This window comes from Chelmon rostratus, chromosome 5, assembly GCF_017976325.1.
Source record: "Chelmon rostratus isolate fCheRos1 chromosome 5, fCheRos1.pri, whole genome shotgun sequence".
Classification (NCBI taxonomy): domain Eukaryota; kingdom Metazoa; phylum Chordata; class Actinopteri; order Chaetodontiformes; family Chaetodontidae; genus Chelmon; species Chelmon rostratus.
In genome coordinates this window covers 5,167,146-5,288,925 of record NC_055662.1, presented here as the reverse complement: position 1 = coordinate 5,288,925, position 121,780 = coordinate 5,167,146, and the positions used below count along the sequence as shown (strand labels likewise).

At 41.3% G+C, this 121,780-nt stretch overlaps 2 protein-coding genes across 2 annotated transcripts; one reads left to right on the top strand and one right to left on the bottom strand.

The window, feature by feature from the left end:
- Positions 1–4,036: 4,036 nt before the first annotated feature.
- On the top strand, positions 4,037–59,008 carry hk2 (hexokinase 2). The gene is made up of 18 exons (XM_041936938.1): positions 4,037–4,306; positions 7,573–7,735; positions 8,606–8,754; positions 13,079–13,198; positions 17,467–17,562; positions 21,147–21,246; positions 24,918–25,101; positions 28,391–28,552; positions 29,080–29,313; positions 31,060–31,364; positions 31,482–31,630; positions 44,713–44,832; positions 46,859–46,954; positions 47,362–47,461; positions 47,625–47,808; positions 52,215–52,370; positions 56,148–56,384; positions 56,635–59,008. The coding sequence occupies exons 1-18, from the start codon at positions 4,244–4,246 to the stop codon at positions 56,777–56,779; spliced, it is 2,763 nt and encodes a 920-aa protein (XP_041792872.1). The 5' UTR covers positions 4,037–4,243; the 3' UTR covers positions 56,780–59,008.
- A 7,444-nt stretch (positions 59,009–66,452) lies between these two features.
- Positions 66,453–93,688, bottom strand: npffr1l2 (neuropeptide FF receptor 1 like 2). The gene is made up of 3 exons (XM_041937493.1): positions 93,346–93,688; positions 68,364–68,463; positions 66,453–67,377 (listed from the first exon to the last, which is right to left on the bottom strand). Exons 1-3 carry the CDS (start codon positions 93,686–93,688, stop codon positions 66,453–66,455), a joined length of 1,368 nt encoding a protein of 455 aa, XP_041793427.1.
- Between the last annotated feature and the right edge of the window lie 28,092 nt (positions 93,689–121,780).

The window sequence follows — 121,780 nt, the reverse complement described above, 5'->3', positions numbered from 1 at the left end:
AGTGATCCTCCTCTTGGGGCGGTCCCATCTTGTCCAGACTCCTTGAGAAGTTAGCCTCACTGCCCTTGACCTTCGTCCTTCCTCCTCCAGGTTCAGTACCTCCTCTTGGACCATGGCTCTCCTGTCTCTGCTTCCTGCCCTCCTCCACTGTTGGAAATGGGAGGTTCCAAGACCCTGTCTTCCTGTACTTGGTGCCCCAATGATGTCACGTATCTTCAGCTTGTGCAACAGATGAGTAAGCCGCCCACTTGCACCCCGATCTTGTGATGACGCCTGCATTGAACATTCTGGGAGTCTCAATGACAACATTCACTCATCTTTTATATCATTTTTCAGTAAATTCACATTAACAGTGGTTGGCCTGTTCATGTCAGAGATAACTGGCCAATGAGACTTGGTCCGTGCGGGTCCAGTCAAGCAGTTCCAGCCCAAGAAGATAGCTGTGATTCACACTCGGAAAATTGGTGCTCCTTCTGACAGAGATCCTGCAAAAGCTCTGCCACTCTGAGCCCAGCGCTGCCTTACTTTACCAAATGAATTCTACATCTGTGATCTGAAGATGTCTTCGGCTTATTCTTGGGCTTCCAACTAAAGAATCCGGTTAACACAGTTACTGTATTCCTCTTTCTTCATCTTGTTCTTGACATTTCTTGACATTGTTGTTGCTATCTGAGCTTCTGCTCAATAATACAATGATACCAAGTAGGAAAGTCACAGTCTCTGTCTGCATTCTTCTGTTCTCAGTCACCTATACTAACACATTGAAGACGCCTTACCAACTACTCTTGTGTACTGCTTATTTTCTTCAGAGATGTGTGTTTTTCAAGCCACATTTTGATAAAAAAAAAAAAAAAACTTTTAGTCTAATCTCTATTTCAACTTGTGGACTCCCTTTGCCTTGGTTTGCTGTAAACAATGACCACACACATGTTCTCTGATATTCTGTTGTTTACTGCTTTATTCTGAACATCTGCACAAAGGCCCTTGGAAAAGGTCATGATTACATGTGCCACAACCAGGTGCTGAAGGAAGGTTTTGTCTGAATCCAAATGTCTGGAGACCTGCGGACTTTGCAGGAGGGTCCTCAGGAAATCTGCAAGTGCTGAGGGCTGTCCAAACAACCAATGATCATTTCATACCCATATAGGTGTGATCTAGAGGCTTTGTTGGATACTCCTGCTGCAGTGATAGTGATAGTGATGATTCTGGCCATCACGGAGTGGCACAGAGGAGAACCATCAAGACCATGACAGAGAAAGTGCATGAATCAGGAGTGAGCTATGGTGTCATGCTGCTCTGACGCAAGTCTGGGGATCTGATCCTGCCTGGTTGGATTGTCTGAGTAAAAGTGTCTAATGTTGAAAGATCTGAAACACCCAATGGGTTATTTGACCCATGATGGAAATTCACCATAGTGTCTCTTGGAATGAGAGAATCATGATGATTCATGATGTTTCCCAACACCTTTTCCTCTTGCTCAAACTGTATCAAAATACTATTCAATATTAAACTTAACTACATGGGTACATTGGTGAATAAGCTAAACAGGGTGGAATTTTCATTATCCTGTGGTTTCATTTTAATGTTTTTCTACAATAGAGACACTTTTGTTAACCAATGTGTACATTCAAGATGTTCTTTACTGTACATGATTACTCTCTCATCTTTTTTTCGTCTGCCAAACTTTCTAACAAGCCTCATATCAAAATGACTGATGACAAAAACTTGTATTTCTGGTCAATCTTCACATTGACGAATAAAATGATACAATTATCAGGACAAGTTGAGGTTACTTACATAAATGGTTCATTTAAACGGGTGTGATTAGAGAAGTTGTTGGCACAGCATATATACATGGACTCAGCTGGGCCAAAATTTAAAGAATCCTTCCTTTTTCTGCTTATATCCTTCAAATGCATAACACGTCATATGAGATATCGAAATAGGTTAGACTCAGTGTCTCCATGTATTAGATAGAACACATGTGAACACAGGGAACAAAGCACATCTTCAGCGTTTTTCTGATCATGGCTTGCAGATAGCCAGCATCCTCCCACATACAGTTGGCCATGAGGGTTCTTGAGGCTGCTTTTGTTGCCTAACAACATTAAGTGTAATTAAATGAGCTCATACCTAATCATTTTTTCTACCACAGAGACAGAAAATAGGTAATTTGCTCATGTTGGCATACAGAGGGATATGGTAACTAGATATAAACAAGCCCCCCACACACATTTAAGTATAATTGTGTGTTATTTCCTGTGGTTGTTCCATGTGTTTTTTTAAATTTCAGTGATAAAACGTTGCTTTAGGCAGCAAAAGTGCTGTAGAATTCTTCACATGAACTTTGCCTGTCCATGAATGGAAGGCAAACACAACTCATTATCATGTGCCTGAACATCACTGCCATATGTGAGAAGTCACAGTCAGGCCTGAGTTTGCCTTTTCTAATTTGGCAAGTATTTTACAGCATAGCTCATCCTCATGCCTCATGCATTTTGTTGTTATTTATGAAGCAGACAGCTCAGTTTGTTTGACTGTCCAGTCATGCACCAGCTACTTCTTCTCTTAGACTACTACTCTCTATAAACCTTGTGCTATAAAAAAGTTATTCGTCTGATACCTGAATCACTGCTTATTTCATCACAGAAGGTGAGCATTCAAGTGTGTGCACATGATTGTAACCAGCATAGATACAGAGATACTGGAGTTTCTGCTTGACCTCTTCCTTTAATGGAGAATGACAGAAGAAGAAAAAGAAGAAAGAGACAATAAAAGGATACAAAATAAAAGCAACTGTATATATATGTACATTATAGACAGAAGAGTGTAAAAAATAATATTACTTGTGAAGAATGAATCAGTTTCACAGGGGAAAATTTTGAATTGCACATGAGTAAGAATGATAAATGAATAAGAATAATAAAATACAGTGTTTTTGTATTATTCCATGGTAGAAAATACATATGAGCGTGGTAAAAAATATGAAATATTGCACAAGATTATGCACAGATGTAATATTAATAATGGAGTAACGACACAGATACAGAGAAATTTGTCGTTTTGATTCATTGTCAGGTTTAGTTTTAGAGATCCTGTTTTAATGTAGTAGTAGTAGTGCCTAATTACACTCATCTCAGACTGGAGTTTTTTTTTTATTATTATTTAACCATTACAAACAATGCAAAAACAAGATCAAACACACAGGTCTTCAGCTTCTCAGACACCAACAGCATCTCAGAGGCTTTTAGGTGAACAGATGTACAGTATACATGTGTGAAATACTGTAACATGAACACCATAAAATGTAATATAAAGCACAAATTCAGTAAGACTAACACTGTATAAAAAGAATCTATTACAAGTAGAAATCCTGCAATAAAAAATATAATTAAGTGAAAATACAAAGTATTGTCAACAAAATGTACTGAACTATCAAAAGCCACTTTCATAGTGTTTTATATGTGTGTGTGTGTCTCTCTGTGTATAAAAATATATACGTGTACATATATGTGTGTATTTATACGTATAAGATAAATATAAGCACACGGCATACATAATACATGTAAGAAGTATTAGTGCTTTTACAGACTGTGAAGGTGGGGCTAATTTGAACTACATAGTATGGTGTTTATGTACTGTTGGGTAGTTTAACCTGCAGCAAAAAGCATCATGCTTTATAAGATGATTATGTATTTTGTATGTAAAATGTATGTAAGTCAATCTGCAAAGTAATTTGAAACTACAGCTGTCAAATAAAGTGAGTAAAAAGCATTATGTTGACTTGAATATGAATGTCGTGATGTCGAGTGTAAAGTAGCATAGAATTGCAATACTGAAGTGCCTCAAAATTGTGCTTAAGTACCGTATTTGATAAAGATAAGTTAAATCAACACGTTACTGACATTACGGTAGCCCTATTTTCTCCACCTCAAAGTACGTCCTCGACAATATTTCAGTAGAAAAAAAGAGACCACGTCGCGTCTTCCTTGCAGCCAATCAGCGCCATAAATTCTGAATGACGTCAGCCAAGTACTAACTCCAGGAAGTTGAAAGTTTTTTAGTGCGACGTTAATTTTAATTCACGAGTTTAAGAAAAGAAACTGGTCGGCGACTGAAAAAATCGTTGTTTTTGTATTTGTCACTTAAAGAGGCTGCCTTCGTAGATACACTTTGACCAACTCTACAGCAGTAGGACGAGCAGGACATAACTGCTAAAGTCGCCACACACCACAAACATAAGATGTTAGCCTCGAGTCTGCTGGCTAACTACTGCCCCGAACTCCATGATGACCAAGCGCAGAAAGTGAGTATTTGCGTAAAACGCTCGGCTTGGTTGGTGTATGAGACGTTTGAGCTACCTACCGTGACAAAACACTTTGCCTTACTGTAGGAAAATGAAAACGGGGGTCAGGCAGGTAGCCCGACTCCTAGCTTGTATGACCTTAATGGTGACTCCACGTCACTTCTCGCTTCGTCTAAATAATCGACCTTAATCAGCATCACCTGTGTGCTCGGACGAGCCGTGCAGCGCAAAGCCTACAATGCCGTAAGGAATGGGACAGCACTGCGCGAACTGGCAATTGTGAGGCTCATTTCAGAGTATGTACAGTACTACGGTACATATGTAATTTATTAAATTCGGTTCACGTCCATGTGTATGTACCACATGTATAACATTCAAGTTATATATCTGTGAAACCACAGCAGGAAAAACACATGCGTACAGAATTAAAGTAATGATGGCTGAGATCAGTTAAGCTGATGCGGTTTCAGGGTTATGGTATTGTGAATGCTGGCTCACTATCATGGCTTACTTGGACACTTAAAAAAATAAAGAAGAAGCCATTGTTAATGTTGACACCTGTGCTTTTCCTACAGTGACAAGTACAAGAAGTATAAATATGAAATTCTACTGCGAAAAAGGCCTTCTGTTCTACACAGTACCAATATTGATATTTCTGGTACTTTGGCCTTTCCCATTCACTCCCAAAATAAGGATTGAGAGGAAATCATTTCCCGACTTGGTGTGCTGGTTGCTGCTGATGTTGCCTTTTCTTTCTAGTTGCCATTTGCTGCTTACTTGTGTTCAATATAGAATTATCATAGTAAGCACAATGAGATAAAGAAATAGTTTCTCACACATTTCACACACAAAAAGCAATGCACAGTCAAGGTATGGTAAAGTAATATAGACAGAGACTTTTCTTGCCTAAATGTGCTACAAAGCATTTTATTGCAGGAGTTGTCAGATGGTTACAGTACCATATACATCTTTTAGTGAGAGTACTTAGTAACCGATCATCTGCCAACTCCTGTATATCAGTGACATGACTTCCATTTTCCTTCATGCTGTGATGAAGCCCTCCAGGCTGAAACGTTAGCATGTTTGTTGATGTGGTCAAACTAGGTAGATAAAATTGAGATAAGTCAAACTGTGTCCTTAAGATCTATGTGTGTGCTGCCTTTTACCCCTGCCAGTAAATGAGTTTGCCTTTCTGCTTTGTTCCTCTGTTTGATGCCACGAACAAGATGTAAAACAGGGAACAGTAGAAAGCAGCATGGCAGTGACAGTTACAAGGTTACAGCGATTACTTTTCTGTATCTTTTACTTAAGTCTGTCCTCCAAACTAAATGTTGACTGAAACATGCTCATAAAATTGTTCTGTGAAAGATTTCAAGGTTACACTATTATTTATTTGAAAATATGTTGAATTTCCTAAAATGTCCAGATATTGAACACAGCACACATCATTTTGTATAGCACCTTTTGCAGCTATTTTATAGTAAAAACCCTTCATTGGTTAGAAATTGAAAGTCAGCAAAAAGTGTGATTGTGTTAACAGTGGAAACTAGCTCTGAGCACTGCAAATTTGAGTGAATCAGAAAAGTGTGGCTCTGATTTCTCAAAGTAAGAAGAGCGATCAAAGAGTGAAAGAAGTCATTTTGCCTAATAATTTATGCTCCATAATCTCTATTCAAAGTTTACCCATTCTGTAGAAACAGATTATTCTCTAACTCCATCCTGTCTTCTCTGCGGACACACCATCAAACCGCTCGGCTCTCAGGCTGGGCAATCACTGGAGCTGACAGCAGTGCACTGGCTGTATATACAGACCTGATCAAAATCTTAAGACCAATTGGAAAAATAGCTAGAATTTACCTTTTGCACATTTGGATTTTAATAAGGTTTTAAGTAGAGCTACAATATGCAAAAGCAAGAATGGGGAGTGTGACAAAAAGCACTTTGAAAAAATATTTTAAAACCACAAGTAAACTGAAATAGGCTGTTTATCAGCTGATCAAAAGTTTAAGACCATCGCTCAAAAAATTACAAAAAATTCTCCAAACCAGAACAAAAAACGTAGGACTCAGTAATGAGTAGCTCCACCGTTCTTGTTAATCACTTAAAAAATTCGTTTGGGCATGCTTGATGCGAGTGTTTCCAGGAAGCTATTGAGAACATTGCTCCAAGTGTTGAAGATGGCTTCACGAGGGGTATCAACTGTCTGGAACTGATGGCCATTTTTATAAACTTCCCTTGCCATCCATCCCCAAATGTTCTCTATGGGATTTAAATCAGGGGAACATGGTCTAAAGAGTTATGGTATGATGCTATTCTTCCTGAAGAAGTCCTTCGTCAAGAGAGCATCGTGAACTGCAGTGTTGTCCTGTTGAAAAACCCAGCTGTTATTACACTGACGAAGGCCCTCAGTCATGAGGGATGCCCTCTGCAACATCTGCACGTAACCAGCCGCCGTTTGCCGGCCCTGCACCACCTGAAGGTTAATTTTTTTCTCGTCAGAGAATAAAACTTTTTTCCACCTTTCAGTGTCCCATGTTTGATGCTCCCTGGCAAAGTCTAAACGGGCAGTTTTGTGGCGTTGAAGGAGACGAGGTCTTTGAATTCGTTTTTTGTTTTTGAAACCCTTTTCCCACAGATGCTGTCTGATGGTTATTGTGCTGCAGTCTGCACCAGTAAGGACCTTAATTTGGGTCGAGGACCGCCCTGTGTCTTGATGGACAGCCAATCGGCTCCTCCATCTCAGCGCAGGTGTAATTTTTTTGGGTCTACCACTCGACCTTTTTGTTCCACAATGCTTAGGATCTTTCAAAACATTTAGAATGACTGTCTTACTGCGTCCAACCTCAGCAGCAATGGCACGCTGCGAGAGGCCTTGCTTATGCAGCTCGACGATCCGACCACGTTCAAGAAGAGAAAGCTTCTTAGCTTTAGCCATCAGGAGGGCATGACCGTGTGAATGCCTGACAGAAAATGAGAATTTTGAACAAATTTTGGCTTTTATAGCCTGTGGTCTTAAACTTTTGATCAGCTGATAAACAGCCTATTTCAGTTTACTTGTTGTTTTAAATAAATTACTTTTTCAAAGTGGTTTTTGTCACACGCCTCCTTGTTTTTGCATATTGTAGCTCAAATTAAAACCTCATTAAGATCCAAATGTGCAAAAGGTAAATTCTAGCTATTTTTCAACTGGTCTTAAGATTTTGATCAGGTCTGTATATGACTCCCTACCTCGAATGCAACAGTCTCTCCTCTCGAAAATGTTTTAGGTGGACAAATACCTGCACCATCTTCAGCTGTCATGTGCGACTTTGATGGATGTGTCACAAAGGTTTCGACGAGAGATGGACAAAGGCCTGTGCAGAGACACCAACCCCACAGCTTCTGTCAAGATGTTGCCCACATTTGTGCGCTCTACTCCTGATGGAACAGGTAAGACGCTTTTTTAATAGGAAGTCCAAATATAAAATAGATCCACTGAACACAGAGACTCAGGTCTGTGATTGTAGTTTCATACACACCACTGCAAAACCACAATATTATGTCAAATAAAGTCCAAGTTAAAGAGTCAACACCTTTTGTCACATTCTTCCAGTGGCTTTTCGGTATCACAATATTTTCTAAGGTTCTGTCGGTTTCATGGTAGATCATGGTAGATCATGGTATATGATTTTTCTTTACATGACTAGGCTTTTATATAGGTGTATAGTGGCTTATTCCAATGTCAGGAATATATGAAATTGATTTATGAAATATAAAATTACTTGTATCATACATATACTGAAGATTTGATTACTATAGGGTTTTCTTGGCCCCACAAAATGTTACAGTATATGAAGGAATCCTGGAAGGATTCAAAATGTTAACAGTTTTAATTGTGTAAAAAATGACGTAGGAAAAACAGTACTAAATATAAACAGATATGCCAATAACTTTAACATTTCTTCCTTTTCAAAACATAACATTATTAGATAGTTGTATAAATGGTATTAACTGACCTAAAACACCATAAGTATCTTAGTAGTCAAAGAGATACTTCTCACGTTCTATTGCACGTAGTAAGAAACCACCCAAACACTAATTCACATTGTTATCCTTCAAGCCAAGGTAATCAAGTATTAAAATTGTTAAAAAAGAGTCAGTTGTGGGTTATTGTGTTAAATATAACAACAAGTAAGTAGGGTCCCCTCTCACTACACTCTACACAGCTTGTTCTGACGAAGCACTTTTCGCAGTGAATGTTATATACAGTATATGTATATACAGTATATAATTTTTTTTTTTTTTTTTTTTTCAACAAAGAACAAGGTGAATTCCTGGCCCTTGACCTTGGCGGATCCGTCTTCAGAGTGCTCTTGGTCAAAGTAATGGCTGATGGTGAGCAAAAGGTGGAGATGGAAAATCAGATATATGCCATTCCTGAACACCTCATGAGAGGCAGTGGATCTGAGGTAAGTGGCATTAAGCATTACACAGCTAACATGTAGTGCGCAGAACAAAACACAGCATTGCTGTAGCCTGTCACCATTGGGGTCGGTGCACTACCACAGCTCAACTGTGGCTCTTGTCACAGAGACAAAGCTGTGCTATGCTACGTGTGTATGAATATACAAACACACAAACTGACAAGATGCAGCAAGGCAAAGCAAATTTATTTGTATAGCACATATCATACTTTCATAAGTGCTTTACAGACTACACGGGTCAATGCAAAAGAAAACAAATACAATGAAAGCAAGAAAGCAAAAGCTTGCACAATAAAAACAATAAATGCAAACAAACAAAAGCATACAGAGTAAAACAATACAACAATCATCCTATTCATTTCCTGTAGAAACAGGGTTGCAATAGGTAACATGCAGATCGCTGAAGAAGAGGAGAAAGTCAAGGTATGGTAAAGTAATATAGACAGAGACTTTTCTTGCCTAAATGTGCTACAAAGCATTTTATTGCAGGAGTTGTCAGATGGTTACAGTACCATATACATCTTTTAGTGAGAGTACTTAGTAACCGATCATCTGCCAACTCCTGTATATCAGTGACATGACTTCCATTTTCCTTCATGCTGTGATGAAGCCCTCCAGGCTGAAACGTTAGCATGTTTGTTGATATGGTCAAACTAGGTCGATAAAATTGAGATAAGTCAAACTGTGTCCTTAAGATCTATGTGTGTGCTGCCTTTTACCCCTGCCAGTAAATGAGTTTGCCTTTCTGCTTTGTTCCTCTGTTTGATGTCACGAACAAGATGTAAAACAGGGAACAGTAGAAAGCAGCATGGCAGTGACAGTTACAAGGTTACAGCGATTACTTTTCTGTATCTTTTACTTTAGTCTGTCCTCCAAACTAAATGTTGACTGAAACATGCTCATAAAACTGTTCTGTGAAAGATTTCAAGGTTACACTATTATTTATTTGAAAATATGTTGAATTTCCTAAAATGTCCAGATATTGAACACAGCACACATCATTTTGTATAGCACCTTTTGCAGCTATTTTATAGTAAAAACCCTTCATTGGTTAGAAATTGAAAGTCAGCAAAAAGTGTGATTGTGTTAACAGTGGAAACTAGCTCTGAGCACTGCAAATTTGAGTGAATCAGAAAAGTGTGGCTCTGATTTCTCAAAGTAAGAAGAGCGATCAAACCGTGGCTCTTGTCACAGAGACAAAGCTGTGCTATGCTACGTGTGTATGAATATACAAACACACAAACTGACAAGATGCAGCAAGGCAAAGCAAATTTATTTGTATAGCACAAATCATACTTTCATAAGTGCTTTACAGACTACACGGGTCAATGCAAAAGAAAACAAATACAATGAAAGCAAGAAAGCAAAAGCTTGCACAATAAAAACAATAAATGCAAACAAACAAAAGCATACAGAGTAAAACAATACAACAATCATCCTATTCATTTCCTGTAGAAACAGGGTTGCAATAGGTAACATGCAGATCGCTGAAGAAGAGGAGAATGTCGTCTGAAACAGATGACATTCTTCTTTCCTCCCACTTATTTCAGCGGTCTACATCCGGTGAGACAGACTAATTATCACTTACACAACAAACTAGAAACTTAAATCAGACAAATATGACAGATGCCAGAAGAACCACATCAGCACCACTACCCCTTGCAGGGCCTACCTATAGCTTGGTACTGACAACACCCTGTTGCTTTTCTCCACCACAAACTTTCCAACACAAATTTGTGTGTCAAGAGTTTGAAAGTAATGAAGAAGGAGATGTCAATACTTAGTTTGTAATTAATTGGAGAGAGCTCCAATTCTCCTGCAAACCACAGTTGGCCTAAATCCTGTAGGTCAACTTTGTTAATTAAATAATTAATCATTAAATAGTAATTAAAACAACACAATTACTTACCATTTTTCTTCATTTCTGGTAATGATGCTGAGCTGAACTAAATTCATGAAAGAACAAAATGGATTGGTCAGGGATTGGTTTTATTGATGTAGCAGTATATGGTATAATCTGTTATTGTACCCACAGATAAACTCTCTTTAAAAATCAGGTTTTGTTTTCCTGTGCTTGGGGAAATATTATACACTACTCAGCAGTACAATAAAACATAACATTTCAGGGGGGTGAATGTGAACAGGATAGAATGGTAATGTAAAACTAAACTTATTCCATTTTAAACCATGAAGGGTAAGACAGAATTTGTTTTATGTTTGTACAGTGAATTCAGTAGCATATGTATTAGTAACATTCACAGCAGTGATGGTATGGCAGATTTGTATATATGTACACTGCTCAGAGAACACTTAAACAACACAATTTAACTCCAAGTCAATCACACTTCTGTGAAATCAAACTGTCCACTTAGGAAGCAACACAATTACATGACAATCACTTGACAATCAATTTCACATGCTGTTGTGGAAATGGAATAGACAACAGGTGGAAACTATAGGCAATGAGCAAGACAACCCCACTTCTCAGTTCCTATGCTTTCTGGCTGATGTTATGGTCACTTTTGAATGCTGGTGGTGCTTTCACTCTAGTGGTAACATGAGACGGAGTCTACAACCCACACAAGTGGCTCAGGTAGTGCAGCTCATCCAGGATGGCACATCAATATGAGCTGTGGCAAGAAGGTTTGCTGTGTCTGTCAGCGCAGTGTCCAGAGCATTGAGGCGCTACCAGGAGACAGGCCAGTACATCAGGAGATGTGATGGAGGCCATAGGAGGGTAACAACCCAGGAGGAACAGGAGGAGCAGGAAGAGCACTGTCAGAGCCCTGCAAAATGACCTCCAGCAGGCCACAAATTTGCATGTGTCTGCTCAAACGCTCAGAAACAGACTCCATGACAGTGGTATGAGGGCCCAACGTCAACAGGTGGGTGATGTGCTTACAGCCCAACACCGTGCAGGACGTTTGGCATTTGCCAGAGAACACCAAGATTGGCAAATTCGCCACTGGCACCCTGTGCTCTTCACAGATGAAAGCAGGTTTACACTGAGCACATGTGACAGACGTGACAGAGTCTGGAGACTCTGTAGGGTCTTGATCGAAGTAGATCTTTTTCCCCTGATATTCCACGTCTCGTGCCCAGGCTTGTTGGAGCACCATTTGTTTTACCCCGCACTATTATTGGTCACGGCGGTGCTGTTGGCTTTGGCTTCTGTTCTACTGCCCTGTGGGCTCTCTCTAAACAAATGTTTGTGTCTTCCTGCAGCTTCGGAGTTGACTTCAAGAAATTAGTTATGAACAGGATCATCTCTTTACCCTCTGCGTCTTCAGGTATTCCGTACACTCTGATATTATTCCTACGGAGCCTGTTTTCGCTGTCATCTTGTCAAGCTGTTAGTTTAGCATCTTTACTTAGCAGGTAGGCTAACGCTCTTTCTGGCCGCATTCCCCAATCTTCAGCGTTACTCACTCTGGTTTCAAGTGTGTCTATCCTCAGCTTAATTTCAGCAATTGATGTCTCCATCCGTGTCTGGGATTCGTTTATCTGTCGTTGTGCCTCCCCGGACTCTTGTCTGAACTTTCGGAGCTCTGTTAGCATTAGCTGTTCAGTCCTGGATTCACTGTTGACTAAACTAGCATCAAGCGTTAGCTGTTTTTGAGTCATCTTCGACTCGTCGTTTTTCCCGGCTCTGGTATCTTGTTTAGTCTTTGTTTGACTTGAGCTCATGTTTGTGGTCACTTCCTGGGAAGCTCTGAAGTCCTGAGTACAATATAGTTTGTTTACAGGCAGTTTAAAACTTAAATCGGGGGGCCACACAGCCCTCCATGTGTTCACCAGAGGTAGCCTGACTGCCATTTGGTACTGAGATGAGATCCTCAGACCCCTTGTGAGACCATATGCTGGTGCGGTTGGCCCTGGGTTCCTCCTAATGCAAGACAATGCTAGACCTCATGTGGCTGGAGTGTGTCAACAGTTCCTGCAAGACGAAGGCATTGATGCTATGGACTGGCCCACCCAATCCCAGACCTGAATCCAATTCAGCACATCTGGGACATCATGTCATGCTCCATCCACCAACGCCACATTGCACCACAGACTGTCCACTAATGACACACAGGTGAAAAACGATCAGACAATCACAAGGGTGGGATAACACAGGAAGTAAAGCACACAAAAAAACATAACTTGAGCATTCAAAATAAAACAGGATATGACAAAACCAGAGACAAGACAACACACAAGGGGAATCGTCAACAAAAAACAGGCGTGCACAGCACGGATCATGACGCATTGTTACTAATTTATGCCACTAATTAAATAGAAAACTGACCTTTTCTCTGTCCTGCAGTTGTTTGACCACATAGCTGATTGTCTGGCTAATTTTCTGGAGAAGATGGGCATAAAGGATAAAAAGCTTCCTTTGGGTTTCACGTTCTCTTTTCCTTGTCAGCAGACCAAGTTGGATGAGGTGAGTGATTTATAAGTTCTTTTGTTTACTTAAACGACTTAAAATTTAACCATAAGTGAGACTTGGTTGGCATTGGTACTGGTTGTTGAATCCATCAAATTGACCAGAAGCTGCATAAAACTGCATAAGGTCATTAAAAACATAAACCACAAATGAGCAGGTCCTGTTTGTTGGGGGCCTGTTGCAAATGCTGCAGGTCACTGTGTTGGCATTGCTGTCATACAAAAGCCAGTCTCTCCTCACCCCCTTATCTGTGAAGCTCCACTTCTCTGTTAATATTCATTTAACTCTACTTCCACCATGTTCTTCATTTTGCTTTACAGGTTGATCTATTTCGCTGATGTGCCACATTCTAGCAGTGTCTCATGACAGTTAGCGTGAAATTTGCACTGTGGAAAATGGGGTGGTTAGCAAAATGATGAAAGCGTAACCCTAGCAACAGTGGACAACGAGGATCAGTCAAAGAGCTGCGTTGCAATTTGTGTGTCATGTGTTGCATGCCACCACCAGTGTGCAGAATCGACACAAACGTGTGTTGTAGTGATTAGAATTTGTCAAGAAGTAGGCAGCTGACCTAATTTATTTTATTTGCCAATGTGGTGGGTGCTAATTGCAATTGCTGAGCATACCCTTAGCTATATATCGGTATGTCAAAGTCACATTGTGACTGATGGGATGATCTGGGAGAAAATGTTCATGAAGGTGAAGATGGATCTGAAAGCAAACCTTGAGATCAATTGTTCTTTTTTTACTTCATGGATACACTATATACTGTTAATATTTTATCCAACACAATATTTTAAATCTTACTTTCTCCTACAACTAATGTGGAGAAAACTTAACTGGCTAACATGCTCTTCTGTAAAGCCTGTCAACTTTTTCATTCAAAACTCATGCGGGATACAGTATCTGCCATGAATCATGAAGGATGAGCTCATTCATCCCAAGCTAAACATTTCACTGCCTTGATTTCCACCAAATCTAAGTCTGATGCTCTGTTGGCTCCATCAGAGTATCCAGGCTTACCCAGAGTTTTGCTCCTGAAGTCTGGTAGTAAGTGGAGGAGAAGGAATCAGAAATCTTAACCTACATGATGCATTATTTCATATGCCTACATCATCAGTAATATCTGGAAATGGTCTGGACTGTTTAAAGACACAAGGAGAAGGATTTGTTGGTTGCAGTTTGTGAATATGACCTTCAAAGTCATACATCACAAGATCACACAAAATCATGCAATGCCAGAATCCATCTGGTCAGGTTTAAAGCTATGCGTTTGTGGCTGCAGGACAGTGTTTGCGCAATCAGCATTCTATGAGGAACTACTGCTGACAGCGCGACTGTTTGTTTGAAACACTAATTTTCAGCACTCTTTCGAGAGCAGGAAACATGGACAACGGGCAAACATTGATGTGTCCAGAAATGTTATGGTACTCCTGGCCAACATACCTCAAAGACATTGTTTGGAATAATAAATTGGGAGACTCTGTAATTATGTCTTTACCTTTCCTCCCCTACCTCTTTCATTCTTCCTCCTATTCAGTCCTCCTCCTCCAGGAGTATTTTGCTGAGGAATGGAAGGTTGGATATCGGCCTATAGTTTGTTTAACATGTTAAATATTATCAAACAAACACATGTTTCAAAGATGCTGTAGGTACAAGGTCAATATAGAAGTGAAGGAGTTACACCATAAATTTTGTGCCCCTGTTTTTATGTTCCATCTTTTGTATGTGAAGCACTTGGTGCATGTGATTTCCTCATTGTAAACCACTTCATCCTATTTTTAAACTTCTTTTTATTGCTACTATTCAGTGGGTTTAATCCTATTTATTTATATTATGTTATTCTCTCATCTTATATAAAAGTCTGTGGTGTGTGTTTTTAACCCCGCAGCACCTCAACAGGGTGTTTTTTCTGGACAGTTTTGGCCTGTGCCTGATGCAGGTAATGCCCACAGTGAGGTTTAACCCATTGAAAGTCTTTCTGGGGTTTGCTGAAATAGGCTTATTTTAGTAAATCAAGACTGGTGGTGAATCTGTGTCCATCTGGAAATTGGTAGGCTCTGTTATGTTTGTTTCTTCAGAGGGGCTGGTTGGTAAAGTGTGCACAGGAGGAAAAATACTTTGATACCTAACTCTCAAATTGACTGATTACTGATTGACTTAATTAATTGATAGTGAGAGTGTGGAGACCTCTGATGCTTCTGTTTGCATCCTTAGTTTTATCAAATTTTTATAATTATTACCAAGCAGAGTTTATTCTCCATCTGATTTTGCAATATTATTTATTTGTTCATTCTATGTCATTTTTATGTGAAGCACTTGCATGTGAAGCACTTGGTGCATGTGATTTCTTAGTTGTAAAGCACTTTGATCTGCAATTATTTTATGAAAGGTGCGATATACATTGTATATATACGGTAGCAACAGACAGCCATACGTGCGTGCAGTAGGCAGTGAGAGAAGTAAAGAATTCTCACTAAGTGCATACTGTTATACTGAAATTTTCCATTACCCCCTCCCCACAACGTGAGAAACAGAGAAGTAAAGTGCATACTGTTATACTGAAATTTTCCATTACAGTTACTTGTAATGTTACCTTTCACATCTTTGTGTTGCTGGAGTAGGGGCTATTGTGAAGAAAGTAGTAGTTAGTGGATGTGTAACTCTCGTCCATTAGTATGGGCGTAGCCCTTTACCTGCGTGTTATCACAGCCACAGCAAAGCACGTTTTTAATATGCTAAAATATTTTGTGACGATATTGCAAAATCAATGTGACAGCGATGATGAAGCTGGTAGACTGCCCACCACTTTGAACTGCATACAACATACTGTTTTTCATATTGATATGCAGTATGAAACTGTTAAATTGATTCGTTGATTGATTGTTGATAGATTGATTGATATGCTGGGCCAAGCTAAGTGGGTTTCCAGTTTTGGAAAGCAGAAGTCAACAATAGCACAGCTAATGGCAAACCACAACTACGGTGTAGCATCCCCATAAAAAAGAGAAAGAAGAATAGCATTTACGATGGGTAACGCCAGTGCCTATGCTTGGCAGGAACTAGATTCACCTGCGATTTGTTGCATTACTTTACTGCAAATGTAACACAAGTTACAGCTAGTTTTTTTTTCTAAGGAATTGTCATTATCATTGTTATCCTAGCTTTAATCAAACTGGATTCTTTGTCAAAAAACTTGTTGCTTGATGGTATCTTTCCATATGTTAATGCCCATGCAGGTTTGCCCATATTGTGAATATTTCTTCTTTGGTGAAAGCTATATAATTTCAATAAAATACGTAAAAAAAAATTAATGTAATGACAGAATTTTTAGAAATGCCTTTCGGTTGTGGGTCTGGCTTTCCTCTGCCATTGTTGCTGAAGTCTGCTGTGGTGGGTGCAGTGGTCTGTGTGACTGTGGGGTCTGTGAGTATGACTGGCCGGCTGGCTAGCTAACTGCCCCTGCAGGTGCTTTTGGAGCTTTTCAACTCCGAAAACATTGGAGCACTTTTTGAAGTCTTTTTGATTTCTTGCCTCAAAAATTGTCACAGTGGACAGTCAAAAGTGAATTAAGTGATGAAATAGCATATGAAAATTATAAACAGAACAAACAAACAAAAAAAACATTGTTGGCCCGGCTGGTTCTTGTGACAACTCCAGCACTTTTCATTGTGGCACACAGTAGGCGAGATAGATGGGTCAGATGCATACTGTATTTTGGACATACTGCAGATTTTGCTTTTGTTTGCATACTGCATACTATAGGCTGCATTCTGGCCAAATCAGTACGTTTGGGTAGGTATTCACTTTTCTATTTTGGGATTATTATTATTATATATCTCTAGTTATTTTCTTTTGGTTGGAGCTAGTGTAGTGTTTCTGTGCCTCTGTGCTTCTGTTTCACAGCAATTAGTGAGGCGTTGTCTCAGATTTGGAGCCTATTACTATCTGTTATGTAGATACACAATTTATCAATGATAAGAAAAAATGTCACAAGCTCTTATTACCAAGAAAGTTTAGTGAGTTTTATTTTGTTTCTGTTTAGTTCGAATAAAGTGTATATTATGATTATAAAATTACTTTCGAATTCTCGAATTTCCCCGGCTGTGAATGAAAGTCTTATTTTATCTTATCTTACTGTTTCTATAAGCAAGAACAACAAAAAGGATCTTACTCTTTAACAAGAACGGATCCTTTCTATAATGTTGTCAGACAGCTAATCTTGATTTTGTTCTGTCCTTTTTTTTGTTTTTTCGTATTTGCAGAGTGTTTTGCTGTCTTGGACCAAAGGCTTCAAGTCAAGCGGCGTAGAGGGAAAAGATGTGGTCAGCCTTCTGAGGAAATCAATCAAAAAACGAGGGGTAAGTGTACAAATGATTGTTTCACGGTGTGTTATATATATCATTTTCATGCCTTTCCCAACATGTCTTCAAACTTACGAAGACCTGGAATCTTTTTTGTTTACTTTATTAAGTTAATGTAAAGACAACAACACAAGCTAAAACAAACGATACTAGCAACCCAAAAACCAGCCAAAACACAAATGACAACGACATTGTGTTTGGGACCTTATTTATAGTTGTATAGTTATATTTATAAACCAAGACCCGACAGAACAGATGTTCTTTGGGCACAATGGGCAGGCTGAGTCTGAGGGTATCGCAGCTCTGATCCTCTCTAATTGTAAATTGAAGGACATTTGTAAAATGAGCTCCAAAGAGCCACAGGGCTCACCATGAGTCACTTCTGACCCTGATTATCTTGATTGTTACTCTTGAAGAAGATCTGAGGGCCAAAATGAGACAGTACAATAATTGATATCCAAAGTGAGGGAATGAAACTGCAAAAACAAAACCACAAAACCTACTGCTGTGAGAAGTGGATGATGGTTTTGCACAGTACGTGCCCATGCGCCTAGAGGCATGAGGGAGAGGGTTAAATTAAGACACCCCAATTAGCGATCTGACAAAATAGGAAAATAAGATGGATGGAAACAAATGAAAGAGCAGGGAGAATGAATAGATCATTAAAATTGTCAGAATTAGAAGTTTTCTTTAAATCAAACAATATAATATATCATAATACCATTTTGAGCGACAGACCTGTCTGATTTGAATTTTAGAGGTTGTGTGATCACATACAAAGTCAGCAGGAAGAGAAATTTGCCTGAAAGGTGCCAGTTGGCACTACCATGTGAGTTGAAAATGTTTCAAGTTGGGCAAAAAAAAGGTGAGCATGTTTTGGGGCAGAGACTGAGCTGAACAGGATGGTATGTCTATTGATAGCTTTTCCAGCTATGTTTTGGGTGAAATAAATGGTCCAGAGGTCAAATTCCTGGGAATTACAGTTGTGCTCATAAGTTTACATACCCTGGCAGAGTTTATGATTTCTTGGTCATTTGTCATAAAATATGAATGATAACACATCAACTTTTCTTTCACCCATGGTAAGTGTTTGGGTGAAGCCATTTATTATCAAACAACTGAATTTACTCTTTTTAAGTCACAGTGACAACAGAAACTACTCAAATGACCCTGATCAAAAGTTTACATACCCCAGTTCTTAATACTGTGTATTCCCCCCTTTAACATCAATGACAGCTTGAAGTCTTTTGTGGTAGTTGTAGATGAGGGTCTTTATTTTGTCAGAGGGTAAAGCTGCCCATTCTTCTTGGCAAAAAGCCTCCAGCTCCTGTAAATTCTTTGGCTGCCTTGCATGAAGATCTCCCCAGAGTGGCTCAATGATATTGAGGTCAGGACACTGAGGTGGCCCCACCAGAACCTTTACTTTATTCTGTTGTAGCCACTGACAGGTAGACTTGGCCTTATGCTTTGGATCGTTGTCATGTTGGAACGTCCAAGTACTTCCCATGCGCAGCTTCCGGGCTGATGAGTGCAAGTTTTCCTCCAGTATTTTCTGATAACATGCTGCTTTCATCTTGCCATCAATTTTACCAAGTTTCCTGTGCCTCTGTAGCTCACACATCCCCCATCAGCGATCCTCCTCCGTGTAGGGATTGTGTACTTCTCATTATAGGCTGTGTTTACTTGTTTACTCTCCAAATGTAGCGTTTATGGTTGTGGCCAAAAAGTTCAGTTTTGGTCTCATCACTCTAAATGACTTTGTTCCAGAGGTTTTGAGCCTTGTCTCTGTGCTGTTTGGCATATTGTAAGCGCAATGCATTGTGGCATTTGCGTAGAAAGGGCTTTCTTCTGGCGACTCGACCATGGAGCCCATTTTTGTTCAAGTGGCTCCTTATTGTGCATCTTGAAACAGCCACGCCAGTTTTTTTCAGAGACTCCTGTATTTCAGGATTGTTCAATGTTTAAACAATACTGATAGGCATTTTCAGATCCTTGGATATCTTTTTATATCCCTTTTCCTGTTTTATACTGTTCAATTACTTTTTCACGGAGATCCTTTGACAATTCTTTTGCTTTCCCCATCATTTAGAAGCCAGAAATGTCAGTGCAGCACTGGATGAAAGATGAAGGGTCTGTCAAGAGCCCAACAGCAACTTGGTTGTGGCTCATGTGCAAACACTTCAGGGGAGGACTGATATTTGGGTTCATCAGTCAACATTTGGGGAAAGTAAGCAATTAGCATACTGCATAAGAGGATGCAGTGATAGTAGGCCTGGGTACCGATTTCAGTGTTTTTATGGCACCGACCGAATTGCTTCAGTACCAAATATCACTGACAAATAAGCCAATGCCTTGCCATTTGTTAACAAATTTCAATACCTAGTGAGTAAATTTCATCAGTGTCAGTGAGCTAATAAGCATACAGAATGCTTGCACCAAGATCTAATAATGGTGGTGAATGGCCGTCTAAAATTACATGTTGCGAGGCATCTGGAAAAAGACTACGTTATGCCCAGAGACAGGGCTCTTTTTTTTTTTTTTTCAATTTAAATTGCCACTTGCTTAACTGCACAGATAACTATTTCTGCTGCAGGTTAGCTCTTCAGTGCAGCCAATCTTTATCTGCGTCCTCTCCTCTCGACCGCGGGGATGGAGAGTGTTTCTCACTGCAAACATGGTGTTGCTCACAGACCAACAGGCAAAAGGTGGGAAATGTCCTGAAGTTGATGTGGTGGGTTATTGTCAGCCACAGTCTAGCTGCTCTTTACCACGGAGAAAGTCAGAGGTCACACTCTGCCACTATTTCCTAATACCACAGCCGCACCGTTGGATTAAGCAGACCAGTTTAATCCAGATGGGACACATATCAGATCAAGAAGTCAGGCTGTCAGAGGCTGTTTAAGGCCTGAAAAATAAGGAATGGCGTTTTAAAATGAAATTGAAATCCAACAGGAAGCCAATGTAGGGGGAGGAGGACTGGGGTGATGTGATCATGCCACTTTGTTCCAGTAATGAGTTGAGCAGCAGCGTTTTGGAGACGGCGGAGGGAGCCCGGACTGATACCCTAGTACCCAAACGCATTGCAATAATCAAGCTAAGAATAGATAAAGCATGTAAACTTTATGTAGATCATCAATTGATATAAGAAAAAGAAATCACTTTGTCCAGAACCTTAGATAAAGATTGAGATTGGTCTGTAGTTACCTGATATCTACGATGCAGGAAGATGAGCTCATATGGGAGACTATACTCTCTAATGCAACAGTTATATTAAATAATGTATTTTCTAAAAAGGAAAAATTGAATGGAATCTTAGCCAATTTTGACAGCACTACTGCCCACTGAAAGAATTATCACTTGTGTCAAGAACCATTTAATGGTTTTTTCTAAGGAAACACTCAACATTCAAAACAAAGCTTGTATGGTACAAACTCGTGACTTAAAATGTTTTGAAATACTTGTAAAACATTGTTTGTTAAATTAATATTTTGTAAATTGTATCTGTAAATCAGGAATTCTATACCAAGTTCAGCACTTCTAAAACATTTTAAGGTGTAAATTTAAATTAAATCTCATTGCAGGACTTTGACATTGACATTGTGGCTATGATCAATGACACAGTGGGAACTATGATGACCTGTGGATATGACGATCATCACTGTGAAATTGGCCTCATTGTGGGTGAGTTCAGTCTATCGATCTGTGAAACCTGCCCCCAACCCATACTTACATGTACCCTAACCCCAGTTCTGTTTTTCTGTTTCACCACAGGCAGTATTCTTAAATGTAGGCAGGGTTGTTATTGGTATTTCGGGGCTTCACGGAGTTAGTGCCAGATTGACAACCTGCTGGTAACATTTTCCTCTGCTCCACTTGCATTTTTGCACTGTCCCTTTTGCCACTCGCTCTCTTTCTCTTGCTGAACTACACACTTGCCACACACACACATTAAGCACAGAGCTATGATGCTCTTATCACAACTAGAACACAATGGAGGATATGCAGTGTTCTGTATTTTTTCTTCTCAGTATGTGGTGGCTTGTGAAATTGTAAGGGAAACACTGCTCATCCCATATTCAAGCTCATGTTTTTTGTTTTTATAGATTTCATTTAAGAATTGACAGCTAAATAGAGAAGGATTGTTACATGCATACCAATTATTAGGATCTGTTTCCCACCTCTTTAATATCTCATCAGTCTTGGTCAGACCAAGTTTATTGATTTCTTTCCAAAATTGCTGTGGATTACTGATTTGTAATTATTCTAACTGGAGAGTTTGTCTTCTCTTGAAATGTCTCTACACTTGTTATATTGACAGCATTTAAATTAGTTCAAATCAAGTTAAGCCATAACTCAGTTCATTATCCCAATATGGTAACTTCTGTTCTGTTATACTTTTTCACAACATCCTTTTTTACTGCACCATATTTACCTATTTACCTTATACAGGTCACACAGACTATGATAACAATGATGCAGCCTTTATGGCATAATTTCTATTTCGTCTTTTTACATCCCACTGAGCGTCACTGTTATGGTTATTAAAAAATTCTCCTGTTTGTAAATTGTAGAAACAGCACTGAGTGGTCTACTACAATCAGCAATCAAATTAATACCTTCATATCTGCCTCTTTCAACAAGATCATAGGCTTTGTAAACGTTAGATTTATTAAATCAAGACATGTTTTCAGGTCAACATGTGGTGTCACAACAGGTTTACTGCTTACAGAGACAGTTATCACTTTCTGGGTTTTACCTCCTGTCAAGCACAAAGCATTAAGAACCTTTCAGAAATTCAGTAAAGCCGTGTCCAATACAACTCAAGAGGAAGTGTCATGTACAAAATCTGTCAATTCGACTATTTGTGTAAAAAAGGCTCAGAAATTATAAACCGCAGCCCTCTGATAGACTATAATGACATTATAGCCTCAGAGTATTGTAGGAGTTTTTTTGCTGTGGCCCGCATTCCATTTCTAATTTGCCCGCAAGAAATTTTATAAATTGAATAGAATATGGCCTTGAAACTTTTGCCTGAGTGTATTGCACTTCTTAGTTTTAACACTAGGGGGAGCTACTGTTGAACAAGGAAGCTGCCCTACCAAAAAAGGACAATCACAGAAGAAATTTACCCCAGGTTACCAAACATGGCAGAACCCATTTTTCAGCTCAACCTCCGCCCCTCTGTGCTCAGACAGTGTCTTGGTCCCACAAATCACCTCTGGCCCCATTCATTCCTCTGCTGTGGACCCTGCTCTCCATTAAAGAAACGCAAAGTAGAAGGCTCAAGTCAGCATCACTGCTCACACTGATTGCAATGCCATTCCCACTTTAGCTGAGTTAAAAATATATTCAACAATATCCTTGTGTTAATAAGCATGCATGCACATAACTAGTATGCAGGTACACATGCAACATATATCAGTAATGTTGTGGTTCTTATACCACTCCGCTTTTGCCCACCACTTTCTTATATATGTGTTTCTTGTTAACACGCAGAGAACACATCGCTGTGCACAGTGCACACACTGTGCAAAATCAGCTGATCTCAACTGATGCAGATTCGATCGCTCCTTGATCAAGTGACATTTGTCCGGATTTTTGGCACGAGTGGCATCGGATCACCACCGCAACTAGATGGTCAGCGCCTCGACCGATTTAAATACCCAGCGCAGCTGATACTCACAAGAATAATTTACTACAATTATATGCACTCCTATTACTTCACTTCACTTCACTCTACTTCAGTCTGTTAATTTTGCTAGCAGTTTCTAATGAACGTTAATAGGTGTGTTTATAGGCCTAATAACGCCCATTTTCCCCTTTATTGTTCTCTCTCTGTACTGTGGGGGATCACCATCCTCACTAAGAAGAAATCTGAGGCTGCTGTTCTAAGAATGACCTGCCAACCCTTTTTCTGAGTAAATCAATAAAAATCACTTTATGGAAAGCTGTGATGAAGGCATTTTTTCTGTCATCATATTCAACAATGTAGCATATTTGACCAACTTTTAATTGATTTTTCTAACTTTAATACACTAAAGGTGAGGCTGCATACCTCACCTCTAGAAAGTGGCCCAGCCCCTCCTATATTTTTCTATATGTGGCCCTCAGTGAAAAAGTTTGGACACCCCTGCATTAAATCCTTGTTATCTGCTTGTGGTAACCCCGCTGTTGTTAGTGAGACATCTGGATCAAGTCTTTGATGCTCTAGGGGAGGATGTTGCTCTTCCTCCCCTCCAGAGCAACCTCTTCCTGTTGTCCAAGGTAACAGGTGAAACAAATAGTTTTCCTGTGATATAGGAATGCTTAAGAAGCGTGAGATCAAAATTTGGATCTCCAATCAATATTTATTATATCTGATTATGTCTGATATTTTTAGATAATTTGTTTTGGCTCATCCCTCTGATTTCTGAGCCTGATTTCAGTGTTCAATTCTTTTTCCACTTGTTCTTTTGCATTTTTACTTGTTATTGTATCTGATGAAGATATCATGTTTGATCTAGTCTGATGATCCTCAATCACAAATTTTAAATGTCGCTGCATTTGCAACTTCAATCATTCAATCACTTATTCATTAATTGTTCATCACTGTCTTCTTTGTATTTATTCAAAGAGTGTTCAGCCTTTTAATCACCACATGTATTTGTTCATTTATTTGTGTGTTTAGTTATTAGTAGTAAGTGTAGTTAGTAGTGATAAAGCTTTAATTTATAAAGAACGTGGTTAATTGTATGAGGTATTATGGTCACTGCACACAAGTCAAAAACTCTGTAGTAACCTTCAGATGGAGACTAAATTAATTAATTGGCTATCAATTTTTCCCTTTTGAAAGGTTGTGTCTCAAGATTAATTTCATTTCATAAAGTTAAATTCTGTGAGTTAATATAAATACTGACTATTTCTGAAAGCTGGAAGTAAGTGTAAATCTGCTACTTCCTCTTAGCAAAATAAAGTTATTCGCTATATATACTACATAGTATAATATACTACACAATCTGTAATTTCAAATTATTCGAGTATATTGTACTTCTGTCATAATAATAATCATACACTTTGATGAAATCAGTATGTATACCATACTCACGATTTGACGTTAACACTCAGTAGGCCATAGTACAAAACAGAATACACGGGATAGTGAAACAGACCAGAAGTGTAACACTTAAATAAAAGAGTAGATACTGATAGAGATTCTGGTTAATGAGTGAAGAGTGATTGTTAGTTTTCAGAGACAGGTCTTGATTCATTTCTTTCAAACATGACTGATAGACACTGCAATAACATTTTATGTCATTCTTGGTCTGTTTTTCGAACTGCAAAGTAATAGTTATGCTGACACCCCTTCATTCAAGGGACGGGGACCAATGCCTGCTACATGGAGCAGATGAGGAACCTTGAGCTGCTAGATGGTGATGAAGGGCAGATGTGTGTCAACACAGAGTGGGGTGCTTTTGGAGACGATGGTGCCCTGGAGGACCTCCGCACTGACATTGACAGGGAAATAGACGCAGGCTCTCTGAACCCTGGCAAGCAGTTGTGAGTTTCAATGAGTTTATCTGACTTGGTACTGCACAAATCATCTCTTAGTGGTGGCTTCACTTGACTGCAGACAGGCTTGTATTAAATATGCCTTTATTTAATATTCTCATTGTTTCCATTGTTCATATAACTTTATCATATTTTAGGAGGACCCTGCCTGATGTCTGACCTGCTCCTGTTTTTATTTGCTGTTGCTGCTATTGCAAAATGTTTACCTTTTGTCTTGCTTAATTCAGCATAATGTACATTTCCAGAGCATAATTTCAAGGACAACAACATAGGTATGTTGGTAGAGTGCTCGTCCACTTATCACAAGGCTGGTGGTTCGATCGCTGGCATGTCGAAGTGTCCTTGGGCAAGATACCGAACCCCAAATTGCTCCCAATGCTGTGCTATTGGTGTTTGAGTGTGTGTGAATGGTTAAAAAGCCTGTAATGACCAGGTGGCCTAGCCACCATCATTTGAAAATATGTGTGAATGAGTGAATACAGGCTTGTGTTGTAAAAGCACCACTGAGCGGTCATTTGACTATACTCACTGCTCTGTAACTCTGATTTCTCCTAGTAACAAACAGATGCTGTTCTCAATTGCGAATTATTCATTCACTGTCAATGAAATTCAACACTTTGTGCGCTGATCCTTCTCATTAAGCCTTCCAGCAGCTGAGAGGTCACAATCACTGTTATGGCAAACATGTTTGCGAACACTGGAAAAACATTTTTTTTCAGTATTGCAAAGAAATAGATACATCCACTCTGTCTTATCAGAAGCCCTTTTTGTGTTCGGTGATGCTGTGACAGATGGTCTGTTCGGCTCTTCTTAATTTGAATACTCTGTTGACTAGTGAGTCCTTGTAGTAAATCCGCTTTGGTCAGGATATATTTGGTAGTGAATAATAGTTTCTACTCTCAGCGATACTGACTAACTTAAATGAGCTGAATTGATTTTTATATTGGATCTAATGGGTAATATTGGCCTGTTATCTTAGACATTAAAGCCTTGTTTGTGTGTTGAACCTGTGGCAAAGATTTCATGTTTCATAGAAGAATTGTGCGGCTGGAGAGGCAAGAAGTGTTGTAGCAGTGTAGTAATAAGATGAGATAGTGTAAAATAATCCTTTATGGATCTCCAGAGGAGAAAATTGCGCGTTACAGCAGGACAGGATCAGCCTGGACCCCAATTTCCAGTGTTTTTGTTTCTAAGTGACTAATGAGCACAACATTTTTTGAAATTGGTCCTGTATTGAGCGAGACCGCTGCAGTCAGTAGCTGCAAAACAGGCTACAATATATAGCCCCTTTGAGCAATATTGTGCCTTAGGCACACAACAATGTGTAACACAGTATGTAAGACACCGCCCCAAGTGAAATACCAAGTTTTTAGAGAGTCTTCTGCTTCAAGCTGCCCAGCAAACCCCTGATGTAGTGAGGCCCACTGGCTTTGTTTATTTTGAGCCTGGACAACTCCCTTTCTACTAGGCTGGTGGTAAAGGTGGGGGATACAGGGTGCAGTGAGATGTGAATTTCTAGCAGTGATTGATTAATCATGGCGGGGGTAGTGATGCACCGCCACGCCCCAGTGTTATGGGTATATTTGGGGGTTACTCAGAGAGGGAGAGGTAGCCATGTTCTTGAGGGGGAGGAGAGCAGGGTCCACAACAGAGGTGTGAATGGGGCCAGAGGTGATTTGTGGGACCTACACCCTGTCTGAGCACAGAGGGCCGGTGGTTGAGCTAAAGCTTTTGAAAAATAAGTTCAGCTCAGTTGCAAATTCTAGGTCTCCCTGTACTCCGGTGGCAGGTTTGCTTCAGCCTCTCAAGTATTTCATCCCATGTCAGACTTCCTTTGCACTGTTCTGTCCCATTTCAATCTAAATTTTCTCCATGTGGTTGTTCTTGGTCTCTCTCAGTTTCCTCTTAAGCTCCTTCTGGTCAATCCATAGTTCATTATGATGAACTCAGGACCAAGTGAAAGAAATGACTGAGTATGCCTTCTCATTTCTGAACCATTTCTCATCTCAGTGGGGGTGGGTGATAGCATATTCATCATTAACCTTTAGATCTGCCATACGGGCGTGAGGCTCTGTACCTTCTATTGACCTGTATGGTGAAAATTCCCATTGAGAGGGTTAATGACAGGTGAGGCCACTGAGGCAGCACAATATGTGGAACAGACTGTACAGCACGCTGCTAGTTAGCCACTAGCATGCAACTTGCACATGCACAGATGGTCCGTGTGAACCCAACTGGAAAGTATTCTCAGATCTTTCTTTGCTAGCAGAGTACAAAGGCTTATTTCAGAGTTTTGTCTAGACAGAGTTTCCTGAGTTTATGTCAAAAGTTTGGTGCCAGTAGTGTCACGGTTCAGAGGGCAGTGGCTCAAACACAGATGAATGACATAGAACACAACTGAAGTTCACACTAGAATTTATTTACAATAAAGTGTATTTACAAAACCCACGAGTGCTATGATATATACAGTGAAGTGAAACCAACTAACAAAATGCGCTTAGCAAATATTTACACAAATATTTAAAATTAACAGGAAACAAGACAGGCAAATGAACAATAAACGCTGACTTGGACACCAAGGGTTAGGAGGACTAATTGCACACTAGATAGATAACTACAGCACCAGAACTCAGGATCAAAATGAACCAGGACCAGCGAGAGATAAGGGTTACTGAGGGGGAAGGCTGGGACGGTGTTGCTGGAGGTGAGGCAGATGGCAGCGGACACCTGCGGCAGTTGATGTGTATCGACCGGAGAAGGAGCAGGGGATTTGGGCAACAGAATCATCAGAAACCAGAGGTGAATCAGGCAGAAGGCAGCAGGATGGTCCAAACTGAGGCAGAGCAAAAAACACAATTAGTTTCAGTCACCAAAAAGACAAAGAGCAGACTTACAGATTTCGAGCAGCAGGGAATAAACTAACTTGGGGTAGCTTGTAGTCGGGCATCGAGCCGTGGACTGAAGCCGATATTTATGGCAGAAGGAGAACAATGGAGCAAAGGTAGACCACGCCACGCCACAGGTAAGTTGAGTTGATAATCAGCAGAGTCTCTGCACCTGTCTGCACCTCACACACCAGCCTGCACACGCCCAACTTAGGGAGGAGTGTGAGAAAAAGAGGGAGAGAGGCTTTCATTTAGCCTCCTTTGTGTCTGTATGTGCATGTGTAGAAGCAGCATTGTGGCAGTTCAGTATAAGGTACGAACAAAAAAACAAAAAATCTAAAAACTTAGATGTGGCTATATTTTGTTCCTCTTTTTTCCTCTTTGGTGTGTAGGTTTGAGAAGATGATCAGTGGCATGTACATGGGAGAACTAGTGCGTCTCATCCTGGTAAAGATGACCAAAGAGCGGCTACTGTTCCAGGGCAAGACAACAGCAGAGCTACTCACCACTGGACGCTTCACCACAAGCTACATCTATGCCATTGATAATGACAAGTTAGTTTGAGTGTGTGTTTCAGAAACTCAGATGCAGTGATGGTACAGTGCTATTGTAAGCAGTAAACAAATTGCTTTCTGTCCCTTGTGCCTTATATGCGAGAAAAGTGCTGGGATATGAGTTTGCATTACATTTGAAAATTATATTATCTTGTTGACCAGTGAAGTATTGCAGGCAGGCAGGTCATAATGTCATGCATAGCACTGTGTTTGCTTTTTCATGAATAGTGAGAAAATATGAATAAGGGGGATTCGAGCAATGTCAACTTGTAAAGCAGAGTTAGTCAGTTGATTTGTTTTGGAACTTTTGGAACTTGTAGAATGAATGAAGAGAACTAAATGAGGCTCAGATCTACTTCACAAATTAATTGCAACACTTCTGTGCCCTTGTTGTTGCAGTACCAGATGTCAAATTGTAAATGGCTACATTTATATAGCAATTTTATCAAAAGAGCTATATCATTTGCCTGTCTTTCACCCATTAATTCACTGAAGTTACAGTTATTTGTATTGTGCTTTACCTGTAGAGATGAGGAAGGGCTGGCAAGTGCTGAAAAGGTGCTCCGGGGCTTGAGTCTGGATCCGTCAGTTGAGGACTGCATAGCCACTCAGAGGGTCTGTCAGATAGTGTCTACACGGGCTGCACACTTGTGTGCTGCCACACTAGTGGCAGTGCTGCGCCAGATCCGGGACAACAAGGCGGCTGAGAGGCTGCGTACCACTATTGGAGTAGATGGCTCTGTTTACAAGAATCATCCAGAGTAAGTGTTCCAGAGTCTTCATGTGTATAGCCTGCGTGTGTGTGTGAGAGAGAATGTAGCATGTGTGAAGTGCTTTGAGTGGTCGATAGATGAGAACAGTGCTTTCCATTTATCATTTACCATTTTACTGGACACATAAATGTACTCTTATTCTCAAAGATAAACATGGTTAGTTTAAAGGGGAATGTGTTTTTAATTCCATGTGTTATTGGGCCTACGCATTGGTTTTAAATTAAATTATTTATAAAGTACACCATAACATAATGTGCCATAGGATGACACAGTAACAAACTTAAAGAAACTATTTAGATCTGTGTGTTGGCATTACATTGTACTGTCTTATGTGGTTGGTATTTCACATTTAGTATAATGAGACCATAACTAATTAGAATAAATATAACATGAATAATTTCCTTGACCTCAACTACAGTGGTTCAATTTGGACTTGGACTAAATAAGATGTCTTTAAATCTTATAAAGCCAGTTTTACAACAGGCAATGCATTAACTTTACAGGAGGGATTTGCTGATTTTCCTGATGAATAGATCGTAGCTTTACTTCTGACTAAAGTAAGCTAACCGTTAAATACTGCTAAAAAGAAGACAAATAGTCACAGTGATTGTATGAATTCATGTTGCTGAGTTTACACATTCACTATTCACTGTTGGCTAATAATGGCCACTTGTACAGTCGTGAAGTTTGCGGACGACACTACAGTAGTGGGTCTCATCTCAGATAACAACGAGACCCACTACAGAGAGGAGATACACCAGCTCACCCAGTGGTGTTCAGCCAACAACCTGGTGCTGAACACAGGGAAGACCAAGGAGGTCATTGTGGATTTCAGGAAGTCCTGGGAGAATTTTTACAGGGCCACAATTGAAAGCATCCTCTTCCTTAGTGGGACAGTGTGGTATGGCAGCTGCACGGCACAGGAGAGGAAACAGCTGGCACGGGTGGTTAAAACTGCACAGGGCATCGTGGGCTGCCCCCTTCCTGACCTAGACTTTATATATGAAGGCCGGGTCAGGAAGAGGGCAAGATCCATCACCACGGACCCCAGCCATCTGGGCCACAGACTGTTTGTACCGCTACCATCAGGAAGCGGTACAGGAACATCCGCACCACCACTAAAAGACTGAGGGACAGCTTCTTCCCCAGAGCTGTCAGAGTTATCACCCCCAGCAGCCCCTCACTGCAGTGAGAGACTGTGAGAACTGTGAACCACTGCACACTGCACTTTTACACCTACACCTCCACCTCCACCTCCACCTGCACCTTCTGTGTACTTAACTTTTAGGTACACACACACACTTAACTAAATTATATACATTTTAGTATATTGGCACATTTCATTTCATTGGTATATTTTATTGTTTACTGCTTACATACATTTTAGTATATTTCAGCTGCTGTCGGTACATTTCACTGGGATATTTTATTGTTTATTGTTTATTTTTAATTGCATTTACGAATATTTTTATTGCATGTTGGTTTATTTGATTGTAGTTATCTTAATTTTATTCTTTCTAATCTTTCTTATCTTTCTTATTATCTTGTTTCTAACATGGGGGTTGCAATGCAAATTTCATTGACATGCCATGCTCAATGACAATAAAGAATCTTGAATCTTGAATCTTGCACACATTTTAGGTAGTTTGCGACATGAATATGGAGTTGTCAGTGCAAGAGAAAAGGGGTAACAAAACTGGTGCATCTTTAACAAAATGTGTCTTCTTCTTGTAGGTTTTCCAGGAGGCTCCACAAGATGGTACGGCGCCTTGTGCCGGACTGTGATGTGCGTTTTTTGCAGTCACAGTGTGGCAGTGGGAAGGGTGCAGCAATGGTAACAGCAGTAGCCTACCGTCTTGCTGCTCAGCATGCTGAGCGTCAGGGAATCCTCGACTCTCTGCGTTTGAGCCGTGAACAGCTGCTGGAGGTGAAGAAGCGAATGAGTGAAGAGATGGTGCGAGGCCTGTCAAAGCAAACCCATGAGCAGGCAAGCGTCAAGATGCTTCCCACCTATGTCAGATCCACACCAGATGGAACAGGTAGCTTTAAGAGAATAAAAGGACCTTCCACTTGATTTGTTTTTGAGTTAAGTTTGCTCTTTTCTAGAATAATTTTCTGTATGTGTTCAGGATTCTTGTCTTTATTGTCCTTATCAGAGCATGGTGACTACTTGGCTTTGGACCTTGGGGGCTCCACCTTTCGGGTGCTTCTGGTGCAAGTGCAAAGTGGAAAGAGACACAATGTGAACATACACCACAAAATCTACAGTATCCCACAGGAGACCATGCAGGGCACAGGGGAAGAGGTAAAACATCATTTGGCCTTTAACTACTTAAGTGTTTCACTTAATTGAAAACAGTAATTGAAAAGATGACACTAAGGGGGCCTCTGCCTTGTTTACAAGGTTGAATAATCGCTGTTTTAAATTGACCCTCTGAAGTTTCTAAATTAGCTTTATGTCTCAATTAATGATTACAAGCTAATTATAATTTAAAATTAACACCTTATGGATAAAAGTTTTAATTTTATATGTGAGTAAGTTTTGTTTGGTTGCAGAGTATTAGACTGGGTTGCAAAAATGGCTAGCTGCTTCTGTATAAAGAAAGCTAGATCATTTTTGGACAAGTGTGGTGTCGTTGGTGCTGTGTTTTTATGTTTTTAGATCTCTTGAAACTGTAAATCATGCTGTCCTCCTCTCCAAGTTATCTACCTTTCAGTTTCTCTCCAGATGCCCTTATCTGGATAGGGTCCTTCCTTTCCGTCAGTCCACTGCTCTCAGCTCCTCCACTGGTGTCCTGCAAGGATATGTGTTGGGCTCACTTATATTTATCTTACATTTAAATAATCTACCATCCGGATGCTCAGATTCAGATTCAGAGATTCAGGTTTACTCTATTGTCATTGCAACAAGTGCAATGAAAATGTAAGGTGCAGGCCATACAGTGCAGAGACATAGAATATATATATATATATATAAAAACAATGTAATAATAAAAACCCAATATAAAAATACACAGTAGAAAGACATCTATACATAAGATGCTAAAGGTGCAAAAAGCTGAATGCATAGTGGAAAAAAATTGCAACAGAGTTGCATGTGTTGGTAGTCATTTTCGTTGAAAAACATCATTCAAGGCTCTTACAGCAGTTGGAAAAAAGCTGTTTTTCAGTCTCTTAGTCCTGGTTTTGATAATCCTGTACCGTTTGCCTGACGGCAGTAGTTCAAACAGGAAGTGGCCTGGGTGGTAGGAGTCCTTCAGGATGGAGTTGGCTCTCTTGAGACAGTATGAGCCATGAAGGTCCTCCAGTGTGGACAGAGGGCTCCCATTGATTTTCTCTGCCATTTTGGTGACCCTGTGGAGCTCGTTCCTGTTTGCCACTGTGCAGCTGGCAAACCACGTACAGAGGCAGTATGTCAGGATGCTCTCCATGGTGCTCCTTTTACCGGTGTTGTGATTCCAGGTCAGCTTCTCAATGTGGACTCCCAGGAAACGGAAGTCACTGACTCTTCCTACACAATGCGAATGGGCTGAATGTCCGTTTTGTTCCGTCTGTAGTCTATACTGAGCTCCTTTTTTTTGGCTATGTTGAAGAGCAGGTAATTTTTCTCTACACCACACAGTCAGCTGTTGCACCTTAGCATGGTAAGTGGACTCATCACCTCCTGTGATGCAGCCTTCCACTGTGGTGTCGTCCGCATACTTAATGAAGGTGTTGCTAGGGTGGATGGGGGTGCGGTCTGTAGTATAGAGGGTGAAAAGCAGGGGGCTCAGCACACAGCCTTGGGGGAAACCGGCGCTGAGTGTGAGGGGTGTGGAGGTGTGGGAGCCAATCCTGACCCTCTGTGGGCGCTCTGTCAAAAAGTCTGTAATCTAGAGGCATGTGGAATGAGGTAGACCGAGGTTCAGCAGTTTCCCCACTAGACCATGAGGAAGAATGGTGTTAAATGCTGAGCTGTAATTGACAAAGAGAAGGCGGACGTAGGCACCTTGTTTCTCCAGGTGGGACAGTGCTGTGTGTAGCGCTGTGTTCACGGTGTCTTCTGTTGCCTTGTAGGCAAACTGGTATGGGTCCAAGCTGGGGGTAATGAAAGTCATGATATTGACTCCTAACCAGTTGTTCAAAACACCTGTTGGTACTGCCACTGGTCGGTAGTCACTAAGGCTAGTTGTGGGGGGTTTCTTGGGTAGGTGGATGACAGTGGAGGTCTTCAGACAGGATGGGACAGCAGACTGTGTCAGTGACAGGTTGAAAATCCTGGTGAGGATTCCAGCGAGCTGGTCTGCACAGTCTTTCAAAACCTGCCCAGAGATGCCATCATGGCCCGTTGCTTTCCATGGGTTGACCCCCCTCAGCGTGCGCCTCACCTTGTGCACTCCCACTGTGAGGGCTGGGCTCCTCTCAGGCAACGTGGCTGCTCCTGCTGGTTTAGTCTCGAAGCGAGTGATTGAGTTTTTCTGCCAGCTCAGCATCGCTCTCAGCAGCTCTGATGCCGGGTTTGTAGTTGGTGAAGTGCAGTACCGCCATCCACGCCTGCCTGCTGTTGTTGCTGTCCAGATGGTCGTCGATCCTCCCCCTGAAGTCCACCTTGGCCTTCTTGATGCCTCTCTTCAGATTGGCACTGGCTAAACTGTAGTGAGCCCTGTCACCAGCTCTGAAGAAGGTGTTTCTGTCCTTCAGCAGCTGCTTCACCTCTCTGGTCATCCAGGGTTTCTGGTTGGGGTAGACTTGGATCCGTTTTTTCCACTGTGACCATGTCCACACAGTTCTTGATGTAACACAGCACAGTGTCCGTAAATACATCCAGGTCCTCGTCCTCAAAGGTATCCCAGTCAGTGCTGCTGAAACAGTCCTGCAGCTGCTGAGAAGCACCATCTGGCCACGTCCTGATAGTCTTAGTGATGGTTGGGGTGGATTTCCTCAGGGGGGTGTATGCAGGGACACCTAGGCAGGTCAGACCAGGGAGATGTGGTCTGACCTGCCTAGGTGTGGTGCAGGTCTGGCCCTGTAACCCAACTGGATGTTGGTGTAAACCTTTTCCAGTGTATTTGCTCCTCTTGTCGCACACTTTACATGCTGATGGACTTTAGGGAGCGCTGATTTTAAGTCCACGTGATTGAAATCACCAGCAATGATATGCACCGCGTGTTGGCTTACGTTGTTATGTAACAGTTCAAGGGCCAAGGTAACATTTGCATCTGGTGGAATGTAAACAATGGTTAGCATGACGCCAGTAAACTCCAGAGGAATGTAAAACAGCCGGCATTTCACAGTCAAATATTCCAAAACTGGGGAACAATGGCTGGATACAGTCTCTATGTTTCTACACCAGTTGTTGTTGATGTAGATGGACAACCCACCTCCTTTGTTTTTGCCGGAGTCACTGGTCCTGTCGAAGCGCAGTGTTGTGAAACATTGTGGCTCTATAGTCGAGTCTGGGATAGATGAATGTAACCATGTTTCGGTGATGTGTAAGACACAGCAGTCTCTGGTGAAGTTATCCGAGGCCGCCTGGAGCCTCAGCTCATCCATTTAGTTGGCGAGGGATCTTACGTTTGTGAGGGAGAGGCTGGGAAGTGGTGGTCTGTGCAGCGGCTTCCGTAGCCTGGGAAGCCCACCTGCTCTGCATCCTCTCTTCTGCTTGCGATCCCTGCTCCGCCTGCACTTCCTCCTCGTTGGGACTGTAATCCACAGCGAGCCGGCGTCCCTTGTTATGAACTCCGGAATGTTGTATGAATGAGAGGACTCCGCTGTAATACTCACCTCGCAAGAAACTCCGATTTTTAACAGATCCTGTCGGCTGTAGGTGATGTTAACACGTCAGAAAGCGATTTTAACGAGCAGGATGTACAAAACAAATAATAAAACAAAGCACTGAAAGTGGGAGCACCAAGCTGCTGCAGCTTTGCGTGCTGCCACGTTACTGTCTCAGAGCTCTGGGGATGCTCTGAGATAGGCACTCAAATTTACTTTGATGACACTAACAAATATGCATACAGCAGTACAAAAAGCCAAGTTACCTTTGTCCTAACAAACAGCATGACCCATGTTACTGAATGGTTAAATAACTGCTGACAGCCAAATGTATCAAACCATGTACGTATTTCACAAAGAAAACTAGCAATACAGTTGAGCTGCACATAATTGTACTTGAGCAAAGATTAAAAATTGTCAAAAATTTAAATACTTTGGCATCGTGTTAGACTCAATCTCTTGTTCAAGAATTCAGGATAAGGAGGTTTACAACAAGGTCAAATACAACCTAGTAAATTTCATATTCATAAGGAATTTCATGTCAACCAATCTGCTAGAATGTACATGAATGCTATGATCACATTGCACCTAACCTGCTGTTTAACAAGCTGGTCTCAGGCAAGCAGTTCAACCTTGAGGCCACTGGAGTCATTAGATAAACAAACCATGAAAACTAATATAACCTCCTGAGCTGGGGAAAACTTGATCAAGCATGTAAATTTATGTCTCATGACTCCTCCCCCACTCCGTTGCTTTGTTATGTTTATGTTATCTCTAATGAGTAAGTACTAATCAGATTAGTGTTCATAGTATTACTATTGGGCTGTTTGTCATATTTGTTGCTGCTTGTATCTGTATTTGGTTTTATCTGTCTTTGCTTATGTCTGTTTTTTGTGAAGCTGTTCTCTAATTTACTTGTTCTGTCTTCCTGTGTTTCTTGTTGTGTCGTGTTTTTTTTGCTTGTTTGAACTGGAATTTGCACTGCTTTTGTTAATGTCCTTGTATGTGTTCCGCATATATCTGTCTGTGTTCTACGTTCACTGCAGTTCACATGCTTCACATCATTTTTATTTTTTTAAATTTATGTCTTGATTTTAGGCTGATTTTAGGTTGCCCCACCTGGCAAGGGGCTACAGATGAAAACTAGTCTCTCTGCTAATTCTGACGTATTTACAACAATGTTTATTATTATACACTGTCCCTGAGAAATAAGCTAAATAAAAAATAATTAAAACATAACAATGGAATGCAATGTAATTGCACACAAGTTTGATTGTTTTTGCATGTGTTATATGTAATTTTGCATGCAGTTTCCTTATAGACACGGTAGGGGCCTAATGGAGTCCCCTACCATGTATATAAGAGTGCACCTGGCATCTTAAGGACGCTATGGAGGTACCTGAGAATAGTTTGGGAGAAACAAAGTATTCCAAGAGCATGGCGCAGGGCAGGGGGTGTCTTCATCCCTAAGGAGAAGGAGTCATCTGACCTTAGCCAGTTTCGGATGATTTCTCTCCTAAATGTTGAGGGAAAGATTTTCTTTAGTATCGTAGCACAGAGGCTGGCTAGTTACTTAGAAAGGAATGGTATGATAGATTCGACTGTGCAAAAAGCAGGGATAGCCGGATTTGCGGGATGCTTAGAGCATACTAGCATGATTTGGCATCAGATTCAGACAGCTAAGAGGGAGAAAAGAGACTTGAATGTTTCTTTTTAGATCTGGCTAATGCGTTTGGGTCAGTGCTGCATAGCCTTATTTGGATTTAAAGTGCCGGAGATAGTTGTTAGCTTGGTGAAAGCATTATTCCAAGACATCAGACTGTGTGCAAGTATTGCAGAGCTCACAACAGGCTGGCAAAGATTGGAGGTTGGTGTAGCTTTCACAATGGATATGGTGGTAATTGTTAGGGCTTCCAAGTGGGTCGTAGGTGGGGAGAGACAGCAGAATGGAATGCGTCTTCCACCAATTAGGGCTTATATGGATGATATGACACTGCTAACTTCAACAGTGCCATGTACAAGGAGGTTGTTAGATAAAGTCAATCAGAATCTCAAGTGGGCTGGTATGAAGATTAAGCCTAGTAAGTCAAGGAGTATTTCAATATACAGAGGGAAAGTAAGTGAAAGGAAGTTTGCTATAGATGGTGAGGAAATCCCAACAATTAGGCAGAAATCAGTCAAGAGTCTAGGACGGTGGTATAATGTGGACCTGAATGATGTTGAACAGGTTGTGCAATTTAGAATAAATGTTGCAGAAGGGCTGGAGAGAATAGAATAATGAGGGCTCCCAGGAAAACTGAGGTTGTGGTGCTTGCAGTTTTGCTTGTATCCTAGGTTAATGTGGCCAATGTCAGTATATGAAGTCCCATTATCTGTAGCAGAGAGAATGGAAAGGCTGGTTAGCTTTTATATTAGAAAATGGTTGGGTGCTCCCAGGTGCTTAAGCAATGTAGCTTTGTATGGGAAAGGAATACTTCAGCTGCCAGTATCCAGTCTAACAGAGGAGTTTAAATGCACTAAGGTTAGGACAGAACTTTTGTTATCTGGGAGTAAGGACATGTTAGTTAGCAATGTGGTTCCGAATCCTTCTGGGGGGAGGAAATGGAACCCAAGGGCAGCAGTGTAGGAGGCAGAGGCAGCTCTTAGGCATGCAGAAATAGTAGGAAATCTTCAATTTTGGCCGGGGAGGCTTGGGGCTTGGCCCAGGCATACCAGTGTGGAACAAAGCAGGTCTAAAGGAGAAAAGAAAGCTTGTAGTGGAACAGGTGCGTAGGCAGGAGGAGTTGTTAAGGGGGGCAAAAGCAGTTGGTCAAGCCAAACAGGGACAATGATTGAATTGGGAAGGTGTTGAGAAGAGGAAACTTGGAGGGACCTGTGGAATATGGAGGAAGGCCGTATTAAATTTCTGATAGGGGCGACATACGATGTGTTGCCAACCCCGCAGAACCTAAGTCTCTGGGTACAGGGTGATCAATCGTGCCCACTCTCCTCAGGTACAGCAAGTTTAAAGCACATTTTGTCTGGTTGGTTTTTGGTTGTTTTACTGTTTTGTTTGCTTCTTGAAGGAAATGTTAGAAGAAGCTGTTAAATCTAGCCTGTGGTTTAGGCCTCCATCTTCAGCACCCTCTAAACTTTCTTCCCCCCTACCCGAACAAGGGTCTGTATCCAATCCCTGCTTTCATCTTTGACTCTACCTCTTTACTTTCTACCCCCCCACCTGAACCAGGGTTTGTATTCCCACCCCAATTTTATTGGTGCAGTTGGTGAGAGGCAGGGGTAGATGAGGGATCCTAAAACACCGACCCCAGATAGCGGCAAGCTAACGCTAGCAGCGGGGGCTAGCAACACATTACACACTTCGGAGCCACCCGCTTGGTTCTCCGCCGAAATGCAAAAATTCGCAGAAACAATTCAAACCTCCGTCACGACCCGACTACACCAAGTGGACGCCGCGCTGGAAAAGATGAGCGAAGTCATACACACGGCAAACACGAGAGTTACCGCATTGGAAGCCAAGAGCTCCGAATACGAGTCCGCCGTTGTGGACCTACGCCAGGGGCTGACAGAGCTGGAACGGCAGCAGCAAAAAGAGGTGATGGAGCTCAGAGATAAACTCGACGAATATGAAAACAGACAACGCCGTAAAAATCTGAGAATTGTGGGATTCCCACTGGGAGTAGAAGGGACTAATGCTGTGGACTTTTTGGAGAAATGGCTACCGGAAATTCTGGGACTCTCCGGCCCGATAGAAATAGAGAGAGCTCACCGTGCGCAACAGAGACGCCCGAACGAGCAAGGAGCACCCAGAGCCTTCGTTCTCAAACTCCTTCGCTACAGAGATGTGACCCAGATACTAAACACCGCCCGCAAAAAAGGGGAGCTATTCTATGGCAACTCCAAGATTATGATATTTCCTGATCTCTCTCCCAGGCTACATCAAAAGAGAATGGCTTTCACTCCCCTGAAAAAGCAGCTTCGACAAGCTGGAGTGAAATACGGGATGCTGTACCCGGCCATACTCAGAGTAGACACGCGATCAGGAGGGACCAAGTCGTTTGACTCAGCGGAGGCAGCCTCCTCGTTCCTGCAGAGAGAATACCCGGAGGTAATCTCATCATCCTAAAGGAGACACTCACGGTATTTATGGAGATGACACTCGGAGCCCAATAATACTTAAGACTACGACTGATTTTGAAAGGGGTCTATTTATTAAGTAGCATATGGGAGGAACCATATTGCTGGTCTGAGCACTGGTTTTAAGAGTTAATTTATTTTAAAATTGTCCCTCTCTTTTCTTTTTCTTTTTCTTTCATCATTTACAAACTATTAGCAGCTGAGATATTGCGGTATCCTCTTTGTTACATTCTATATATTGTGCTAATTTTGGATTTGATTATTATCATACATTTTGTGTTCAGAGTATATTGGGCGGAGTAGTTTGCTTTGGTTCAGTTTGAAGGTCATTTAAAAGTTCTAGTTTCATGTAATTCAGTCACTGTCTTTAATGTAGGGTCTACTCAGAGACTTACTATATGTATCAATACTGGAGGGCTGACGACAGCCTAACTATGTTCGCAATGCTTTCATCACCGCATAAGTTCAGTGTAGGTAAGAAGACCTCGATAGGAAATGAGGTCATTATAATGGGGTTAGTTCTTACTGGTCTATTCAGATGCTGTTGTGTGTTTTTTATTTTTATTTTATTTTGTTTTATTTTATTTTTAATTTATTCAATTTTTGTTCTTTCTTTCACATTCAGATGTGTAGACTCTGCTATGCATTACCAGTCAACCCAGCTACTATATTATTATTACTTAATCAATGGCAATTAAACCCTTGCAATACAGATGCTTAACCCTCAATGTTAAAGGTATCAACCACTGTATAAAAAGAAAACGTATCTTCAGTTACTTAAAGCAACATCAGATAGACATAGCCTTACTGCAAGAAACTCATTTAAACGACACAGAGCACTTAAAGTTAAAACAAGGAGGCTTCAACCAGGTGTTCTTCTCTTCCTTTACTTCACGAGCTAGAGGAGTGGCTATATTAATTAGCAAAAAAATTCCTTTCAGACTTATGTCCACCTGCAAGGACAAGGGAGGGAGATGGGTCATTATTCAAGGCTTCATTCTCTCTCAACCCATCACCTTAGCCAATATATATGCGCCCAATTACGATGATCCGCAGTTTTTCCATGATATTTTTTTTAATTTGCCAAATCCTCCCGATGAAACTTTCATTGGTGGAGACTTCAATCTGGTGCTTGATCCTATCCTAGACAGATCCTCAGCAAAGCAATCTACCCTATCGCAAGCTGCAAAAACATTAAAAGTAGAGCTCCGAAACTCCGGCCTTTGTGATATATGGCGTATGCAGAATCAACGGACAAGAGAATACTTTTATTCTCCAGTCCACAACAGCTACTCAAGAATCGATCTATTTCTGGTCCCTTTGGCTAAAGCTCATATAATCCCCCCTTGTGAATATTTAGCGAGAACTATCTCTGACCACTCTGGGCTTCTGATTACGATTCCTTCCATTGAGTCATTTGGCTCCCCCAAAAGATGGCGTTTCAACTCGTATCTACTTAACGATCCTGAATTTATAGAATTTGTTAACAAACACCTAGATCTTTTTTTCGAAATAAATCAGAATTCTGCCTCACCTATTTCTGTTTGGGAATCAATGAAAGCCTACATAAGAGGTCTAATCATATCATACACCTCCGGCAAACGTAAAAAATATAGTTCAAAAGTGGATACTCTAGAAAAAGAAATAAAAGAACTCGAAGAGCAATACCTAGCATTAAGTAACGCAGAAACCAAACAAAAACTCAGGTCAAAACAATTAGAATACAATACTATAACCACTCGGAAAATAGAGAATGCAATGAGAAGGACAAAGCAAAGATTTTATGAGCAGGGGGATAAAGCTGGGAAGCTACTTGCCTGGCAGATTCGTAGGGAAGAAGCCCAAAAAGAAATACATATTTTGAAATCTGGTTCTAATGCAATTACTAATCCCAAAGAAATAAACAATATGTTTAAAAATTACTATGAAGCTCTTTACTCTACTCAAGGTAACTTTCCTGAAAAAACAAAAAACTTTCTTGATAAATACGACCTTAGAAAGCTTAGTGAAGAAGCCAGGGAGAGTATGGAAGGAGATATTACGGGAAAAGAAATAACAGAAGCCATCTCCAAAATTAAATCAGGGAAATCCCCCTGTTTGGATGGCTTTCCCATCGAATTCTTCAAGACTTTTCTCCCTAAACTGCTTAAACCTTTGCTATCGATGTACAATTACGCTATTGAAATCGGAAGACTGCCAGAATCTTTAGAATTGGCATTAATTATGGTTCTACCTAAACCTGGGAAGGACCCGAAATACTGCAGCTCTTACCGACCAATTTCACTTCTTTCCACAGACTATAAAATATTCTCTAAAATACTATCAGTGCGTTTAGAAAAACATATGCCAGATTTAATACACTTAGACCAAACTGGATTTATCCAGAATCGCTCCCGTTTTGATAATGTCAGAAGACTTTTCAATATTATCTATGCCTCTGAAACAGATAATTCTCCTACGATCGCCGTGTCGTTAGATGCCGAAAAAGCTTTCGACCGCGTGGAGTGGCTCTATCTCTTTGATGTAATGAATTGAATGAATTTTGGCCCTACCTTTATCAAATTGGTTAAGATGCTATACAGATGCCCAATGGCTCAAATCCAAACAAATAATGATATTTCTTCTAAAATTACCCTCTCACGCTCCACTAGACAAGGCTGTGGTCTCTCGCCCTTGCTATTCGCACTGGCAATAGAACCATTAGCGACAGCAATAAGATCCCACCCACTAATTAAAGGAAAACAGGTGGGGGGCGCAACCCACAAAATTTCATTATATGCAGACGATATCCTAATTTATTTAACTGATCCGGAATCGTCAATACCCATATTATTAGAAACATTAACCGAATTCGGGGCTTTCTCTGGATATAAAATAAACCACAATAAGAGTGTTGTTATGCCACTTAACACAGCAGGGTCTCAAATATCGAGACATAACATACCCTTTCAATGGTGCTCTGAGAAATTAACATATCTGGGTCTTCAAATCCCCAATGTATGTTCAAGGGCTTTTTCTCTAAACTATCTACCTTTATTAAAGAAAACTGAAGCGGAGCTTAACAGATGGATGAACCTTCCTCTGTCTTTGATGGGTCGAATCAGTTGTATCAAAATGACTGTCCTGCCTAAATTTCTCTTTCTCTTTCAGATGCTACCTATCGCAATACCTAAATACTTTTTTAAACAGCTACACTTAGCTGTATCTAGATTTATATGGAAGGGCAAAATTCCCAGAATAAAGTTGAAAATCCTTCAGGGAACATCTCAGGAAGGGGGAATGAAGCTCCCTAACTTTGAAACCTATTACTGGGCAGCACAGTGTCGAGCGGTCTGGGTATGGAATGCAAATTTGCAACATCCCCCTTCTTGGGTACAGATGGAACAGCAGGATATCAATTCTCTAAATCTTTCATCGATTTCATATGTTCCTTCACTCAAACAACTTTGTACACTAACAACAAACCCATTTATAAAACACACCTACAAAATATGGTCTGATTTACGTAAAAAGACTCAAAGTAATCAACCCTTATATAACCTTACTCCCTTTCATGTAAATCCGTTTCTACCAAATGTCCTAAGAGATGGCATCACCCAAGTGTGGTTCACAAAGGGAATTAAGACATTTGGGGACCTATACAAAAATGGTATCCTAGAGTCATTTGAAAATCTCACAGCCAAATACAGTCTTAATAAAAAGCACTTTTTTAAATTTTTGCAAATCAAGCATTATATCCGAACGGAACAGGGGGGCAGACTTCTACCAGTTAAAAAACAACCCTTGGATGATACATTGAACAGCAAAAAGGAGCTCAAGGGGTTTATATCCCACATGTATGCTGGTATTAACAATCTGCTCATAAAAGAGGGGCTCAAGGTTAGGGAAAAATGGGAGGCTGACTTGTCTTACAACTTTAATGATGTTGATTGGACTGAGTTGTGTGAAAAAACCCAGCGCTTTTCCTATAATAGTAAACATATACTAACCCAATATAATCTACTACATAGAGTTTATTACACCCCCGAAAGACTACACAAGATAAAACAGACAATCTCTCAATACTGTCCAAGATGCAAATCTGAAGTTGGCTCTCTTCTTCATATGTTCTGGTCCTGTTCACAATTATTCAACTATTGGGAAACAATACTTAGAACCATATCTAAGATAACCAAAATAATTATTCCATCTGAACCAAGGTTAATTTTATTAGGGGACACATCGATTTTGCCTGTAACGGGCAACAAAACTAGATTCATAAGAATAGCTTTAACAACAGCTAATAAATGCATAGCTCTTAATTGGAAGAATGAGCTTCCGCCCCCACCCTCACTCTGGCTTAGCGAACTGACCTCTTGCATCCCCAATGAAAAAATAATGTACAATTTAAAACAAAGACCAGATAAATTTAAAGGAGTATGGGGTGGTCTACTAGATCATTTAAACACAGCAGACTTAGCTGATTGAAAGGTCATTATTACTTGCTATTACTACTTGTTATTACTACTATTTTTATTTTATTATTTATTTTATTTAATCTTATTTAATTTAATTTAAATTTAATTTTTGGTTTGTGTTTTTTTTTTTTTTTTTTTCTTTTGTGCCTTCTCTCTTCTGTCTTGATCCAATTGTATTATGACTTGTATTTACAGTAAGTACATTTCTTGATTTACATTATACCAGTAATGGGAAACGGGGAGAGGGAATGGGAGGGGGGTTTGGGTCGGGGGAAAATACTATGTTCACAACAATTTACTTGTACAATTGTCTTGAACTTGTTTGAAAAATTCAATAAACAGAATGTTTAAAAAAAAAAAAGAAACAGTATAGGTGAATCTAGCTGTATGGTCTTCTTCTGTTCCTCTTAGCAGGTAGCAGTTAGCATTAGCATTAGCATTGGCATTAGCTAAATAGTTGCATCGGAACTGTGTTGTCTTCTTCTGTTCTTTTTAGCGGTTAGCATTAGCTAAATGGTAGCATCGGTACCGGCCCCTACCTGGAGTATCTCCTAAACAGGCTTGGGTCAGTTGAACATGGCAGTGCTGTTTGGATTGTGTAGGAGGACTCTGGGACGCCGGAGTTCACCGGCTAGCCTCCTGGAGGTGTAGAGGGACTAAGTAGGCGAAATACCGTTGAAGGGAGGTATCCACCTGATGACCCCCAGAGACGTGTTAGGAATCACTGCTCTTTGGCATGTATAGAGGCAGATTAGGGCTCCAAGGTTCTTCACTGAGAATGAATCCTCTTTTTGAGCACAAGTATCTTGTGTTTTAATCAAATAAAAGTATGTGGAATGTCCTTGAAGACGCTGTACAGTTTCTGTAGTATTGTTGCAAAAACTCACTATGAGCTGCTTAGCTTCACACAACACATAAGAGTAACACAAGAGAGAGACAAAAACACTTCGCTAAAATGAGGTGAACATACCTTATAGAGATAATCCATAGTAACCTAATATTATTGTGCTTTTTTTCCCACTTTCTGTCTCTCATGTGCCAGCTTTTCAACCACATTGTGTCCTGCATTGCCGACTTTCTGGAATACATGGGCATGAAAGGAGCGTCTTTACCTCTGGGATTTACGTTCTCCTTTCCCTGCCATCAAAGCAAACTGGATCAGGTAATGTTTGATCAATTTTCATTCTAAGCGTAAAGCTTGCTATTTAACATATTAATAGCATATTAAACGTATGCCTGGACTTCAGGTAACAATGCCATTAAGCTGGCAGAAACTATATGCCTGCGTTTTTTCACTCTCCTGTTCTTTGGTGGATTTCCCCAAAATAGTGACTGGAATCTACTGTATTTACAGTTGAGTAAAGCCGACGGCTTTCCTTAACATGAGTTAAAAAGAATGTATTTATTAGCCAAAACCAGCATAATCTACAGACTCCAAACTTAATAAAATACATGCACATAGACAAAACACACTGCAAGTAGCACAGATGACAATGGAAGCTGTTTCCAGAGGACACTAAGAAGTGATGAACATGGCAAGAATACAATCTAAAATGTATGTTTATTTATTTGTTTGTTTTTTGGTGGGACAACCAGTTTGTCCTAGCCATAGCCATGTTCCAGCAGCGTTTCTCTATTTGGTTGTGTTATCTGTTTTTGCACCATGTTTCTGTATTCGGTTGTGTTTTGTCCATGCACACGTGTTGTCTATTTGGTAAAGATGTTTTCTTCAGTTGCAGTGCATTGAGCTCTCAAGGTTAATGTAACAATCAATGTTTTTCCACACAATGCTGATAGTAGTCTTATATCTGTACAGGTTTAATGTGTCCCAGGTGTCCTTCAAAATTGTTTGTCTCACTACACAGGGAGACACCATAATTGGCACATGATGTTTTAATACTTAGCCCATACATTCACACCATATGACTCTTACTATATTAGGAAGAGGGGGTTGAGGATGCTAAACATGACTCTGGAAGGACTGTAGGACTGTAGTTTTTTGTATTGTTTTTTGTAATTAAATGAAAGCATTTTCCAAAAGGATTGCTGAGGTTTATGCATCAGGCTTTCTGTTTGAAGAAATTGGTATCGTGTCATGAAAGATTTCCACGTCCCAGACAAATGGGCGAAATTCTGGCCAAATATTATTTGTGTTTATGGATTTTCCTATTTTCCCATGTTTTTTGTGTCTAAGTGACCAATGGAGGTATAACTTTTGAAACTGGTCCAGTACTGAGCAAGAGCGCTGAAGCTGGCAGCTACAAAACAAAAAGCAATGTACTGTATATTCCCTCTGGACTTTTGTGCACCGTTAATGTATGTCCACTTAAAGTGTTTGTTTTTGCCACTGACAGTTTCAGATTTTTATTCTAGGTGTCTGATAACATTATGGAAAGGATCCCTTTTTGTTAAACCAGAAACAGACACCAGACTTCATTTACAGAAGAAGTAATTTTATTATTGTGAAACAAACTTCATTCAAAGTCAATAGAAACCAGATAAAACTTAACAAAACTGTCTTGGTTCATCCTCATACTGTTCCAGCAATCACCACCAACTCTAGTTTGGTCGAAATAAACCTTTAATTCACTGACTCTGGAGGGGAGTAAGAGAGGGCAGACATCAGCGAAGCAGCAGGGAAGACTGGTGTTTAGAGCCAGAATATTTTCACATGTAACTCGGAAAATAATTTTCATTAGACCCAATGACCGGAGAGATTTAAATATGTCAGATGTCTTCACCAGATTTTCCCTGTAAAAGAATGGTTACTACAAGATAACGGAAACCCTGTTAAGCATGTTTGCAATCCTTTGGGGTTTGGTTGAATGAGGTCCTATCTATGCACTTGAGATAATAACAATTTCTGGCAAATTTTCTTATCAAAATTATGCGCCAACATAAATGATTAATAATATGCTTTGAATCTGAGACACTTGACAAAGTACTATGAAACAGGAGCACAGAAATCGCATACTTGCTCCAACAAATTTTAGATTTTCTGTATATTTTTAAGAAAATTGTACAAGAATGTGCTGACAAAATGTTTTTTTTTTGCAGTTGAGCTTTATTTATCCCCTGCAGCTATTGCAGTGACCTCCACATATCTTTAGGATAGTCAAATGCTGTTTGTGTTTCTACACACACAGAATCACACACTCACACACAAGTCACTGCTGTCATCTTTCCAGGGCATTCTTCTGAAGTGGACAAAGGGTTTTAAAGCCAGCGGTTGTGAGGGACAAGATGTCATTACTTTACTTAAAGATGCTGTCCGCCGCAGACAGGTCAGTACACACATCATAAGTATGTTGTCAGAAATTTTATTGAGAAATGTGGCCTGTGATGGTTGAAATAATATAATAAAATGCATACCCACAGCTGCCAAGGTGGCTTACAAACAATGCTGACTTAAAAACAGCTTGCATCCTGTCTGTCATACAGTTCTGTAAGAACTCAGAATAGCAGTAATCTGCTTTTTATTGCATATGATGTAGAAACTGAGTTGTAGTGGCCACTCTGTGTGTAAGTTTTCAGGGAGTGTGCAGTTGGCATTTTTTGTTCAGTGTAAAACAGTGTTTTTGTTGGTTAAGATATCACTGTACTTAGCACTTGTCACTATTTGAATGTTTTTTAATGTGTTTTAGTGGAATTGACAGTTGGAAATGATTTCTTTTTTTATCACTGCTTTCAGGAATTTGACTTGAACTTTGTAGCTGTGGTTAATGACACAGTGGGAACCATGATGACCTGCGGCTATGAGGAACCCAAATGTGAAGTGGGACTCATCGTAGGTAAGTCTGTCTACCCCCCACCTTCCTCTCTAGAGGCCAGCCTCTTTGTCCCTTTGTTCCATTCTTTTTTTAATTTAAATGGGAATGTTTCCCTTTGAAATAAAAGACAGATGTTTTCCTTCCATGACCGTGTTTGTAATACCTTTCCCCCTGTCTAATTCAGGCACAGGGACCAACGCCTGCTACATGGAGGAAATGCAGAACATTGAACTGGTGGAGGGTGATGAAGGTCGTATGTGTGTCAACATGGAGTGGGGAGCATTTGGTGACAGTGGCGAACTTGATGACTTCTGCACCCAGTTTGATCACATTGTCGATGAATGCTCTAACAACCCTGGGAAACAGAGGTACTGGATGGGTGATTTATTAGATATTAGTTTTACTATGCAGTGTCTGAAAAACAACCAAAAGGTGCCAGAAGTCAAATAAAACCGCATTGCATGTAGTCACAGATACAGTATAAACCGATATGTGAGAGGGCGCCAAGGACAGATGGTCAAAGAGACAGATTACAGACAAAAATACAATTGGGGCCCCTCAGATTATTTCTGTAAGAAGAACTATGTAGCAAATGAAAAAAAATGACTTTACCGGAGCTGTCTTCGAGTAGCGTGAGAGTCATAGACAGAGCCTGAAAGTGGTTGTCTCATACCAAGTGCATTAACGTTAATAATAGTACTTAAGCAAATACCTTTGTGGTAGTGAAGCTAGCACTGTTAGCCATTGGTCACCCTTAAAAGCTACGCTGCCCAATGAGCACTCTTAAATGTTAATGCTCACAAAATTTTGGTAATAGTGACCTTTTTTTGACTGCTTGTCTTTTCTTTTTGCTCTTCATTTTTTGTGTTTCCTCAAATTTCAACTTGCATGGTCAATGCACAGCATCAGTTCTTGGTGAGACGACGACATACTGGCTGATCAATATCTAGTTTAACTTCATGTAAGATGTACTGTATATGCACACACATTCATACAGAGACACTGTGCAGGCTCCAGCAGTGCATTTTCAAAGCGCTGCATAAATACCCAGGTCTCTTGTGCTGGTCTGTTAAAGATAATGCATCACTAATAATGTGGAGGTCCAGTAAGTGCTTGACATTTAGGGCAACACACTCAATTTTATGAGTGCTGGTATCCATTCTCACTGTTTGTCAAACCTTTGAGGACCATGTAGCTGATGTTCTTTAAGTGCCTTTAAACTGTGCACAGTTCTGTCTCGATATCAGTAATACTTTATTAGGGACACGGGGCAACGCACCGAGTCACTGACCCCTACAGCTATGAAATAGCTGCAGGGGCCAGTGACCGAGTCACTATTGTTATACTGCGCGTTTCTTCTTATTGTTATTTTTCATCAACCTCCAAAATCTTGTCCCCTAACTCCTCCTACAGCTTGAAGAGTTGTAGGACAAATTATATATCAAAACGTGCGGTTTGATCGGGATCAGTGTGCTATTACTTTTCTCTACGAAATACTGCGAAAAAGAAAAATCATTGGAGTCTTGCAAACATCTATAGCTCAGGCAAACATTCACCGAGAGACTTCATTTAAACTTTAAACTGTAGACACAAGTCTGGTGTATTGGTGTATTCATCCACATTTTGATTGGTCCTATAGTTTTTGATCAGTCACTGTTCAATGACAATGATTGTTTTTGGTGAAATTTTGAGATTATAATGGGTGTGTATTGTGCGGAATGTTCGTGCTAGAGTGGGTGACATCATATGCTAGAGTGGGAGAGAGTCTAAAAATTCTCTGAAACATTTCTCTTTCTATCGTCCCTACGGCCACAAATTACACTCTACACACATGATTTATACACTTTTGTAGACAAACTTGTCTTCTTTCATCTGATTTTTTTTCACCAAAAAAGCAGAGAGACTTAGTTTAAATAGTGAGAAACTTTTGTGCAGCCAGCTCCCTCCTCCATTCACTCTAATGCAAAATTCAGAGCTTTTTTTTGGAGAAAAGCAGAAATGCCACCTGTCTTTACATCGCGATCAAAAGAAAAGTTGTTTGGCAAGGAAAAAAATTCTTACACATGGCTACTCAAGAAGGTCTTTTGAGTCCGATGATCTATAGTACACTCTGATAGGAGGTACGGTTCTCTCAGAAGAGGCTGTAGTTCAGGAGGTGCGCTGAACCCAAATCTCACCCCATACTGCCTGTTTCTGCCCAGGGTGGCTCTGTCGTCATTGACAACCACCTCAAGTTGTCATGGCAACCTCTGAGCTGAAGCCAGAGCCACAGCTGGGAACAATTCATTAATCAGGGACTGACTAACTCTGATATCTGCTGTTAATACTGCTGAGCCCTGTCTGTCATACACATGTACACACACACACACACACACACAGACAAGTTTATGTGATCACCGTTACAGATGCACACACACACCAGAACACATGCGTGCATATGCGCACACTCCTCTCTCTCTCTCTCTCTCAATCACACACACACACACACTCACACACACAGAAGAATTAATGTGATTACAGCTCCTCAATCATTGCTCAGTGAATGATGATCATGTGTCTGTGTGATTAGCTCTGGTCATGGCTTTAATTCCCATGTTGACAGAGATGTTGTTCCCCGTGTCCCTTTCAAAATTTCCCAGAGGGAATTTTCTAGTCATTATTAGTACTGTACATGAAATTCACTCCATGAACGTATGACCACTTCTTTGTCTGCAATGCACTGCCATGTTTGCATAATTACATCTAGCACTCTACCTCATTGACTCTAGTGCAAGTGGATTCACGTTATTGATTGAACAAGATTAAAAGATTCAGTAAGGAGTACTTACTGAATCTTTTAGTCTTGTTCAATCAATAACTCCAACGCATGTTAAAAACAATACTCTGAGCTTAGTTTTAGCCTCAGGTCTCTTCCCCACTGAGTTTAAACTGAGTGATGTCTGTTTTGAATCATAAGTCAGTATTGTTCAATGTACAGCTTTCTCCCTCCCTTTTGTATCCTCAACTCAAGTACTGCTAGTCTCTGGCACAGCTCTCAACTGGTTTCATTCTTATGTCACAGACAGGACCTAGACAGACAATATCAAACTACTGTTCATACTGCCACTCCCTGTATTTTGGTATCAATGAGTCCTCAGTTTACAGCTTACAACTTGTATGGAATCCTGAGGTCAGATTTCCATGCAGGTGTAAAAAACAAAATGTACACCTGTACTGGTGTCTTTGCACTGGCTCCCGTTCGGCATTGCATTTGTCACAAGATTTTTCTTGTTTGTGTTTAAAGTCCTACATGCTCTAGCCTCTACAGAACTTCTATCTCCATACATGACAGCTTTGTTCCTCAGATCTACAGCTCAAGACCTGTAGCCATTCCATGATCTTGTCAAAAACCTCTTGGAGACAGTGCCTTCTCAGTACCTGCACCATGAGATATTTGTGTCCCTGTCTCGACTCCTTCAGAAGTCAAGACAGGGACACTCCTCCCTGTGCTCTTTACAGATTAAAGCAGGTTCACACTGAGCACACACAGAACGTAGAGAACGTTCTTCTGCCTGCAGCATCCACCAGCGTGACCGGTTTGGCAGTGGGTCAGTAATGGTGTGGGGTGGCATTTCTTTAGGGGGCCACACAGCCCTCCATGTGCTCGCCAGAGACCCCCTGTGAGACCATATGCTGGTGCGGTTGTCCCTGGGTTCCTCCTAATGCAAGAGAATGCTAGACCTCATGTGGCTGGAGTGTGTCAGCAGTTCCTGCAAGACGAAGGCATTGATGCTATGGACTGGCCTGCCTGTTCCCCAGAACTGAATCCGATTGGACACATCTGGGACATCATGTCTGGGACTGTCCAGGAGTTGGCAGATGCTTTAGTCCAGGTCTGGGAGGAGATCCCTCAGGAGACCATCCGCCACCTCATCAGGAGCATGCCCAGGCATTGTAGGGAGGTCATACAGGCAGGTGGAGGCCACACACACTACTGAGCCTCATTTTGACTTGTTTTAAGGACATAGCATCAAACTTGAATCAGCTTGTAGTGTGTTCTTCCACTTTAATTTTGAGTGTGACTCCAAATCCAGACCTACATGGATTAATAAATTTAATTTCTATTGATAGTTTTTGTGTGATTTTGTTGTCAGCACATTCAACTATGTAAAGAACAAAGTATTTGATACGAATATTTCATTCATTCAGATCTAGGAAGTTTATTATTTATTTTAGTGTTCCCTTTATTTTATTAGCAGTGTAGTTGATTATATTAAATGGTGGCAGAACAGGAAACATGTTTCAGCAGAAAAAAAAATCTTGTTTACATGACTTTAGCACCTCCTTAAATGTACTTCAGAGTTTTGGGTACATTATAGTCACTTTAGAAAAACAACCATTAGCAAAGGAAAGAATGAGAGAGCAGTGCACGGGCCAGCATTGACAATGCACCAACATTGTGGAATGGATGAAAAGGATTTTTGTATTTTCAGAAAGGTTAGAGGAGCTGTTGTTGTTGAGCATCTGTCATATGTCCTGATAATCTTTTCCATTTAAACCCACCTGTATAACAACTGGGCTTCCTGTACACCTGTTTGCTCTCTGAGCTATCATGCTTTCATTCCTAAAAATAATAATTTGGCTAAGCTATTCTTTTTCAAATTACTTATTATTATTTTTTACATTAGATTTTTTTTCCAGTTCAGCATCAGTTTGATTAAAAGAGTATGACAGTACAATAGAATACATGTTTTTTTTTGTATAAGCTTTCAGTGTGTGTGTCTTTTTCTCCGAGGTATGAGAAGATGATCAGTGGCATGTATCTCGGGGAGATAGTGAGGAATGTGCTGATGGATTTTACTGCTAAGGGCCTGCTGTTCAGAGGCAAACTGTCTGAGCGGCTGAAGACCCGCGGCATCTTTGAGACAAAGTTCCTGTCACAGATTGAAAGGTGAGTGTTAAAGTGTCACTGACTCCCTTTTCATGCACAAAATATTCCATTTTTTGCCCTTATCCTTAAAAAGACAATATTCCTACTAAGCTGTTTACATGGCTCAGGAAATTAATATTCCACTGATATTTCCGTTTACATGCAGCCATGCATGATCCGATTAATGAGCACAGCCTCTCTCTTTCCTTTCTTCAACCACCTTCTTAAAAGGTTGCTGTTGCGTTATTTTTGCATATCCAAAAACCTGTTGATATCCATGTCTCACATAATGTTTAAAAGTAAGTGTGTTTCTCCTTCTGACAAGAACTCTGTCGTGGCAACGTTGGAAAGATATTCGAAAATTCAGACTTTCCGGATCAGTAACAATGCTAAACGTCATTAAAACTCCAGCAAAGTTGACAATGAACTACAACCTGATTTTCATCAAAACGAACTGTCCTCTGAGCTCAACCAATTACATTGGTCTTCATGTGAATCCGACTGTGAGTGCACAGGGACTGTCTGCAAATTGTAACACTGAAAAGAGACACAACCACACACACTATAGTCACTCCACACATCTGTGGCCTCCTGTTGGTTATACTACAACACTTGAATTGAAATAAATAATACTCAAATATATAATCCTAGTTTATGGACCCTATTTTCTCATGTTTTTATATCTAAGTGACCCTCTGTCACCATCAATGTCCACTAAAAGTGCTTGTGTTTGCCACTGACGAGCTTGGCCATTTAGCTGGTTGAATCTTACCTGGTAAAAGTACCTGGATGTTCACCTGAAAAATAAACTGGGCTCGACTGACAGTACTTTGTGCTTCAGCGAGGTTGCTGAATATTATTGTAGTATCTTTTCAGTGTTGCACAATACAGATGGGACTGATGTAATTTGTTTTGGAGGATGGTTAATTTTGATTAGGTTGTTGCCTATTCTCTACCTTACAATGCTTGGAAAGAGGCATCATTTGTGTTTTAACAATGGTTTGCTTAAGAGCTATAAGTTCAAGTCTGTGAATATCTGTCCAACTTTACCGCAGTCAGAAATGTGGGCTTTTTCTTTTCACATGCATCTCTACCCCAGCCCTGCAAACTGTTGGCTAAACAAAACACAGAACTGCCTATAAACAAGCAAGAAGCCAAAATATGGTAGAAAATCCCAATTGAGACGCATATTCTGAATGCTTTGTATACATGACCAAAGAATACTCCTAAAACCTGAATAATATCTGCATATCCCACGTCTTAATCAGAAAATACTACATTCATAATAAGGCCTCATCCAAAATATCGAAATCAAATTCAGTCATAAAATGTAGTCAGTGTCTCTCCACAGCTTACCCCTGTTCACCTTGGTAACTGTGTAGTAAGAATAGAAAACAATGTGAGACATTTATCACACAGTGGGTGAGTACTTAGGAGCAGAGAGAAAAGAGAGGTGAAGGATGGATGTGCAACACCAAGGCCACATAACTGTACGTCTATTGCATCTGCTGATTCTAAAACCTACTCTGATATTTGTATTTTTCTACATAATAGAGTTCAGTGCACACTAAAGTAGGCCTTATAGAAATTTGAATCTTTGCGTAGGTCAGTATGCTGTTTGTCTAAAGCTGATTTATTCACGCTTACTTTTTGGATAACCTTCACTGGTTTACTCCAGGACAAGACAGAGTTTGTTTGAAATGGGTAATATATCACAGTGAACAAGCCACCGAGTGTTATAATCCTGTAGTCTGGCAATTGCAACCATGGATCACATTCCAAGTTCTCTCCAATGACACATCTGAGTGCTGATACTAAGCAGGTAAAAAGTGAAAATGAAAAGATGAATATAGTGAAAAGAACATTGTTGATCAATCCATTATATGGTATATTGTCAGTAGTGAATCAAAAATTCAACAACATCAACAACTTCATTCTTAAATAGTGTTACTTTTCAGTGCAGCTTCCAGGTGCAACTTGTTCAGTTGTGTCAGTGTTTAAACACCTTTAGACACAGGGGGCGAAATGAGTTTACGTAGGTACCACAGTCCCTGAAAATAGAACAGACAAACGTCAGAGAAGCACCACTATCGGGTGGCTTGGTCAGATGGCGAGGTGTTAAGAGAGGACAGAGAGTAGACAGTGGTAAGAAAGAGTGTTAATGATGCCTGTGAGGACATGCAAGAAGAATTTTTATTCCTACAAAACTTTCTCATTTACTTTTGAATTTCCTTCTACTAAATGAGGCATTTGCAGCATTGTGTGCCGCACTGTGTTTTTGATAGATGGAGGTGTTCTAGAAAACATGCCCAAGTAGTAGAGAAAAAAAAAGCTTTGATGCAAAGCATCATGAGTTGTAGCTGAATCAGTGAATGAAAGGCCAGATATCTTAAAGCAGCTTTTACATGATGCTGAATATAGTCTAATTTTTTGTGTGGCTGAAAACAGCTTTATCAGTGTTTTTGTCTATGTAGCAGCATAAAGGCATTCAACCATCCTTGGATGAAGTGCACACATAAGGTTTGTAATTTGGTGAGAAAAAAGATAATTGCACCTCAATCCATATCTAGGGCAGTGAAAATCTCTGAGATAAATGATTTTATACCCAGACAATTAGATTCAAGATTCAAAGACTGGGAAAATAAGGGCCTCATTTTGATAGACGATTTGTTTGACAGGGAAACCCTGAAGTCATTTAAACAATTACAGAAAGATTTCGGTTTGATTTCCACTGATTTTTACAGATTTCTGCAGTTGAGAAGCTATCTGATGTCTCACACTGAATGGCAGTCTCTCACAATGCTGCCTTCCGATCTAGAACTTTTCTTGATCATGATCATAAAGAAAGAGGAAGGTGAAAAAATTGTCTCAGTTTATATAAATTACTATAGACAATTGTACAGGGGAGCTCTCTAGGAGTGAAAGAGAAGTGGGAATTAGAAATGAATGTCATGATCGAAGATCAAAGTTGGGAACAGGTGTGTGAGTATGGGCATAAAGTGACCAACAGTCCTACATGGAAAGAATTCATCTAGAAAGTGAACACCCGTTTTTAAAAACTCCTCTTAGTATTTCTAAATTCGACAAGACAAAGACAAATCTTTGTTGGAGACAATGTGGACAAATCAGAGATCACACGCACATTTTCTGGGATTGTCCTAAATTGAAACTGTATTGGGAGGGAATTCGGACGGAAATTATTAACATTTTACATATTCATGTAAAAAAGGATCCGCTGATCTCCCCCATGATTTTCTATGTAAAGAAAAAATGTACCCTCTCAAAATCCTTACAGCAGTGTCAGCAAAGATGATAACTGTGTCCTGGTGTAAGCCATTACCACCCACCATAGATCAATGGAAAGAGCGACTTATCAAAGCGTACATTATGAAAAAAATAACAGCAAAGCTCAACCTGGAAATGGCTGTGTTCAAGAAGAGGTGGAAGCCGCTGATTACTTACTTCGGACTAACATTGTGAGACATTTAGGTGACTCAGTAACATACAAGCACCTATTATTTCTGTTTACCCTCTCTCAATAAAGGTTTGTCACCATCTTTTTCTTGTTTAATTTTATATTCGACCAAGATTAATTTAATTTATTTAAATTTTTGAATCTCTGTCTGTCCTAGGAATTGGGGAAACACCTCGCTGAGGTTTTCTGTTCATGTTTCTTTTCTTTTTCTATCTCTCTCTTCTCAAAGAATCTACAGCTTTAAAAAAAAAAAAAGGATTCTGTAAATGTATTTAAATTTGTAAAAGCTTGTATAACCCTTGTAATTCTCTGTGATCCCAAAGTGACCGTCTGGCCATGCGACAGGTCCGCTCAATTCTACAGCATCTGGGCCTCACCAGTTCCACATGTGACGACAGCGTGCTGGTGAAGGAGGTCTGTAGTGTGGTGGCCCGCCGTGCCGCTCAGCTGTGTGGTGCTGGTCTAGCTGCTGTGGTCGACAAGATGAGACAGAACCGCAACCTCAATCAGTTTTCCATCACCGTGGGAGTAGATGGCACCCTTTATAAAACACACCCTCAGTAAGGAGCAATTATGTCCTAACACAAATATTTTTCTTGCTTTTGACATATTAAACAAGTCTGCATAAAGGAGGGAAATGGCCTTAACAGGCCTAAAAATGACTTCTCGTGCTCTGGCAGCAGGCAGTTATAGTGGGTCATCGTCATAATGGATGAATATGTTGTAGCTAACTGCTCATCAAATATTGGAGAGGGAGATTTTCAACACTGGACCTTTCTTAATTCTCTTTCCTCTTCACTCTATCTAAAGTTTCTCCAGCATCATGCAAGAGACATTGCAGGATTTGGCGCCACAATGTCAGGTGACTTTCCAGAAGTCCGAGGATGGAAGTGGCAAGGGAGCAGCACTGATCACAGCGGTGGCCTGTAGGGTCAAGAGCGAATGGCAGCACTGAATCATCAGAACATTGAGGGACAGGTAGAACCAGAGTGACTGATGTTCTGTACCAGGTCACCAAATTGAGGTCACATACACCTTGGCCTAAGTTTAGGTCTTAAGTAAACATTGAAATGTTAAATCTTATTTTGTGTGTGTGTCTGTGTGTGTGTGTGTATGTTCACATGCACATGCTTGAATGTGAGTTTTAGATTTGTGTTTTGAATAGACGTACTTATTTATGGTGTGAACTGACATTGGATGGTGGAGGAGGGTGGAAAATTAATTTCAGACATTACAGAAACAGATTTTGCACCTTCTATGAGATAGTGACTGTTACAAGTTGTGAGGCTCCTTTCACATTTTACACTCCCTTTTTTTCTTTTTTATTTGCACTTTCCAACTCAGTTTTCCTCCCAGCTGACTATTTTTTTTTTTAAACAATGGCACAAAAAGTTTATTTACATTTACACACATTTTACAGCATTTTAAAGATCAGACTTCACAAAGTGCCTCACCATAAATATCAAATCATACACAAGGCATGAAGTAAAGTGAAGTGAAGTGAATTTTCTGGAAGGAAATGGTGTGGAGCTTCGGTAGACCAAATCCAGGAGACATATTCTTATGCTAAAACAATCACAACTTAACATGGTATTGACCTGAACAACAAAACACACCTGCATGATTTTTGCATGTAGAATACTTTGTTCTATAGTGCTTTTCTTAGTTGAACTGGAATATAATTGATTTTACGACAGCAAATTTATGGTTTCACAATAAGAATGATCAAACACAAAGTTTGAACTGAAATACTTTTTAAACAGTTGTGAACTTTTGCTTTTTCCTTGACTTCAAATTTCACTTTTATCCTCATATAGTATAACATTTTTCAAAATGTCATTAGGAATAAATGTCATACTCCTTGTCTCTTTATTGTGAGCAGAGCATCAACAAGAAAATGACAACCAGTAGTCCTGCAAGTGTCTTAACAGCTCTGCAGCTTCAGAGAGAGTTTTCAGATAAGTGAGATGGAAGTACAGACGTGAGAATTTGTTGTTGCCCCTGAAATATTATGAAATATATTAAATGTTTTGTTAAAACCATAAACACCACCATCCAGTTGTACAGTCGATACAATCAGTCGTTTATGGAAAAATGTGTTATTGAGTTATGCACAAATACGATAAATATCCAATTACTGTATGCAGTACCCCATTGATTACACTTTAATGTTTGATTAGCGCATGAACCTTCCTGTGCTATTAAACTAAGCTGTGTGTTTTGCTATTTAAAAAACATATCTTGCAATTGAATGAAATAGTTCTTCAGCCAACAGCTGATTGTCTGCTTTTGCTTCGGATACAAGCTAATAACAGCTGTTTCACTATGTCTAAGTCTGATCATTATTACCGCACGATGATGCTGTCATCAACAATGTCATTAAATCAGGGCTGTCACAATAAAATTGTCTTGAATTGGTGTTGTTCTCAGTTTATAATTGTGCTTTCTCTATTAAGTGCCCCATTTTCTTGCTCTGCAATCCTACCACCCTCAACGCCACTGTAGATAGCAAAACAAGCTCGACAAGGGTGTAAACATTCTTCCAAATTCCTGCAAAGCTGCGTCCAATGAGCAAGTTGTGTAACTTTAAAATATCACCATAGAGTGGGAAATGTAAGGTATTTTAGGAAAATTTGCACTCTCACATTCTACTCTAACCAGATTGCATTCTCACAATCATGTTATTTTGTAAGTCAATAAACCACGATTGTAAAAATGTAAGGAGCAAGGATTATTTGCACTCCTGGAGGTGCCTGGTTTAAGGAATACAGACGGTAGAAGGAAGGATTGGTTTTAGCCTCAGTTGAATTATTTATGTTTTTTCCTGTTTGTATTAAGTATAATTTGTATCTATTTTAGATGATGTAGTTCTGAGAATGTGTCATTTTCTTTGAACTATTTTTGTCAAAGCCATAAACAACATCCAGTTGTATAACAGAGCGTATAGAGAGCAGACAAAAAACATTCACAAGCAACAAGGCCCGCTTCAGATATCTTCCTTTGAATCCTGTATAATAAAGTGGATAATATGCAGCCTAATTAATGCTACTGTACTTCCGCTGACAGCATAATCACTATGCAGACCTCTATAATGAGCCTCAGTTCTATGAATGGCATTCAAACAAAATGAATAAGCAGACGTCATAAAAATATGCAGCATACTTTTCCAGTTGTAGATCAAAGAACTTGACGGGGATCTCCTACTGCCTCGCCAAGGACCAGATACTGACTGGATCAGGGTCAAATTATAATTCTTTGCCTAATTCTTAACTCTTAATAATATCACTTATAATCTTAAAAATTCTAAGTCTTAGGAGAACTCAGCTTTTCTTCAAAAAATGCACAGAGTCTGGAAAAAGAGTCGCAGTCCAGAAGAGTTGAGTCCAGGGAGCTTTATTCTCTTCACAGATCAAAAAGCCCAGAAAAGTCCTGCCAAACAATGCCCAAATTCTGTTCTGCGCATCACCTTTTATATATTTGTCAGGGGGCTTGGCCTTACAGTTTGGCCACATCCTTTTTATCAAGTTACATCTTTACACTGATTTTATTGATGTTTTCATAGAGGGGGGTCTTCCCCTAATTTCTACTGGTAATTTTCCACTGTAGCCTTTGGGGATTTTCCACTGAGATCCCTCTGGCCTCAGTATCTATTTGGATCTTAGGAACTTTCCAGATTCCTGCTTTGTACTAAGTTTAGCAAGTTATCTCTATTCTAGTGTTTTTATTGATGTCTAGCCAACTCTTAGGACATTTTTTTAAAAGATTTATATAACAGAACATAGGCCAAGCAAAACAGAGATAGTACTAACTAAACAGACATATGACTCACTAAGTAAACAGAGATTTCACTAAATAAACAGAGGTGTGATTTCTTTAGTATACAGAGTTGATAGTAAAGATAACATGTTCAGAAATCCTCTTCATGTGCCTGTCTCCCCCATGCCCCTGAGCACAGAGTGAGCACAGAGTGGACAGAGTGGAGTGGCACAATCTTGTCTTGTAACCCTCAGATCTGACACTACAAACTTAGCACATGTTGTTGAATGTTCCCCGCACTGTGTCTCGCTGTGTATTTCCAATGATGGCACTGCATGTAGCCGTACAAATCTCTGCTTGTTTCACTTTGTTGTTGTTTGGTATCTGTTGCTTTGTAGTAGTTTTGTGGGTTTTTTTTGTATCTTTCTAGTTTGGGTCTGTAGTTGTTTTGTATCTCTGCTCTTTTCGGGTGTCTGATGGTGTTTTACGTCTCTGAATTGGTTTTGTGTCTCTGTAGTCATTCTGTGTCTCATTTCATGTCTTTGTTGTTGTTTTGTGGTCGTTTTACTTTTTTCCATCTCTCTGATGGCATTTTTGAGTCTCTTTGAGGGTATTTTGTGTCTCGGTTTTGGATCACTGGCTGTTCTGTGTCTCTGTGGTGGTTTGGTGTCTCTTTGTAGTTGTTTTGTAGTCATTTTGCATCTCTTGTCCCTTTTTTTTTTGCATTTGTTATTGAACCATTCTGTGTGTCTTTCTTTGTACAGACGAAACAGAACTTTTAGGTGCTGTTGTTGGTTCAAAAACTGCAACTGAACTTCAGTATTTAATTCCCATTGAAGATGAAGAGAGGCACTATTAGGCTAATTCAGTAAACCATCCATGATTGCATCCCTATATATCCCGAATACATGCATATTGTTAAGCAGGGAGTCCCTGTGTGTCAATCCCGCAGTCGTATTATCCTTCTGAAGCATAGATTTAAGACCTAGATAGTGAATAATTTAATAGCTGAATGCAGAGTATTATAGATGCATTGTTAATAATAATAACAATAAAAGGTCTGAAATGGATTCTTCAATCTCTGTCTATATGTCACCACATTACATTAAGCATAATAGTAAGTGCCAGGCACATTATACATCCGGCCTAAGTAATGGCCTGATAAAATAGCAAGGACTGGGTCTCAAAGAGCCAGTGACATATAACAAGGTGGGAGGACATAACGACTGTCAGGCACCCGGACAGGTGCCACAGTCACTTGGCTTGAATATGCTTTTGATGCTCATAAATGTAAGCATGTCAGCCTAGTATGGAGCGCATTCGACCCAGCTCACAGTGAATACAAAGCACATATTTGCACCACCAGAAAGCTTACACTCCTCTGTAACTGAGGCTGTAGAGTACATACATACATACATATATATAAGCTGTACACATGAACAAAAAGTCCTTTGAGTGAATCATTTATTTGGTAACCATCACAAGAAATTGGCATACAACACAACACAGATAATGGACACACTGAACATGAACACATTACGGTAGGTTGCTGCATACAATTACGCACATGGACAATTTACTGTATGTATGGATGAACATAAAACCCTTACCCTAACCCCACACACAGAAGCAAAATAGCATAGTTTATAATACCTGCCAATGCAGCATCTTACGGTTAACCACCATTTGTGTCACACATAACTTAGCTCCAGCTCCTCAGCTGCACCCACAACCAAATGCAGCAGTGTACCTGTCTTTTACACCTGACGTCCAAGCATGCATGCTGTGAGGTAGAGAGTACGATGAAGGCCATCGCATAAAGAATAATTTACCCTAGCAAAGTAGCCGTGGACGTAAAAATGGAGAGACCATCCCTCAACACTGGAGGAGGTCTGCGGCACCACAGGGTCAGTATTTTGATCATTACATAACCCACTTAGGTTGTCATGTTTCAGAAATGTCTTCCTCTTCTGGTACAGTCATAAGTTACTGCTCCAAGCTGCGTTAGCTCTGGCTACACAAATGAACTACAGCAGTCAAATTTCTCATTTAAAAGATTGTGCGATGATTTTTTCAAAAGACTGGTCAGCTCATCATCTTCCATCACTTTAAACAATAGACAGGAAAACTGAATGCTGCTGGTTTGCTTGAGGCTGCACCTGAACAGAGAAGAGTTTTCTTTCCTTCCGTGCATTTCTCATACATCCTTTCACAAGTGTACTAAATCAAACATTAATATTTAGACACAAAATTGAAATAAATTACAATTAAAAGTATATAGAAACAGCGAGCGTAACAGATCTGCTCAAGGCTCGACTAAAGTACAATAACAATGCTGCACACTTTGACACGTCAACAACCAAAGAACATGTTCAAGTTACACCGCACCATTGACTGCTTATCAATAACGATGGCACCAAAGCACTTATAGGTATGCGCAAAGATAAACTCTTCTTTTATCAAAGACACTTTTTTCATTGTGGCTCTTGTAGATAAATCTGTACAAAGCACACACCTCTAATCTACAAGCAGCACAGTATCTTGAGACAGCAAACACTGAGAGTACACTGAGAATAAAGATATTACCAGCCATAACAGCTTGTCTTATAAATGAAATTAAATGACAGGTGCAGAAATCAAGAAAACATCCAGAATATTCCATTGTGTGAATGAAGCATAATAATTGTTTCATATGAGGTTCTGCTGTCTGTAAGAATATTTCTTGTCAGCCACGTGAACAACCGCAAACCTGTGTGTTCATCCACCATGCTTTGAAAATGAGGTATGTATTGAGAAATCACTGACACATGTGAAGCTCCCCATCTGTTAGCCAGCTGGCACAGCAGTGCAGAGTTAACACCTGAGGATGTATATTGTAGAATCTACAATGTAGATACTGAGAATTTAATTGTAGCAGAAATTCTCACCAAAGTCTACTCACTTCATGTTATTTTTTTTGTTATTATAAACTATGCACGCAACAGGTTTAATCAGACAAGTTAAAAATTGATGTGGTTGTCATTGTCATTTTTCCCCTTCAAAGACTGTCGTTCAATTCAAAAAGTCATCACACATGAAATCAGAAACAAAAAACAATTATGTCAAAGCCACAGAGGCTGAAATATCCTGACTTCCAAGTTCCAAAAAACCCTGGATCCTATACTATAATCAACTCGAAAGCATCTTTTCAGCAGACCTCCCCTGCCTCTTAAATTTCCCACGTCTTTCGAAGCCCACCTTCAGCCTGTAACACACACTGCTTTCTGTTAAAAGTTCGAAGTCTCAAGCCGAAGCCAAGACTAGCCTGCTGACATCATTTTTAAACATTTTGGAAAGTGTTTTCACAAGCTGAGCGGTACTCCTCTTGACAGTAAGCTTAACTTCGTGTGTAAAATGCCCCTTTTAATAAAATTTCCTTAATGGTGAGAAGTCCAGGATTTATCTTTTTTTTTCCAGGAGAATAATTATTTTTCTGGAAAATAATAACTTTAAAATCATGGGAAAACCTTCAGCCCTAATCATTTTAACACTTAGCATATATACCCTGGAGTTAAGCATGCCTCACATTCACATTGTCTACTTTACCCCTTTATAAACTGACAAACAACCACAGAGATGGAGCAAAAGCAGAATCCCACTCCATGTGTGTAATAAAGCCACTGACAGCAGTGCTGTGACGAGCTGGTGTTTGCTATGCTGCAGTGACAAAGATGGCTAACATTCGCAACATCATAGCTCATTTACCTGATCAGCAAATATGATTGCAACTCTGTCGTTATTGATGAGTCTTGAAGCTGGCCCTGCTTTTCGAATGCTGCACCAACATTCAGTTGGGTTTTGTGGAAAGATCACTCTGGGAGAGGGGCTGAGAGATTACACTGGCAAGTCTGTCTCTTATCACCATTTTATCAACCACTGTGGGTTAAAAGCAGGGTTGGGGACCCTCTGAGCTGAGGTTAGGAAGGAGTTACTGGCATTCGTCAGCAGCATTTACAAATCCCAGACAGGAACATGATAATGAATGCAACATTATTGGTAATTGTTTTGAGATGAAGAGGAGGGACTGGCTGTGACTGCAACACATTAGTTTGGGATAGTTAAAAGAAATTTGTGCTTTTTTGGCGCTGATGGCTAGAATGGGCACAAGAGGCGAAATGCTTTCTGAGCTCTCGCCTACTAAGTCTCAAATTGCTGAAGATGACTGTAGAAAAGGAATAAGAGGCATGTAGACACCTTTTATGTTACTTTTCTGCCTTATGTTTAATCTGTGGATTTTATTCTCCAACCTACTTTACATAAATGTTCTATGCCTCTCTTTTTGTGAAGCACTGGGTATATGTGATTTCTTTGTTGCAAAGCACTTTGAGCTGTAATCCTTGTCAGAAAGGTGCTATACAAATTGAATTTATTCTAATTATTATTATTACATTTGATTTTGTACCACTTGAACATTTTAAAGGTGTAGAATATTAATTTGATAAGCCAAACACTTATCCAGTTGGAGGTTATTTCTTGTCTATGCTGATGTTAATTGAGGTAGTTGCCAGCAAATTTTTTGTTTGAATTATTTTATAATGTGTAATAAAATGTATAATAAGGTTCATTTGTACATTTGCAATGTTGTGGAGGTAGATTTTTTTTATTAGTGTTTGAAGGCACAGCTTTTAATGAATACTGAATGTCTTATATTAAAATATCTGCCATATGACTTTGCTATAGATATCAAAGGTATCAACTGGTGGAGCTGTTTTTGCTTTGCAATTCCTTTGAAATGACCAACGTCGCTGTACAAACTAATCTAAGGTGCACAGTTGAAATCAGATGGCTTATGAAATGCTATCATTGCTTTGAGAGGTATTTTCTGTATGAACAGCTAAGTGAGGGATCAAACTTGACAGTACAACAATGGACTTTTGTTATGGAGAGAGAGGCAGAATAATTTGATAGAATGGATAGCAAACAAATGTAATGACTCTCTTAGCTGCCCCTTTAGTTCCCCTCTGTAATGCAGCACAAGGTCACCTTTGATGCATGTTTTTTCAAGTGAATCATCAGAGGAGCTCATGCGCTCATTACATGGGAAGCAGGAATCAGGAGAAAGTGAGATGTTTTATGTGATGAATGACATATGAATGGTTGCACTGTTCAACTTTTCTATGACAGTTTGACAGGAGTCTCAGACATCATACGTTCACCGAACAATTTCTGTCAAGTACAACATGTACAAAAATGATCTTTTCAGACATATCAGCTTGCAGTTTTTCTCAGTCGCTTCGGTGCATTTCTTGAATCGCCCGTAACATTTGCAAAACAGTCAGTGCCTTTCTCCAAATCCACGCAAACAGCATCACGCAGTGGATTACCTGCAAAAGCCCCTATCTTGCTCAAAATCCTCAGTTTGTCTCTCAAAGGTAAATCTTTATGTTAATGAACACGTCAGTGGCATCAGAATGACAACCCCTGGTGTCATTGATAGTCAAAATGCTTAGCCAAGCTGCCATTAAGTGTTTTGTTAAACTATCTGACTGAATGTGCACGAGACTGCTCTTTTTCTGTATGACATACATCAATCAACACTGCAAGCCACACATTACTGTACTGCGTGTGGGCGATTGACTGCAAAGGACTGCACAGATTTCTCAAATTCTGATTTAGCCATTTTACATGTCATGGCATATGCAATGAAGTGATGCCTCCATGTTTTGGGGGGGAAAGACTATTCAACAGGGAATCATTGTAATACATTTTATACGGCAAAGCATGTGCAATTTCTTTTAAAGAAGGAGACATAGCTTTTTATGGTGTCACTTAATGACTGACCTAAACAAACTGATTGTCAACATTTTCTTTTAATTTCATTTTCTGTCAGTCAACCAGTATATTTATAGATTAATAATTTTAACACAGAAATTTAACACTGAGTTCAACATACAACAGAGCACCACATTCAATACATGCTGCAAAAGCAATTTATTCTGACTTGGTAGTATGGCTTCTGCACACACATAAACAGCGGCATGCTGAGAAAAATCACATGCAATCTCCAAACGCTTCCAGATACCACTGAAACAGGACTGAACCTGAACATGTGGGTCCTGTGGCGAAGGAGATTTCTATAGGCGGCGGCAGCAGCAGCAAAGCACACATCAGTGGCCTTTCATTAGACCTCCCCGAGGTACACCGAAATGTGACATATGTCATTTTCATAAGCACAATGAAATGACAATGAGATGATTGACATGCAGGGAGGGCTATCTAAAACTACAGTATGTCCCTTTTCAGTATCTGTCGTGTAGGTACCAAGCTCATGTGTGAAACAGATCTGTCGATTCGACTAAATTGGCAAAAATGCCCAAATATAGATTTAGACCAACTTCTGTCATTGGTAAAAGCTAGCAGTAAGTAAGTAAGCAATGTTCACCCTTGTTTTGACCTCTTGGCCTCAAAGAGCAGCTGTTAAATGTTGGGTTGATTTTGGATTTGATTCTTGTTTCCGAGCGCTCAAAGGTGAATCCTAATGAAGCACTCATGTCTGCTTTCTCTACACTGGTAGGGATGAGTACGATGTTATGCTAATCTACAGCAAGGGAATATCGTCCGAAAATACAGCAACCCTCACGGTCCATCTGACACCTCCAATCGTGTCATTTGTGCTTTTCCTGGTTTGCTGAGCATGAGCATTAGCAATTTTAAGTCTTTACATTAAGGATGAGGCACTGCGTTGAACCTGTGATTCAATGTGAAACCACCATTCCAGACAGTAACCACATTACAATTCATATAATGTGGTATAATTGATCATTTTCTCTTCCACTGGACTATAATGCAATATACTATGGCTTTGTGTGGTTTTTGGGTAACACTGTGAACACTCAGTTATCCCAGGCCTGATTGACTGAAGCTGCCAGTGAACAAACCCTCAGCGACTCTCCATTATCTCTCTCTCTGTGGACCACCACACACCCATCCCTTGCACTCCTATTCCCGTCTACTATGTCATTGAGTTTGTTGTCATTATGGACTCGATTTCTAAGCCCCAAGACAAGATGGTTGTGATTCCTAGTGGCATCTCTAAGGGCAGCACCTCCACAAGGTGCTTGCACAGACCTTTCTTTCTTGCCACAATTGGCCATCCTCCTCCACGACTTGCACACAGCCTGGAAGCTCCTCTTGAAGTTCTCATTGTAGTAGCCGTAGATGATGGGGTTGACGCTGGAGTTGGAGAAAGCCAGCAAGTGGGCAAAGGGGAAGATGTAGCTGGTCAGCAGGTCCAGCTGGTCTCTGTCCAAGCCTGCGTAGTCCGCCATCATCATGAGGGTCCAGAGTGGTAACCAGGATAACATGAAAAGCAAAGTCACCAAGATGAGCATTTTAATCACCCTAATCTTTTTCTGGGATATCATTGGTTGACCACCTCTTCTACCCCCAGCCTGGACTGCTGTGTTGGCCAGCTGTGGCTCTCTGTTCGCAACCACAGTGGAACACAGTTTGACGCCGATACTTCCGTACATCAGTGTGATGATGGTGAGGGGCGCAAGGTAGATGTGCACAAACAGAACCACCGTGTAGACCTTTCTCATCTGAGGGTTGGCAAAGTTTTCATAGCAGGTGTACAGAGGGAGTGTGTGGTTGAAGTCATCGTTGCACACCATGTAGTGGAAAGGAACTTTCTCCACAGTCAGCGCCACAGCAGCGGGACACATGATCACCACTGCTAGGACCCAGATTAATACAATGGCTGCCTTGGCAACAAGTATAGTCGGCTTGGGTTGTAGAGGGTACACTATACAGCGAAACCTGCAGTAGATAAGCAAAGAACACCACCACCACTAATTAGCTATATGGCACATACATACATGCCTACACACTTATTACTCATTCATCTTCCAATTGCTTTTTACATTAATCTTTAAAATAATGACCAGTTCCTATTGTACATTAACAGAGCCTAAAGTCATATTTAAAAAGATAGATAGATAGACAGACAGACTGACTGACAGACTTTATTCCTCCCAAGCTGGGAAATTGCAGTGCAGCAGCAGCATTACACACAGTGAAATAAGTGAAAAATTGTGAAATAAATATAATAAAAGAATTTTAAGTTTTGTTTGGCCAGTAGTACAAAATGGAGTAGTTAACAGTTCAGCAGGCAAATATTTATTATGTGAGAAACTGCAGTCACCAAAGGTTTGTATTTTGAGCCATGTTAGTGCTGTGGCTCTAGGCAGGGCAGTGTTGGACTGAAATAGCTTGCATCGCAATACATTGACCTGAAAGTTTGTACAAAAATTCATTGTCCCCTCCAGATGATTCATATCCTAACAACTGTTGGATGGATGGCTGTGAAATTTGGTGCAGATATCCATGTTGCCCTTTGGATAAATTGCATTAAAGTATTTCATTTTGATCCAGTGCCTGCAAATACCTGCAAAACTAATTTGTGTTAAGAGCTAATTAGCAAATATTAGCATGCTAGCATGCTAAACTGGTGAACATGGTAAACACATGAATGTATTAAGAGAGCTGGATAAGGCACAGCCACTAAGCATTGCTACCAATTTATTCTAAACATCAGCATGTTGAAAACGTTCGCATGCTAATGTTAGCATTTGGCTCAAAGCACTGCTGTGCCTAAACACAGCTGCACAGAGCTGCTAGGCCTGGCTGCAGACTCGCAGTCTTGTTACTTCAGAAATGACCTACATAACAAATCAATCAATCAGAGTTTATTGTGTCTCAGAGGTTAGGTTAGCATTAGCTATCAAACCACAGCATACACTAACCTCTCAGCAGCAATGGCCACCAGGGTGAAGACTGATGCAGAAACAGACACCCCCTGCACAAAGCCGCTCATCTTGCACACCGTGTTGGAAAAGGGCCAACCTGTTGAAAAAATGACAAACACTCAACAGAGAAGTACTCAAGCTAGTGGCCGCAATAAGTGTCCTTCTTTGAAGATTTCTAGAAATCCCTCACAGCAATTCAGTTGTCATGCATAACGTGTTACAGAGTGATTACATTGTGGCAGGGAGGAGCTCATTGAATTTCAGAAGGGACACAAATGAAGATGGGACAGGACTTGTCCCTTCACACCTTGCTTCCCTTTCTTCTACATAATCATTGTTCCATCATCCCTGCCAATGCAGAAAGGGGGGGGGGGGGTGGAGTATACCCTTGGCTTGCTTGAATAGAGCATGATAGGATTGTAGCAGTGGAGTGGCACTGTGAAATAAAATGAACATGAACATTGACTTCAAGGTGGTGGACAATTGCAGCACAACAGGAAAACCTTACTAAATAATATTGTAGCTTCCTAATTATACTACACGCTGTCATGCAGAGGAAGCCTGGAGTACTGACTGCATGATTACTGATTACAGCGACAATCTATAAACAGTGCAAAACAATGATATAGTATTTGATTTTTGCAAGAACAATGACAATAGCAGCACCCATTCCTGAGCTACAGTAAAAGTGCAGGATTTCCTGCAAAAACAAGCATTCAAAAATTGCTAAAAATGTATGTACATGATCTCAAGAGAGAATAAAGTAGAGGTGAAGAAGTGTCCGTCAGTATTCGATTCTTTATTGTCATTGAGCATGACATGTCAATGAAATTTGCATTGCAACCCCAATGATAGAAACAAGATAATAAGAAAGATTAGAAAGAATAAAATCAAATAACTACAATCAAATAAACCAATATGCAATAAAAATATTCGTAAATGCAATTAAAAATATACCACAATGAAAATATACTAAGGCAATAAAATATACTAAACAATAAACAATAAAATGTGCCAGTAAAATGTGCCAACAGAATAAAATATACCAATGACATGTACCGACAGCAGACTAAAATGTATATAAACAGTAAACAGTAAACTATACCAATGAAATGAAATACCAATGAAAATGAAATGTGCCAATATACTAAAATTTGTGCCAACAAAGCTAATGGAAAGGTAGGAAATACTGCCATAAAAGCATCTGTGGAACATTTCAGAATACTCCATAAATACCGTCATTAGCAGTTGAGATGGTAGGTAATATAACAATAATATTTAACAGAAATGTTTAACATTATAATAAGACATGCTGAGCCCTTTTTTTTGAGACAGTGATTCTGTGCTTCAACTCTGCTGATCCCCTCACCTCATTTAATAATATAGCTCCCACTCAAACTGCACATACAGTAGAATTAATTAATGAATTTAAGGTTGAAAGACTTAAACCATATAATTTATATAAACCATTTTTGTAACAGCTGCTCAGCACATAACCTTGATAAATACAGATACATACAGATAAATACGCTGAGTTCTTTACAGCTACAATAAATACTGGGCTGACATATAGAGACAGTCGGAGGCAAGAGGCTGGATTTAGTTACTCAACAGATGGTGTTATTCATCATTAGAACTAATTGTCTTTCTGTGGCAGCAAAACAAAGATCCTTTACACTGTGGCGCGAAAAGCTACACAATAATGCTGACTGTTGCTGTGTAAAAGAAATTGTATTTAAAATCGTTTGTCTTTCAAAAATACCTGTTATACTTAAATGCCTTTGTTACGTGCACTGTCGTGTCCTGTCCATCCAGAGAAACACTGATTATTATATTTTGATACTGTTTTTTGCGTTTAAGCTGTGTTACCATGTAAACTGGACAAAAAAGTTAAGGACACCTTGACACTCACTGTGGATTATCTGTCAGTGGCATGTTTCAGGAATCTGCCGATTGATTTTTCAGAAATGAATAAAAACCAGGACATTTTAATCATAATTAAAGGATGCACAATGTATAGTAAATGAGATTAAACTACCAGAAAAAACACCCTAACTTTGTCACAATATGGACATTCGTGGACTAGGATGCTGCTGAAATCTTACTGGACCTGCAAATGGGACTTTATAATTATATTCTCTGGAACTTCTGCCACAGCACAATATATCTATAACTTTTCAACGTGCAACTTATAATTACAATAATTGTTCACAACTTACAGCTATTTGCCCATTTGTATACATGCACATGCTTAAAAGGGCTTACTTTTTTACTTTTATATTTGCACTTCTAATAGACTTTGGTTTTTGCACTGTTCTTTGTGCCTGCCTATCTAACTACCCACCATGTGCTCTACCATGAGCCGATCTACCCGGGTGGCATTGGGTGGCAAATGCCACTCTAAAAGGAAGCCTGCCACCTCAGTGAGGAAAGGAGCAACTATCGATATGTCTATCTGTTAGGAAATGTAGCTGTAGTTAAAGCACAGTGCCAGTATAGTTGCAATGCTGATTTTGAGATAATAACAGTAAGGTTGAAGAACGCTGTTTTGCTAACTTTACATGTTATGTTAGCTAGTTCTGATGTTTTCGGTGTAAAGTAGGCTACAAAAGCCACTATTGATTAAATTAACACCAGGCTAAAATGGTAATGTATGTTAACACAGTCTGATGGTTATAATTGATTATGTTTTTACTAGTTGTTATATTGTATAATTAGTTCAGATGTAATGCACTTTGAATCTTTCCTCCCCTCCATCTTCTAGACTTATTCAAGTCCAGGTTTGAGGTACCAGCGCAGCCAATGCGAGACAGTTTCCCTCAGACCCCCCAGGGAGGAACCAGAAGAAGCTTCCACAGCGACTGCTACAAACTTCATCCCTGGTTAGAAAACTCACAATCAAAAGATGCAGCTTACTGTTTTGCATGTGGACATTTTTCCAGACAGAAGAGCGACTATCGAGTTTGGCTGCACTCAGCATTGAATCAAAACGCACAAAAGCTTCAGATCTAGATACATTTCTGAAGCGTTTTGCAGAGCAGCATGGAAATCACTGCATTCAGCTGTTATAGGCATGTCAACTTCATGTTATGCTCACTGGTGAGGCTTTACAAAGGTCTTAAAATGATGAACTCAACAGAATCTTTGTTTTTTTCTGTATTTATATCTTTGTTTTGGCAGCTGAGAAAATCTGATATAACCTTTAATAAAACCTAGTGTTTAAAATTTGACACTGGTGTAAATGGTATAAATCCTGCTGAACAGGAAGCAGTGTTGTTATTGTTGTTTTTTAATGTCTCTTTTTTTGTATATACATTACAAAACGGTCCAGAAAGGCCCTGTATGAACCAACTCACAAAATAATGTCGTCAGTGAAGTAAATACAACATAAAAATAATCAGTAAACACCTCATCTTCAAGCTACAGAGGGAAAAATGGAGAGAATGTGTGTTCTCAGCAAAGAATAAAAGTGATCTCCAGTACCTTGTTTGAGTGACAGGACCTATTTATTTCCACACAGTGTATTCATGCTCACCTTAGTAAAGCTCAGTCTTTGTTCCTGTTCATGGAAGTGTTTCCTAGTCTTGTCTTTGTCTGTGAATCCTTGCCTTTGCCCCATGCCTTTAGAGAGTGTTTTTCCTTGTGCTGTCTTTATTCACGTCCAGGTCACGTTCCGAGTTTCTAGTGCTGTCTTTGTCTTAACACATGCCTCGTTCGTTGTGTTTGTTCAATGTTTCCCTGTATTGTCATCGTTCTCTGTGTAAGCCTATCTACCTCTGTGATTGTTTTCCTTAGTTCCCTGAGTTTTGGTTTCGCTTCCTTTAGTTAAATAAATATGATAATTTGACCAGCTCCCCCTTCCTCAGTTCCTCAGTCTTAAATGTCAAATTTGTCGCTGCAAATTGGGGTGGCAGCAGACGTGGCAGGCTTTCTTTTAGAGTGGCATTTGCCACCCAATGCCACCCTGGTAGATCTGCTCATGGTAGAGCACATGGTGGGTAGTTAGATAGGCAGGTACAAAGAACAGTGCAAAAACAAATGTCTATCACAAGTGCAAACATAAAGCTTGAGGTCAGGAGGCAGCAGCAGCAGCTCTGGCACTGGCAGCGGCTCTGGCGGCGAGGACAGCTCAGGCACCGGAGGCGAAGGCAGCACGGGCACCAGAGGAGAGGGCAGCACGGGCACCGGAGGCGAGGGGAGGCTAGCAGGCCGATGGCTAACCGGTACCTTCGGCCGTCGGGATCTCTGCTCCCTCCTTGCAGGTTCTGGCCTGATGGCCGGCATGGAATGTATGGCCATCTGAGTAAAATGGCCTGAGGCTGGCGCTTTTCCTCTGCAGAGGATGGCTTGATGGCCAGCCGTGTTCCGCAGGATGAGGAACACTGGGGCTTGCCACAGTTGGGGCAGAGTTCATGGTCGGCTGGGTACTTGGCTTGGGACTGGCACTTATTCTGGGTGGAGGGTGGCTTAATGGCTAGCCGTGTTCCTCAGAATAGAGAATCTAGGAACTCGTTTTAGTCGGGGATGAGATCAGGATCTGCTGGGTACTGGACACGAGACTGGCGCTTCTTCCCCGAGGTGGGTAGATTGAGGGCCAGCAGAGTTCCCCAGTATGGGGAATCCCGGAATTCATGAGAGAAGGGGCCGAGATAAGGGTCTGCTGGGTACAGGACATGAGGCTGGCGCTCCTCCCTGAGGACTGTGGTTTGAATGCCTGCTGCGTTCCCCAGAATAGGGAACGCTGAAATTTGTCTGGTGGGTTCATTTTCTTGGTCGGGTCGTTCTGTCAGGACTGGGGTTTCAAGAGAAATTAGGGTTGAACTTCAACCCTTAGTTCTCTTGAAAGAGAAGTTTCTCTTTCAGAGAAGTTTTTCTGTCTCCTAATAAGTACTGTACTGTATAAAGTGTTTCACATGAAACTTCAAACGAGATTAAGTTTGTCTGTATGAGTTTGTAAATGGCAGCCTGTGCCCGTATGTAGTGTGTACGTACTATTTCATCAAACTATTAAATTCATTATATATACATCTGTCATATGTTGCCACCCCTCAATAATGCTTGCCCCCTTCTCGCCACCCCATAAATACTTTTCTAGATCTGCCCCATCACTACCAGCAACCCATTATTAATAGACAGTAAAATATAACTGCCTAAAAGCAACTATGAGGAACAAAGTAAACTTTGTTTCCTTACTGTTCATACACCTAGGTTACAGCAAGTCAGCAACTCAGAGATTCAATATAAAAAGTCCAAAATTTTAATCTGCTCTTGTGTCCTCTTAACTGGCTAACGTACTGCCCACTGTGACACTTTCAGTCTCTCAGTCTACGTGCTGCATATTGTTTCATCTGATTTTGTGGGGAATCGGACTCGTCTTCTTCCTGCTGCTCTCCTTTGCTTGTGTAGGTCATATAGATGTATCCGCATTACGTTGGGACTGTGTCATAACCAGTCAAAAACTCCTAGTCGCTGCTTTCAGTAATTTTAGTGACTCAAGTTTGACTTTCCTCTACTGTTCAATATTGAATATGAATTATAAGTCAACATGTGTTGAGTGACTGGCATCCTTTTTATTTTCCTCATGATCATTATTTGTTTAGTTTAATCTTAATCAAATAACAAACTCACATGCTGACAGAGCTGTGCCAATCCTTTCCAAGCTAACACTTTGATAACTTTGCATCATGCATGCCTAAATAAACAGAGTGCAAGCTGCCAGAATACAAATAGGAGACCTCAAGTACTTATTCTACCACTGATTGCAGTTGCTTTGAACAAGTCTGAGATCATTTATTCCACTGCATACCTGTACTGTATGGTGGCTAATCCCACCACCCCATCGTTCTGTTGCATCTGCTTCCACAGGAACTGCGAGACTCAATCTGCTCACTGTCTAGTAATGTCTTCAGAAAAATCATCAGGAGACAGCAGGTCTGCACAAATTTTTTTCTATAACACAGCAGGAGGGGCTCACATTCTGACAGCATTTACAGAAAACAGGATGAAAGACTCCCAGAGGCTCCCAGATGGTTGCTGACCTGCATGTACAGAATACAGAACGTTCTTTCTCCACTTCCAGCTATATGTCTGCTCTTAACATGTCTCAGAATAGATTTGGTGTGGTGATGAATGATATATCATCTTCTCAGCCAAACATGTTACTTGTCTCATACCTTTCCTAAGAGGTCCACCTATCACCGGGTGCATCATGGGAATGATTCAGTAAGTAAGCAAACAATATGGTTGTCATCTGCAATAAAGTCACAAGACACAAGTTAACAGGCAGGGCTGTTCGAGATATAAGAGAGCTCAGTGGAGGAGGAGAATTCTTTTATATTTAATTCAGATGCCAGATCTGAAGTCTGTCACTGAAGGTGAGCCGCGGAGCCTCAAAATATTTAACAGTAGCGGCCAGGTTCAGTTAAATATAGTCAGCAGAAGTGAAAGATGCAAGCAGAGCTGCCATTTTTCTTACATGTCAGTGACATTTTGTAGGTAAACCAAGCCTCTAAAGAGCTGCAGTTGGTTGCATTTGTCAGTATTTCCTATGACCTTCCTGTCACTGACATCCTCTTTGTATGTCTATTAGAGAGAGATTACAACAAATATTACAGGATTTAAGCATGCTATATTCTCTTAATGTAAAAAAAACTTGTCAGTTGTATTTCCCAGCAACTATGGATTCTTTCTTCTTCTTTTCTATTAACTTTCTTTATTGGACGCAATGTCACAGACAGCAACGTGATGATACAATATGACAGAGAGGACTTCCAGTCTCATTTTTCTTATTTTCCCCTAGTCTTTTTATCCTTCCCACACCCCCACCTGAAAGACAACAGCAACAGTGCGGAACACGCACAACAAATAGATTCGAAAAAAAGGGAAAATAACAGAGTAAAAAAGCAAGTAAATGAAATACAAAAGTCTAAACAATAAACAAATTTATAAAAACAAAAATGACCAAAATAATCCAAAATAAATAAATAAAACAAAGGGAGGGCTCAGCCATCACAATCAGGCAGAGATGTCAAAGATTCAGTATGGTTTGAGAGAGGTCTCCAAGTCTTCAAATGAGTTTTAGAAAACCATTAAGGGGAAATCTAAGCTTTTCAAGTCTAATGGACAAGTCTAATGGACAATAACACCTCTTTCACGAGAGAGAAGATTTCTGACCAGAATGCGGGAAGCCCGGGACAGAACCAAAACATGTGGGAATGGTCGGCTTTGGGTTAGATCCAGGATAGCCATAAGTTAGTGCAGTGAGCTTTTTGTACAACTTTAGGCAGGTCACAGTAGGAGGCCGTGCCTGGCACAGATTGAAGAGGAGTGAACCAACCGTAAAAACTGCTGCCAGTAATCATCAGGCTGTGTGATTCCAAGCTCCCTCTCCCAAGAGTCCTTGGGACCAGAAGCGGGGCCGTCAGTAAAAGAATTGATGAGGCTGTTAATGCTACACACTGGTTGCTTTTGTTCAGGATCAAGAGCCAACAACGAGTCAACCAGAGTTTCCGGGGGGCGACTAGGAAATTTGGGGTTCTGGTTCTGAATAAAATGTCTTATCTGAAAAAAACGAAACAGGTGTTTTTGGCTCTTTGAGGCTACAATAGCCATTTTTCTGGTAATGAAAAACCAAATTAAGTATTTTATTAAAAACCACATATTTCGAGCATGTGAGACGATGAGATACGTCTGTTCGGTATCCCCTGCCCCCCCAGCTCTACTACATGCACTTCTTCAGTTTATTGTGCTGATCGCTGTGATGAGGTAAATTACTGTTTAGACTGTTGCACACTATTTGCATAAAGTCTAGAATGCTAGAGAAAAAAGGATTCAATTCAGTATTTGTCCAATGATTTATTTCAATGAAAGCAAAATTTGCATTTACAAAACCATGAACAAGAGAGATGAACTGGCTGCTTCACAGAAAGTCCCGGGGCTGTCTGAGGCTCCCATGTTTGCTTGCTGTTAACAAAGATGAGAGAAACATTAAAAAATGTAACAATGACATTATAGTATGCAAAAGTAGGATCCATCAAGGAATTGTCGTAAAATTTGACTCCAAATTTTGCCATTTACGGGTTCTCTCGATCCTGTCTTTTATGTTGTCCTGTTTACAAACCAGTGTATTAATGTATTTAAGAGTTTTTTCAGTAATTGAAAATTTAAGACTGTTGAACTGTGATTGTGTAAAGGTGGACTGGACACAGGAAGCAGAGACCACGAGTGGGTTCTACACACAAAATACAATATCATATCTCTCCTAGATCAACTGGCTTGTGTTCTGTACCGTAGAATGGGCTCACTTATGACAGCTTGATTTTTTTTGGCAACATTCTTCAAGAACCATTTTGTAAAGAAATTGTAGATGTTGCTGCACACTGGACAATAAAAAATGCAGTCTTCAAATGGAGTCGTGTTTATCATGGTTTCACGACAGAGTCTATGAGCCCATTTACGCCTGGTATCAAAATGCGATCTGCAGTTGGGTAAGTTATCCAGGTAATAAACACTCTGATCTTGTGTTGTGTGTTTATGCCTGGTTGTCACGTCCCGTCGTGTCTGTTGATGTGTCTGTTCACAGTGTCACGTCTTGTTATGCACTTCCTGTTTTATTGTGAAACCCAAACTCTCCTCTCGTTTCAGACCCTTGACTTCCTGGTGTCCTTCCCGCCTGTCTGATTGTCTGCCCGCCCTGATTGTCTCCACCTGTTCATTGTTACCTCGTGTATATATAGTCCGCGTCTCCCTTTGTCCTGTGCCAGATTGTCTTGTACATCGTGTGCCTCTTGTGATTGCTCTCTTGTACCTTGTCCTCGTCCTTACCCAGAGTCTATCATAGTATGTTTGCATTTGAACCTCAGAGCCTTTGGTGATTGCCTTTTGCCCATCTTTTGTTAGTTGCCTTTTGCGTAAGCGCCCTTTGTTTGCCTGTTTTTGGAAAATCTTTTTGTTAATAAATCCAGCCTGTTGAGCTCGCCCTTCGTTACGTCTGTGTCTGCATTTGAGTCCTGAGCCCTTGAGGCTTTATACTGGTATTCTTTTATGTGCTTTTGTTTACACCTAACTGATATGTGAACTCAAGGCTACCTCTAGATGTGGTCGGGCAGATCTGGTCTCATTCTGGTAACACCGCATTTGCTCTTTGCATCAACATGTGTTTTTCTTTATCTAGATAACTTACCCGGATATAGATTACATTTCATTACCAGGTGTAAATGGGCTCTGAGTGTTTATTATCTGGATAACTTATACAGATACAGATCACATTTTAATATCTGGTGTAATTGGGGTCTGTATGAACCCCTCTGAGCTCTGAGTTCTCCTTAGTAGTTCCATTTGAAGACAGCAATAAAACAATAAAGTGGGAACGCACTCAGCCCGTGCAATGCATATCCAATTCCCTTGCACCATGATTTGAAAAGGTGGATTGGTCACCAATAATGTTTATTATTATTACTACTACTTTTATGTTTCAACTGATGTGACATAAATGTTGTAGATCTATATGCAGAACATGACTTTGATGTTAGCTAGTTGACAGACTTAGGTTAGGCTATAAATGGGAAAATATATTCATTGTTAGAGTAACACAAATTTGTAGAGCTGAACTGATAATTATTGTCTGAATATCATGAAAAGTGACCTGCATCAATCCACCATGATTTTAATAATTAACATCCTTGGTGGATGAAAGAAATGATTGGAAATAACTTACCATGTCCCACAATAAGGACCTGTATTAAAACAAAGTAAAATTAATTTTGTTTTCAAAGTAAAAGAGGTTCAGCCATTCTCTGTCTCATGCCAAAGCTAAACCAGTTACAGCTATGGTCAGCCCATTCATAATGGAATGGCTGCATCAGAGACATAGCCACTCAATTACACTCTGATGTATCAAGATGGATTAGGACGTGAGTCCTCACGCTACAAATGTCATAATTGTTGTCAGACTACCCTGCAGGGTCATTAGTGAAATGTCCACCAAAGGCTGTCCGACAGAAGGTCGTCAGACATAAGTTTGACACTCCTCAGCATAACAACAGGCACGGACATCACCCTTTCCTTCATCTTCAATCACGCATTTATGACAAGTGCCCAAGCATAGTCCGTTTGTTCGGCTGTCCAAGACACTCGCTCTACAACATGTCCCCAACCAACCCAGGAAAATTCTGTGTGTGAATGTGTGTGTGTGTTAATGTGTGATGCAGTGTTACACTGCATAGGTAGTTGCTTAGACTAAATGTGTTATGCACTCATGACAACTGGACATCTAATGATGTAACACACAAAAAAGGAATGTTTTCAATTTGATTCAATAGAGGCCTTTCACAGAATACTTAAAATGCCCATTTATCCTTCCATGTTGGAAAAAACAACATATGCAAATCACTGGTTGCTTTGTGTTGAAATATGAGATATACAACAACATAAATTGTCATTTTGCTCTCGTATTACTGGAGCTTGTAAACAAGTCACAGTGGAACAGGAAAGTAATGCATGCTTTACCTTCATTTTCTTTTTCAAAGGGGTTACCATTGGTTACAGGCAGCCATGCTAGCACAAACACTCCATACAAAGCCTCTATTGTAAGAAGCTGAATTAATTATTGATATCAAAACAATTTCTCAAAGACTGACACTGTGACATGTTAGTTTATATTAAGTCTATTCTGCAGAAAGCTGTAAAGACCTGCAAGATGACTTTGAACCACATCTTAGGGCTGTAAATATTATTTCATATTTCATCATATCATGATCAAACAGACCAAGAAGTTTTCAGATAGAGCATGAAATTACTTACTTTCTGTCCTTTTTTTTTTATTACTTTGGAATACAAGAAAACCCCAGAGATAATCTTGTCTCTGCTCTCCTTGCTCTCGCTTGCAGGTTGGGTTCCAGTCCCCAAAATCCCAGCCTCTTTGGCACCTATGGCTTTTTGGCTTTTAACCCCTCAGTGGACATGGGCACCAAAGCAAAGTAATCAGGTTATTAGTAACAGGGAGATTAGGAAGACATTATTATGTAAAAACTACGCCTGTTTTTGCTTAAAGGATAACTTTCGTTTTTTACAACCTGGACTTTATTTGTAGCATTAAATACAACCATTTAGACACCCAGACAACTTTGGTGGCATTTGGAGTCGTTTTGAAGAAATTAGCCCCAGAGGAGCGGTGCGTTTATCCGTATAATGCAAGTAATTGGGGCACCCGTGCGTAGCCTCTATAAACGCATAATCTGCGGCGAAACTCGTTCATATTCCAATATTTTGTTATGATATGCTGGTGCTATTCCCCTCTGAGCCCGTGGTGGCATGTTATCAACATTCAGCGTCTCTAGACAACTACTTCTAACGCAAATGACGTCATTTTCGAGCGCCGCGCGCTGCTAGCAACCAGCCACAACACGGCTAACTCTGCGGCGGTCGGCTAGTTTAGCTGTAGTTTGCAACTGTTATTTTTCACAAAATGGATGAATATTTTTCCGACTCTGAGGTGGTGGACGATTACTTTGTTTATGATGGACGTCCTTACCGTTTTGAGCCACAGTACACGGACGAGGAGCTCGTTGAAAGGAGGACGCGGAGGCAGAGAGAGGAACAGCTGGCCAAACAACAACAAACGGCTGCGTGTCCACGAGTAGACGGTAACTGGTGGTGTTCTTGTGGACAATGTTCACACCAGCATATCATAACAAAATATTGGAATATGAAGTTGAGTTTCACCGCAGATTCTGCATTTATAGAGGCTACGCACGGGTGCCCCAATTACTCGCATTATACGGATATACACGCTGCTCCTCTGTGGCTAATTTCTTCAAAACGACTCCAAATGCCACCAAAGTTGTCTGGGTGTCTAAATGGTCGTATTTAATGCTACAAATAAAGTCCAGGTTGTAAAAAACGAAAGTTATCCTTTAACGTTTTGCACTTGAATTCTTGACACTTTGATTATTCAAAACAACTTCATTTACAATTTTAAAAGACATAAAGAAGGTGGACGCTCAGGTGAGGTGCTGGGCTCCAGTGAGGTGAGGTGGACTCTGGAGGCCTTGATTTCCTGGATCTTTTATAATATACTAAGACAAAACAAATGGATTGAAACAGCATCTTTGTGGCTGTGGTTTTTAAAAACAATGTTGTAAATGCTGCTTGGAAAGTCAAAGGTGAAACTACAAACTTTGAGCCCTTATTAGGAACAAGTTGCTACTAAAATACAAACCCTTTAAGTACTCCTTAAACCAAAGAAATAATTACAAATGACATACATCTCTAATAAAATTGCATCAGGAGTATCCCTCTATGTATTGGACTATAGGCAAACATTTGCGGTAGTCTGTCTTTATCTGCAATAATGAAAACATTTAGAGTGCTTAAAGCAGGCATTTTATTTAGAAACACAGAGTAATACTTACCTCTCAGTATGGTCTCCAATGCATCCATTAAAATTTGGGTTTGTAAATAACTGGGGTGCCCTTTTTTGATTATTACTGTTTGAGTTTTTTCTACTTAATACATTTTTTTGTGCTTTATGGCCTGCATGCATCACTCATGTCTACCTAACTGCTTAATCCTTAATCCATGAATGTCTTCAGACTTCAGACTGAGAGGATTGACATAGCTTTAAGGAAATACAGAAAAGCACATTCTGTATCAGTCTTCAGTCCCTTTTTGTCCTGCAACACTAAAAAGGGGGCCTCAAGGGAAAAAAAAAACCTTTCTGTTTTGGTTTATCTAAGTCCTCTCCTTTTTGCAGCAACAGCATTTCTTTTTTTAAATTACTCCACTCTCTCTGTTAAAATAGGGCTAAACAATACTGAAACATTATCAAAATTGCAATATGGCCAAGCGCAATATCTGTATCGCAGGAACTGCAGTTTTTTGATAAAGGTAAACGTGTGGCCAGATGTGAAAACACCATTCTCTGGGACAGACTCCAACAAATGTCACATCATTATGTTAAGAGTTTTCCTCTTAACAATTATGTAGTTCTCAAGGAAGGTCTGTTCATGGATCCCGATCCATTTGTTATAGCTGCGCAGAGATATTTGAATGGTTCTTATTTCTATGCACTTCAGTAGGCCCATTAACACAAAAAGGAACCTCTCATTAATTCACAGTGATAATGCAGTTTACTTACCAGTTTATAAGCTTTGTTGTGTTTTTTATTGCCACACAGGCGTCTTCCTCTTCAGAGAATTTCTCCCAGGCATCTGTCAGTCTTTTCTTGTGGGGCTGCATGACAGCGTTCCAGCCAGGGCATACTTTTTTAGTACAACCAGGCATCTCTAAAAAGTACAACAAATATCTTGAGAGTGATACAGAGACTGAGAGAGAGAATTGATTGAATATTTAGCCTACTGTGTACATAGCCAGAGCCTGAGGTCAGAGTTACACATGAAACTTTTCATGCAATTTGGTTGCATTAAAAATTTTACTGTTGCTATGTCACTAAACTCATATAGAACATTTAAAATGATGATGAAAATCCAGTTTTTTATTTTCACTGGATTATTCACTAGTTATCTACTAAATAACTAAACATTTATCATACTCACTCGCTTCTCCAGGCTCTACAGTCTGAAGTCAGTTGTCCCGGATGATAGGCATCTTCACCAATACCTGGATACTATACTTCCAAATTGGAAAAAAGGGTCCTTCAAAATAAAACGCCTATTCTAAATTTATAACCATCCATCAAAAGTTTGCTAGTTAGTGGCACGAGGCAATGCATGAGCCACTATTGTAATCTCTTGCATTTTTTCTTCTTAATTTTCATCTTCCGCCAGAATTTCGGAGCATAACTAGTCCCACAGCTTTGAGAAAACCCTCACAAACTATATATCAAAACGTGTGCTATGTACTTATGACAGGATTCGTTAATAATTTGCAAAGTTATTCGCAAAAAACTGTGAAAAATTTCCCATAAGAAGTGAATGGGAAATTTCCTCAAATTTCAGCCTTTTTCAAGTTTCCGCTGCCTCGCCATACTTTCTCTTGGAGACTTGATTCAAACTTTGAAATGTAGATAATTTTGTGGGCTCAAAATGAACCACGGCTCACTTTTTGATATCTCTTACAGTTTTCAATCCCTGACCATCTGAAGACCATAAAGTTTCTCAAAAAATGCTCAGAATTTCTACCCCTAGAGTGGGCCTGATAACGAGCCATTCATTTGAATCAGGTGTGCTGGAGAAGGGATACATCTAAAACATGAAGGGCAGTGGTACTCCAGGACCAGGCTTGAGAAAAAGTAGTATAGATAACACAAGCGGCCCCCTCGTGCCACTGTAAGAATTTCAGCAGCACCGGAATTGTCTAGTTGCAATTATTACCGTACTTAGTTGGTCCCATGTCTGTAGCCCCTTCTGTATCTGAATGACAAACTTTCCAACAAGCACTAAGGTCAAGGTTCAGAGATTGATATTTAATAGCAGGAGCCATTTACAGTCTTCAGACTGACCTCCAGATCAAGACCTCTCCAACAATGTATTTGGTTTAGTCCTACAACAAAGTTTTAATTTTCACATGTCATGATCACTGCCTCGGGCTAAGAGTACTCTCAGTGAGGCCTTTGAGGTTCCAAAACATCAAATGAAAGATTTTTTTTGTTCTTTTGGTACGTTTTGTGAAAATAGTAACAAAAATCGTTTATGCTTATGTTTGACTAATTGTTAACCAAAATTGTAATTCTGGCCAATCTTTATTTACATCATTTATTGAGCTTTTAAATATCAACAATATGTTTTATTAGAAACAGATTTGTGTCACCCCTCCCCACCCCACCTTATTGTGGTGGAGGGGTTTGAGTACTCGAATGATCCTAGGAGCTGCGTTGTCTGGGGCTTATTGCTCCTGGTAGGGTCTCCAAAGGCAAACAGGTCCTAGGTGACAGGTCAGACTAAGAGAGGTTCCACTGCCCCCAATGACAGATCTAAAAGCAAGGAAGAACACATCGGGCGGACTGGTGTTACCAGGGCCCCACCCTGGAGCCAGGCCTGTGGTTGGGGCTCGCAGGCGAGCGCCTGGTGGCCAGGCCTTCGCCCATGGGGCCTGGCCGGGCATAGCCCGAAGGAGGGATGTGGGCCCGCCCTCCAGTAGGCCCATCGCCTGCAGGAGGGATGAGAGGGGTCTGATGCGGTGGGATTTGGGTGGCAGTCGTGGGCAGGGGCCCCGACGGCCCAATCCCTGGACTCTGAATCTAGCCATGGGGACATGGAATGTCACCTCGCTGGGGGGGGGGAGGAGCCCAAGCTAGTGCAGGAGGTCAAGCGGTACCGGCTAGAGATAGTTGGGCTCACCTCCATGCACAGTCTGGGTTCTGGAACCCAACTCCTCGAGAGAGGCTGGACTCTCTTCTACTCTGGAGTTGCCCGCAGTGAGAGGCAGTGGGCTGGTGTGGGCTTGCTTATAGCTCCCCACCTAAGCCACCATGTGTTGGAGTTTTCCCCGGTGAACGAGAGGGTCGCTGCCCTATGGCTTCGGGTTGGGGACACTGTTGTTTTGGCATACGGGCCCCACAGCAGTGTAGAGTACCCACCCTTCTTGGAGTCCGTGGGAAGGGCACTGAAAAGTGCTCCGACTGGGGACTCCATCGTTCTACTGGGGGACTTCAACGCTCACGTGGGTAGTGACAGTGTTACCTGGAGGGGCATGATTGGGAGGAACGGCCTTCCCGATCTGAACCAGAATGGTGTTCTATTATTGGACTTCTGTGCTAGTCACAGTTTGTCCATAACGAACACCATGTTCAAGCATAAGGGTTTCCATCAGTGCACGTGGTACCAGGACACTCTAGGCCGGAGGTCAATGATCGGCTTCGTGGTTGTGTCATCTGACCTTCGGCCATATGTCTTGGACACTCAGGTGAAGAGAGGGGCTGAGCTGTCAACTGATCACCACCTGGTGGTGAGTTGGATCCACTGGCGGAGGAGAAAGCTGGACAGACTTGGCAGGCCCAAGCATGTAGTGAGTGTCTGTTGGGAACATCTGGCGGAACCTCGCACCTCCGGAAGAGCTTTGACCAGATCCCGAGGGAGGTTGGAGAGATTGAGTCCAAATCAACCACGTTCTCTCCCTCAATTGATGATGCAGCTGGTTGGAGCTGTGGCCGTAAGGGCTCTGGTGCCTGTCGTGGCTGCAATCCCTGAACCCGGTGGTGGACACCGGAAGAAAGGGACGCCGTCAAGCTGAAGAAGGAGTCCTATGGAGCTTTGTTGGTTCGTGGGACTCCTGAGGCAGCTGACGGTTACCGACAGGCCAAGCGCGAGCGGGCTGGGTGGTTGTGGAAGCAAAAACCTGTGTATGGGAAAAGTTTGGGGAGGCCATGGAGGAGGATTACTGGTCAGCCTCAAAGAGATTCTGGCAAACTGCACCTCAGAAGGGGGAAGCAATGCCCTGCCAATACTGTTTACAGTGGAGGTGGGGAGCTTATGACTTCGACTGGGGATATTGTTGGGCAGTGGAAAGAATGCTTTGAGGATCTCCTCAATCCCATTGTCATGCCTTCTGTAGAGGAAGCAGGGGCTGGGGACCCAGAGGTTGCCTCATCCATCACTCAGGCTGAAGTCACCGAGGTAGTTCAGAAGCTCCTTGGTGGCAAGGCACCAGGGGTGGATGAGATCCACCCTGAGTACCTCAAGTCTCTGGATGTTGTAGGGCTGTCTTGACTGACACGCCTCTGCAACATCGCGTGGCAGGTGGGGACAGTGCCCCTGGACTGGCAGACCGGGGTGGTGGTCCTTCTATTTAAGAAGGGGGACCGGAGGGTGTGCTCCAACTATACGGGGATCACACTCCTCAGCCTCCCTGGTAAAGTCTATTCCAGGGTATTGGAGAGGAGAATTATGAATAATGTGGTTTTCGTCCTTTCGTCCGTTAAGAAAAGAATCACATGAGCAGGGAAAAGGGCCACTAGAAATACTAGAAATAACTTTGTTCACATTCCAACCAAGACTGCCAAAACGCCTCTATAAAACCATACCTGCAACCTTGTTTTTCCCTTTTTTGTCTTTTTGTCACATTTAAGCTACCCCATTAGAAGTACAAGAGGCACAGCAGACAGTTGGTGGGTCTTCAGCTCCATGATCATCACCGATAGTGTTTTGTGCGTGCGTTGGAATTCACGTCTCTCTCATTGCTTTGGCCTTCTTACTTAAAATTTTACCATTGTTCATAATCAACATGTGGGCATTTGGATTATACTCTGAATACAGATGAAACATATTAATCAGGAGTAACTACAGCTTTGAGGATGATTTCACTCTCTGCTCTAGATTTACAGCTCCAGTTGCTGAAAGACAGCTTGATGGATGATCCATTAGTGTTCAGTGTTCAGAAGAAACAGCGACTGTTTGTATGACCTGGATGCGGGAAGACGCTGTCGGATGAGAAATGGAAAAATGCAAGGCCACATCTATAAGAACAATTGAGCAACGTGGCCACACAACATGGACAGAAGTAGATGCAAAGACTGCTTTTGTGAAGAACTGTTTTGCAGCAAATGTCCATTGTGTGTTCTACACAATAGGAATTCTCTGCATGCTACATAGCAATAGATGATGGGACACAAACAATATGTAAACAAGGTATGTATGCATTGCTGAGACTAACTACTTTACTTTTGCTTTTTTGCTTTTCTTTTGCATGTTTTTTGTAGCATGTCTGTTACCAGTTGCTTGGCCCAGAAACATTTGCAGTTCTGACGATGCAGACATTGCTGTTGGTACAAGGCAAGACTTTATCCTGGTCACCATAAATGGTAAACATACAGTCATTTAAGCATGAGGCTGTGATCTGAAATGTCTACACACTGTATATGGAGAGAACACACTTCTAGAGGTGTTAATTTATAAAATATGTTTTCTCTGCTTCCACAGGAGACTATGATCGATCTTGTCTCCTGTTTAATGACAGACTGGGAGTATATCTGGTGGACCTTGGAGTGGACGCACTGTTGCCATGAGAAAGACAAACTTCCAAACAAGGAACATTTCTCCTGCCCAGCCAGCACTGAAGACGTGGCGGCAATCTCTGTTGATGGAAACAGGAAGATGTATCAATTCAGTCGGACTAAAGGGTAATGGTTAGTTCATTACTGTCATGATCCGTGTTTGTCACGCCTGTTTTATGTTGAAGATTCTTCCTTTGCGTTATCATAGTCTGTTTTTGTCACGTCCTGTTTCATTTTGAAGGTCCATGTTATGTTTCTTTGTTTACTTTACTTCCTGTGTTTTCCCACCTTTGTGATGTCTGATGTGTTTCACCTGTGTGTCATTAGTTTTCCTCCCTTGTGTATTTAAGTCTGTGGGTACATCCCATTTCTCAAAATTGCATCCTCGTTTCCCTCACTTGCGTCTTTTCCTTGCGTCTTAGTCCCTCCCACTGGGAATGCAGGAGAGGACGCAAGGAAACCACGCAAGGAGAGAAGAAACAAGGAAATATTTATTGTGAGACTTGAGAATTGGTTTCTGATGACGCGACACAGCTGGATCTGTTGCATTTACCGTTATATTCACACCCCCACCACCCCCCGCCCTCGATATATTTATATTTTATACTTATATTTACATTATTAAAAATAGTCTCCAGCACTAGCAAATAAATATGAAACACTTTTATTAACGCACATGAGAATTAATGAGTTCATTCTTGGCTGGATGCCTCTTCCAGGTGAACAGGTGTCATTTTCTGACCTGAACTTTATCAGCCTCGCTGTGTCTTCTGTCCCTGTTCAATGAGACACAGAGCTGTCAGTGAAGAGACACCTACGAGCCGTGAAACACATTATTTCACTCAGATAACACGCAGAACAAGTGATGACAGGCCGATGTGTTAGTGTTAGAAAATGCATACTTTTGCGGTGCATTTTTTTTTGCCAAGGAAGTGGCAGACTTTGTGGAGCTTATTCAGAATTGGGTCCAACCTGTGAGTTGTTCATACTGTAGTTTACAATTGGTCATGAATCAGGTTAACATATAATTTCATCTGAATTGAAAGAAAAAGATTATGCAAACATATACATCAAATATATTAGAATCACAGCACTATCCTGAGAGCAGATGTATAGACTCTTGGCTGCTGTCAAGTTAGGTATTAAAACCCTTGTGCGAAAATGGTGTCTATACATGCTCCAGGCAGCAGTGAGCCCTGTATTCTTGCATGATGTTCCATGAAAAAGAAATGTTTGGACAAGGCTCGCAGTTGCTGCACAGATGCACAATAAACGTGTCAGATACTTCTCATTTGGGTTTGGCAGTTAATAATGAATTGTGCTGTTATACCATTTTTCTTTTTTTTAACTTTGGAAGAGATGTTTTATTAACTTAAAAAAAAACCTTTTTGCGTAAAAAGTTTTCAAAAGGTATGTGTGGGAAATCACAATGGACAGCTGCAACAGAGACTGACAAAAAGTCTGGATCAAAGGTGGATGAAGAGGGCGTGCAGGTGGCTGCATGTTGTCATATTTGCAGATCCTTTTTTCGGCAAAATTCGGCCAAAATGTTTCAGCCGAGAGCCGTCTTTACTGCAGCAGTTTTGAATAGTAACATTTTCTCACCTTCTGATAGCAAGAACCGATATGATAACCATACAAGCGTGAAGATGGAATGAAGGAGGAAAACCCGACATAAATACCTCTCTTATTTTGGATTCGCTAACATTCCTGTACAGTACCATTTTTTGGCAAGAAGAAGAAGAACACACCCTTGAAGTGCATGAAGCTCTATGATTGATGGTTAAAAAAATTCCAGTAGTTTGCAGGAGCTAATTCTTGTTGGCCAATTTAAATGCAATAGATTTGTTTTTCTTCAATGATCTCAGCAGTAACACTGAACACCTTCTTGAAATGAATGTGATGCATGAATTATGTTTGAATTAGCACCAATAGTCTGCTCACAGTGGACAACCTGTTCACCATTATATGACCATCCATTATCTATACACCGCTGAATCCTTTGCAGGGTCACGGGGGGGCTGGAGCCTATCCCAGCCGTCTCTCGGGCGAAGGCAGGGGACACCAGCCTACCAAAGGGCTACAAATATAGACAGACAACCATGCACAGCACTCATTCACACCTATGGACAATTTAGAATTATCAATTAACCTGGGAGGAAGCCGGAGAACCCGAAGAAAACCCACGCTGCACAGGGAGAACATGCAAACTCCACACAGAAAGATCCCAGGTGGGATCGAACTGCGGATCTTCTAGCTGTGAGACTGCTAACCACTGAGCCACCACTAATATTCATCACAGACACTGAAGAGAACAGTACATGTTGTAAAAGAGCTAGAGAGAGATCTGGAGATCACTGACGAGGATCTCCGGATCCATGGGCTGGATTCTGAAGTGACAGCTGGCTAATATAATTTATCTTGATATTAGTAAATTACTGAAGTGGACTATTAAGGTGATTCTTCACCTGGGTTTGTGCGTATGAGATGACATAGAATGAATAAAATTGAAACGTAAAAACATTATGCAAAGAGTGTGCAACAGTTTAAACAGTAAATTACCTCATTTATCTCATTGTCTCACATGCTTGAAATATGTGGTTTGTAGTAAAAATACACAATTTGGTCTTTCATTACCAGAAAAATGGTTATTGTAGCATACCCTCAAAGAGCCAAAAGCTCCTAAACTGCACCATGAGCGGTTACAGGAAGAATGACTAGAAATTTTGGTTCAGGCTTCACTGTTTTAGATATATACACAGAATACATTAAATATTTACTGCAGCCAACCTGCTAATTACACTGCATCTAGATGATCCATGTTAAGAAAAAGTGAAGCTGTTGGTTATGTTGGAGCTATTTATTGTATTCATAATTGTCATCAAACTGTTTGAGGCAGGGAGCTACTCGTAGAGCTCCTCCGCAGCCGGCTGCATGCACGCTGAGCTGGGATCTGAGTTTTGTAGTTAGTTAGCTTTTTTTTTGTATTGAATTGATTAAATATCTATTTGTTTTGTTGCTGTTTTGTTTGAAGAGTACAGTTCGATTAGTTTGATTGCAAAGTTAGTATCATTATTTTAGTTAATTTGAATACTTGTTAATGCTTTTGTTTTGAAGGTCTTGGGCAACTTGGGCCCGACAGGTGAATTTACATATACGGGTGGATCAGCAGGCACCGGGAAGTTTATGTTTTTTTACCAGGGCAAGAGAGGCCACAGACATTATTGTTCTTTGTTTGCTTGCTGAACGGTAAAATAAAGCGCACTAAATGTGATGTTTGCCTGGACAATTGACTCATTTTTCCCTGCGTGAGATTCGTGCCCTAGGTGCTGCAGTGGCACAGCTTTTTGTTATTTTGTTTGAGGTCAAATCGCCACTACAGTCAATTTACTCTGGCTTGGGGAACAGGCTTGGTTTACTTCCGGCTTCGAGCTGCAGGTCATTAAGAATGAAGCACAGGAACTGTTGTGGCCGACCCCGGGTTCGTGTTTTCTATTGAGCTTTCTCTGCTGATGTTGCTCTTAAGGGTTCTTAACACCACAGACATTTTGAAATTGATGCTGCTGAGTGTCTGTCAGCCCCAAACAGAGCATACTACATATCTAAAATATTCCCACTACGTTTTGCTCACACTCGTGGGTTTTGTGAGCTCTTTATGTGCTTTTGGAGCACCTTTCAATCTACAGCAAACTATACAGATTAATCAACGCCTCTCTGGCAGTGTGAACAGACGCTGAATATAACAATATAAGGCTCATTATGAATTGCTTGGTTGGTTTCTAGGGTGACGCTTCGTGTTTTTTAAATCAGCACATTAATCTCAATGGCTAATGTAAAGAAACAAAACAGCAGAAACAAATGTCGATCAGTTATTCCAATAGAGGAGCCCAAGTTAGCAAAAATGCCAAGAGGGTCTGCCTTTAATTACAGTACTGTATATGCTGTAAAAAGGCTGTTCTCTGTCAACTGTGGACGTTTGCAACATTACATATACTGAAAATCTAGTCATGAAATTTGTCAAAAACTGGATCCAGTTTTTCTTTCTTTATTTGCCAGTCTTTTCTTTTTTTGCTGCAGTGCAGTAAGCTGTAAACTAAAAATTGACATATTATTGTCTTATAGAGTAGATATGGCAGACAGTTGCCTACTTCCCCATTCAGCAGACACCGAGCAACATTAGCATTTATTTGTCGTGTTTCTGGCCATCTGATGAATGCAATGTCAATATTCATCCTCCTTTAAGCTCTGCTTTGATCTCTATAGGGGGGTATATTGAGCTCTTTAGTGTCATGACCCATGCCATGCACAACGGTTTTTGTTCAGTTTTCTCTTGTTGATCTTTGCCGTTGCCCCATTCAGTTAGTAAGTGTTGTCTCAGCCATGCCTTGTTTCTGTGTATCCCTAATGTCTTCATAGTCATGCCATGTTTTATGTAAGAGAGTTTTTGTATTGTCTTAGTCTCAGCCCTTGCCCTGTCGTGTGTTGCCTTTGCCTGGTTTTTGTCACATCCTGTTTTATTTTGAAGGTTCATGTTATGTGTCTTTGGGTTACTTTACTTCCTGTGTTTTCCATCCTCGTGATTGTCTGATTGTTTCCACCTGTGTGTGTCATCTGTGTCTTCCCCCCTGTCCTTGTTGGGTCATTGTCTATGCTATCGTCTACGTTTCTATAGCCATAGCCACTGCCATAGTCGTAGTCTTAGCCATATCTCCCATAGTGTGTGTTTGTCGTTGTGATTTCTTTGTCATGTCAGAGTTGTGTTTCATGAAAGTGTTTCTTTGTTGCGTAGTCTTTGTCATGTCCGTGTCGCGTTTCATGTAAGTGTTCCATCGTTGTGTTTTCTTAGTTCATGTCCGTGTCTCGGTTCATGTCTGTGTTACCCCTTGGTTTGTCTGTGTTCACGTCTGTGCTGTGTTCCTTGTCAATTTTCCTTTTATTATATTTGCATAGTCAAGCTTTGTTTTGTTTTTGCTAGTTATAGCCGAATTTCAGTTCTTTGTTAGATTGTTCCTTGGTTTTGCTTTATTTAATAGTAGTGTTATTTTCCTTCGAGTTTTTAGGAAGTGATTTTTGTTTCTGTTGTTTTGTTAGTTAAGTTCTCAAGGTCTTTCATAGTAGTTTGTTTCTTCCTCCTACGGGAGTGTTTTCTGTTCTTTATTTTAGTCATTGATAATTTGTTCATAGTCTTGTCTTTGTCTACAGTCCTGCGTCTTAGTCTTATCCCCTGCTCCGTAGTTTGCGTGATCTGTGTTTATTCATTGTCTCCCTGTGTTGCCTTCGTTGTATGTATAGCCCTTGTCCCTAGTGTTTGTGTGTGTTAATCATAGTTCCTGTAGTTGTGTTTTCTCATTGTGATTAATACATTTATTTTGAATTCCTGACATTTAGCTGCTTAAGGCTCCACTATGTTCATCAACTAGTCACTAACATTGTCTGTTTGATGTGTGCTACTAGGCAGGTAGTTTACACTGGGTTCAACAGCTTTTTCATTCCAGAGGCTTGCTGCTGTTGGAAACAATGCTGATGAGAATGGTGCGATTGAATCAATGTAGAAAGTTACAGGTCATTAAAGTAAAACAATACAACAACATGTTCTGAAGAGCTGAGGGAAGTGATAATTGTCTGTGGGTTTGCCGCTATGAATGACACCTCATAGGGGTTCAGCAGAGTGTAGAAGCTAATAGAGATGCTGTTAGAGACAGGTGTCATAGTCCCATAATTCTTCTCATCAAACATTCATCACATACATACGAAAGACATACCTCATGAAAGCAGCCATAATATGTGCTTCATCTACTTTCTATACCAACCAAAGTTACAAAACTCATGTTCCGTTTTGTCAAAAATCAACAAGCTGTTGTTTGCTTACTTTGAAGAAAGTCAAGAGTTACATGTAGTGTGTAAGTAGTACCATGATCCTCCCAACGCTGAATATAATTATAGTGTCATTAAAAATGGCATTAATCAGCATATGAGACAGTAAACAGCTTTATAGAAAAATCCCCAAAAGCTGGTTTCAGCCATGCTTTAACTTCTGATGATCAGGAAAAATATTTCTGCAGCCAGGTAGACTTCAAATAAATTCACTAAACTTGTAAGAATTTCAGGTTCTTTTCACACAACTGTCACACAGAAAACATTTTGGGTTTCACCTGAGAGTCTTCTGCTCACAACATTCTCTCTAGTGTCACTTTTCCATGGGAGACAGTGATTACCAACGAACAGCACCGAGTGTCTGATGTGGCTTCCTACTGTTCGAATGTGGGTCTCTGCCTTTGTGGAGGTGCAGCAACATCATTATCAACCCCTGTGGCAATGATGTGAAATCATAAAAGCTGTTATACACCAACAGGCTGAGAGCTGAATTGCCTGTATGCGTGAGAACAAAAAAAAAAAAAAAGTGCGGCATGTTGATGTGGACTCCACACATTGAATACTGCAAAGGCTGCAAGAGCCATTCAAGCTATAGTTCTTTGACTTGTGAACAGATGGAGTGAAGGAATACAATTATCTTTTCTTTATCAAATCACACAGTTTAAAGCAGAATCCCTGACTCAGAGTGCCGTTATAAATAACCCCCACCTGCTCTGTAGTCAATGTCATATGTTGGTGTTAGCAGTGAGTGGCAGGGACGAATGTTGTCAGCAGGTGGAACGAGGTAGGGGTCAATTTGATGTCCCTCCTACAAACTGGTGTGGTGTCCGTGAGGCTCTGGGAGGAGTGATACTCTGTTTCTCAGCTATGTAATCCATTTTCATTCACCTACATTTCATTATTCTTGCATTTTATGTAAGTATGTTGTCTGCTAGGTATCGAGAGGTTATAAAGCCTGACTGATCTGCCTGAATCAAAATTGTGTTAACTGCCTCCATTCCTTTAGCTCATTTATCGTGCCGCTGGCCTATAGTTTGATGTGACCTGTTTACACCACCAAACATGGACCTGTACGCATTTAAGAACTGACTTTCCTGCAACATGCTTGTGGCAGTAAGGAGTGCTGGCTGAGGGGTGGGGCATGGGACCTGTGGGTACCTGTGATGAGGTTGTCCACCAGTGTTGTTGGGATGCAGAAGATGCCAACCAGTAGGTCACTGATCGCCAGGTTGAGGATGAAGAGGTTGGTGACCGTGCGCATACGACGGTTTTCAAGTACAATAAGACACACCAGTATGTTTCCCACCATACACAGCAGGAAGATGAAGAAGTAGGCCAGGATGTAGCTGGCAGCCACATACAGCGAGTGCTGATAATAGGGGGAAAAGGTAATGTTGGTGACGTTCGTCGCATGATCTAGGCTGGTGTTTGTAAGAGCTGCTGTGTCGGATGATCCCTCCAGCTCCATCTCTTGCTTGCCCATGTTGTCCAGGATCTCCATCCCTTGGGTGAACCGACACTGCCAGAGGAATCAAATAGTGATAAGAAGAGATCAATTATAATACATTTAGAACCAATAGTGTCAAAACAATCACCTGATTGCTTGACATTTGAAACAAAACTGGAACATATATAACAGACTTTAACCATTATTGCAATGGTAGGCGTGTCAAGCTTTGGATTTCTCCACACTCTGCATGCCAGTGCAGTTCTAAAGTGAATAAACACTGTAATTGACTTTTTTCCCCCCTTACTGTGTGTGGAGTTGCCTCAGCCAGTCAGAAGCAGAGGGACTTGTTTCACATTTACGTTTCAAGGCAAATGTCTTGATAGTTGAGGAGGTAATGCGTTCACGGAGGATGTTTGTGAGAAACTTGTGCAAAGTGTGTGATAGTGTGTGACCCAACAAGTAACTGCAAATAATTGCAAATGTCAAACTAACGACACGATGGGCTTTCAAGTCGTGATTGCTTTCCTGCCATGCAATTTTGTGTGTCAGAAACAAGGAAACGGTCATGTATTCAACACATATGATGATGAGAGCGTCCATATGTCACACCACAGGTGTCTGCTTTCTTCCACTGGGATATTCACAGAAAGGCTATCTGCAAGATGCACCTAAGCATGTGAACATTGAGGACAGTTTATCGGGATGTAAATGTACAGTATATATTCAGCAGCAGACACAAATAACAACTTTTGTGATGCTGCTGCTGTCACATTATGTGCAAATTTAGACGTTCTCAAGGCAGGTTTTCAGCGTTGGGCAGGCTTGATTCGGCCCTAATTTGACCCTATAGTGGATCCGATACACCCCTTACCTCCCACTTTTACAGTTTGAAGACATTTTACTTTGGCTGGAAACTAGGCCTGCACCACAACGTATCTACTGTTGTATATATGCCAGGAGTTGGTGACGGCACTGGACCATTAAAGGTACCAATGTGACAGTAAAAGAGGAGAAGAAGACTGTTGGTCAATGCAGGGTTGAAGACAGGAGGTAGGAAATGCATTCATCATGTTTGTAAGGCTGAAGGATAAAATATGCATAGAGTGCATATTTGTTTCCTCAAAGTGAAACTAAAATTTACAGTCAAAAAATGTATTTTCAGTCTCCTTTTCAGTGATTCAGTGCAGTGATGCATTAGATGGCGGCAGATGAATCGCTATACAGCTGTTGTTTTACATACAGACTCAGATGCACTCAGCTCAGTGAACACGAGATAAAAGCAATCTCAAAAACTGACTCAACTGGTGCTGATACCAAACATCTGAAGATAATGGTCAAGTAAAAAGGTATTGCAGAAATTGCTTGACAATAAGAGGCTCATTGCAAGATGAACGATACAAGAAAGAGAGGAGGGAGTGGAAAAGAAGGAAGAGGAGCAGAAGCACGAGTGCACAGTTTAAGTCAGAAACACGCAGGTTGTGTCTTGACTATAAAAGGTGATGGAAATTCAAACATTCTGCTATATTCTCATAACTGACAAACTTGTTGCAGCGCTGGTGATGGCTGATGTTCTGCTTGTGTATGTACAGGCATCAATTACTGGGGCTGCAGCATCAAGAGGATCTGCTACACCGATGACAATCCCAATGGTGAACGAGTGGCAAATGCCAACCCATGTGGAGAGCGAATGCTGCCAGCAAAACTCAGAGGCATGTATTAGCATGGTCTACGCTCTGGGCAAAGTGCACTTCACAGAGTAAGGCGACAATGACGAAGAATAAGACACCCCGGTGATGCAAATGCATAAAGCTGGCACACTGCCTGTGGGCAGTTTGTTCTCTGGCAGCAAGGTTTCCTGAGATACGGCTAAAAATGGAAATCTAGTTCCTCTGATTTCTAAACCGCGTCAAAGGCTTTAAAAGCCCAACTGCTCTACTGTTACTATAACAGCACAATGTGAGAAAATCAAGCCATGTTTAACATCTATCCCTTTGCTGAAGAATTTAGTACACATCTCTTATATCTTAATTCATTTTGTAAAGGATTTGTACTATAAAAGTAAATCTAACCTTTCTCTAGCATATTTGAAGGGACGGAAGTCTATACATTATAGTCAGTAAAATGCCATGATTAAATCACATCTATGGAAGCTGGTAATGAATGACGATAAGTCATGCTCTCCACTTCATCACCCTCAGCCCCCAAGAATCAAACACCTCTCTTTCACTGCCCTCGGAGGAAATCAATGTGAAACGTGCATTTTCCATGAGGAGCTTCAGGACTTCGCACAGGCTGCTGTCTGACTGCAAATCAAATGCTAATACAGTATGATAATGGGACAGATATAATAAATTAGTTGTGAAGTTAGTTGTGATGACATGCTGTTTTTATTTTAGTGTGTGTGCTGGGTTTGATCTTCAGTGCTGTTAGCTGGCCTCTCACGCGTTATGCGAGAAATTATGGTCAACATAATTAGGGATGCTGTGATGCCTTTACTTACTTTCCATTATAATGCTTTGGGCACATCAAAGGCACTGCCACTCTCACATTTATGATACTGGTCATCCAATTGATACACACACACACATATATATACATATATATCAGATAGCTCATTATACCACCTATGGAAAACCAGCATGAACAGCTAAATCAGTTCTATAGTCAGTCACAAATCTAAGAAGACGTCAAGAATGAAGCTACGCTGGAAGCTCAGACTGAGAGACATTCATAGAGTGACAGTGTGTCTGTCTCTGTTCTTTGCCGTGCTTTGTTGGTGTATTAAGCCACTTGATTTGTCTCGATGTAAGGCTTCTTGCGCAACATAAATGGAGAACAAAACAACTGACGCAGCTTCATTATGTGGCTTTCATTGTTTTGAGTTTGTGCCGATGATGAAAACAAACACACTTACAACCACTGTATTTGCACACATTCAGATGATCACATAGGATTTTGCTCGAAATGACTGACTTTCCTGATAAAATAAAAGGATTGAAAATATCATCAAAAGATATGTTTCTATAAATCAACAGCCAAAAACTTTCATCAACTTCCAGTGTGATCAATGCAGGACAAATGACCCAATTTACAACCAAAGCACACATAAATAAATATCTTACCCATATCAATATAAATGGCTTGGGCCGTTAATTTAGACTGTAATCTACATTTTATGTAATTTATCCACACCCACCAATTTATCCACGTTTATCCACACCCACCAATTTCTGTAAAAAATGTGAATTTATCCTCAAGTATATTTCCTAGGGCAATATATTTCTTATAGTTCTTTGTATAAAATCTAACTATATATATATATATATATATATATATACTTTTATTTTTGTATTTTGTATTTTCTTTGTATTTTCTTCTCTGTTGTTATTTTCTCTACTACAATTGCCTGCTGCCTGTAATTTCCATGGCATGCTCTGGCTCCACTGTGCAAAGGTATTATTTCTGATTGTTTGTGCCAAAATTTGCTAATCAAGTACATCTGAGTACCTCCTAAAAAGGTCACTAAAGACTTCACCTGAATGCAGCACACTGTTAGGCCAAGCAGCCTCCTCAGAATCAGATCAGAGCCACTGAAACACATTAATCTACGTAGCTTTAAGATGTCTGGATAATTAAATTATTACACGATTATGGTAGACAGTTAAATGTGATTACATGTAATCAAAATTCTGATTGGACTGCAGGATCAATGGCAGGTCAACACTGTTCATCTGCTAGTGCAACAATGACTATGCTGCAAATATCGCTGTTTTATAAAGGCATTTTATAATCCCATGATTGATGGATCATGAGATGGCAGGACTGAGCATCCAATCCAATCAAACAAAATGTTTTAAAAAATGTTTTAAAAAGTGACTGAAACAGTGACAGTGGTTTCAGCGCAACCTGTTCTTCACTGGAATCCTTCTCAATTGAAATGAAATTTTCAAAACTCCACGTCACTTCTGTCTGAATGGTTTCCAGGTCATCATCCTGAGACAGTCCAGCTCTTGAGGTACTGCTCTATTTGCCACATGGGGCCTTCAAAAAGTCTGGCTGTCCAGTGAAAAGGTCAAAGACGAACATAATCTGCAGCCTTTTCTTATTAGGCACAGTTGATTGCCTTGTACAGCAACAAAACAAAAAAAAGCTGGCCTCAATCACAACTTGAGTCATGTTCAAGGAAAACTCAGCAGGCTGTCTTAGTCTGCCATTGTGCTATTATCTGGCATTGCTGAAAAAAGTGATTGCTGTCTGGAATTTTTTATTTTGTTATTATGTATATACGTTTTTGCCACGGTTCGATACTTTTCAATACATAAAAAAGAGAAATTTCCTTGCCTTTTTTTTACTTGTTTATTGAGAAATTAACATATCTGGTGCAGCTCTGACAAATGTTCTGCTGTGCATACTAAGAAACGTATAAAACTAAAACACCATATAAAATATAAGAATGATAAAAAAAATAATTTATCTGATGGAGAAACACCCATCTTCTGTAGTGCATTCTTAGCAGCAGTGTATATAATACAAATAAATTGGTCCTTATAAAAGAAAAGCTATATTATACCCATCTTCTGGGGTATATTCTCAGCAGCATATTAAACAATAACAGTTCCTTATAAAATAAATATTTCTCTGGTGGAGCTACATCTCACCTATCTTCTGGAGTGCTACTAGTAAACTTGGCTGCATATAAAACATGAACAACTTAAATAAAAGGACCTCTTAAAAACAAATCAGTTTTGCTCAATTTTCATGTTTTTCTTCAGGAAAATTAGGATGTCCACATTTTCTGCTGACAATATAGATCTGTTTGCTGTGACAATGTCACCTGCTGTGGAAAACACCCTCTCACTGGGGACAGAGGTTCCAGGTACAGCCAAGTAACGCTGTGCCAAAATGGCAAGGTGAGGGTACGAGCTGTGATGTTTCTTCCACCATCTCAGTGGGTTACCATCTGTGGGAATGCAGTCCGCTAACTTGTACAAGTTCATCTCCTCTTCTGCCACTTCATCTGCAGACCTGGTCCTTGGCTCTTGGGCCATGAACCTTTCTCCAAACAACTCCTTCATGGCTGACTTCTTCTCTGGTGGAGATGCTGACGATGAATCTGATGATTCTGCTGGTTGAGTCTGAGGTGGTTGCTTCTGTGGTGGCGGTGGCTTGGTCCTGAGGAAACAAACAAAAATGTTTGTTAATGTTAACATTTGCTAAAAAAATATATATATATAATATTTAATTTAAATAATATTTACAATTCATACGCTAGAAAAATAAAATTTCTTAATAATAAAAGATTTATTCTTACTTGTTGAATGATCACCACAATCTCTGTGGTGAGTGCTCCATAGACTCTCTGGTGAGTGGCATCATCCAAGTGTCGCATGGACTTGAATCGTGGATCCAAAGCGGTGCACTTGTGTAGGTAATCCTGAAGGGCAGGATCTGTGTATCTCTGCTCTAGGTCATTCCTGATGGCTTTTTTGACATCTCTCACTGCTGGGCTATCATCATCTGACTGTGCCATAGAGTTTAGAATGCTTTTCAGTGGCAAGATCATGGATGCTGTCGGAGATGATGCTTTGCACATCATGATTGTCACAGTTTTCAGGGTTTTCATGACTTTGATGAGAATTTCAGCCAGTTTCAGGTCGTCTTGAGATACACTCTGTCTGGTTCCACTTGTTGTCACACCGGGGTGATGTCGGCGTAAATGTGTGTTCATGTTTGTTGTATTTCCACCGACATAGTTTAGCATCGTGTTATACTTGCGACATACCGTTGTATTTTTCTCCACGAAGCGCTTTCATCAGGGTCATACTTAACACGAAAACCAAAGTAGTCCCAGACGCGAGATTTAAAGGATGGTGGAGGGTCTTCGACTTCAGTTGTAGCATTAGCCATGTTGCAATGAGCTAGCCTCGCATTTATCCTCTGTCTCAGCAACTTGAACTCAGAGTGTGGAATCTGCGCTCAACAGTGCAGATTGAGCACAGATCCACTGAGGTCAGCACAGAGCTCCTCGTCAGAAGTTGATTAAAAATTTGCAATTGCGTATATATATATATATATATATATATATATATATGTATGTATATGTATATGTGTGTGTGTGTGTGTGTGTGTGTATATACATACATATATATACACACACACACATATATATACATACATGTGCTATGTCGGACTCTGCTAAAAAATAAAAAGTTTTTATGACTCTGTGGTTGCATCTGCACTCTTCTACACAGTGGTCTGCTGGGGCCGGGGAAGCTCTGAGAGACTGGCTCTGTCCTGGACTGCCCTCTGGACGCCGTTGAAAACGTAGACGAGAGGAGGATGTTAGCCAAGCCAACATCCATCATTGACAACCCCTCCCACCCCCTGCATGACACAGTGGGGGCCCTCAGCAGCTCCTTTTGTATTATGTTAATGATATTCACACAAGTGCTGTTTTTCTTTGCACTGCTGTAAAACATCCTTCTACCTCATGGTACCTACATGGTATAACCTGTGCAATACTACATTACTTTTTCTTTAAATACAACACTATGCATTTATATTTATATTAATAATATAATATATAATATATTAATCTACTGTACAACAGAGCAAATACTATACTTAATTCATCAATAACCACATGCAATTTTTATTTCAATCCCTGCGCAATTCTTTTTCAATATTTCTCAAGTACTTTCCATTGGTAATATATTTTCTATAGTCTTGTATAAAATGTACACATATATAGTAAACTTCCATTTTCTACGATTTTGTATTTTCTTATTTTGTATTTTGTATTTTCCATCGCCTTTGCTATTTGCTAAATGTATGGATGCTGCCTGTAACACCAAATTTCCCCAGCTGGGGATTAATAAATTTGATCTTCTCTTCTCTTATCATAGTTAATTTAAACACAAGATACTTGTGCTCAAAAAGAGGATTCATTCTCAGTGAAGAACCTTGGAGCTCTAATCTGCCTCTGTACATGCCAAAGAGCAGTGATTCCTAACACGTCTCTGGGGGTCATCAGGTGGATACCTCCCTTCAACAGTGTTTCGCCTACTTAGTCCCACTACACCTCCAGGAGGCTAGGCAGTGAACTCCGGCGTCCCGGAGTCACCACCTCTAGTGCCAGTTCACACTGCTCCTACACAATCCAAACAGCACCGCCACGTTCAACTGACCCAGAGAGGCTCCAGGTAGTGGCCAGTACCGATGCTACCATTTAGCTAATGCTAATGCTAACCACTACGAAGAACAAAAGAAGACAATACCGGTCCGATGCTACCATTTAGCTAATGCTAATGCTAATGCCAAATGCTAACTGCTACCTGCTAAGAGGAACAGAAGAAGACAATAAAGCTAGATTCACCTATACTGTTAATGTTAACTGCTAGATGCCAATACTAACTGCTAAGATACTATCATACTATCACCGCTTTAGCTATTGTTAGCTGCCACAATGCTACCACAGGCCTAGATGCCACATGTAACTGCCATCTGCCGCACTACCATCATCTACCCCTGCCTCTCACCAACTGCACCAATAAAAGCAGGGTGGGAATACAAACCCTGGTTCGGGTAGGGGGGGTAGAAAGAAAAGAGGTAGAGTCAAAGATGAAAGTAGGGATTGGATACAGACCCTTGTACGGGTAGTGGGTAGAAAGTTTAGAGGGTGCTAAAGGTGGAGGCCTCAGCCACAGACTAGATTTAACAGCCTCTTCTAACATTTCCTTCAAGAAGCAAACAAAACAGGAAAACAACCAAAAAAGAACAAAACAAGCAAGCCAACTCTGTATCTTACAACGCAAACTCACCTGAACAGGCCACATGGTCCCAAAGAGAGACTCTAGCTGGCCACACCCCCACCTTATATACACTTCCTCTTCCTACACTTCCTGGATCTCTTCCTACTGGGAGAGCGAGAAGATGGGGCGGGGAAAGCAGAGCAGAGGAGAGGTGTCTTGTTCAGACTCTAACCTCTTCTCCTGCCGGATTAGACATGCATGTCCTCGGTGATAAGCAAATTCTCCAACCTGACATAATGTGCTTTAAACATGCTGTACCTGAGCAGAGTCGGCACGATTGATCGCCCTGTACCCAGAGACTTAGGTTCTGCGGGGTTGGCAACACATCGTATGTCGCCCCTATCAGAAATTTAATACGGCCTTCCTCCATATTCCACAGGTCCCTCCAACTAAGTTTCCTCTTCTCAACACCTTCCCAATTCAACCATTGTCCCTGTTTGGCCTGACCAACTGCTTTTGCCCCCCTGAACAACTCCTCCTGCCTACGCACCTGTTCCACTACAAGCTTTCTTTTCTCCTTTAGACCTGCTTTGTTCCACGCTGGTTTGCCTGGGCCAAGCCCCAAGCCTCCCTGGCCAAATTGAAGATTTCCTACTATTTCTGCATGCCTAAGAGCTGCCTCTGCCTCCTGCACTGCTGCCCTTGGGTTCCATTTCCTCCCACCAGAAGGATTCGGAACCACAGTGCTAACTAACATGTCCTTACTCCCAGATAATAAAAGTTCTGTCCTAACCTTAGTGCATTTAAACTCCTCTGTTAGACTGGATACTGGCAGCTGAAGCATTCCTTTCCCATACAAAGCTACATTGCTTAAGCACCTGGGAGCACCCAACCATTTTCTAATATAAGAGCTAACTAGCCTTTCCATTCTCTCTGCTACAGATAATGGGACTTCATATACTGACATTGGCCACATTAACAGTTAGTGGCTGGTGATGGAATGAGTTACAGGGGAAGAAGTGGACTGGGAAGTCCAGGCAACTGCAGAGCAGCTGAGGTAAGTGAGAACAGGTGTGTGGTTGGGTGGGGCTCTCAGGTCATGGGGAGAGGAGAAGAAGTCAGAGGGAATCTGGAGGATAAGTGGAGAATAGTGAAGGGAAAACAGAAATATGGCTGATGAGGAGGAACGGGGAGACAGACAGAGACACTGACCTCATATAAAAACCCCTATCAGAGCAGAGTAAGGTAAATGGCCACAAATCTGTTTCTTTTAAAAGCAGACTGAAAGGCTTGAATTAGATAGACGTGGAAGGATTTTGAGAGAGGAGAAGAAGCTAACGCATCTTTGGTGAGTACCTTCACTAAAGAACACAGTAAGCAGATACAGGGAAACTGTATCTGGATAAAAATTGTAGCTCTAGCAGGTGTTTTTTTCATTTTTTGTTTTTTAAGGCTACATTATTATAGCACTCTATTACAAAAATAGATGCCAGAGATACTCTCCTCAAAACATGATTCAACCTCTTTTCAGTCCATTAACAATGTAATGGAATATATCTTGAGAAAGAAAAAATGATGAACAAAACAAACGGATATGTTTACTGACTCAAATACGAAGGAAAGTTAGGTTTAGGCCCATTAGTGTTTTGGAAAGAGTAACCCGCCCCCTAATGTAGGTTAATTGGTAAATGTAATTTAGCTAATTCTCAGAGTGAGACAAGGGTTAGGATTAGACATCTCAACAGCATTTATTTGACAGCAAAACTGAAGTAAGTGGTACAACAGTCAGTGTACCACGGAGCATGTCTGCAATAAAATATGTCATTTACATGTTTCATTTAATTTTCAATTCATCTGGAGAACTAGCTCATTCTGCTTTGTGAAAAATTATGAAAAATGCAATAAAACAAAACCGGATAGATCTAAGTAAAGGAAATGATTTTCCATTGAACAATATTTACATTTATGTACTTACTCCTACGTACAGTATACTGAAATATGACGATTAAGATCACTGTCATTCCGCTTGTGCTGACATCCCTCCACCACATCTCACCAAGGGAAAACACACAGAGGGAATTTCAACTGAAAAACCTTGGAAGATATCTGCTTGATTTGTCTAAATCAGATAGTTGAAGCTTCATGTGAGCTTCAGTTAAACTTAAGGATTCAGAACAAGGACTGTGGATTTTGTTTGTTATTTTGGAGTGACACTAGGAAGGGATTTCTTCCAGTATGGAGAGAAGGAGTGGTGACAGCAACCAAAAACTCATTTCACGTATACATGCAATGTGAGTATTGTATTATGACAGACACAAGATATATGAAACTCTCCTGTAACTTGCTCAGACAAGATAAGTTAAAATGCAGATTACTTTTTACCTAATAAGCAATCAAATCCGTTGAAAAACAAAAAAAACCCAACTGTTTTCCACACACAAGGTTGGCAGCTGCAGTGGTCTTTGGATATCGCTCCCCAAGAAGACCTTCAAAAACACCAGTCTTATTCGAAATGCAGTTGCTCGAGTTCTTGCAGGGACCAAAAGCTCAGACCACATCACTGCAATTCTTAAGTCACTACTGGCCACCTGTCAGTTACTGAATTTCAGGCAATACTGCTTGTATATAAATCAATACATTGAGTGAGACCTTTACAGACATTCAAGACTTATAAGCAAGTGCGACCAGTAAGTGTGAGTGTTTGTATGATTGTGGGTGTGACCTCACTCATTTTTTTAATAGTTGTTATTTTTTAACTAGCAATGTTAGTAATGATGTTAGAAAGGATTCAATTTTCAGACATTTTCACACATCTAGCAGATAATAGATAAGTGTTCCTGAAGGTGAGCGAATTAAAATGTAGCAAAATGCTCTTGCGATGCTGTGGAGCAATAAACATCTCTATTCTCTTCGCCAAGATGGATCTTTACTTTGAAGTCTAGAGTACATGGCATGGTGGTGTCTGAATGATACCAAGGGCTCAGGTGCAAGAAAGCTGTAAGCCAATTAGTAATAATTATTATTAGCATTATTAACATTAGTGACAGAAAGGTTCAAAGAATCCTGTACAGCTCCAAACACTGTCAACTCCACAAGACTGGACTTGAAATAGTGTTGTTGACTATGACAGTGTGCTGCTCGTGTTCTTTGCCTAATAAATAAAATAATTTGCACTGTCAGAATATAGAATCCTAATTTCTTAATGGTTGAGTTTGTGTGTGTGTGTGCGTGTGTGTTCGTGCGTGCATGTGTGTGTCATCACACTCCAGTTCGTACTGGTACACTGAAGCAGCAGTCTCAGTGCCAAAACAATTGTGCCTTTTATCAGCGACTGCCTTGGTGTACTTACACCAAACGCACTCAAATGTCACATGCAACATTCAAGTGCGAAGGGGGTTACAGGGAATTACGAACTTCAGAGTTTCTGCAGATCAATGTAAACAATGAATTGTCGTTTTTCCTCAGGCAAACATTTGAGCCCTTGCCATTAGCCACAGGAACCATGGCTAAATTCTGTTTGAAGGACACAAAACCAATGTTGTTTGAAACCCCCATATTTAATTGAAACATGTGCTGTTTTCAACATTTTGGACCAGCAAGCTCACCAGAGTGCCCTGCAACGTCTACATCAACCACTTGGACAAAGTGATGCTGCAGGTCATCGTGTTAAATTGACGTCCAACCACTGGAATGTCCTAAATAAATGTAATATAAAATGTACAGCAATAGCGTTAATGGCCCTGCTACAGCCACAGCTGTCTGTTTTAAGCCTAGGCTGCCAACAGCTCATAGCTGTTGTGAATTTCACTGTGCTGCAGGGTCACAACATTTATTGTACTTATTACTTAACAAAATCCCTGAATATTTCATTGTTGAGTTGTGGTGGTGGTAAATGAGTTAAGATTCTTTTATGACTCACTATTGTTTACTGAAATTGACTAACACCGAGATGCTGGTGGCAGAGGTTATCATTCATATGCATTATTTTCCAATCACTGCTAAAGCGACAAGGGAAAATCTAATAGAGTTTGAGAGATTCAAATTGGCTTTGGTTTGCCAGACGTTGATGTGATTTTTATGTAACATAGGAAAAGAGTTTCCCGCTCTCCCTGTTTGCATGTAAATGAACCTCCATACAGTCATCTGGTCAGACTGCAGTCTAAACCCCCAGCTCTGCAGGACTGCAAGCAGCCAGACTTGTTGATTGCCATGTCTTTATTTACTTTGTGTATCTATCAATGTCATCAACATGACAGAATCCTCCATCACGCCACTAAAACTGTGTGGAGCTGTCCACGGTGCTGAAAGTCTTCTGCTAGCAGCGGCAGACATTAACTGTCACAGCGGTGTACATTCAGTATGGCTGGAGTCAGGAGTCTCCTGATGTGGCCGCACAGACACCTGCCAAATTCTCCTCTCCAGTACCCTGGAATAGACTTTACCAGGGTGGCTGAGAAGTGTGATCCCCCTATAGTTGGAGCACACCCTTTTTGAATAGAGGAACCACCACCCCGGTCTGCCAGTCCAGGGGCACTGTCCCCAACTGCCACGCGATGTTGCAAAGGCGTGTCAACCAAGACAGCCCAACAACATCCAGAGACTTGAGGTACTCAGGGCGGATCTCATCCACCCCCGATGCCTTGCCACCGAGGAGCTTCCGGACTACCTCGGTGACCTCAGCCTGAGTGATGGATGAGCCAACCTCTGGGTCCCCAGCCCCTGCTTTCTCTACGGAAGGCGTGGCAATGGGATTGAGGAGATCCTCAAAGTACTCTTTCCACTGCCCGACAATATCCCCAGTCGAGGTCAACAGCTCCCCACCTCCACTGTAAACAGCGTTGGCAGGGTACTGCTTCCCCCTTCTGAAGTGCCGGACGGTTTTGCCAGAATATCTTTGTGGCTGACCAATAATCCTCCTCCATGGCCTCCCCGAACTTTTCCCATACCCGCGTTTTTGCTTCAACAACGAAGACAAACATTTGCACGAAGGCAGTAAAAGCAAGAAGAAAGACAAACCAAGGAACGCTCACATGAAACGAGGCATGGACATGAACACAGACAACACAAAGGAAAACACTTATTAGGAACGTGGCATAAGGTCAAGGCAACGTTTCAACGGGCAATGGGTAACACAGACAGCAAGAAAGCGCAGACAACGACCCGACAAAGACTGGGGGGAAGACACAGACTTATATACATAGGGCAGGAACACTAGCGACACACAGGAGAAACACATCAGACAATCACAAGGGCGGGAAAACGCAGGAAGTAAAGTAAACAAAGAAACATAACATAAACCTTCAAAATAAAACAGGATGTGACAAAAACCAGACAAAGACAACACACAAGGGGAAACTTAACAAAAAGCCGGCATGCACAGCACAGGTCATGACAAAGAGATTGAGTGACCTATGTTTGTTACTGGTCTCACTGTCCTGCCTTTCTAACAGATATTATAGGAGTACAGCATCATCTCTCATTTACACCTGAATTCCGAATGCTCCTTTTGCCTGTTAATTATGAGGCAGAAATGAGGCAGGAAAAGCATCTAGCCAACGCTGTCCTGTGCATGCTCTGTCTCAGTATGTCTCAAACATCAGGCTGACACAGCAGCAGCAGTTGGTTTATTACAGAAGCCACTCACAAGGTGTGGCTTAGTCAATACAGCTTCTGTCTCACTGGCTGTGTGATGCCATCACAGAAGCCCACAGTGCAGCAGGAGTGCATCCAGGTGCACGCCACAAGAGCCTTATCCTCATCCACACCCCTCCCCGAGGGACTACATGTTGGAAGGCAGATGACACCTTGTTAGTTCTGGCTCTTTTTCTGCACAGAGCAAATGGCGCGTCCTTAATTCCATTATCTCGGGTTAGTGGGCTTCATGGGGGACCATTACAGTATGTAATCAATGTCCCCTTCTCCAGTGGCAGCACTGTATTGAGGAAGTGTAATATCACTCTGCAGACATTTTCCACACTGTGTTAACAATGGGAGAACTGGTGCCTCCCTGACTTATTAAACTTTCTGTTTAAGGGGGTTGTGAACTGGCACTATGTTAGCTATGTTATCTGCCTGTGGACTTTGGTGTCACAGTGGGTATTAACTACAACAGCTTCACCCTTAATCCAATAGTGATAGCTTTTAGTGGGCAAAGCCCGCGAAACAAAACATTGTAGCTCCAGATCCTGTGAACATAGTTGTAGCCCTCAAAGACAAAGGCCTCCTGCTCCACCAACATCACCTGCAGGAAATACAGGCTTTTGGGAGCAGAGTTCAGGTGGTGTTATCAATGAGGACCTGAGAGAGGCAACTGTACAGTGGCGGAAAAGAAAATCTTCATGACTCTGCGTACGCATGGGGATACACCCAGTATCAGCTCATAGAGGGCTATGCCAACGATACGCAACAACCATACTATAGAACAGGAACTACCTCAGTTGACTTCGACTTTGACTCGGTGAATTTGACAGTCCACATTTGTTTTTTTCCCCATTGAGGTTTTTACCTCATTTTAGAATAACTGAAAATCTGAGGCTTAAAACATCAACAAAGAACACAGAGGAGCTGCCCTCCTAAATAACCCTACAGCAGTCAGACTGCTCACATGTACCACCTGGCGGTTATTGGTGAGCACTGCAGCTACTCCTGCAGCTGCTCCTTGATAAATCATTTCCCCCTTACTGCATTACCGCAGGATTAGCGCAGGAATCACGTCAATAGAAACAAGTGAAATCCGTACATTCTACTTTCTTTAGTCTCTTTTGACCATGAAGCCTGTTAACATGAGGAATTCAAGATATAAGTGTAATACGTATGAATATCATTCTACAACATGCATATCACTAGAAAACAATAGAGACAAAGTGGAGTCTGACTACGGGGGCTCCAACTTCAGGAACATGCACACTACAAGAGACTGGAATGCAGAACCTGGTCCTGCAGCCTAGTGTTGATTGTATGACCAAGAATTTGCATCACCGTGCTTTTTAAAGATTTTTCTTTCTTTCTTTCATTCTTTTTTTTCCATGACTGGACCTTTATACTGTATCGACCTATTGTGGCTTATTCTATGTCAGGAGTACATTTTAATGTTATCATGCATACACTGAAGGCTTTAATTACTATAGGGTTGCTTGGCCCCACAAAATGATGCATTATACGAATGAACCAGAATGCATAGATGAGTTTCAGGATGTTTTTTTTTTAGAAACTGTTTTTATGGTGCCAACTGCAACGTAGTAAAAACAGAACTCAATATAAATGAGAACAACTTCAACATTGCTTCCTTTTCAAAACAAAATATTTTAAGATAGTTGTATAAATACTATAAACTGTGGTATTTAAGTATTCAAAGATATTTCTCTCATTGCACAGGTAAGAAACAAGCCTAATAATTCACTCCATTTCATCCTTCAAGCCAGGGTAATTTAGTGTTAAAATCTAAGTTGCCACAATTTTTTTGCTTCTTGTGGTGGTTGGTATTGTCTGTGCTGTTAATTTGAAGGTCCACTTCCTGTGTTCTGTTGTGTTGGCTGTAACTTTACGTTTTGTTTTCCTGAGGCTCCCTTCCCCCCCGATGCGTCGAGGAGTGATTGGGCACACCTGAGTTCACTTCCTGAAATTAGGACGCCTATTTAACCTCTGCGGAGACGCTCCTCGACGCCAGAGTATACTTCCACGTACCGTGGTATCAGTTGGTCTCGAATCTCTTGTGGTAAAGTACTTGTTGATATCTCGTTAAACCTTTTTGGAGTAATAGTTTGTCTCTTCTCTTTTCATTCCAGTGCCTCCCATGCCCACACAGCCCAGCACTCTCTGGACCTCTCTTAGTTTGTGTTGGTTTGGACCTCACGCTGCCAGCGACTGTTTGAGTTATTGCCTTTCTTGTGAAAATAAAACTTTTGTTAACCTTCTCCGTTTCCGCTCCTGGGTCTCTCTCTGCACCCGCCGTCACAGAATACTCTGGCCAACATGGACCCAGCGGATCCGGACCCCTTTCGAGCGGCACTCGCCCATCAAGGACTACGTCTCGGCCAGCACGAGGACATGCTTCGGGGAGTAATGGAGGCAGTACAAAATCTCAGCGTCCAAGTCCGTGACCTCACCGCTCACCTCAGCCGCACGGACACCCGTGGCTCTCCTTCCTCCTCCAGTCCCACACCAGCGCCACCCCCACCAGCTACCGCTTCAGCCCAATCTACCTCTCTGTCTGTCTCTCAGCGAGAACCTTATGTGCCGGCCCCCGAACCCTTTTCAGGTGAGGTTGGTAATGCCGGGGGGTTTATTTTGCGCTGTTCACTAGTATTTGATCAACAACCCCTTAGTTACCCTTCTGATAGAGCTAAGATAGCCTATACGGTCAATTTGTTACGGGGCAGGGCAGCGCAGTGGGCTACAGCGTTATGGGAACAGCACTCCCCCATTCTCTCGTCTTTCAACAGTTTCTCGAGGGAACTTAGTCGTATTTTTGATCATTCACGACAGGGGCAGGAAACTGCTAAACGCCTATTCTCTCTGGCGCAAGGAGCGAGATCAGTGGCAGATTTCTCTATCGACTTCCGTATCGCAGCCTCAGAGAGCGGGTGGGGGGAGTTAGAGCTACGAGGTGTTTTCCTACGGAGTCTTTCTAGTGAGTTAAAGGACGAATTAGCTTCCAGAGATGAGCCCGATTCTTTAGAGTCTTTAATTTCCCTCGCCATACGTATAGATAACCGCTTGAGAGAGAGACAGAGAGAGAGAGCCCAGACTCGCCTCTCTCATGTTCACGAGCCAGTTTCCCTCGTCCTCCCTTCAGCCAGTGGCGGATCCTCCGGCCACTCCGCTGCTCCCTCCACGTCCTCCTCTCACCCTTCGGAGCCCATGCAGTTGGGTCGGACCCGTCTCCACCCTAGCGAGCGGCAGCGACGTTTCAACCAGCGGCTCTGTATCTACTGTGGCCAGGGAGGTCATTATCTCGCTAACTGCCCTCAGACGCCAAAAGGGCAGGCTCACCCGTGACGGAGAGCGCACTGGTGAGTCAGACATCCCCTAATATCAGCTCTCCCTCCCGCATTACTGTTCCCTCCTGTCTGCTTTGGGGTCGTGAGTCTCTTCCCATAAGAGTTCTGATCGACTCAGGGGCAGACGAGAGTTTCATCCACACCGAACTAGCCACCCAGCTTAAGCTTCCCCTTGAATCCCTCCCGGTGCCCAGAAATGTAACCGCCTTTGACGGCCGACGTATAGCTCAGGTCACTCAACGTACGCTCCCTGTCACGCTCATAATTTCCGGGAATCATAGAGAAGCAATTCTTCGTCATTCCTTCTCCTCAGATTCCCCTGGTGTTGGGCCTCCCCTGGTTGCTTAAACATAACCCCCAGATAGACTGGACTACTGCCAGTATCACCACCTGGAGCCCATTCTGTCACGCCCACTGTCTTCGTTCGGCCAACCCCTTTTCTTCACGTGTTTCTCCACCACCTCCCACGCCCCCTGTCCTTACCTCCGTGCCTCCCGAGTACCATGACCTAGCCCCGGTGTTCAGTAAAGAGTTGGCCCTGTCCCTGCCTCCTCATCGCCCTTACGATTGCTCCATAGACCTCCTCCCTGGTGCCCCTCTCCCTTCGAGTCGCCTGTATAACCTGTCACGCCCCGAAAAGGAAGCCATGGAGACATACATCCAGGATTCCCTAGCCTCTGGACTCATCCGCCCCTCCTCCTCTCCGTTAGGGGCAGGCTTCTTTTTCGTTAAAAAGAAGGATGCCTCCCTTCGCCCCTGCATCACCTTCCGTGGACTCAACGACATCACCGTTAAGAACAGGTACTCTCTCCCTCTCATCGACCCCTCCTTCGAACCACTCTGCTCCGCCACCATCTTCTCCAAACTAGATCTCCGTAACGCTTATCACCTCGTCCGGATAAAGGAGGGTGATGAGTGGAAGACAGCTTTCAACACACCGTTAGGTCATTTTGAATATCTTGTCATGCCCTTTGGTCTCACTAACGCCCCCGCAGTCTTCCAGGCTCTCATTAACGATGTCCTCAGAGACATGTTAAATCGATTTGTTTTCGTTTATTTAGATGACATATTGATTTTCTCTCGAGATTTAGAGGAACATAGGCAGCATGTCAGACTAGTGCTTCAGAGACTTCTTGAGAATAAACTGTATGTTAAAGCGGAGAAGTGCGAATTTCATTCTGACTCAGTGAGCTTCCTAGGCTACATCATCGCCAAGGGTCAGCTAAGACCCGATCCTGCCAAGATCCAAGCTGTCACGGATTGGCCCGTCCCCACCACCCGGAAGGAGCTGCAGAGGTTTCTCGGCTTCGCTAACTTCTACCGCAGATTCATCCGTGACTACAGTAAGGTAGCTCTTCCCCTCACTAGACTTACTTCTGTTAAAATCCCCTTCCTGTGGTCTCCTGATTCCCAACAGGCTTTCGCCCAGCTTAAAGCACTGTTCACCTCTGCCCCAGTGCTCAAACACCCCGATCCCGCCCGTCAGTTCGTGGTCGAGGTGGACGCGTCCGACTCCGGTGCTGGTGCCATCCTTTCCCAGAGAGACCCTCAGACTCACAAACTGCATCCCTGTGCTTTCTTCTCCCGCCGCTTATCCCAGGCCGAGCGGAACTACGACGTCGGGAATCGAGAGTTGCTGGCTGTGGTTTGGGCTCTTCAAGAATGGAGGCACTGGCTGGAGGGTGCTACGGTTCCCTTTTTGATCTGGACTGATCATAAAAACCTCGCCTACTTACGCACCGCTAAGAGGCTGAATCCCCGCCAAGCCAGATGGGCTCTGTTCTTGAGCCGGTTCAACTTCACCCTCTCCTATCGCCCCGGTTCCCGTAACACTAAGCCCGACGCCCTGTCCCGTCTCTTTGCTCCTCCCTTGGACTCGGAACATCAGGATGTCATCCTCCCGCCGGCTTGCATCGTGGGGATGGCTACATGGGAGATCGAATCCCTCGTGCTCAAGGCGCAGAAGCAACAACCGGACCCGTTTGTCCCGGATTCTGTCCGATCGCAAGTCCTCCAGTGGGCTCACTCCTCTAGACTTACCTGTCACCCTGGTTTCAACCGCACTCTTCAGTTCCTCCGCCAGAGTTTTTGGTGGCCCAGGATGTACCGTGACACCCGTGCCTTTATTGCCGCTTGCTCTGTCTGTGCCAGGGGAAAAGCTTCTCATCATCCCCCTGCGGGGTTACTGCACCCCTTGCCCGTCCCAAGCCGCCCATGGTCACACATCGCCGTGGACTTTGTTACTGGTCTTCCTCCATCTGAAGGTAACACTGTCATTTTAACTATTGTCGATCGCTTTTCCAAGTCTGTGCATTATGTTCCCCTGCCTAAACTGCCTTCTGCCCTCGAGACTGCTAGTCTACTCGTGACTCATGTGTTCAAGCTTCACGGTATTCCCCTCGACGTGGTTTCTGACCGGGGTCCACAGTTCGCTTCCCAGGTGTGGCAGGAGTTCTGTAAGGCGGTGGGGGCCACGGCGAGTCTGTCCTCTGGTTACCATCCCCAGAGTAACGGCCAGACAGAGCGAGCAAACCAACATCTGGAGTCCGCTCTTCGCTGCGTGGCTGCTCATCATCCCGTCTCTTGGAGCACTCACCTGCCTTGGATTGAATATGCCCACAACTCCCTCTCCTGTTCGGCGCGAGGTATGTCACTGTTTCAGTGCTGTCTGGGTTATCAACCTCCCTTGTTTCCTGAGCAGGAGACTGCGGTGTCCGTCCCCTCTGTGAAGGAGCACCTCCGGAGGATTAAGGAGGTATGGCAGTCTGCCAAAGCTGCTCTCACTCGCTCCACGGAGAGGAACAGACGGCTGGCCGATGCTCACCGCGTCTCCGCCCCCGAGTACCGACCGGGTCAGCAGGTGTGGTTGTCGTCACGGGATCTTCCGTTGGATGTCGAGTCACGTAAGCTCTCTCCCCGTTTTGTCGGCCCATTCGAGGTGTTGAAGGTCATTAACCCGTCTGCTGTCAGGCTCAAACTACCAGACTCTATGAAGGTCCACCCCACCTTCCATGTTTCTCTGTTGAAGCCGGTGCGTTCCAGCGAGCTCAGCCCGCCGGCCGCCGCCCCGCCTCCCCCCCGCCTCATTGACGGTCACCCCGCCTACACGGTGTCACGGATATTGGATGTCCGTCCACGCGGTCGTGGTTTCCAGTTCTTGGTGGATTGGGAGGGTTACGGTCCGGAGGAGCGTTCCTGGATCTCCAGGGGGCTCATTCTGGATGACTCTCTCCTTCGGGACTTTTATGCCGCTCACCCGGACAAGCCGGGTAGAACGCCTGGAGGCGTTCGTTGAGGGGGGGGTACTGTGGTGGTTGGTATTGTCTGTGCTGTTAATTTGAAGGTCCACTTCCTGTGTTCTGTTGTGTTGGCTGTAACTTTACGTTTTGTTTTCCTGAGGCTCCCTTCCCCCCCGATGCGTCGAGGAGTGATTGGGCACACCTGAGTTCACTTCCTGAAATTAGGACGCCTATTTAACCTCTGCGGAGACGCTCCTCGACGCCAGAGTATACTTCCACGTACCGTGGTATCAGTTGGTCTCGAATCTCTTGTGGTAAAGTACTTGTTGATATCTCGTTAAACCTTTTTGGAGTAATAGTTTGTCTCTTCTCTTTTCATTCCAGTGCCTCCCATGCCCACACAGCCCAGCACTCTCTGGACCTCTCTTAGTTTGTGTTGGTTTGGACCTCACGCTGCCAGCGACTGTTTGAGTTATTGCCTTTCTTGTGAAAATAAAACTTTTGTTAACCTTCTCCGTTTCCGCTCCTGGGTCTCTCTCTGCACCCGCCGTCACACTTCTTCTTTTAACGTTCCAAATTTGTTACAGTATTGAAGCATCCGAAGGGCTGCATCACTCTTGTTTTTCCACTGGAAAAATAAACTGTCCTCATTTAAACTCATAGTAATAATATCCCTTGATACCAACATCTTGGTACATGGTACTTGAAACATTATGAACAAATCACCCTCATGAGGCTTTGATAATTACAGCTCATTAAGGCATTACAACTTTTGCCAGTCCACAGCATCTGGTTTCAGTGTGGCAGGCAACAATATTACTACTCGTGCTAACAACTCTGGCGTCACTGTCAGCCTCTGCGGACTGTAGTTATTCTCGTCAAATTATTTCTTTTTACCTCAAGTTCAGCTGCTAATGATTACTTCAAAAACAAATTGTTTGGTTAAGACAAATGTTCATATTTACCTATGACAATGGAAAGCCTGTGTCTTCTCCAACCATTCAGCTGGACTGTCTTCACAATGTTGGTCCCCCTGTCAGTTGTTTGGGCCACCCACCTCTCCTCGTCCTCCTCCCTGTTCCCGGGAATCAGGTGCCTCTCTTAAGGCTTGTGCGATTATTTATCCCATGTGGTCGTCTGGGAAATACGACATTTGCCAACAGTGGTAGCACAACTCCAAGTCATCATAGGTGACAATACAGCTCCACTTCCAGCTTGCTTCAGTGTTGTTGGCATAACGGTGGTATATCAGTTTGGCTGAAGTATCTTCACTAGACTAATCTGGAATCCAGTATTTTAATAATTGCTCTGTCTCTCTCAGCTGTCTTTATCAGGACCATGTCCTTGCATACATGGATTGTTATTGTGTCCATAATGTCGTTCCACTGCTTGCTTTTCCTGTCACATGTGGTGCCTTGAGCAAATGCCTCTTCAAGTGATGTCTGACTCTCTGGCTTCAGTGTTTCACCGGCGCTACTGGTCAAACCCGACGACTGTGATGGCGTACGCTCTTGGCATTGCAACGCGTTTTCTGCTGAGATGATGGAGAACGTTGCTAGTGTTACCACTGGCAACTAGAGTGGCTCAACAACCTTTGCATTACAAACTATTTGTTCTAAATTACCTCCAAACAGTAGACACAGCTCCCCTCTTACACAAGTTCTACAGGGGCATCGTCACTCTCCATCTCTCTTTTCTGTTTCTCCCAGCTGTCAACAGACTGTTGTGCTTCCTGCTTAGCTAGTGCCCAGCATGCCCTTTGGTGGTGTCATTTCATAACTGTAAAATTATTAGTGTAAAAAAAGCTTTATGTGTCACAAATTGTTGTGTACCATGGTGCTTTACCTTGTTGAAGAGAGATAGTCGTGGTTTATCAATTGATGTCTTGTAAGTTATAACCGTTAGTAAAGAAGGCCCGTCTTAATACACTCTAAACAGCTAAACTGACCACGGTGCTCTTTGTGGTGAACAATATTATATATCTTGCTGCCTATTGAAGAGTTATAGCAATTGTTTTAACTTTGCTCTGAGATGGCAGTACACGAAAAAGTCACACTGTATGGGAAATTAATACCGGTGTACTGGATGAACTGGTATACCGTCCAGCACTACCACAGGCCATAACAGCTTTCAAGCTCATTACTTCATTAAGCATTCAGCATATGCAAACTACAATACTGCACAAGGTGTCTGCATGCACATCATTCATTTTTTTTTAACATGGTACACCTGCCTACCACAGTATGATATTTTATTTAATTGCATATATATTATATTTCAGTTCCATATTTTAACTTTTGCACTATTTTATGTAGTCATGTCTTATATTCTCATTTTTACTGGCACAACTTTATTGTTATACAGACTTTTCCATATGAAGATTGATGGATGGAGCCTAAGACCAAACAATTTCATTCCAGCGACTTCTTCAACGTATTTCTTGTGCATAGCACAATAAAGAACTTCACAAGTGAAGGAGAGACCAGTCAGCCATAACTGCACAGCTGCCAGGACATACTGTAACATCTTTCTCAAGCACAGCCTTGCCGCCATATATGGATGAGGTGCTGCTACCTGTACCCTTGACACCCTTAACACTGCTGCTTTGACTGGAGACACTCAGGTGTCAGACAAATAGTCTGTCCTCTAGTATTCATAGTGCCTTTTATTTAAAAACTTATTCAAGCATGAAGTATTAAAATGTGTGTGTGTGTGTGTGTGTGTGTACACATGGGGAGGGGAGGCTGCTGATGTGTGAAGTACCTGTGACTCTGAAGCATTGCTCAGGACGACTGAATGCACACAGAACCTCTTCAGTGCCACTGATTATGTCATGAATGTACTGCTTTGTATAGGCACGGCTACATTTTACAAAATTAAAGCTTTACTCAGTCAGTCAATCAGACTTTATCTTATGGCGCCTTTCACAGGTTAATGCCGTTCAAAGTGCGTCACTGATGACTGACAAGCTGATGATAAGGTAGAACAAGTGTAGACTCAAATAGAGTGAAACACAAACTAAAGTTCAAACTAGTTCAAATAGATTAAAAAGACAAAACAAACATAAAAATGACAATAAAATAGATTGAAAAGCTATAATAAGTCAGCACATGACAGTCTGTTTCATTTCAAGTCCATTATGCCTGGAAACAGTTGTAGATATGGTAAAAAAAAGGCATCAGCATGTCCTGTCTGCACCATCAGTATGAACTGAAGCTCAGTGTAACAGGATTCAACTGATGTGAAGACAATGAGAAAATGCTGTTCCCAGAAATGTTCCCAAAAAGAAAACGATCAGATGGGTCAGCTGATTGGCAACGGCAGCTGTACAAGACAAAGCGAGAGAAAAACGGGAACAAAGTGTGTGTGTGTGTGTGTGTGTGTGTGTGTGTGTGTGTGTGTGTGTTTGCAGGTCAGTTCATGTGGAACATGAAAACACTCACCTTCACGCGTTCAGATGATCTCTAACTTGCAGATGTCCAGAGTCGGAACAAAAAAAAAGCGGCAGGTGTTGTGTGTCGTCCGCGGCTGTGCGGTTGGTCTACCAGCTACAGCGTTTTAACAGCAACACTGATAATAATAAAAGCTCATAACTGAGTAAAATAAGTTCATCCGGAATTCACAGCTAAGAGCGACGGCGCGCTGCCACGGAGCTTCCCCCAGACTGGCTCCGTGCAGGGAGACCTGAGCAGCTGTCACATGGTGCGATGGAACACCTTTCTTGTCCAAAGGCAAGCTGGAGCGATGACACTCACTCTGACAACAGGTTGTCTCACAAAGAGCTCCCAACATTCATACACTGTACAAATTCTGAAACCACGTATGTAAGAGCATTATGTATCTGTTATCTAATCTTGTTTCCTTAAGCTGTTTCTATTTTAAAGGTACAATATGTAAAATACCGCATTAAAATGTCTAAAAATGACCTGCCCTGTGTTATATATTTTGTTGAACTTTATGCTTAGATTATCCAAAATATTATTATTATCCAACGTTCAAACTCAGAGAAATCTGATATATTATTTATTATTCAGGGTACAGATGTGTTTCATTTGGTCGCCTGTCAGTGGCATCACACCCTCTGTACCTCCTCTGGTTGCTATAACTTCCAGAGAAATAGAGGAAAGAGCAGATTGGATGTGAGGAAGGAAGTGTGCAAACATGACAGCATGCGGCGTAAACTGTGAACAGTACATGTGAATGAGAAAAGTCATGTGCAAGGAAAAGAATGACAGTGAATATATGAGAGACTGAGAGGGTATGTGACTGAGAGCAGTTGTTTGAATGAGAGAATTTGATTGAGACGGAAGTAGCACTAAACTCTCGGTCAGTGCTTTTCTGATAATGAAAAAGAAGGATTTCAAGGGCACCACCCGCCTTCCTGATCATGGATGGCTGACAGGCAGCGACTCAGTGAAGACGGCCTTTAAAGTCTCATTACATCATTGTCAGCAATGTTGGATCTCGACGACAGCTGTCCACAGGGGTTTCTCCTGACGCTGCTGTGGATGAGGTGCATTAGGGAGCAGAAGTGGCACTTCTTCAGGAGGTTTTACTTTTAATGAGGACTGGGATTTCATCTCCTGCCGCGTGGCCTCGAGCTGGCTGCATGCTAGGGGCCATCAGGTGTCCTCTGCTTGCCTCGCTCACCTATGGGAGAAGGACACGTGCTGGCTGTGTTGTGAGAGTCTCCTACTTTTGAGAGAAACGAGGATAATTAGCAATAAAGAGGAGTTATTCTTTGAAGCTCTGTATTTCCACTTCCACTCACACTTAATTATGTTGTTTAACTTCGATATAATTATTTTTTAATTTTTTGATATATGATCTTAAATGAACTGCAGCTACATGAGAGAGTGGTCTGTGGTTGCTCTTATGCTGTCACTTCACCATCAGTCAGACAGGCTTGGGTGAGCAGGCGTGTCTGTCATCTACGTGTCAAGAGAAGGGCTCCCATTGGCAATTACACTTTTCCTCACTGACCAATTAATTTAAGCAGAAAAACAAACAAACAAAAAGTCTGGTATGAAGTCACTACTACTAACACACTACAATGCAATACGCCTACTACCACTAATAATGATGATGATGATAATAATAATCACAATTAAATGAAGATGCAATCTTTTTGAGGTTGACTACTTTACAACCTTACTACTAAGTTTGCAAGTACAAAACTAAAAGAAGGCTTCATGTAAATGACTGCATTTTAAGTGCCTTCGAAAGTTGGAACTGCATTGTGGAGATGAGAGGAGCATTCAAGCACAGAATTCCTGAAGCGACACAAACAGAAAGCAGTCATTGCAAACGAACTGTTTTACAAGTGCTGCTTAGTCCATGTAGTAATCTCCTTCATACAATCATTTGTTCACAAAGTGGTGAACCTCACTCCATCCTTGCTTGTGAACCACTGAGCCTTTCCAGGATGCTCTTTTCATACCCAAACATGATACTATCACCTGTTACCAATCAACCTGTTAACCTGTGGAATCCAAACAGGTGTTTTTGGAGCGTTCCACAACTTTCTCAGTCTTTTGCTGCTTCTGTCCCATCTAATTCAGAACAAACATATATTTGCAAAAATCAATGAAGCTGCTGGGGTTAAACATTAAATATATTGTCTTTGTACTTTTTTCAATTGAGTGTATGCCAGAGAGGACCAGCAAAAGATCACATTCTGTTTTATCCATGTTTTACACAGCATCCCAACATTTCTGGATTCGGGGTCGCTGACAGACAGGAACTCACGAGTTCTCACTATGTTTATGTAAAGGCTGTAACAGAAGTTGTCTTCACTGAATAAGAGATGCGGCATCTGCTGTGTCTCAGAATTAATGCAGTAGGCAGTCGTTTCTAGGCATACAGCTTCTGGTGCTGCATTATTTCTGTAAACAGGTGCGTTTCATCACCAACCCAGAAATGACAAAGAAAGATATGATATGAAATTTAGCCAACAGCCCTGGTTGCAACTGTCCTCACAGGACTATACTTTTGGAATGATATTTGCAGACAACATAATGGACACTTGACTCCTATGACAACATAAAAAACAGCAAATCAATGCTGAATGCAAGACAATGTTCTGTTTACACTACACATAAATATCAGGTCACAATTACAGCAGTTGAAGTGGGTGCAGCCGAGATCCAGTGATTAAAAACATAAATAATATCAAGGTGAATAAAAGGAATGTGCTTAGAATGGTGAAGAAAGTTTGATCACACATTTGATCGTATTGAATAACTATTCTTTAATTTTGAGAAAACAAATTATTCGGTTAATCTGAATTGCATTCATATGAAGATTGTGCTCCATACAGCTTCCTTTGACCAATTAATGTATTTTTCTCTGGTTGTATTGCCTGAGTTGCCAAGGGCAGACCAAGCAAAACAATAAATAGTAGGGATTGGGGGGTATTTGCAGAGCAAAAGTTGGCCCAATCAAGCCAATGTGATAACAAGATATCACCCAAAGAAACCACATTACATTTACTTAAGAGTCAACTTCAAATGACCTTGTGGAGCTGTTTTGTTTTTTGTTGTGCACGGCCATCAAGCCCACCAATGACACGATACACAGTCCTGCCGTAGGTTTCACATCATTTCACTGATCAGCATTTGAGTAAACATGAATGTAAACAAAGCAAAATTTAGCATATCAAACAAAAAGTTTACCCTCTCAGATGTTTTACTTGGAAAGAAAAGCATTTGTCACATTTCTTAGACCTGAAAGACTCTGAACTGCAGGTGACAACCTTGTTTTTACTGACCTCCAGTGGTCCGGCTTGTCACCTTGCAGGAGTAATGTCGAATGGTACTAAAGGGTCTGTCATGATATGTGTTGCATTTTATAAATATAAAGATTACATTTGGGAGACTATGCCTGTCAGTGATGATAAGTTTTAAGTTTATTTATTTTATTAATCCCAAGACTGGGAAATTGCTTCTCTGCATTTAACCCATCACTGTTGAAACACACATACATACAACATGCAGTGAAGCACACACAAGCGCCTGGGGAGCATATTGGGGGGGGTTTAAGTGCCTTGCTCAAGGGCACATTGGGCAGCCAATGAAGGGGGAGGGAATACTCCGCCGCACCCAAATTTTTCTGCCGGTCCAGTGGGGGAATCGAACCAGCAGCCTTCTAATCACAAGCCGCTTCTCCAACCTCAAGGCCACGGCTGCCCCAAATGCAAAATAATGATGATTAATAAGGGTCAGAAATGTCTTTTAACTGCTCACTATAGAGTTAACTATTGAATGTCATAGTGAATGAGTGATAGGGGAGTGACTTCAGACACAGTCACTGGCTTGAAACCTCAGGGACGTGAAATGACTGTCCACCCCTTCTATGATCCAGATTCAATTCAATTCAAGATTCAAGATTCTTTATTGTCATTGAGCATGACATGTCAACCCCCATGTTAGAAACAAGATAATAAGAAAGATAAGTAAGATTAGAAAGAATAAAATTAAGATCCAACTACAAAGGGCCAATTAAGCTGACCTCTTGAGCTGAGTGGGGCAAACAGGACAGGAACACAGATGTTTAGAGTGTCCATGACCTGGGTCAGGTTGCAGCTGCTGAGCCCTTTTCACCATTGCTTCAATCTCCCACGTCACTGCTACCACTACACATGATGTGGGAGGGATAGTCTTGGGCTCAGAAACAGTCGCTGCTGCACAGTATTGCTGGGGGAGGGCACCTTTTGTTCATTGTTATATTACCTGAGAGTATCTTTGTCAATAAAACCAGCCTTCAGCTCTTTTTCTACCTTGGTGTTCAGAGTCGTGCATTTGAGTCCAGAACCTTGTGCCTGAGCACTTGTGAAACAGTGTCCAGCGCCAGTTATACTGTCAGCAGTTCCCTGTCCCCTATGTCGTAGTTCCTCTCCGCCGAAGTTAACTTTCTGGAAAAAAGGTACATGGATGAAGTTTCAGTACCTACCCCTGAATCAGAGGGTCAGTCAACATCAACCACAAATTGCTGAGTGGGGTCAAGTTGGATCAGGATTGGGGCTGACGTAAACAGACCCTTTGAGTCTAAAGAATAGCCACATCTGGAGGCCACAAGAACGGTGGGTGAGTTTATCTTAGTTATGGGCGCTTCTACTCTGCTCTAATCTCAAATGAAACGCCGGTAGATATTGGC

Bases quoted from the DNA above. Each gene is read 5' to 3' on its own strand.
- npffr1l2 (XM_041937493.1), bottom strand. From the start codon at position 93,688: ATGGAGATCCTGGACAACATGGGCAAGCAAGAGATGGAGCTGGAGGGA. The intron at 68,464-93,345 runs GTACCCACAGGT...TTTTTTCAACAG, and splicing joins GGTGGACAACCTCATCACAG to GTTGGCCCTTTTCCAACACG. The intron at 67,378-68,363 runs GTTAGTGTATGC...TATCTACTGCAG, and splicing joins GTGGCCATTGCTGCTGAGAG to GTTTCGCTGTATAGTGTACC.
- hk2 (XM_041936938.1), top strand. From the start codon at position 4,244: ATGTTAGCCTCGAGTCTGCTGGCTAACTACTGCCCCGAACTCCATGAT. The intron at 4,307-7,572 runs GTGAGTATTTGC...AAAATGTTTTAG, and splicing joins ATGATGACCAAGCGCAGAAA to GTGGACAAATACCTGCACCA. The intron at 46,955-47,361 runs GTCAGTACACAC...CACTGCTTTCAG, and splicing joins ATGCTGTCCGCCGCAGACAG to GAATTTGACTTGAACTTTGT.